The sequence below is a fragment of the Parasteatoda tepidariorum genome, unplaced genomic scaffold (assembly GCF_982258835.1).
Source record: "Parasteatoda tepidariorum strain Cologne lab strain unplaced genomic scaffold, Ptep-v5.0 scaffold_12, whole genome shotgun sequence".
NCBI classification, from domain to species: domain Eukaryota; kingdom Metazoa; phylum Arthropoda; class Arachnida; order Araneae; family Theridiidae; genus Parasteatoda; species Parasteatoda tepidariorum.
The window spans coordinates 1,283,696-1,422,956 of NW_028257371.1; the positions used below are offsets into that span (position 1 = coordinate 1,283,696).

General features: G+C 29.8%; 1 protein-coding gene across 50 annotated transcripts; it reads right to left on the reverse strand.

Moving 5' to 3' along the window:
* Positions 1 to 38,971: 38,971 nt before the first annotated feature.
* Positions 38,972 to 90,511, reverse strand: LOC147800858 (uncharacterized). 50 transcript variants are annotated; one of them, XM_087156286.1, is made up of 25 exons: positions 90,296 to 90,508; positions 88,782 to 88,918; positions 87,675 to 87,770; positions 87,099 to 87,226; positions 82,494 to 82,680; positions 82,284 to 82,373; positions 81,675 to 81,813; positions 79,663 to 79,738; positions 76,793 to 76,872; positions 74,524 to 74,613; positions 70,015 to 70,227; positions 67,649 to 67,905; positions 65,843 to 66,049; positions 62,476 to 62,635; positions 61,537 to 61,591; positions 61,303 to 61,438; positions 60,756 to 60,932; positions 54,377 to 54,494; positions 53,634 to 53,705; positions 52,228 to 52,297; positions 50,612 to 50,745; positions 46,577 to 46,684; positions 45,141 to 45,220; positions 42,567 to 42,649; positions 40,904 to 41,797 (listed from the first exon to the last, which is right to left on the reverse strand). In XM_087156286.1, exons 18-22 carry the CDS (start codon positions 54,473 to 54,475, stop codon positions 46,640 to 46,642), a joined length of 420 nt encoding a protein of 139 aa, XP_087012412.1. In that variant the 5' UTR covers positions 54,476 to 54,494; positions 60,756 to 60,932; positions 61,303 to 61,438; positions 61,537 to 61,591; positions 62,476 to 62,635; positions 65,843 to 66,049; positions 67,649 to 67,905; positions 70,015 to 70,227; positions 74,524 to 74,613; positions 76,793 to 76,872; positions 79,663 to 79,738; positions 81,675 to 81,813; positions 82,284 to 82,373; positions 82,494 to 82,680; positions 87,099 to 87,226; positions 87,675 to 87,770; positions 88,782 to 88,918; positions 90,296 to 90,508; the 3' UTR covers positions 40,904 to 41,797; positions 42,567 to 42,649; positions 45,141 to 45,220; positions 46,577 to 46,639. The 50 variants fall into 50 exon arrangements, with proteins under 50 accessions (XP_087012379.1, XP_087012386.1, XP_087012381.1 ...); XM_087156262.1 differs by lacking the exons at positions 46,577 to 46,684; positions 62,476 to 62,635 and adding an exon at positions 63,549 to 63,586 and having other exon boundaries at positions 42,567 to 42,693; positions 65,843 to 65,960; positions 67,649 to 67,918; positions 90,296 to 90,510; XM_087156291.1 differs by lacking the exon at positions 67,649 to 67,905 and having other exon boundaries at positions 54,377 to 54,504; positions 90,296 to 90,509.
* Positions 90,512 to 139,261: the final 48,750 nt, after the last annotated feature.

Below are 139,261 nucleotides of genomic sequence, written 5' to 3' on the forward strand. Positions count from 1 at the left end.
GTTAATAGCAATTAACCTATGAAATAAAATAAAAAATTCAAGTGAAAAGCAATAAATGATATGTATTTAAATAAAATAAAAAATTCAAGTGAAAAGCAATAAATGATATGTATTTAAATAAAATAAAAAATTAAATACTCTTTCTTCATTCCTGTAAGAATTATTAAATTTTCTCTCTCTTTCTTAAAGATTAGGAATAAAATAATAAAATTAAATATAAAAAACTATTTATTATGCTATTTACATAGTAAAATACATAAATCCTTGCTTAGAGTATCTCAATAAGCTAAACATACAATTTTAATAGGGGGCAAAGTTTTTTTCCCCCAGATTAGTTTTATTTCAATGGGGTAGAAATTTCATGATCTCTTTCAAACTTGATATACAGAAATATTTAAACATGTAGCATATATTTTATATCCCTTTGAAAATCATACTTATATTAAGCTACACTTCTTTTAATTTATTAGTAATAAAGATGTAGAAACTCAAAAACTTTTACAGTCAATTTATCACAGACATTTATTATTCAGAAAGGTATCACAACAGAATATGAATCAAATAAGGCATTTTGGATAATTCATATTCCAAAAAAAGATTTGCATGATTAACTTTTTTAAAACAAATTACTTAACTTGAATAAATTTTGCAGTTCAAAAATATATTTCTGGCAAAACTTTCATCATTGATGAAATCAATGATGATCATTGGTGATCATAAGTTACAAATATTGGGAATTATGAACAGAAATGTGAATTTAAAGTTGGCTCAACTGAATGAGATAAAAAAGGCTTGACTGAATGAGTTTTTCTTCAAAGTTAATAATGAATTAACTATTTGACAATGCAAATAAAGCTCAATTGTGCCTTAAAATATACATAGTTTTGTAAAACTTTGAAAAAATACAGAACTCATTGAATTTGCAATAAAACTGATAAATATACAGATATTTATGAATTTTGGGTATTTACCAGACTAATTATCCAAGATATTTACCGCAAGTTATAAATAACCGGGTATTTTACATTTATAGTTGCAACATATAAATGCATTTTAATATTTGTAGACATGGAAGAATGTGTGAAAAGCTCATAAACATTTAAACTTGAAGCATAATGTGCTTTCTTCCCTTCACTTGAGGGCTATGTTGCTCATATATTTGTTTTTATTATTTAAGATTTGCAATAAAAAAATTCACATTTCACAAATTAATAAATTCATAAATTAATAAAAAAATTCGTGATTGTCAATTAAAATGACTTCACACGATCTCTTGATATATAAGAATTTAGGACAATACATGTCCTTCGAAATGAAGAAAAATTACTTTTATTTCTTGAAAAAAACTACTTTGAAAAATTCTTATTCTTAAATGTTTTCCATATTACACTAATTATCAGCATAAATCTTACTTACCAGATGAAACAGTGAAGACAGAATTGTAGTCGGACATGGTAGCCTGCCTGGTTGAATCATCTTGTATGCATGCAGATTGGCTTTAGTTGATTTGTTTGTGATCCTTCTTGCCTTTTTCCAAAGCTCATGTCATACCTTCTTGTTGATGCTCATAATAATTTCTTTTGACCAAAAGATTGAACTTTTCCTTCAGGCTCCTATTGAATCAATGTGATTTTACTTAAAACAATTATTTATACACTTGCAGAGATACACTAGCTATTATTTATACACTGGCTATCAGTATTCAGAAGTACAATAGCACTGAAAGTTTATGGAAATTAAGCACTAATACAATTTTAAGATGTTTTTATTACTAAAGTTTATAAAAGTGCATAAAGGGTACATGAATTATAAAATTGTTATTTACGATTAAATGGAAAAAAAATAACACTTTAGAAAAGGTTTCAAATTAAAAAATATATATCACTGATATATTTAGCTTAGAAAACAAAATGAATTTAACTAATAACATGTCTCATGTGATGCATCAAGCACTTTTATTTTTTACTTTAATCAGTCAAAAAAAAAAAAAAAAACTGTGAAAGGGTGATTAGATATCCTGCTTTTTTGCTACTATCAATTTTTGTTTTCTTGTTTCTAGATATCCTTTTACTATTTCTTGCTATCAGCAATAGTTTTAAGAGAGGCAGGGGCAATTTATCATATAATATCTATTTACACTAAAATTTCTGAACTCTTAATATTTAAGAAAAAAAATGACATTTTAAACAGATTACTTTTTCTAAAGACCATAATTCTTATTACTCGAATGTAAGATTGTCATCTGAACAATGAAATTGTCAAGAAAAATCTTCAATTTTTCATTATATATGATTATTGATAATAAATCAATGACTAAAGATAAATGATTGTAGATAAATCTTAATGGTTGGCATCTCTACATACAAAAGCAAGTTAGAATGAAAAACAACCCCATAAATATCTCCTGATAGAACAGCATAAAGAGAAAGTGACAAAGGAAAAAAGCCAGGTCAAATGACATAACTTTTTGTGTTGAACAATCTTAAAAGTTTAAAGGAAATGAAACATTTTTTAACGGTTTAGAACAGCACTATAATTATCTTTAAATACTTTAATTTATGAGCATTACAAATTTTATAATGAGATAAATAAGACACTTAATTAACATCCATTGCAAACTAACTTACCAGCTTCTCCTTAAATAAGGTAATAAATTTGAACAAGAATGACAAACATAAATTTTTTAGAATTTTAATAGTTTCCATTCATACAAGTCAGGGCTCGCCAAGTGGGCCCACTTTGATTAAACCTGCCTATGTTTTATTGGAGGGGGCTCTAGATAGAGTTCATATTGTGATTGTGTAAAACCTTTTGCCAATAATTACCATTGAAATCATGAGATTGCTCTTGAACATCAAATTAGATTCAATAAAAATATGTCAAAAATATTAAATAATGTTGATCTTTACCTAGAAGCTATAAATTTGGAAAAACATTTATCAATTGTTTCTAAAGCTTTGAATATGCTTCAATCAGAAAACACTTCAATTTCAGAAGCTGTTGAAATATGGATGAATCAGAACCACATTTTGTAAAAAGATCTCAACAGAGCGTTCAGCCATCTCATTTATTAGCATACATCATCGAAACAAGAGGACAACTTTTAAATGATAAACAAGAGCAATTAGCAGAAAACTGGCTTTCTAATCATCATCTAGAATTTCCTCCAGGTGTAATGGCCCTCATAACTTCCGATGCTGAATACTTTCCAAAATCGATGATGCTTGACAGTATTATTTAACAGTTTTAAACACAAAAATGGTGCAAAATCATGACAAAAAAAAGTGAAAAAAATTCCAAGCTTACACAAAATTTCTGACAATTTTTTTTTTCTTCCTTACACTCAGCACCAGCATCCTCTGCTTTCATTGAAAGACACTTTTCAACTTTCGGTTTTATTTGGAGTAAACTATGATATAGATAATGCTGCAAAACTCGTAAAAATGAATAGCCATTTAAGAAATGTGGACACTTTGAATCTGGTGCATGATAACAATAATAAAGAAAAATTAACCTTTAAAAAGGTAACCTTTTAATTAATTAAAACTTTTTTGACCTTTACGTTAACTCTTAACATTTGCTGACAATTTTTAACTATTTTGAGAAAGTTTATATCACTATTAAAAAATAGTTAAAGAATAAAATATTGTTTTGATTGTTTGAGATTTTTAAATATTATTTTTAAGATTTCATTTGAATATAATTTATACTGTTTCTTTTAAACATATGTTTAAAAAAATTGAAAACAATTTTTTTTCCTACTAAGCGGTTCATTAACAAATTTAAAGTTTTATTCTCTAGTTTTAAAAAAATAAGCTAAAAATGTTTATATATGCTTTTTTTCATAATTTTATAGACCAATTGGTTTCTTGAAATAAAAATATAAAGTTAAAATTAGTTATCTAAAAATGAAGTCTTCTTTTTCTACGGTTAAATCTTTGAAAATGGGATAAGTAACTGATACTCTTTATAATTATATGTAATTTTAATTTCACTTTCTATTCATCTTATTATATAAATATGGAAGACCATTAAATATTTATTTCAGTTTAATTTTAGTGAAGATAAAAGTCAGATAAAATGTTAGTTTTTACTGATTATAAATTTATAATGGGTACTATATATATATATATATATATATATATATATATATATATATATATATATATATATATATATATATATATATATATATATATAGCATAATAAACAAAAACACGAAGAAAATAATGTAAAATAATAAGTTTTATTTTTTGTGCATAACTACAAGTGAATAGAACTCATAAAATAAGTTCAAAATGTAGACAAAACAAGGGAAAAATTGCAGAACAATGAAAGAAGGGGAAAAAATAATAATAAAAATGACAAGAAGCCGGAAGGGGGAGAGGAAACAATCTGAAAATTCGGATTGTTTTTTTTCCTTCCGGTTTCTTATTATTTTTATTATTATTTTTCCCCCTTCTTTCATTGTTCTGTAATCTTTCCCCTGTTTTCTCTACATTTTGAACTTTTATATATATTTATATATATAAATCTTAATAAATACAGTAAATAGATGTGCGTTTAAACAAAAAGATTAATAAATTTGTTCCTTTTATATTACTGTTGCATTTATATTTTATAACGCTAGAGTTAAAAACTGTGAAGCCTTATGTATTTAACAATAAAGATTCAAATATGTGTTAGTGACAGTGAGCTATTTAAACTTATTTTAATTTTGTTATGTGTATTTTGCATTTATATATTTATTTCTACTTTTAAGCTTATACAACACTATTTAATAAATAAAATTATTTATACAGTAGGACATTAAAATTTATGAGCATTAAATGAAAAATCCAATATTAACTTTTATAGCTTTAAAAAATTGACACCAAACAAGGTTTTTTTTCATTTTTTTACCAAAAACATGATGATGCAGAAGCAATAATTTAATTTAGCCACATGCAAAGATAGATTTCTAAATATAGAAGGGTAGTTTAATTACTAACTAATGATCAGCTCAGCTGATAGCTTCTTGTTTTGACTACTAATGATATCACCATCAATCCATGATTGCAACCTTCAGTTTCCTAAAAGATTTCAAGCACGTCAAACATTTTCATCATCAAGATAGAAAAAAAAATATTTTAAATTACATAAATAAGCATAGTTGTCTACATGAAAAGAAAAACAATCTAAGAATTCTACAAAAATGTATATTTCACACCAACTCTCGAACCTTATGGATAACTGACTAGAAAAATGAAATTTTTGAGATTTTATGAACAATTAAAGGAAACCGCTATTTTAAATTATCTGCATGCTTTTAGTTTGCAGTCGTATTTAAATGAACATGAATATTACTTGCACTTATAATTTTACAAATAATGGCTGGAGAAAAAAGGTATGCTGCTCTCAGGTGGACCCTAGAAGGCAAATGAGAAGAGTTTACTTTACGATGCATGAAAACTCAAGTTTACAATGCATGTTGTTAAAAGAATTAATGGTGTCAAGGATTACTTAAAGGGAACAGTCAAAATTTGATAATAAATACTTACTCAATAAGTATTTATTATGCTGATATTTTACAAATTCTAGTTTTCAATACTGAATTCATTTTAAATAGTTGTAAAGAAATGATTAAAAAAAAGTGCAGTGAACAAAAAGCTAACTAGTTTTAACGAAAATTTCTTAAAAAAAACAATGAAATGAATAATTGAAATCCGGAAACCTACTGGACAATCGAGTAAACTATCGAAAACTTCTCTAGAGCTGGCAGTTATAAATATGTAAATGTATTTGCATTAAGCATATAGACAATAAAATATCATTAGTTATAATCATAAAGTTACTTCTATTATTGTCATTAACATGCCTGGTTTGTAAGGAACCTCATAATCAAACTGTATAGGAAGATGGAAAAGTTAATTGTTTTCACTAAAGAATTAAAAAAAGGCTGTTCTGGATTTCTATTAAAGTATTGCAATCTTTTCATTATAGTTATACACTGGAAAACAATAAGAAATGTCATTATAAAAGTGGCCTTACTATTATGGTGATCAAAGAGTAAGGTCAGTCTAGAACAAAATTGTGTAAATATATATCATATAACTAATAGTAAATCTGATATTTGGACTGAAATAACAGGATAAATTTTATAATACAGGAAATAAGAACTCTATTAAATCCAATGCATCGAAATGTTCCTAATTTTTTTCCCCTTATGATAGATAAGAAAGAAAATGAATAAACTAATACACAGTACTAAAAAATGTGGAGAAATGAATAAATAAACAAAAAGTATGTGTTCATTTACCATTAAACGAAACTTACTTAATAAGGGTACAATAAATGAACTACATCACAGAAGAACAAAAACATAATCTTAAATGGAAAGTTCATTAAATGGCAACTTGACTTTAATTTTATTACTTAAGTGAACAAATTTATTAACATTAGTACATGCAGTTGATAACAAAATGAATTGAGCTTTCTAAATAAATTTTCAATTCACTGTTTTCTAAGATAATTTTGTCAGATATTATCATTGGCAATAAAATTTGTCTTTACAAACTCATAACCAATATAGCAATAGGTAGCAATTTAAAAATATATAAGCAATCATTGTTAAATAAGCTAATTAATTACATATGTAGCAGATAAGGAACTAAAATTTTTGCTTTCAAAAATTTTTTCTACCTAACTTTTCATTTACTTTAAGTAAAAGTCTGCAACTAACTACAAAAAGAAGAAAAACACATAACCACTGTTAGGTGCAATTCATAAAATTATTTTAGAAAACATTTGTAATATTCATCCAAATTAATTGTTTTCCTTGGTGCACATAATGGCAATTTTTAAAAGAAAAACACACCAATCAGGGAAATTATTGTTCATGCAAACTTCAAGGCAAGGTTTGCAAGGGGTCCTATTTGCCTCTTGAATAAAAAATTTAGTCCCAAATGCTTTTTGAACCTGATTTTGCACCCCAATATATTAAAAGAAGAAAAAGCATGTATTCGATACTTTTAATAAGTTATTTTTATGATACACAACTTTCTCAAAATTTGAGGATTACACTCATTTTAAAACCAATTTATAGAATGTGCCAATTTAACCTAGGAATTATTTTTTAATTTAAACTAATTATCTCTAAAAAAAATTTATTGATAAAATTAAAAATTTCGTATATTTTATGTGTCATAAAAGTGAATTAAATATTTGTAAATAATGCTCTTTTCTGTAATGCTCTTTTCTGTGCAAACTTAGTTTCTCAATATAAAAATTACAAAACAAAGAAATAAAAATAATACTTCAATTAAAAATAGCAATTGGAATTCTGAGAACTAAATAATGTTTAAAAACATTAGAACATTTCAGATTAACAAATCTAAGTATTATACAATACATATAAGTTTATCAAGAAAATAAATAAACAAATGAACAAATGGATATTAAGCACTGTCTTAAACTAGCAAAGGAATTATTTAAGTTTTGTTATCTCTTACTAATGATAAAATTTCTTGTTTACGAAAAAAAAAAAAAAAAGACCAAAAATTGAGCGAAAAAATATTTTCACGCTTTTAGCTTACTTGTTTTTCATGTTTTTTTTTTTTTTTTTTTCTTTGTGCTTGTAATTGTAGTTCTTTTACGTCGCAGTAGAGCTGCACAATGGGTCTGGGAAACATCCCCGAGGATGATCCGAAGACATAACATCACAATATTGATCATCTCCAGTGGGGATGGCAGCCTCGCTTCGGTAGAGCGGCAACCTGCGCGCGAAGTCGAGCACTTTACGGTAGTACAGTTTAACGAGGACCAATATCGCACACCCTCGGACCCTACGCAGACAGAACCAATTGGTCACCCACCAGTACACTGACAGCAGCCAGTGAAGCTTGACTTCGGTGATCTGCTGGAAACCGTCTCTTAATGCGGTTAGTCCATTGAGTGTTTTTTTTTCTTTCTTTTTTTTTTTTTGGAATGTAAATTTTATAAAAGGTAAGATAACCCTGCGCAGCAGACTATATGGTAAACATCGTAAAAAAAGATCAGAAATAATAATCTAATTCTATTAGCGGAAGTAGCGGGTTTGAAACCCGTTTTAACCTTGGATTTTTCTTTAAAATGTCCTATTCTGTATTTTATTTTATAGCCGTCATTGAACAGTCAACCTCATTTTAGGGTTTTAGACTACTAATTTTCAACTCCGTAGTCTTGTAACTTTGAACCCAATCCAGAAGACAAGGGAACTCTTAGATCAAGTATTGAGGAGAAATTTGCCGTCGAGGAGGACTTTCTGAAGCAAATAACCGGTATTTGCGTTACATGGAGAGGAGAACCTTCCTCGGCTAGCCTGAAAGCAAGCGAATAGTTTAACCCTTGATCCGTCTACTACTGAGATATTTTTCGTCTGTACAGTGGTCGGTGCTAGTCGGGAGCGGAATTCGGATGGACCAGCTACCATTGGGATCAAACTCAGGTCATTGGGAGGCAAGTGCCCTCAGATACCCTTCTCTGTAGTGCAGCCATCGTTGAACAGCCAATCCAAATTTCTTTAGCGTGTTTATGACTGTGAACGTTCAACTCCGTACCCTTGTAATTTTTATACCCAATCCAGGTGACAAGGGAACTCCTGGATCAAATATTGCGAGAAATTTTGCTTCCTTGGTGGACTTTTTTGATGAAACTATCCGGCATTAACGTTGCATGGAGAGGAAAACCTCGAAAGCATCCCATGGTTAGCCTGACGGCAAGGGGACTTTAACCCACGATTAGTCTACCACAGCGGATTTTCTCTGTATTTTATTTTATTTTAAAATCGTCGTAGAACAGTCGATCCAATTTTTTTGGGTTCTCGACTACCAATGTCCTGTAATGTAAATAACGCAGAAGTTTTGTAATTTTTAACCGAATCCGGATGACAAGGGAACTCCTAGGCCTATTAGTGGGAGAAATTTTTCTTTGTGGAGAACTTTTTGATGGAACCAACCCGCATTTGCGTTATACGGAGAGGAAAACCACGAAAATTTCTGATGGTCAGCCTGATGACAAGAGGACTCTAACCCATGATTAGTCTACCACAGCGGACTTTTTATGTATTTTATTTTATTTTAAAATCGTCGTAGAACAGTCGATCCAATTTTTTTGGGTTCTCGACTACTAATGTCCTGTAATGTAAATAACGCAGAAGTTTTGTAATTTTTAACCGAATCCGGATGACAAGGGAACTCCTAGGCCTATTAGTGGGAGAAATTTTTCTTTGTGGAGAACTTTTTGATGGAACCAACCCGCATTTGCGTTATACGGAGAGGAAAACCACGAAAATTTCTGATGGTCAGCCTGATGACAAGAGGACTCTAACCCATGATTAGTCTACCACAGCGGACTTTTTATGTATTTTATTTTATTTTAAAATCGTCGTAGAACAGTCGATCCAATTTTTTTGGGTTCTCGACTACTAATGTCCTGTAATGTAAATAACGCAGAAGTTTTGTAATTTTTAACCGAATTCGGATGACAAGGGAACTCCTAGGCCTATTAGTGGGAGAAATTTTTCTTTGTGGAGAACTTTTTGATGGAACCAACCCGCATTTGCGTTATACGGAGAGGAAAACCACGAAAATTTCTGATGGTCAGCCTGATGACAAGAGGACTCTAACCCATGATTAGTCTACCACAGCGGACTTTTTATGTATTTTATTTTATTTTAAAATCGTCGTAGAACAGTCGATCCAATTTTTTTGGGTTCTCGACTACTAATGTCCTGTAATGTAAATAACGCAGAAGTTTTGTAATTTTTAACCGAATTCGGATGACAAGGGAACTCCTAGGCCTATTAGTGGGAGAAATTTTTCTTTGTGGAGAACTTTTTGATGGAACCAACCCGCATTTGCGTTATACGGAGAGGAAAACCACGAAAATTTCTGATGGTCAGCCTGATGACAAGAGGACTCTAACCCATGATTAGTCTACCACAGCGGACTTTTTATGTATTTTATTTTATTTTAAAATCGTCGTAGAACAGTCGATCCAATTTTTTTGGGTTCTCGACTACTAATGTCCTGTAATGTAAATAACGCAGAAGTTTTGTAATTTTTAACCGAATCCGGATGACAAGGGAACTCCTAGGCCTATTAGTGGGAGAAATTTTTCTTTGTGGAGAACTTTTTGATGGAACCAACCCGCATTTGCGTTATACGGAGAGGAAAACCACGAAAATTTCTGATGGTCAGCCTGATGACAAGAGGACTCTAACCCATGATTAGTCTACCACAGCGGACTTTTTATGTATTTTATTTTATTTTAAAATCGTCGTAGAACAGTCGATCCAATTTTTTTGGGTTCTCGACTACTAATGTCCTGTAATGTAAATAACGCAGAAGTTTTGTAATTTTTAACCGAATCCGGATGACAAGGGAACTCCTAGGCCTATTAGTGGGAGAAATTTTTCTTTGTGGAGAACTTTTTGATGGAACCAACCCGCATTTGCGTTATACGGAGAGGAAAACCACGAAAATTTCTGATGGTCAGCCTGATGACAAGAGGACTCTAACCCATGATTAGTCTACCACAGCGGACTTTTTATGTATTTTATTTTATTTTAAAATCGTCGTAGAACAGTCGATCCAATTTTTTTGGGTTCTCGACTACTAATGTCCTGTTATGTAAATAACGCAGAAGTTTTGTAATTTTTAACCGAATCCGGATGACAAGGGAACTCCTAGGCCTATTAGTGGGAAAAATTTTTCTTTGTGGAGAACTTTTTGATGGAACCAACCGCATTTGCGTTATACGGAGAGGAAAACCACGAAAATTTCTGATGGTCAGCCTGATGACAAGAGGACTCTAACCCATGATTAGTCTACCACAGCGGACTTTTTATGTATTTTATTTTATTTTAAAATCGTCGTAGAACAGTCGATCCAATTTTTTTGGGTTCTCGACTACTAATGTCCTGTAATGTAAATAACGCAGAAGTTTTGTAATTTTTAACCGAATCCGGATGACAAGGGAACTCCTAGGCCTATTAGTGGGAGAAATTTTTCTTTGTGGAGAACTTTTTGATGGAACCAACCCGCATTTGCGTTATACGGAGAGGAAAACCACGAAAATTTCTTATGGTTAGCCTGATGACAAAGGGACTCTAACCCATAATCAGTCTACCACTCAGGTTATTTTACATCAACATTATAGTTGGTGCGAACCGGGTGCGGAATTCGAATCAACCAGCCATCGCCGGGATTCGAGCCCGGTTCACCTTATTGGAAGGTGAACACTCTATCCTCTGAGTCAATATGCTCTACAATTTCTCTATTCGACAATGGCTTATAGTTTATATAGGATATTTCCGTATCTTTACCTACAATCTCCAAGGCACCAAATTGATTTTAAATGGGAAAAACTTTAAAAAAAATTAATAACGTGTAGATGTTTGCTCGAGAGTTGTTATGAGTTACACCCTTCGAGTTGGTCTCTTTTTGTGACGTTCCTTTTAGTTTCTAGGGGTCCGCTGATCTGAAGTTGCAAGACTTGGCGATTATTCGGCCACACATAACGATACGGAAATCTTTCCAGCCTGAATTGAGCAAACAAGCCTGCAAATCTAATAAATAATAACCGAATTCTTCAACAGATTTGATTCAATCTTATGCGACTTATATGTTGCTGCAGTTATCAAAGTGTCCTCGAATGATGATCAATTAAATATTTTCTTTTTCTTGATTGATTTTTCTTTGAGGAATTTGTTTATTGTTTTATTAAAGGCTTAATAGAGCTGGAATTCATATTCTTTAGATCTATTACTAGCTGAATACCCGTTCTTCGTACAAGGTGAATAAAAAATAACCAAAGAATCAATAATTCAGTACTGAGAAACATTACGAAATCATGCATATGATTTCGTACTGCCTGATGCTGACAAATACCGACACAATTAAAAATACACTTTAATAATTAACGACACACGACACTTTAATAATTTTTTATAATTTTTCTAATCAAGTGAGATCTTTGATATTCATGTCAAGTCATAGGATAAGTGTCAAAATTTCTAAAAATATATAGTTATGCTAAGAAATATCTATAAAACATTTTTTATTTATTTTCAGTTTGTCCATGTCACTCCACGTTATTAGCGCACGCATCGCTACAAAGGGCAATAAAGCAAATATTATAAAAGTCGGGTTAAAAATATTCTGTGTTGCCTACATTTAAAATATATTAATGTCTACTTTGGTTATAGGCATTTCTCTAGCTTACTTTGTAATTATTATTAATAACTGCATTTGAGTGGGTCATTAAACGGACACTTTAATAATTTTTTATAATTTTTCTAATCAAGTGAGATCTTTGATATTCATGTCAAGTCATAGGATAAGTGTCAAAATTTCTAAAAATATATAGTTATGCTAAGAAATATCTATAAAACATTTTTTATTTATTTTCAGTTTGTCCATGTCACTCCACGTTATTAGCGCACGCATCGCTACAAAGGGCAATAAAGCAAATATTATAAAAGTCGGGTTAAAAATATTCTGTGTTGCCTACATTTAAAATATATTAATGTCTACTTTGGTTATAGGCAATTCTCTAGTTTACTTTGTAATTATTATTAATAACTGCATTTGAGTGGGTCATTAAACGGACACTTTAATAATTTTTTATAATTTTTCTAATCAAGTGAGAACTTTGATATTCATGTCAAGCCATAGTATAAGTGTCAAAATTTTTAAAAATATATAGTTATGCTAAGAAATATCTGTAAAACATTTTTATTTTTTTTTATTTTGTCCATGTCACTTTTCATTATTAGCACAGGTATCGCTTCAAACTGTAATACTGCAAATATTATACAAAACGGGTTAGAAATATTCCTTTTTTTTTTGTCCATGTCACTTTTCATTATTAGCACAGGTATCGCTTCAAACTGTAATACTGCAAATATTATACAAAACGGGTTAGAAATATTCCTTTTTATTTTGTCCATGTCACTTTTCATTATTAGCACAGGTATCGCTTCAAACTGTAATACTGCAAATATTATACAAAACGGGTTAGAAATATTCCTTTTTTTTTTGTCCATGTCACTTTTCATTATTAGCACAGGTATCGCTTCAAACTGTAATACTGCAAATATTATACAAAACGGGTTAGAAATATTCCTTTTTTTTTGTCCATGTCACTTTTCATTATTAGCACAGGTATCGCTTCAAACTGTAATACTGCAAATATTATACAAAACGGGTTAGAAATATTCCTTTTTATTTTGTCCATGTCACTTTTCATTATTAGCACAGGTATCGCTTCAAACTGTAATACTGCAAATATTATACAAAACGGGTTAGAAATATTCCTTTTTATTTTGTCCATGTCACTTTTCATTATTAGCACAGGTATCGCTTCAAACTGTAATACTGCAAATATTATACAAAACGGGTTAGAAATATTCCTTTTTATTTTGTCCATGTCACTTTTCATTATTAGCACAGGTATCGCTTCAAACTGTAATACTGCAAATATTATACAAAACGGGTTAGAAATATTCCTTTTTATTTTGTCCATGTCACTTTTCATTATTAGCACAGGTATCGCTTCAAACTGTAATACTGCAAATATTATACAAAACGGGTTAGAAATATTCCTTTTTATTTTGTCCATGTCACTTTTCATTATTAGCACAGGTATCGCTTCAAACTGTAATACTGCAAATATTATACAAAACGGGTTAGAAATATTCCTTTTTATTTTGTCCATGTCACTTTTCATTATTAGCACAGGTATCGCTTCAAACTGTAATACTGCAAATATTATACAAAACGGGTTAGAAATATTCCTTTTTATTTTGTCCATGTCACTTTTCATTATTAGCACAGGTATCGCTTCAAACTGTAATACTGCAAATATTATACAAAACGGGTTAGAAATATTCCTTTTTATTTTGTCCATGTCACTTTTCATTATTAGCACAGGTATCGCTTCAAACTGTAATACTGCAAATATTATACAAAACGGGTTAGAAATATTCCTTTTTATTTTGTCCATGTCACTTTTCATTATTAGCACAGGTATCGCTTCAAACTGTAATACTGCAAATATTATACAAAACGGGTTAGAAATATTCCTTTTTATTTTGTCCATGTCACTTTTCATTATTAGCACAGGTATCGCTTCAAACTGTAATACTGCAAATATTATACAAAACGGGTTAGAAATATTCCTTTTTATTTTGTCCATGTCACTTTTCATTATTAGCACAGGTATCGCTTCAAACTGTAATACTGCAAATATTATACAAAACGGGTTAGAAATATTCCTTTTTATTTTGTCCATGTCACTTTTCATTATTAGCACAGGTATCGCTTCAAACTGTAATACTGCAAATATTATACAAAACGGGTTAGAAATATTCCTTTTTATTTTGTCCATGTCACTTTTCATTATTAGCACAGGTATCGCTTCAAACTGTAATACTGCAAATATTATACAAAACGGGTTAGAAATATTCCTTTTTATTTTGTCCATGTCACTTTTCATTATTAGCACAGGTATCGCTTCAAACTGTAATACTGCAAATATTATACAAAACGGGTTAGAAATATTCCTTTTTATTTTGTCCATGTCACTTTTCATTATTAGCACAGGTATCGCTTCAAACTGTAATACTGCAAATATTATACAAAACGGGTTAGAAATATTCCTTTTTATTTTGTCCATGTCACTTTTCATTATTAGCACAGGTATCGCTTCAAACTGTAATACTGCAAATATTATACAAAACGGGTTAGAAATATTCCTTTTTATTTTGTCCATGTCACTTTTCATTATTAGCACAGGTATCGCTTCAAACTGTAATACTGCAAATATTATACAAAACGGGTTAGAAATATTCCTTTTTATTTTGTCCATGTCACTTTTCATTATTAGCACAGGTATCGCTTCAAACTGTAATACTGCAAATATTATACAAAACGGGTTAGAAATATTCCTTTTTATTTTGTCCATGTCACTTTTCATTATTAGCACAGGTATCGCTTCAAACTGTAATACTGCAAATATTATACAAAACGGGTTAGAAATATTCCTTTTTATTTTGTCCATGTCACTTTTCATTATTAGCACAGGTATCGCTTCAAACTGTAATACTGCAAATATTATACAAAACGGGTTAGAAATATTCCTTTTTATTTTGTCCATGTCACTTTTCATTATTAGCACAGGTATCGCTTCAAACTGTAATACTGCAAATATTATACAAAACGGGTTAGAAATATTCCTTTTTATTTTGTCCATGTCACTTTTCATTATTAGCACAGGTATCGCTTCAAACTGTAATACTGCAAATATTATACAAAACGGGTTAGAAATATTCCTTTTTTTTTTGTCCATGTTACGCTATATATTTAACGCAGGTGTCGCTAGAATCGATAATAATGCAAATATGATATAGGGGGTATTGAAAAAATTCTGTGTAGCCTGTATTTAATGCCTATTACTCGTTATTTCAGACATAGGCTTTACTCTCGTTTACTTTTCTAATTATTATTAGTATTAGATTTGAGATTGTCCCTTTGCGGTCACTTAATTAATATTTGTAATTTTTTGTTTCAAATGAGGACTTTGATATTAATGCCAAATCATAGGATAGGTGTCAAAACTTTTAAAAATTTAGAAATATTTATAAAACCGTTTTAAAAAGCATTCTAAGTAAGTATACTGAGTATACTAAGAAAGTATACTAAGAAATATTTATAAAACATTTTTAAAAAGTTTTTGTCCTTGTCCCTCTAAATAATTAAGTTAGCGCATATGTCCCTAGAATCTATAATAAAGCAATTATGATACAGGGAAGATAAAAAAATTCTCTGTTGCTTGCATTTAATGTTGTCCACTTCGGTTATTGGCATTTGTCATCTATACTCTTAAATTATCATTAATAACTGCCTTTGAAGGTGTCATTTGGTAAACACTGTAATGACACTTTTTTTTGTAAATTTAACTTTAATTTCAAATATGTGAAAAGGTGTTAAAATTTCAAAAACATATACATATGCATATTTCCAGCTCAGTGAAGGTTTTGAAATTGTCTTATTTATTGCCCTGGCCCCTTTAGTCCTCTTTCTTAAAATGTGGGGTATCAACAGACCCATCACTTTCTTGGCTATCTATTCAAAAATTGTCTCAAACAGGAAATTATTATTCTTGGAAAACAGATGTATAAAAGCTTGGGATTCAAGTAGGTGGAGCCTCTTGTTTTTGTTGTTGTTTTTTTTCCGGTGATTTTCCTAAGAGAATTTCTCTGATATATAATCATTCTAAATCGTCTCATATACAAAGCACTTACAGTTCTTGTGCTCAATTACTTAAATTAGCCACTTATTTAACTTATGTTTACTTAAATTAGAAAATATTTGTTTACTTTTACATTTTGTTTCATTAATTGTTTTAACTTAAATTATTGTTTTTAATTTTTTTTAATAAAGTTTATCGTTGTTAACCAACGAAAAAGTCATAAATAAATCCATTTCTGAGGAGGTAAGCAAATGTTTGTATTAAATCACTTAATACATTTATAGTTTTATGTTAATGTACTGTAATTATATTAATTGTTTTATAGTTTGTATACTATATTTATATATTACATTAGTTCATGATTTTACTGTTCATTGTTTGTGCATGAATTCATTTTTAACTAATAGAGTTTGTTCCTATTTTATATTTATGAAATCAATGTAACTTTTAAAACCTTTCTATGACTTTGTTTTTATTCAGAAATTTAATGTCAGGTTCATGATTATAAATTTACATATAACTTAATAAACAAATTTATATAAATATTGATTATTTTTGTCATAATACAAAAAATTAATATCAGCTTACACTTGAATTAGTTAAAAGAATGAAAATATATTTTAAATATAAAAGTTTCATAAAAAAAAATAAAAAATTCATATTATTTTATTACTTGCAGTAATAAAAACAAATAATCTTTGTTTTTTGTAGTTTGTTAAACCTAATTCATTGTATGAGTGTTTTAAGTGTACTTTAATTTTATTTGTTTTTTCTTTTTTTTTTGAAATAGTATGGGATTTTTAAAGTAATTGTTTTGTGCTAATTAACATTTTTTAATTTGGCATTTTTAACTAATATTTTTTCTGAATTAAAAGTATTATTTTTTAGAACTTTAATACTGAAATTATAAATACTGCTGATAAAGGAAAAAAAATGAGAGTTTTATGCGTTGTCTTCTTTGTGTAAATTTACGTGAAGTTTTTATGGTTACCAAAATGAACCCGTTGATCCACGAAAACCGAAATATCTCATTTTATCTCATTCTTTTCTTGCAAATAATAATAAGGTATATATACTAAATAAAATATGCATTAAAATTATTCCGACCACAATTATTCTAATGAATCATTTCTTAAAAATATGAATACTAATTCTGTCAATCAACTGAATAATTTTCTTTTCTTTTTCAAACACAACATTTTCGATTTTTAAAATCATACAAGTTAAACCGGAGCAAGATGAGAAAAACACTAAACTTAAAGCTGCTTTAATAGTCTTGAATTTTCCACTTTTTTCGTTGCAATTCATAGAGTTCTGTAAATATATTTATTTTAATCAATATAATCTCCATTGCAACCAATGTTTACGATAGTTCTTTCAGTATTACTTTTAATGTTGCATCTCTCATCTCAGTCCAGATCAAATCAAATCCACAGTTAAAAAAAAAGTGTGTTTTTATCAAAACGTTTTATGATTTTATCTAATATTTCTTTAAAAGTTCGACTACTATTTAAAATAATAAAATATGTCCCAAAAAATTTATCTCATTCGAGATTCTGTTATTACATAGGATTACATGGCATAGCATAATATTATGCTTTTATAAATCTTATGTCATTCTCATCAAAAATTTTAACAGACAAAATGTTCTGTTTAAAATAAAACTATATTTTTAAGACACTGTACCTACTGGATTTAAGTAACTTTACTTTTGCTTCAATTTATTTAAGGAAATAAATTCTGCTTATTTTTCTATTGCGACTTTTGAAAAGGAGGACATACATGATACATTAAAATGAAATGCGTTATATGATACTTCATATATTTTCAATATTTCATATGTTTTTATGTTCACAAAGTTTTAATTTTTTTTAATTATTCAACATATAATATTGTTATAAATACTGTATCAATCAACAATCTCTCAGGGGATAAATCTTTTAATAATTTAAAAATATCAACAAAATTTAAAGTATTTTAATTTAATGATTCAATAAAGAATCTTTAAAACAATACCTAGTCGAAAAAGCATTGTTCGTATATTATTGCATCACCATACTATAAGTGTGTTTTATCGAACTTAAAAGCAATTTTAAAAGTACTTAATCCTTTACTACGCATTTTGCATGTTTACAAAACTACAATTTGAATTGAATTATTATACTTATACATTATATATATATATATATATATATATATATATATATATATATTCCCCAGTGTTATTCTTCTGTCTTTAAAAATTGTATAGTGGAGGTGTTAAGAGTATAATTTTAATTTTTGCACAATTATAATTTGAATAAAAATTGTGGCCAGTGAAAAAAATTTTGTGAAAAATAAAAAGAATTTAAATATTATTGTATAATTAATTTTAAAATTGTTAAGACGTAACGCAACAAACAGGATTTGCAATTTTATAATTATCAGAAAAAAGTGGTTTGGTACAAAATTTGTATTTCAATTGATGTCAATGTAAAAAAATATATAAAAAATTGAGAAGCTTGTGCAGTTTTTCTGAATTACTTTTAATATTTTAGTTTACATTGAAGAAACTATGTAAACGTTAGACGTTTCTGACAAAGTTAGGTGTTAATCTCGTTTTTCATCACACGAGGAAGTGGTTTCCTCTCGCAGCATCCGTTATTGTCTTTCAATTTTAAGAACTTACCGACTAGAGTCTTTGAACTACCTATCTTTATCATCACAATAGTACGAATATTTATTGAAGAAAAGGATCCTATCTGTTTTTCATGATCCTCTTTACCTTTAGCAATTTTCAGTAAAACTTCGAAAAAATGCGAGGAAATACATAGCAAAAATGCATGTCAAATTTACAAATAGAAGTGTTTCTTCAATCTTTGTAGTTCTCATAGTATTCTGTTTTTATTATATTTACTACTAGATTTTGAAGTTTTTACTTAGGGTCTCAGGCTAAAATACTAATTGTGAGCATAAATTTTTTCTGAAAACTATATAATTATAAATCTTGTTTGACGAGTTATTTCTTAATAATATAATTTGAGAATTAAATAAAATGAATTTAAATTGAATTTTTCGATTTTCTTATATGTTTTCTCTAGTCTGAAAGTTTTTACTCAGTCGGTACTTCATGTTCTATTTTATTAGAAATACTGCAATTGATTTGTAATTCTCTGCTCACTTAATAGTACTTTTTAACAGAATTGTGTATAGGATGCTTCGAAAAAACTATTCCTTAGATAAATTACTTGAGTTCTTGTCACAAATAAAGTGGAAAAAACAGGAATCCCGAATTAATACTTAAGTTGAGAAAAAGAAAATCAAAACATGATCAATCATCAATTGAGAAGATGAGATCAGAAATGTTTGTGTAGTTGCTGAAAAAAACATAAAGGAATTGAAAGACACTTTAAACTTAATTAGGCATTCGGCAATCAAACTGGTTTCAAAGCTTTTTTTCCGTATGTCTTAATAGTGTTTCTTAGGATTTTCATATTGTTTCTTCTCGCTCTTAAATTGTAATTTGCGATCCCTAATTTGTATATATTTTTTAAACTGCATTCTTAAAGATGATTCCAAAATTAAATATAAGGACATACAGTAAAGAACACTCAACATCATAGAATCAAAATGTTTCAGTTTTCATAATTATGCATTGCATTGAATTTCAGTAATTGTAGTAAAAGATATTGATCGGATTGTGAAATATAATATTTTTCTATTTAATGTCACATTTTTGTCTACATTAAGAAAAAGTTACTTTTATCAATTTATATATATACATATATATATATATATAATTAAGAAAACATATTGATACAATATTACAATGCACTCTTTTTTGTGGATATAATCATGTGAGCTAAAGAAAAGATTATATATTTTATTTTCAGGATATTTTTCAAATTTTTGTCCTTTTTTTTCGGATTGTTTTTTGTTCTTCCGGTTTCTTATTATTTTTATTATTACTATTTTCCATTGTTCTGTAATTTTTCCCTTGTTTCCTCTACATTTTGATAAATAGCATTGCTGTTAGCATTTTAAAATGACTTTGCACTAGCATTGACTGTTTCGTATACTTAAAAAATTTAATTGAATATCAAAATGTTATTTTCCTGGCATGTCCCAAACAATATTTCCAACAATAACTAGCTTCAAAACTTCCCATACATTTTTCAAAATCTAATTTTTTTTTAATCTTATCCTATGTAAGTATTTCTGGAATATACGTAGATGGTATTGTTTACAAAAACTTCGTTAAAAAAAAAAATTTCTGTCAATAATTTGTTTGTCCCATGAAAATCTATCATTTTCCTGGCTACTTTTATTTAGTGAATTATAACCAAAATAGATAGCGCCAGGAATCAATATCTTATGTTAATAGATTGATTACATACCCTCCTATCTGAACATGTCTTGTTGCATGAATAAAGAACCAATTTTCTGGCTCAAAATCTATTTCAAAAATTTTTTCAAGGAGAGTAGGTTTTTATGCTGTCATTTTCCTGGGCTTCTTGAAATCATTAATAACAAAAACTACATAGATTAATCTGAGTTATTTTAAGAAATACTGTTGTTTTCTGCAGAATATAAACGTCTTCGGCCAAAATATTAAATTAAAGTAAAGTTATATGCTATAAAATAGCGAATTTGTCATTATTCTGGCTGTCATTTTCCTGGCTTATGAATGCCACGACATAGAAGTGTTACCAAAAATACTTTTTACTGTAAAGAGGGAAAGCAAATATTAACCTAATACCAAGTTTATGTATGATTGTAATATGCTTGGATATAATCAAAGTTATTTATTTATTTAATGATTGATTATTATACACAATTTTATTCTGTACATATCAGCAGCAAAAAATTTTCTGTTTCTTTCTGCAGTGGATAAGAAGAATTAATCCCCCCAGGGGCACACTCTTGTGTGACGGGCATGGCGCACCCGGGGTCCCGAGCTGGACCTTAGCATTCTTCCATTTCTCTCTTGCGACGGTCCTGTTTTGAGTTTCCGACTTTAACTCGAATATTTATATTGACCTAGTGAACGAATTTTATTTCATCCAAAAGCACTGTTTCTCATTTACAGATTATTGATCTTCAGATTTTTGTTTGTTTTTTATTGTTTCTATCGGGTTTCCTGATATATTATGTTTCGCCTATTTATTTTAAATAACCAATTTTTCCCTTAATCATACAGACTAAAAACGTTAGCTTTTGCTGACCAGCACGTTTGCCGTGTGCTGCGTCTCGTAAGGTGGAAAACGGGATCCTGGGGTACCTGTCTGCTTTCTCATATGAGTGTGGCGCCCAAGGGGGCATTTTCATCTCGGAGTTGGTAGGCTGCGTGCTCTTTGGCCCATGCTTCACTGTAGACGAGTGGAAGGAGGCTAGGTCCCCCTCTCTTTCAACCGGCTGGTAGGGCATGCCTTGCACCCTGCTAGGGACTAGTGCTGTGTCAGTAGAGTGCCCTTGAACTCTGATAGTTTTGGCGGATCCACGCTCTCTTGGTGTAGTGCTATACCTGGAACTACCCTGGACAGATCACTGAGGCTGAAGATTTCAGAGCCAGTGTGTTTGTTCCCCTTGTTGGGCTCGATGGTGGGCATGGGAGTGTCCAGTTGAACGTTTACGTGTACTATGGATACAACCAATAACACACACAGTTTCGAAAAGACGACATATAAATTTGATTTATCAAAATGCTCAAACTATGAAACAGCAAAAGCCAGATTCCTCATTCTCAATTCTAAAGACAGAAAACTTAGTACAATATCACCCTTTATTGTGCAAAAATTCTTAGAATCCCACATTGGAAACCCTAAAAATGTCCGTCAGTTGCCTTCCGGTGACTTACTAGTGGAAACCAGTTCTAATAAACAAACCATGTCACTTCTAAAAGCGCATAAAATTGATAACTTATCCATAACCGTTACTCCTCACAATTCTCTCAATATATCAAAAGGTGTCATTACAGTCAAATCTCTACAAAACCTCTCAGTCAGCGAAATCGTTGAAGGTCTTTCTGATCAAGGAGTCGTTGACGCAAGACACATAACCATTAAGAAAGGCCAAGAAATATTTACCACACAGCATTTAATACTAACATTTAGCTCCCCCACTCTGCCAACTGATATCAAAGTAGGATACTTAAACTGCAAAGTACGCCCTTATGTTCCAAATCCTCTCAGGTGCTTTAAATGCCAAAAGTTTGGACATTCAACTAACAACTGCAGAGGTAAAGAAACTTGCTCCCGCTGCAGTGAAGCCGGACATATATTCAAAACCTGTACCCAACCCGAAAAATGTATAAATTGTTCTGATTCTCACTCTGCAAATTCTCGCCACTGCCCAAAGTGGAAACAGGAAAAACAAATAATCAACATTAAAGTGACTCAAAATCTATCATACACTGAAGCAAAAGCCAAATTTCTAAGTTCCCAACCAAAACCTAATCTCTCATATGCTGCAGTCGTAACCAATAAACCGAAGAAATCAATAGGCATACAATGCGATGTAAATGAAATTGAACCAAATAATAATCTCAAAGCGCTGCCTAGACAGGAATCCAACACATCAAAAGTTCCTTCCCAGCCACCTGCACAAACGCAGAAATCTGAAATATCCATAATCCCTTCGACATCTTCGCAAATCACTTCTGAAAGCCAAAAATACTTGAAATTAACCCCACAATTGATAACTAAGTTACAACAAAAACTTACTCAATCTCCACTCGTAAGCAAACAGAAATATGTGCCAAAAAGTAGGCAGAATAAATTTCACAAAATTAGGGTAAAACAGTCAAAAAATAAAGAACAGCAATCTCAATCTGATGCAATGAGCACCGATGACGATAACGCAATAGAAATTCAGAATCTACAAATGCAAACTGAGGTTGGGATGGAGACTCCTCCAAACCTTTACCCAAAAAATACGAAACATAAAATTCGAAACAAATAAATGGACAAAATAATATCTTGGAATTGTAGAAGTTATAATACAACAAAACCAGACATTATTGATATCATAAATACATTTTCCCCATGTTGTATTTGTCTCCAAGAAACCTCATTAAGACCTTCTCAAACAACCAAATTTCGCGGTTATAATATCATTAGGAAAGATAACGAAAATAATAACAAAGCCTGTGGCGGAGTCATGATTATGACTTCTAACATGTGTCCCTCCAACAAAATTATTTTAAATACTCATTTACAGGCAGTTGCTGTTCAATTAAGCATTCATTGTTTATTGACAGTTTGCTGCATCTACCTACCACCTCGTGATATTGTACTTCAAGCTGACATTGACGATTTAATCACACAGCTTCCTCAACCTTTTATCATATTAGGAGATTTTAATGGCCATAATCCCATCTGGGGAAGTTCCGACTTAAATAATCGAGGACAGTTGATTGAAAAACTAATAGATGATCATTTACTCAGTCTTATTAATACAGGTGAGAATACTTATTTTCACGCTCCATCACAGTCATTCCATGCCATCGATCTAGCAATTTGCAGCCCATCTCAATATCCATATTGGTCATTTAATGTTCATGATAACCTATTTAATAGCGATCACTTTCCCTTAATCCTAACTCATACAGGTAACAGTAATATCCAAATCTCCAGAACACCACGGCTTAAAATGAATACAACTAACTGGGACAAATTTACATCAGCCATAAAACTAACAGAAGACTTGTTAAATATAACTGATATAAATAATGCTGTAGAACATTTCACATCCGAAATACTTGAAGCAGCAAAACTGAGTACAAAAATGACATCAACTAAACTTCCAAAACATCCTAAGCCATGGTGGAATGAAGACTGCAAAAAGGCCCAAAAAGAGCAAAAACAACGTTGGCAAATTTTTCGCAGACACCCAACGACAGATAACCTCATAGCTTTCAAAAAAGCTCGGTCTATGGCTCGTAGAAACCGGAGAAATGCCCAAAAAGTTTCCTGGCAGAACTATATATCCTCAATAAAATATAACACACCAATAATCGACATCTGGAAAAAAATTAAAACTATATCTGGTAAGTACTCTGGACACAAAATACCTATTCTGAAAACTGATAATTCAACTCTATCACAAATCCCTGATATTGCAAACGCTCTCGCAGCTGCTTTTTCAGAAGTTTCTAGCTCTTCTAATTATACAGAACCTTTCGCATCTTTTAAAAGAAAAATAGAAAAAATCAAACTAACACCGAAGGAAGACGCTGACAATAATTATAACAAACCTTTTACAATGAACGAGCTCCAATATGTTTTGAAGAATACACATCCCTCAACACCTGGTCCTGATGAAATCCATTATTCAATGCTTCAAAATCTGCCGTATAAAGCTTTAACTTTCCTACTGCAACTATATAACCGAATCTGGACAGAAAGAGTTTTCCCGCGAAATTGGTCAACTGCATACATAATCCCTATCTTAAAACCAGGCAAAAACTCAGAGGAAACTGCGAGCTATAGACCAATTGCTTTAACCAGCTGCCTTTGTAAACTTTTTGAGAAGATGGTTAACAAACGCTTAATATTTTTACTTGAATCTCGAAATAAACTATCTCCATTTCAAAGCGGATTCCGCAGAGGACGCAGCACTAATGATAATCTATTAAAACTGGAAACCGACATTCGTCATGCCTTTTTGAAAAAACAGCACCTAGTCTCAATATTCTTTGATATGGAAAAAGCCTATGACAGGACTTGGCGGTATGGAATACTGCGGGATTTAATCAAATGCGACATTGGAGGCAACATGTTTTATTTTATTAAAAACTTTTTATCTAACAGAACTTTTAGAGTTAAAATTAATTCAATTTTATCAGATGTTTTCCCTCAGGAGCAAGGTGTTCCTCAGGGAAGTGTTTTAAGCGTGACACTCTTCATCTTGAAAATTAATGACATGCTGCATCAACTTCCTACAACTGTCTATGGCGAGTTATTTGTGGATGATTTTAGAATATCATGCCGATCCGTCAATATGTCACTAATTGAACGTCAATTGCAAATCTCTGTAAATAAAATTCTAAAATGGGCAAATGAAAACGGTTTTACATTTTCTTCACAAAAAACTCATTGTGTTCATTTCTGTCGAAAACGTGGTATGCATCTTCATCCTGGGATAACTCTTAATAATAACGTGATTCCTGTTTTAGCAGAAACTAAGTATCTAGGCATGATTTTCGATGAAAAGCTTACATTCAAACCTCACATATTTTATATTAAGAAAAAATGTTCCCACTTCATGAACATACTCAAGATCCTCACTAACTGTTCGTGGGGGGCCGATATGACTCCACTGCTTAAAATTTACCGTTCTGTTATCCGTTCAAAATTAGACTATGGTATTCCCGTATATTCTTCAGCGCGCCCATCTGTTCTGAAATATCTCGACACAATCCATCATCAAGGTCTTAGAATATCGTCGGGCGCATTTCGAACTTCGCCAGTTGAGAGTCTGTATGCGTTATGTTCAGAACCAACTCTTCATTTTCGTCGCTCGCAACTTTCCTTGGATTATTATTTTAAAATCAAATCAAATCCACATCATCCGTTATATTCAAGTGTCACCAATCCGCAATTTGCCACCCATTTCTCTTCACGTCCATCCTGTATTCCTTCTTTTGGGATAAGAATCATTAATATTTTAGATGATTTTAACATTTTCAATTTCGCAGCTTTTACTAACATAGAGACTATCGCACCTTGGGTCAATGTCCCGATGTGTGTCCTAGATATCTATAATAATTTCAAAAAATCTGACACCTGCTCTAGCGTTTTTGTCCAAAAATTTTATGAACATCGTAATTATTATAATGATTTTAAACCAATTTTTACTGATGGTTCAAAACATGATAGCCATGTTGGCTGTGGTGTGGTTATTGAACATTGTACTATATCTGAACAATTACACCAAGACTCATCAATTTTTACTGCAGAATGCTATGCTATTTTGCTAGCTCTTAATTTTATCTTTGACCAAACTCATCGCAAGTGGATAATTTATACTGACTCTCGCAGTTTTATATCAAGTATTCCTCACATCGGGCGAAACCCCATGATTTCTAAAATTCAAAATTGCTTTATAAAATTGTGTGATGGAGGGTTCCACATCTACTTTTGTTGGATACCATCACATGTTGGCATACGCGGAAACGACCTTGCAGATATTACGGCTAAAAACACCCAAAATGTAAGCAATAACCTTATAACATCTCTTGATTTTAAACGAATATGTAAAACTACAGTACACAATGTTTGGAAAGAACATTGGAATAAACAAATTAATAATAAACTGCACGAAATTTATCCTAATCTTGACAACTTCAAAACAATAGATACTGATCGCAAAACCCAGGTTATTATTAATAGACTGCGCATTGGTCATTCCCGTTTTACTCACATGCATTTACTAAAATCTGAACCTGCACCTAGTTGTTCTCTATGTCATGTAAACAATACTATTAAACATATTTTAACAGACTGCGAACGATTCAAACATTTGAGGAACAAACTTTTTGGCAGCTTTTATCCTAATCTTCAATTTTTACTTGGTGACCCTATACATCACAACCTTTTAAAGTTTATTAAAACTATAGGACTATATCCTCAGCTTTAAAATAATACAGTAATTTAACTTAGATACCGACTTTTAACCTAGTGCCTGGCGCAGCATAGCCATTTCTGGCTCTTGTGCCAATAAAACCCAACCAACCAACCAACCAACCAAGAAGAATTAATTTAAGCAATTTATGGTCCATCTAACATAAAGGCTTAAGTTGAGTTACTTACTATTAACTTAAAATGACTGTTTTTTAAACTTCTAAGGTAATATGTCATTTTCCTGACATTCAAGATTTGGTGAATTTCTATTTTCTTTTTTTTCTCGAGCAAATGCCAACAAACTACACTGCTGTCTATAAGATATTAATAAGTGTAAAGAAGTATACAAAAAAAATTTTAGATTATTTTGGAGACTTCAAATTTACAACTTACAGTTACAACTTAGGATGTATTAGGGCTATTTTGTAACGTAAGTATAATTCTGCTTCATTTGCTTACCAGTGGCGCTCTCTATGGTTAATAATTGGACTTCTGCCACACCCATGCTTTACACCCATTCATTCATCCACAGATTGTAACTTTGACCTGAAACAGAGAATTATCTATCTCCGATTCCGTACCCCCAGAAGTACAATTTGTGATGGGATTGTGTAGCATTTTGTGACCCTACAGAATTACCATGCACCAGTCACCATATACATTCATATTCTCGGCCTCACGAACGAGAATCTAGCTCCCTGCCAATCTGACTATCCCGGGACCGTTTTAAAGAGTTTAGATGGAGAAATTGTTGCTCATATATGTGCATGCATGGACCCATATCTCCTATCTAGCTCAGGTATTATATTATAGTATACAAAAGTACCGTACCGAAGGAAATTATTATTGACAAATTAGGGGACCCGCAATATGGCAAAATATGTGAGTATATAATTCTAAGTGCGTTTTAAAATGTTAAAAGAGAGAAACTGTTGCTCACACATTACCCTACAATAACGGAAGTAATATTTTCAGTTTCTAACATTTTTTTAAAATTTTTCTAAAAGTACTTAAAGGATTGTTTTGAAACTGTGGAGGTTTTTAGTTCATGCTATTCGTCATACTTGTTAGTAAAATTTAAATCTTTCAGAGATACCTACATAAAATTACGAAATAATTGAACAATCCTATATGCCAGAAAATCAAGCTTTTAACTCGTACCAACTATTTTAGTAGTTATTTATAATAACTGCCTATAAAGTTTCGTTAGCCTAGAGCAGAGGTCGCCAAAGTGGTCTGTACAGACGCCCAGAGATCTATTTAAAAAAAGGGGGGGTCGATCCGAACCAGAAGGGTCGAAGAAAGAAACAGTTCTTAATACGCAAATCACACATACCTAATTGAATATGTAAAATTTGTGAATTTTTGACTTAATACCAGTTCCTTTATAGAACATAAATTAATAAACGTATATTTATTCGGGTGAAACAAGTATTTACGTACCAGCGCGCAGTGGCACGAACTCTGTACTTCTGGTTTATAAGTCATATGCTTATGTGCGTTTGTCTAAATGTCACGTGTGACGAGCATTGACGTTACAAACGCAAATATCATACGCAAATATATACTTGCAATGGATCCCATCTCATGTCGATGTTGAGGGTAATGAGATTGCAGACTTCTTGGCTAAGAGCGGAACTGATCTGCCCCTGCATTCTTCGGCATCTCTGACTTTCTCGGAGCTCCACTCCCGTTTTAACAGGCTTCGTGATCCTGTGGACCCTCCAGTTCATCATTGGTATCAGTGCAACAGCCCAGGTGGCAGCCTGACCCTTCAGTGCAGTAGGCGGGATCAGACGGTTATATCAAGATTTCGAAGCGGTCACCTAAGAACTATGTTGTTCAATAATGGTTCAAGAGTTTTCCCTGTTTGCACTAAGTGTAACGACCAACAAGCTACTCCTGAACATATACTTCAATGCCTAAATATCTCTAAAGTGGACCTCTTTTCAGATCCACCTTTTGTTACAGACTTGCTCAGAGTCTCTGGAGTCATGAACTTGGTTTAGCTCCGCTAACCGTGTGGGCCAGCAACAACATATCATACGCACTTTCAGCTATCTTTGCAAACTGTGAGCAGTGTTGAATATTTGCAGTGTCATTATTAAAACTTTTATAGTTTTGGATAATTAGTTATTGTTTCGATAAAACCATTCGCTTAGTTTAGATATCGTTTAGTTTAGATATCAATTTTAATTATCAATACATGTAAAAAATAAGGTATTACTACTTATTTATAATTACTTATTATTTAATAAATATTAAGGTATTTAAATGTCAACGTTAATATATTTTTCATTAAACTATTGTCACACAATGTACTTTTACTTTTATAAATGTTTAAAACATAAAATAAATGTACAAACGCAGCATCTAATAGTTTTATTTTAATTAACGGAAAATTACTTTTATGGTGATCAATTTCGAAAAATTATATAGGGGTTGATGATCAAAAAAGTTTGGTGACTCATGCATGGCCTAGAGTAAATATTTATGGAGATATGAAACTTTTTCTGAGAAATTAATTTTTTCGACTTACGTTTTTTCGTTATAACTTTATAGATATTCAATGGAATTAAACGAAATTTTTGAAGCAATTAAAGATTAATTACAAAATTGCAAATTGCGATTTAGAAAAAAATCGTTAAAAACTGTGCTAGTTGGAAATATTTAAGGTTGTTCTTTTATACTTATCATGCACTGAGAAAATTTGAAAAAGTTTTTTCCCAATTTAGTAATGAAAGATATTTTGCAACTAATGAGAATACGTTTTGATTTGAATATCATAAAAATTTAAAAATTTTCAAGCATTTTTCAAAGTAGTTTCCGTACTTTTCAAAAGAAAGTTCAATACGATCAGGGTTTTTTAACGAATTTTATTTTGTATCTTAAGGCAAAATTTAATAAAAAATTATAATATCTTACAATAATCTTCCGAATACTAAGATTTTATGTTATAGACAAAGAAAACATACGAAAGTAAACATACTTTTTACATCTTTTTCAAACATACTTTTTTATGTAATATACTTTTTTTTAAATATTCTTTTTTAGGCTGTCTTATTTTTAATGAATCTTGTTTAATAGTACAAGATTAAATTTTTGGATAGCCACTTATCGTTTTGAGCTTTCTCTTAAAAAGTACGGAAACTACTTAGAAAAATGATTGAAACTTTTCCCTACAATATTAAGAATAATTTTAATTTTTAAATTTTTCTGCGCAAGTGCAGTAAATAATAACTAACTTGAATAGTCATATCTTGAGCAGTTTATCACCATACCACTGTGAGCCAGAAGACCATAATCTTTGGCAAAAAGTAAAAAATTAAATTTTCAATTAAAATATGTGCAGGCAGTTTTAATATAGCCCAAATTAAGTATTCATAATCATTCCAAGCACTATAATTTACTTTTTGGACAGACAAGAGTACAATGTAAAAAAATATGTTTAAAATTCTTTTTTTTTAAATGTAACATTTAAACCTATAAATTTCAAACTGGGGCAGACATTAGAGTTTAAAGTGACGAACAACTGTACCCGAGCCCATTTTTATAAACCCATTAGTGGGCCGAAAATGGGCCAAAATATGTTTTGTTGACTAACCGGGAGGAGGTGTTTTAAGCTGTATATTCGCGGGCCTGGCATGTGAAGCATGGGTCAGTTGGTAGCTCTGTGGGAAAGTTAGATTTGAAGGCACGGAGGTCTCGGGTTCGACACCCTGCAAGGGTTGACTTTGAATTTTTTTTATTTATTTTATATTATGTTTTTTAATATACTTTTCAACAATTTAAATTGAATCAAGTGTTCTGTATATAGAAATAACTATTTTTCCTTTATGAAATAGCGAATTGTAGTTAATAAACTGATACATTTTGGGAAATTTTTATATTTATTTATTTGTTTTATGTTATTTTTTTTAATTTCTTTTTCAATATTTTGAAGTGAATAAAGTGTTCTATATATGAAAATAATTATTTTTTTTGTTAAAGAGCGAATAATGGCTGAAAAAGGGACAAAAGTCGTATCAGGAGGCACGCACACATTACACCCCGCTACTTCCTATGATATTAACCTATAAACTTCCAACTCGGCCCGAAATTGGAGTTTATGGTTACAAACAATTGTACTAAAGGAATGATTTATAGATCAATTAGTGGGACCTCAATGGGCCAAAATAAGTTTTGTTGACTAACCGGGAGGAGGTGCTTTAAGTTAAATATTCCGCGCGATGTGCCCACTTAAAGCTTGGGGGGGGGGGAATTTTTACACTAAATAAAACGAATAGTTTGGGGGGGGGAATTTAGACGAGAGAATTTTTTTTAAGTACATAAATAAAAGGAGCATTGTCATATTATGAGCAAGCAAAGTAGCACTATTTCGAACAAGCTAACATGGAAGGGGGAAGTTAGCAAAAAAAAATTTTTTTTTGGGGGGGGGAATGAATGCGTTCAAGTGCTTGGGGGGATGGGGACCACTGCCGCATGCTAGTGTACCCAACCAGAGGAAATAATTATAGGCTTAATAAGGGGTAAACAATATGACAATCAAGTTTAATATGTATGTATATACATAATAGAGTGTTTATTATACTACGTTTCACCTTAAGTTGGCACTGCCGGGAAGGGTAGGAAATGTAATAAAAAAGTATATTTTTATTTTTAACGTTATTTAATTTTCTTATTTAAAATAAATTATTTGTGATACTGAAAAGTGAAATAAGTTCTATCTATCTCTTTATTACATAAGTATCATTCCTCTATGCTTTGTGTGGAACGTGTGCGGGGAGACTGTTTCATTTATGTGGAGAAAGGGAGAACTCTGTCCCCTGAGTCATCACGGCTAAAATCTCCAATTCGTCGACATTTTACCACCTGGAGTAAAATTATTCTTCCTGGATTATTCCTTACTGCCATATTCTCAGTTTGGAGAGGAAAACCACCCACGGTTAGCCTAACGTCAAGTAGACTCTAACCAGTGATCTGTCTATCACTGAGGATATTTTTCATCAGCACTGTGGTCGGTGCAAGTCGGATGCGGAATTTGTATTGACCAGTCATCGCTGGGATTCGAACCCGGTTCACCCCATTGGAAGGTGAACGCTCTATTCCTTGAACCATCACTGCTCTAGGTAAGTGATATTAGTGAACGCCTTATAAAGCCACTCAGCTTCTTGAAGCTGGGTATATACTTTAGCTGCGAACTGTCAATTTCTTGACCAACTAAACAGGGGTTCGAATCCCAGCGTTGACACCACACTATTTACATCATTCCTTCAGCACATCAGGAGTTTCTACTGCCTGGCACTTCTCATTTACACGGTATGGTGAAATGCAATAATATTCATACTTACAAAAAATACATTTACACAGACCCAGAACCGAAGCAATCAATCCGGAGCTCTCATATAGCTCCCCACGTCACTCTTAGTTTGTTTGTTTTTTTAATAATAACTTATTATCAGTCTTTTAAATTTTTCAGGCTTAACATTAAAAAAGAAAGATTCTCGCGTTTTTAATGCATATTTTATTTAAATACAGATAATTTGTGTCGGGTCGAAATATTTAATTTTCGATTGGATTATGCAACATTAGTTTTTCTTCTGATGTTTAATAATTATGACATACAAATCCTAATACTATCTAAAATTCCTTAAATATCATGGTCCATTTTATAAAATAAATTTTAAATTAAAATCTAAAACTTAAAAGCGCGCATAAATAAATAGTAAAAATGCTAAGGCCTTAGCAGAGTTTAGGTCATGCGGAACTGCAGCATCAAAAACTGTTCGGCTCCCCTGATCATTAGCTATGAAAGCATTATCTCATTCTAAAATAGTCTGACAATAAATTCCTTTGTTCACCAGATTTTTTATTTAAAATAAATACTTTAGGCTAGGCTTGAATGAACAACGTGAAGGTATCTAAAAAAGAAAATTAATGGCAAAAAGTTTTTTAATATATAGAAGATTAGCATTATTTGGTCCTTATCCATGTTTAGCTTTATTTATGATTACATAAAACGTGTCTCATATAAGGTGATTAAAAAAATCATTCACTGAATGATAAACTGAACAATTGTGTGTCTTTTTTTTTTTTTTTTGCACTCAGTTTGGCTTTTAAAATAGTGATTTTGTATTTTGATTTTAGACATTCTGTGAAACTGACGTAAAGGAGTCTCGTAATATCGGAAATGACAGAAGGCAATTACATTGGCAAACACCACTCTTTTTGAAAACAACAAATTTTCAAATGTAATTGGGGTTTTCATTTTTTTTTTCAGACTCTTATGATTTTGCTTCTAAATATTCTGCATTCCAAGAAACCTTTTAACTGTGAATCTTTTATAATAATAATAATAAAATACAAACACTCGATTGTTCAATATTTGCATCATAACCACCGTTTGTAATTAGTTTTCTTTTTCTCAATTGATTAAAATACTGTATCAATCATTCATTTTACTTATGAAGATTAAGCAAAGAATCATGTGAAATTTTCAAAAAAAAAAATAAGATAAAATTAATTTACATTTTAAATAGTCTTCTAGATCAATTTTAAAATTTTCCAGTTTTCAATTCTTGAATAAAAACGTCAGTAAATTTAAAAAAAATTAACTTTGGTATCCAGTTAACGGAGATCTGTCTAAGTGAGATCTCTCTGACAAAAACTTATACTATATATCAGGGCTCGAAAAACCACCAGTACTCGGCGGTCAAAAATTCCCCGCGGACAACGAATTTCTGGAATCCGACGTCCGCGCGGACGGCCATTTTCCCGTTATACATTTCAATGAGTGGTGATACATTTTCAATTTTTGTTATCTTACAAGAGTCTAGCGCCTCACTTCTAAAATGACCCTCTAATCTAGAAATACAGCAACATACTGAGCATGGTGGAATTGATGTTTTCTCTGTCTCCCGTACTGCAGCGGTTGAAAAGGACTTTTCAGCAATGAACTTACAAAAAATAAGCATTACGTACTGGTCTTAAACAAGAAGCGTTAAACGCAATTATGAACATCTACCTAAATGGAAAACCCCTTTCAGATTTTTGTGCAGAAACCTCTGTAAATCATTAGCTTGATTGCGGAACTGGCAGACGTCATATTTGATTCATTTAAAAAACGCAGTATCCTCGGATACATTGTCATTTAAATTATTTCATTAAAGAAATAAATTATTTCATTAAAGAAATAAATTATTTCATAAAAGAAATAAATTATTTTATAAAAGAAATACTAGGTTCCTATTAGTAACCTAGTATTCCTTTTATTACTGTATAATGCAATCCTAGTAATTGTAATCCAAGTAACTACTAATTCATTGTGCAATTTATATAAATACTAGTGGGCTGCGCCCCCTGCTCGCTGACGCTCGCCAACCCCGGAAAATTGCTACGCAATCTTATATGGTTTGCTTCGCAAACCAAGCTCGCTTCGCTCGCTACTAACTTAGATACATTGCAAATTCACAAAATTCTAAGAATTCAAAACAATCATTTAAATCCATATAACAACTTTTTTTTTTTTAAAAAAAATTACATCTTTTTAGTAAATACTAAGTCATTAAAATAAATTTGAATTCAAATAAATGATATGTAATTCGTTAAACCTATTAGAAATGTGCTATAGAATAAAATCTTAAGATAAAATTTCTAAAACTGATATCTCTTTAAAAAGGTTAAAATTTTGGCTATAATTAAGTCTATTAAAAATTGAAATAAGTGAATTGCAATGGAAAAACCTGCATAAACAAAACATTGAATTTCGGAAGAAATCACATTTGGTGAGAATGCTCTCTCTTGTCAAAAAATACAAAATAAACTTACCTCAAATAAAACTCAAAGGACTTCGAATCAAATAATTAAGGAAACTACTATCACGTTTAATACAAAGGGAAGATTTATTAACTAAACAATAAAATTACAGCATCGCAGTTCCAAAAAAGAAATATCACACTTACTCAAAAAAAAAAAAAAAACATTTACATTCTAAATAGTCACCATAGCAGCCACAAAACTCTTCTCGTTACCATCTATAAACTGATATATAATAAATAAATTATTTAACACAAAATACGATGCGCATAAGCACATAATATTTTACACTCTGGTTATTTCAGTTTCCGTTTTTAAAAGCGCTATATGTTGAGCCACCTCACCATGTGACATTCTTAGCCGCAATGATTGGTCGATTTTCAAGCGTTGCCATTCGGGGAGTTGTAATGAGGCTTTTTTTTATCGCCGTGTAAGAGAAATATATATATAGATTTGTAATAAATAAGAGAAAATTATATTTTTATTTATTTAGAAGCGACGGGTTAGTTTCAAAGGAGGACGGGTACATTGTTTTACAAGCCGTCCTCGGGGACGGGTAAAATTTTTGAGTTTTTTCGAGCCCTGCTATATATAGGTTCCCTGATATGGAAATATATTGATAAAAACTAACTGCAATCAGAGCAACGCAAGAATCAAGCAAGCTGATCATCAGGCTTAAGACTCTAAACCAGTAATTTTGTCGCGGCACACTTTTAACGATCTCGAAATTTGACTGCATACAAAGAAAAAAATAAATTTAAAAAAATGATGTTTACTTACCTTTAATACACTGTGAAAAATTACAGGTCAATGAAAATAGGGAAAAAGAAAAAAAGATAATAATAAAAATCTGGAGAAAAAAATATATGATTCACACTATTGTATTGATATATTTTGCTTTAGCTATATTTATACAATATTAGAAAGCACTCCTTTTTGCAGTCATAATCGTGTGAGCTGATGAAAAGATTATATCTTTTATTTTCCGGATTTTTCTTAATTTTTTTCCTTTAGAATTTTATTATTATTTTTTTCCCCTTTTTTCATTGTTCTGTAATTTTTTTTCATGTTTTCTCCAGATTTTGAGCTTATTTTATGAGTTCTATTTACTTGCAGCTTAAGCGCATCAAATAAAACTTATTGTTTTTCTTCTTTTTGTATTTAGTTATTATGCTATATATATATATATACCTTGTAACTATTCACATAAAGTGTTGGTCAAAATCTTTTTAATCCAAATGTTGAAACAGAAATTCTGTTACCCCTATAAATATTTAAGAAAAATCTCTGACTAAAAGCCAGAGAAGTTGACAGGTCTATGTTTGTCATGAGATTGCGGAGCCCTAACCTTCATCACCCTCATGGCATACAATGGGCTGTTGTAAGAATGCTTTGCTCTTATACTTGAACTATAATGCAGTGAAGAACAATGCTTGGTGCTAATTTTCAAATAAATCTCTTGGCATGATTCATTTATTTTTATTCTTTCATTATTCATTGTGCTTATTTTCTTGATGAATGTAGCAAGGAAAAAGTTATTTTCACAATTTTAAAGTAATATTAAAAAAATGAAAAAAGATAACTTGTAAAGCCAAACTAAAGCATTATTTAAACTATTAGCAAATGTTGATACATGCCTTCAAATCATATTTAGTACAAAACATTTGAGTTCATTTGAACACTTGCGATAAAAAGTTTTTTATTTTAAATTCTACACATGCAGCAGCCTATGAAGGGTTAAAGCCTACTGGGCCCATACAAGTTTTTGTGACTCTAGGCTCTGGAGTGCCAGAGCAAATATTGGGTGATCAACCAAGTGTGGAAATCCCCAATGTTTGGTACTCATTCAAGGTTCCCACTCAATTTCAGAAGGAAAAAAATTCCCTGACTTTTCCAGGTATTTCAGGAAAAATTCAGTGAAAAATAAAAAATCAGTGAAAATTTTTCATCAGAAACGATTTTACTTTTTATTTGTAGTGCCAAATACTAGATTTTGTGACAAAAACAATATCATTGGAAGAGGAATAAAACATGCAAGTTTGGCTAAAATGTTAAATTTTTGCAACAAATAACTGTAATAGATATCAGAATTATTTAACTCAAAAGTTTACATAAAAACTGTGGTCTACCAGTAAAAAACTTTTTAAGAGAGGGGGGAAAAAACTAATTATTGCGAGTAAAAACTTTTTATTTTTTAACATAAATGATACTATCTTGTGATTTTTTTCTACTTTTTGAACATAATTAAACCTATTTTGCAGCAGGCCTCCCACTCAATTTCTGAAGAAAAAAAATTCCCTGACTTTTCCAAGTATACTAAGTAAATTTCAATGGAAATCTAAACCATATTTTATCATACTATGCAATTTTTCATCCGAAAATTTTAAATTTTTTATTTATTTGTAATGTCAAATATTAGATTATGTGAGTAAAAACATATAATCGAATGAGAATGGAAATATAGAAAAGTTTCTCTAAAAAAAGAATTCCAGTTTAGACATACTTTAATATAGTCCTTTTAATATAGACATACTTTATAAAATGACTCTACTAGATGCTAAAATTAACTCGAATCTCGATAACTGATTACTGTTACTAACAATTCTAAGACTGATCTATTACCAGGTATGTGGAAGAATTTTTCCAGGTATTTTGTAAAAAATTACAACTTTCCCTGACAATTAGAGTCAAAATAAAATTCCCTGAAAATTTTAGGTTTTTTGTGTTATCCCTGCCACTTTATTGACCCACTGAATGGATGAAAGGCTGTGTCAACCTTGCCTGGTCCGAAGCAAGAACTCTGGACCTAAGAATAAGAGTGCAACTTTACCACTGAGTCACCGGGACTATCTACAGTTAAAACAAAGGCAAAAGGCATAACAGACAGAATTTTTTTTTTAAATACAGGGTATCTGCTACATTTTAGATTTTCAAATCCATGACTTTCCAAGAATTTTTCTTTACTTACAATTGAAGTTACAATTTTCGCCGACAAAAACACAACCATAAATTTGAAAAAGCATTGTAATAACATTAATTGAAATGATAGGTATAACTAAAACTGTTATACTCTGCATTTTCATATTAATAGATTTTAAACTTAAAAAACAGAGTAAAGAAAGAGTTGCAGCAATAAAATAGCTGGAAAAAAATACGAAAGCAAATAACTAAATACAGTCAGATATATGTAGTCATTTAAAGTTGTTTTATTTCTTCTTAAAAGTGTTATCTAAAAAGCTTAAACTAGAATTTTAAATTGATAAAATAAAAAAAATAAGTAAAAAAAAATTCTGAAATCACATAACTTTAAAAGTTAATTAATTCACTCCAGAAATGACGTTCTTTCCTTCATTTTCTGAAAGAACACTATACTTTTTAAAGAACAGGTTAAAAACATTTTATATTTTAATAAAATATGACTGTGAGTGGGGATTTTGTTACAAATTTAGATATTCGTTTTATTGAATCACTGTGAAATTGGGAAAATTCTATTTTAAAAATTACATTTTTCGGCGACCTAAATCCATGACGCATCATGTTTTTTTTTAAATAGTTAAAATCATAAGATTTTATTTTATGACAAATTTTGTTCATTACTTTCCATGATTTCTCATGACTTTCCAGGTGCGCAGTAAAGATTTTTTCCTTTGAGGCACAGTAAAAAGTAGCTGCTATTTTTTAATTATTCAAAACTATTATAAGCTCTCGAGTTTTAGTAATATTTTCTTATGATAGTTAGAGCCTATAATATATTAGTAAAATTATTATAAGCTCTCAAGTTTAGTAATAGTCAAGTTTAGATTATCAGTGTTTATAAAAATATTTATCTGTATCAACGTACATTTATAAATGTATTCTTAAAAAATTCAACGTTGTTTTTAAACGAATATTTAAAACTAAGATGAAACAATATTAATTTTTTTATTAACAGGAAATCCATTCAGAAAATATTTTGATTATTTACAGTATTATGGGCTTTAAGACAGCTTTGGAAGAAAATCTCAAGTGATACTGTCAAAAACCAGTTTTCGACATCCAAAAATTTCAACCTCCACGGTATAAAATCCTCTTTTTTTAAAATCCAGACACAAATCATCACTTTTGTATTCTTTTTTTTTACAATAAAAATATTGCATTTCTTTACTTAAAAGGATTAATTAAAATGAGCACTGCATAACACTCATATAAACAAACTGCAATTAGATTAAATGTTAAAAAAAAATTATCTCTCGTTTGCAATTAAATTGACATTTAGTCATTAATATAAAGTGACTTTAATTCAAGTAAAAAAGAAATCAAAAATTTAATAAATATCTTCATTATAGAAATATTTCACAATAAACAATTTGTGTTCAAAAGTCGTATTCTTCTATAACAATCTCTTCATCAAGCAATATCTTGACATTTTCATCCGACTTGTTTGCATTGTTTCCTTCATCAATTGTGATACCGCTTCAAAACAAATTGTTAAAAATTTAAAATTTTACAAGAATAAAAGTAAGAAATCAATAATGATGAAAATGGGTATCAATAATGGTGAAAATAAAGATCGAAAGATACGGAAATGAGTTTTTCCTACCTTTTAAAAAGATATAGAATAATTTTCAATTAAAAAAAAACATCCTTAAACATATGTTTATATCTCATTAAATTTAAAAAACTGAATTGACAGAATACTACAAAGTATAAAAAAGTCATTAGTATAAACCAAAGTCAAATAAAATTTTCTGATAATTCAATATACCTTGCACTTTAATGCTGCTTCAAATTTATGTTACAAAATTAAAAAAGAGTAATATTTTTGGAGGGAGTGATGAAATTATTTGTGGTAAGAGTAGGAGTTATTTTCAAAGCATATCTGAAGATTTCCTTAAAGCAAACACAGATTTTTTTTAAATATTAAAATCAGCAGACAGAAAACTATGTTGAAAATTTTAATTACTTTTCGTTAATTCCTTTAAAGTTATCAAATTAAATAAAATTTAAAAAAATTAAGAATTTTTTATTTATTTATTTACAGAATTTCAGAAATTTACATAAAATATGACTTAGTGCTACATTTTTTAATTGATGTACAATTTTTGCTTGATATATGTTAGACTATGCCTAATTTTTGGAATATGAAGAAATGGAATTCTTGAATAAAAGAATATGAAGATTGCGCTTCAGATTAACTCTGTAAATTCTGCTGCTTGGTATATAAGTTGTACAGAGCCAGCATCAAAAATACAAAAGTAATAACCAATCAGAGTTTTTAAATGAAGGAATGCATTGCATAAAACAGATTGCATGAAACAGTTTGCAATAAAGCATTTAGCATTTATTTAAAATAGTTCTTAAGTATCAAGAACAAAATGCAGCTTTCTAAACTAGCTAACATTTGGTGAATGAAACAATCACCAAGTTACATTAGAAATAATCATACCTGCCAGCATTGGAGAAATGAAATCATTGAGATTTTACTAGCGAAATTTTTTAGGCTACTAGTAAAGTTTTACATCATGCATAACCAAAGTCAAAAAGAGAAATTTTAAATTGGATATAATGAAAGAAGTTACATTTAGCGAGGTAAAAAATATGTGTATAAATTTTAATCTAAAAAAGACTTTTTTAAAGCATTATTAATAATTACTTCAAACTATTTTAATTTATAATTGTCGTCTAACAGTCAACCCAATTTTTTGGGTTTACGACTACTAACGTTCAACTCCATAGAATTATAATTTTGAACCATATCCAGAAGACAAAGGAACTCCTGGATCAAGTATTGGGAGAAATTTGTCTTTGTGGAGGACTTTTTGATGGAACTAACCCGCATTTGCGTTACATGGAGAGGAAAACCACAAAACACTGCCACGGTTAGACGGCAAGGGGACTCTACCCTATGATCTGTCAACCACTGAAGATATTTTTACTTAAACTATTCACAATCATTATACTGTAGTACCGGCATTAGTACTATCTGTTAAGGAATAAGAAGTATTTTTGCCATCAAAAAATATTTTATTGCCAAATTTTTTAAAAAATTTCTTCAACAAAAATGGAAAAATTTGAGAATATGCAGTTAAACAGGAGATAGTCGTAAAATACAGGAGACTTGTGAGGTATGAATAATGTAACTCTAGAGAAAAAGATCAGAAAGTCTTTTCTTGAGTGAGGATGCGCGTTGAAATAAAGATAATAATATTTGTTTTCTTAGAAAGAAAGATGCATAATTTATGAAAGAGCAAAATGATTTGCATTTATTTAATTTGCATAAAAACAATACAGTATAACTGTACAACAACAAAGATTTCAATACAAGTTAGCGTTCACAAATAGTGGAATTCTACAATGCACATATTACTTAATTCTATATATGTATAGAAAAATTTATTTAGAAAAAAAAATCAATACCTTGGCAAATATACAAAATTAAAAAATACATGACACTTAAATTTTACATTTCATTGCAAAAAATATAAAATTTTATTGAATATTTGAAATCAACGTTCTAATTTTTGGCTAAATTAGAACTAAAACATATTTCCTTTTTTGACAACTGCATTTAAATCACTAAAAATATTTTCTCACAGCATTTCAGTTTAAGTTCTTTTGTTCTCCTACACAGTCTATACTCTTCTGTATTGCTTTCAAAATGGTTCCAAGGAGTAAAAAAAAGTTATTTTAGATTTGTTTCAAAAGCCATAATTTTTGTCACTTTTATATCTCCAAATAATCAGTTGCTGAAAAATTTAGTGTTAAGAGTTACGATTCTGAGACCTGTACAGTACTGAGTAAAAGAATGGTACAATCCTCTTCTCTCATTAAAGATAGCATTATCTCAACATATTTACCTTTAGCACAACTTTATATTTTATTTTATAACAGTATTGAACAGTCAAGCCAATTTCAGGTTTACAACCATCAATGCTTTACTACGTTTCCTTGTACATTTTGAACCAAATCCAGATGACAAGAAAACTCCTGGACTAATCAACCTTTGTAATGATGCGCACAATTTCTTTCTTAACACAAAATAGAGGCATGCTGCTTGAGAAGATATCATTTTCAATACTTATAAAACATTTTCTTGAGAGTGTAAAGACAGATGTATCTAGTCCTTCAAACTGGGAAAAAATAATAAATTAAAAATAATCAAAACACAAAATTCCTCAAAAAAAAAAAAAAAAAGAAAATCCTTCACAAGGTATATAGATTATAATTCTTAATAATGAAAACCTAGAAATATTTCCTCGCAGAATTATGATATATAGTAACTGTTAGGTTATTTTAAAAGAGCAGAATGAAACTTTATAAAAAATAATGTTATTTATGCCCATACAAATTTTATACTAATTATAAAGCATGGAAGAATTAGTAGCTTTTGGAATTTGCTTTGTTTTCGAATTGAGGCACTGTAACATATTGTCTGTTTTATTAATAGAAAAAATAAAACTATAATTTTTTTTTCCAAGAAAAAAACTATTTCGAGAGAGATGAATGTTTTCAGTTGTATTATTTTTCAAAACTCACAACATAATAATTTAGACAGCAAGAAAGCATTGACTGTATTATTACCAAAAGTAAGATAACAAAATTCATTTTACAAAACTACAATTAATCTTCAACCACTCACATAAGTACAGAGAAGTTAAGATATTTTTTATTAAGTGGTAATACCTTTGAAAGCAATTTAGGTTTAAAATTTTGCCTTTTTTTAAAAAAAAGTACAAAGTAACTATTAAAATAAAGTCTCACCACTAAAAGCATATTTCAGAGATTTTTGCTACCGCCACTGGTGTAAGATAAAAAGAAAAAAAAAGAAAGAAAATTTAAAAAATGAAAGCAAATATAAAGTTGCATGATATTAATTTTGCAAAGAATTTTCATTTATACCTTTGATAAATTTTCATGAAACTGAGGTTTGTGCAGGTCTCCATCTCCTATTATTCACAGAGGACAACTTGAACAACAGACATCTAGATGCCAAAGACACCATACAATCATTCATTGTGTCATGACTCTGAAATATATATATACACTACCTTACAATATTTTTTAAAATTTCTCAAGAAATACTTAGAGTATTATTTAGTAATTTAATCAGTTTTTAGTTCATCAGATTTTTTATACTTCGCTGCGAACTATAAAAAATCTGATGAACTAAAAACTGATTAAATTACTAAATAATACTCTAAGTATTTCTTGAGAAATTTTAAAAAATATTGTAAGGTAGTGTATATATATATTTCAGAATTTTAGGAAACTGATAATAAATTTTTTAAAAAAAGTATTTTTATACACCTATGCAAGAAAATCAATTAAGAAGCTTTTATTGCTTATTTTGGTAGTGGTTTGTAATAACAGCATAAAATTTTATAAGCCTAGCTTAAATATTTATGGAGATTATACAAAACAAATTTCTTTGTCTTATGTTTTTTTGCTATAACTTTAAAAATATTCAGTACAATTAAACAAATTTTTAGAAAAATTTAAAACTATTTACAAAAATATTGATTTAAAATAATTCAATAAGCTCAAGATATGAGTATTTAAAGTAGTTTGTTTATATTGCGCATGTACAGAAAATTTAAAAAAAAAATCTTTTTCATATTTTTCTAATGAATTTTATTTGGCAACTAATGAAAAACATCTCATTTCAATATCTTAAAAATTATCAAGCAATTTTTGTACTTTTTAAAAGAAAGCTAAAAATGATAAGGATTTTTCCACAAGTTTCATTTTGTAAGATACAACAAGATTTATTAAAAATGACACTGGCAATAATAGCCAAGACTACGGAATGAAATTTGCGAATTTAAAATATACAAAAATTACTTAGAAAATTGCTTGAGACTTTTTAAGATATTTGAATCAGTACTTAGTTGCTAAACGTGGCTCACTACACAATTATGATAAAAAAATGTTTAATCAAGACCCCCCAAAAAATGAAAAGATCATTTTATCTTCAGACAAAAGAGTACGAGGCTGAAAGAAATAATAATTTTTACATGATCAGTTTTCTTTAGAAATAAAAGATTAAATTTAATTTAATAGCTCTAAAACTAATTTGAAAATTTTTAGAAAGAAAGAAAAATATAATGCATATCTTCAGACTTATGAATATGTGACTTCAAAAACTCCTAATTATACTGCCAAGAGATTTTGCTTAACTAAATTGCACGGAACAGAAAAAAAAATTCAACTGAAACAAGTGATTCCAAAACGAGAGAGTGGAGTATTGCAAATAAATCAAGTGTCTCATGACTTTCAGTCCCAGAAATGTTTTTTAATGTCCCAATAAAGCCTTTTGCATGAAACAAATTTATTAAGAAACAAGAATTTAAAAAGAAAATTTCTGCTTTTTTAATGAACATACAACATTAAAAAAATTCCGCAATAATAGAGTCCTTGGGTATTGAAAACTTTGCATTACTTTCTAATTGAGCCCACATGGCAGAACTTTATCGAGCAATCTGTGACAGAACTCTCAAGCACTAATATCTTTCTGCAAGATACTTTAAATAATAACAAACATATACGTTACTAATTTAAAATGAAAGAGCTGTGCTTAAAAAAAAACTGGATAACTATATTTAAAAAAAAAACTATATAAATTTTTAATTGAACATGGAATAATTATTTATTCTAATATTATGGGTTATATTCTCGCATTTTGTTGGGGGGGTTGAATTATTTCCTTCTTCGCATTCTGTAAATAATCATCATAACAAAAAAAAGAATTAGAAATCATAAAATCCGTAGAAGTATAATTGCAAAAAAAAGATCAGTCACGAAATCACGCAAATCGTACTCCTCAAATGCATGCTTTGCTTCAAGATCAGGCTATTGAAATAAATATTGTATGAAAAATATCAGATTTAAAAATCATGGTGAAATTAATAGTAATAACTGCCAAACATTTGATAGAATTATTGCCTTAAAAAGTAAATACTCTAATGCACAATTCGAATTTTCCATATTGAAATATATAGGAATATTTAAAATCCAAGTGAAAATCAATATCAACATCTGCTGAAAATACAAACAAAACATTATTTACACACTGACACATCGAATTACGATACTACCAGCATAAATTAAGCAAGTCAAAAAGTGATTATATAAATGCAGGATTCAAATATTAAATGTAAATTGTTGTAGAAAAGAAAAGGAATTTTTTTTTCAAAAGAAAACTCATTCTGCAAGAGCTCTGTAACGTTCTGCAACTATGTCACCATGATTCTGCCACAGGGTAATTGAGTAACGCTTGATAGAGGAAAGTTTGGAAAAGCTAATGAGTTTGAGCAAATGTAAATATAAAAACAGAGTGTTCGGTTTTCAGAAGACAATAATTTTGGGGGTTCTTCAAATTTGTGGACTAAAAGATACATAAACCAGAGAAAACTATTTCTCAAAGTTTTAATTAAATTATTAACAGTTTTTTAAAAAAAGTGATAGAGCACTCACGTATTCAGCTTTGCTTAACCAACAAAGGGAATATCTTGCAAAAACAAAGTAAAATCTTCAGATGTCTTATCAAACAATTCCTAAAATAATACAATACAAGATTAGAAAACATTAGTAAATGAATTAAAGCGATAATTATTAAACAGAGTCTGCATTGCATATCTGCCAACATTGGAGAAATAATTTGAACTTAATCTTTCTGTTAAGTAATAAATAGATTATTTTGGCGATTAAAGATGTGGTATTTGTATTCTTTTTGATTTTATGATTGTTTAGATTTAAGAGCTTTCTGAGCATATGATATTTTGTGGAATTGTATTTTAATAAACAGCATGCTTAGAAGAGAAATTAAAAATGCAGAATAAAGTAGATAGAAGAATGATGTTTTTGTAAAAATAAGTTCTGCATTTAAGAGTTGCTGTAATTCTGTGTATTTACGATGCAGCGACTTCATGTTCAGAAGTGCAATTTCATTTAGACCACACGGTCACCATATCAACTTTCTACTTCATAGTTAAGTACCTATATATTCGACAGAAGCTTAGAATTTACAAGTCAAAAATTCAGAATGGATAGCTGTTGGGTGAGAAAAGTATCCAATTAGACTATAATACATTGTTTTTACAAAAACCTCACATAACAAATGCATTGTATATCACAAAAGATGACATCGTGTAAGAAAATACTAGCAAAAGTTTGAAATCAGATGTCACAGTGGGAGATGACAAATCATTTTCAGAATACAATTCTGACAGTTTGAGCAATTAAAGATTCATATACGTATTGAAAGTTTTTAATGCTGGCAAAACAAATGAATTATTCACTTCTTAATAGTCCACATTTAAAAATTTTTAAAAAAAATATATATTTTGTTGTTGCAGTTGTCTATTAAGGCACCGAGGTGAGATTTTTCTTGTTTATGTTTCCATTGGCGCCATCTATGCCCAAGAATTCGACTTCTGAAACACCCATAAGTCACATCTATTTAAAGCGGATCCATTCCTATAATCTTTCATTCATTCACAGATTATAACTTTGACCTAAACCAGAGAACGATCAATCTCCTACTCAGTACTCCCAGAGGCATAAAATGTTATGGGGACATGGAGGATGTTGTGACTCGGCAGATTAAACATGCACCAGTCACCATTTACTACATGGAGAGTCTTCGGTTTGCTGGATTACGCAATTTTTTATGTGGAACAAAACATGTTGAAACCTTGGGAGTGTGGCTTGACAGCAGTTTAGATTTGAATAAATGCAGTATTTATTTCTAAATTGTTTACATCAGGATTAGAGGATCCCTTTCAAACATTTTCAGATGAGTAGGAAGTACATTGTGATTTGACTTCTTTGAGGGGTCACCTAAGCAAAATGAACTCTAAGTTATTTAGCACAATAAATAATGAATCCCACATGAAATGAACTAAACTTACGCTTGGAGGAAAGAATTTTTCCCAATGCATGAAACAGAGAGGAAATCCCTTTTACTCCCATCTTCAGAGGAAGAAACACTCTCTTGCACAGTTAAGGGCTTTTAAAGTCTAAAAAAAATATTGATAATTTTAAAATAGGAAAAAGAAAATTAATAAACATCAACAAAATGGAACTGCTAATCCATACAAGATGTCTTATGTGTGAGTGCAAACAACAAAAAATAAGCACCTTTTAAGCTCTCAAAAAATATTTTTAAGCATTTTTAAATATCTAAAATATTTTTACATTTACATTAAAAATATTTTTATTTTTAGCACTAACATAATGCTAAATAATTTTCAAAGACTTTGCATGATTATGATTAAATAACCAGTTCCTGACAAAAAAAAACTCTTTTTTTTTATTACATTAGCCACCATAAAGAGATGGAGATTTTTCGGTTCGATTTCAGAGGGCGGAAAATGAAGCCTGACATTGAGAATCTCTTGCAAAATGCAGCAGAGTTGAAAATGAGAGTGCAAGAATAATTCCCACAGAACCCAGTTCAATATAAACACATGCGTGCCTGCAAATATTTAATCAAACAGGTAAAATGATTGGCGCTTCCATACGCTATGGAACAACGGTAAGCCGAAATCAGTAGTGCAAGTGGCAAAACATGGTTTTGGAGCACCTTTGGAGCAACAAAAAAGCAATTTTGGAGCAGTGAAACAAAGATTTGGGGCATATTTAATTAAAAGAATTAAAATAAGAATTTAATAACAAGAATTTTTAATTTTGCTCATTAATGACATATCTTATTTTTTACACTTTTTTGAAGGTCCCTGCATTAACAAAGTAAGTTTCTTTTTGCTATCTTCCAATGCTGTTAAATATTCTACAATTCTCGACTTAGCCTCAGATAATAGGATCGGTTCGCTTTCTATAATCGACATGTCTTTATTATTCAACCCATCTTTCATACTTTTTTCAGCTGTGGCTAAGAGATCATGAGAAGCCTTCAATTTTTTTTGCAAATCAATTTCAGCAGCTTTCAATCTGCTTTCCTCAGTTTCAGTGTTTTCACATTCTTTTTTCTCAACCTCTAATCGAGCAGTATAATTTTTAAATGCTGCAAGCGCCACTTTAATCATATCGTTATCAACTTAAAGTTATTTAAATCCCCTATTTTGCTAATATGTGACACAACTTGTCTCAAACCATTAACACTATGCGAATTTAAACTTGCCCCATTGTCAAGTAGCTTTTTGTTCACACTAAAACCTCCTTCAACATCAACATGTGGTATGCACAAAAGAGCATTAAAAAGCTTTGTTAAAAGAGGATATTTGATATTTCCCAATCTATATTATCTTTCTTCACAAAATAGTTTTTCCAAAACACATCAATTGGTGCATATTCATTTGAGTCAGAAGAATAACCTTCTGGTTTCCCACGTAACAAAGACAGGGGTGATTGTGAGCCCAAGTCAAAATTCCGGAAAATTTCTTGAGTTACACATACCTATACCATTTACACATACCTATGATGACCTGGAGAAGTAATTAAAATTTACAAATATGTCTTTCTTTCTTGAGTTTATGATTATAATAACTATTTACTGATAAAAAAATAAATATTAATCATGAATATAAGCTTATAAAGTATCTGGCTCTCCCTTACAAACAAATAAACTGTGTTTTTAAGTTCCACCTTTGAAAATTTGATTTCCGGAAATTCTGTGATCAATAATTTTTTAAAAAGTCTGGACCTTCGATCTCCGGAAACTTCCGGATCACTGTTAGCGAAAAATCCGGAAATCCGGATTTTTTCCGGAGCACAATCAGCCCTGCAAAGATGCCTCTTCAGGTTTTATAATGGATGGGGTTACTGTTGTCAGATATCTTATTGGCTTATTAGAAGTGTCTTCCATTCTCATTACAGAATGCAACAGTTTCAGATGATACAGTAACCTATTTTCAAGCGGCAATGCTTTTATTGACTGTTTTGCGCATACTTGGAACTTAAATACATAGACTTTCTATCTGAAGAAGATAAGGACGTCATCGCAAGCAAAAGCAATTTAAATAAATTTAATATTGAGTGGCTCATACTATTTTTTAAATTAACAATTACTTTATTTAATTCTGTAAAAGGTAATTCAAAACTCTTGTTAATTTAACTATTATTTAAGATTATCGAGTGTATTTTTCTTAAAATTTAAATAAATGTTATTTGTAATAATATATTCAACAAAACATAAACAGGATTAATTTTGATCATACTGAATTTATAGAAATATGTAAAGAATTAAGCAAATTAAGAAACTTTAATAAATTTATATTACAAATGTAAATTCCAGGAGCATTCGGAATGTTTTGGGATGTCTTTAAGACGAAATTTGTAAGTAAACATAAATATTTTAAAGAGGAATGGAATTGACATGCCAATTTGATGAGTAGATAGTTAAAAAAATGATTACAAAAAACAAACAGTCTTGTTTAGAGAAGTATTTGAACATGCATATAGTAAAGGGGTAAAGATAAATAATTTGGTGCATTTTCATAACAAAAAAAAGGAAATAACATTAATTTTCATAATTAATAACATGTAACGAAAAAATAAAAGCTAATTTTGAAGGTTAGTGTGGGTCTTCAACTTAGATATCTTAAAATTGCCCTCCCCACCCCAAAAAAGCACTATCTCTTCCACGAGCAGTATCCCCCTTGTCAACACTATTCTTTTCATTTAGAATTCTTCACTCTCCTTACAGAATATGATTCTAGGCAAATGGCAGAATATATTAATGAATAAACCAATATATTATAGAAAGGACATGCTTTCTTCCCCTTGCCTGTAGCCCCCTTCCCACACACATATTCCTTTTTGTCTCTCTAAAATGTTTTACCCTTGATTGTTGGTTTAATTCTAAGCGATAAAAAAACGACTTTCTGTTTTAAAAAATTGTTTCTATGAACTATACTGATGCTGAAAATTTAAGGACTTTAAAAACCAATGTATCAAAATTAAGTTCGTTTAAGGGCCCTTATTTTTCAAAATAAAAATTGAGCAATTTTTAAAGATTTTAAGGACTGTGGGAACCCTGTAGTAATACAAACAAGAGATAAGTTAGAAAGGAAAGGCACTACACCTACAAAAACAAAATACATTAATAAATATTTTTCTTCTTCCTTTTTTGATTGATAAAAGCTAAATTTTAGTTTTATTCTATTGATTTTTTATTACTTGATAAAGAAAGCGAAAAATAAAAAATATTTTTAAAGCCATAGATTTTATACTTAATTAATAATAATAAAAAACATAACAAAAGATACAAATTAAACTGAAGAACTTGTACCAACAAGAAGGTAGCTTTTATGCAAAGCAAACTACTTAATTGTTGTCTAGGAGAGGAAGTAAAGCTTAGCATAAGTTTTTTCATCAGTTAAATAAATTCTGATATGAAAGAAATTAAATTATCCTGTTTGCTTTCTAGCAAATCAATATCGGATTTGGAGCAATAAAATTGTTTTTCAAACAATTCTTTGCAATAAAAATAATAATTGAAATTTCAAATTGCTACACAATATTTATGAAAGAATTAACAATACTTCCTTAAGTACTCCACAATATTTATTCAAGTGCCACACATATTTCTTTCATAAAAGTTTAAAATCATGGCAAACAAAACAAAATATGACGCACATTTTTTCAGCTATCTAACTAATAATAATTTAATATTATATAATATAATTAAAAATAATTCTTAAAGTATCCCTTTCGCAGCAAATAAAATTAACAAAAAGTATTTCATGACTGTTATTCTCAAATATGAAAACAACATAGAGCTTATCTTTAAACTGAGACATAGTCTCTTTTGAGACAACAGAAGAAAAATTGAATTCTGCAATATGGAATTTGCAGGTTAACAGCAAATGTTAAAGATATCTCAACCTTTTCCGAAGATCCCGTATGAATGCATGAAATATGGTGTAAAATTTTATTCAGCGAAAAAGCCTTAGAACAAGGAAGTTTAAAACAAGAGGATTACTTACTTCGGTCATGGTGACTCTTTCAACTTCAACAAGTTTAGTTGTAATTGTCTCAGGAGTAAATTCCAAGGAGCCATATTCTTTTAACAACATCTTTACATTTATGTTGTGAATACAAATGTGTTGCCCATCTTCAGCTAAAGTTAAATGAAACGAAGAATGAAACAGTTACAATACTTTAGATTACTTTAAATTCAAACTATCTATATGTAGAATAAACATAACAATAAATGACTTTGGTTTGCTTAACAAAATAAATAAGAATGACAAGAAAGAAAAAAAAAGGGAAAATATATTTTAAAAACTTATTAAGATTCTTCACACTTTGAAGATAAAAGAGAAATTGTTTCAACTTTATAGTATAATAATGCAGTAAAACATAGATAAATAAATACCGTTAGAAAAATGTCACCCCTTTTCTTTCTCAGTCTGAAATAGAATTCATACTTGCATCACATATTCCATGCTATTCAGACATTTTGAAACACTAAAAGAATTTTCAGTAATTTAAATATTTTTTTTCTTCCTAAAATAGAATTAGAGTGACTGCAATTCAGTAACTTACAAGTTAAAACCTCACCTATGAATTAGAGATTCATTGTGGATCATTGAATTTCATTTCACAGCCAAGTACTGTATTTATTTAATTGGACAACAAAGTACAATAACAAACATAAGGTCATTTCATTATTTAAGCTTGCTCTGAACAATAAATTTCACCATAACAATTTTTTATTTTAGGACAAATATTTAAAAACCACAGTTTTTTTTTATATTCATTTTTTAAACTTAGGCACAATAACATTTATTTCAAACTCAGAGAATGACGAGATTGTTTTGATTTTTCTCAATGGGATTACAATAGGTTTATGTCTGGTGATGCTTTTTATTTGCTAATTCATTTAGACTACTAACAAATAAAAACACGACACATTCAATGCTAACACCTTTTTTTACAGCAAATACTTCCTGGAAATTTTTTAAAAAAACCTGTTTTATACTAATTTTTAACACATAGAAATTTTCATAATTAACATATACATGTTTAAATTATTGACATATAGTACCTGGTCAACTGAAAACATTTAGCAAGTTTGGAAAACTTTTCTTTAATCTACTGAAAATTTAAGTACACAAGATCACAATTTTAAAGCTGTAACTGGGAATAGCATGATTTTAATACAGGCCAAAATATTCTCATAATTTTTCCTATCTGAAATGAAACCTTAAATGAGAGGTTACCCAATTCATGAAATAGATGAAATGGCTGGATTTTTGGACTCCACAAAAACCTGTCACAGCTAGACTTTCTGGTGATACATCAACAAAATGCGTGCATGTAAAAACGATATTGAATTAAAGGATTCTAAAAAATTGAATCGCAGCTGCAACTGAAACAATTTCTTCAGAAATTCTTCAAATAACCATCTTTGAATGTCAATCATCAATTAATTATGTCTACAATTAAACATATTAGATAATTAATTAACTTGCATCTTATAAGAAACTAAGAAAAAATGGAAAGAAACATTAATATTTTAATTCTTTTATATGCATTAACATATTTTTATTAACAGTAACAAATATTTAACATTATATGATAGGCAAAAACAACATACTTTCAGGTAATTCTTCATAAGACTCAGCTGAACTTGTTGAAATAAGATGTTTTCTCTCTGGTACATTACCCTAAAATGCAATTATATGAAACTTATACAAAATTTAATGCAAATATTTTTATTTTTAAAGAGATAATTTTAACAAGTTAACTAAACTAATTATAATTTTCCTAAGTAGTATATGTTTTGGAGGAACTAAATGAACTTTGTATCATTAACTGCAAAAAATATTTTTAAACAAAATGTAAACAAATTATCTTAACATTAGACAAATTATCTGAACCTTAGACAAATTATCTTAAGCTTAAAAATTAGAGACACTAAAATTAAAATGTGTACATGCCACCAACCTTACATTCTTAAAACCTTAGACATATTAATCGCATTTTAAGATAGCAATATGAAGTAAAAGATTTAGTATATGTATATAATGTATTAAATATCAATAAAAAAATTTTCCACATAAATTACATTCTTATATTATTTGAAAACTATAAAAAAGATAAAAACTTGAAATAGCTTTATTTAAAGCAAGCAGCAATAAGGGAAAAAAAGTGACTCAAAAATGTAAGCTTAATTGTCCAAAAAATTTACATCATAGAAATGAATGTCGAGCATTGTAAACTCAAATCAATAAAATGAAGCTATAATTTAATTATTAATTTATAGATAAATAAGATAGTAAAAATTTTGAAAAGAATCTAGAATTTTTATTTTAAAAGTTTTTTTTGTATTTTTTAAAAGCCTGCAAAATTAATAAAATAATTATTCTATATGAATCAATCTTCATTACTTAATAATAATAAAAAGCATATAAACAAATATAGACAAAAGTCCAAACTTTTGCTTCCCTTCATTCAATTTGAAATTATTTCTAAGAGCAAATTCTCACTAAGTCAGTGTCAGCAGAAATGTAACAAAGCATGAATGTATTTCATCCAATGAGAGCAACTGCAAAGATACTGTCAGGTGTTATCTGATATGAAACTTGTGACAGTTTTACTGGCGCTCTCTTTTGAGCGCAAACAGATTAATGATGAAATTAAGAGGATTTTTTTAAACTTTTTCACAAAAATATAAATAAATAATAAAAGAGAGGAAAATTTTCGAGATAATAAAAATTGGAAGGCAGTAGCAAAATACAACTCCTGTTAAAAACAGTAGAGTTGGCATTTATGAAATTATGCCCATCAAAAAAAAGGGAAAATAATAAAAAGAAAGGTTTAGAGAAGAAATTTGTTTCCGAGGTAATATATAGCTATAGAAGTCATAAAAAGACACTGTTTGCAAGAATATAATATTCAAATAATTCAAAGAAGAAACAAAATTAAAAATTTTGTTTGCTAATTTTGTTTTTAAAAGACAAACACTTTGTTCCAATAAATTTTTTTAAAAAAATCACATACATTGCTTCTATAAATGAGCTCCTTAAGTTGATCTACATTCTGGTTTAAAGCAATATCCCTTTCATGAAGTAGCTGCAAAGAAAAAAAAACTTCAGAATGTTAAATACCAAATTAAATCTTTTAAGTGATAAAAGTTGACGAATGTTATCAACAGGTTGTAGGGATACAGTTATCTTCTTTTAATGAACACTTGTGAAATAAATAACAGTAAAATTTTTCAATAAATCAATTAATCAAAAAATTTACAATGGTCTTCCCTATACACAAACAAAAGTTTAATGAAATTTCACTTTTTCTGGGCAGTGTTAGCATTAAACTCTGAGCACATTATATGCAACTAACATCAGAGCAAAATTCACTTAATAAAGATATTAAGCATGAAGTGAAATATGAACCATGCTTTTATGAAAATTCTTTCAAATTTATTTTATGTATAAGTAATATAAGGACAGTGAACACTCTGTAAAATATTATAATATTCAATGAGATTTTATCAAGATACAATATTCAGTTCAAATATTTTCATCAATACATTAACTTTTCAAACATTAATTATTTTTAACTGTTACAGTTCATAAAAAATACAAGAAATATTAATATCACAGGTATAAATTTTAAAAATTAAACTTAAACTAAAAAAAAAACAAATCAGATAAGTTAAAAATAATTGAATTATTGGCATAACTTTGACCTTACCGTAGCGCCAAAAACACTAAATAACTAACTAACTAACTTGACCTTACCGTAAAGGCAGATTCCATAAAGCAAGCCACTGGAGTGTCCATTTCATAAGCAGCTCTCTCTCTTTCAATGACAGAAAAGACTTCCTTCTGACCAGCCATAAGTAATTTCTGGAATCACCTAGAACATTCTTTTAATTAAATATTATTATTTAATAGTTCACATTACACACATATGTTCCTAAGCAAATAATGAGATAAGAAAAAAAAATCTCTTATGCTAAGGGTTTTTTCAGACATTTTTCTAACTTTAAGGAGATTTTTAAAATAATAAAATTTGGAGATTAGGGGAAATTAATAAAATTTAACACCCATCAAGCGTTGGGCCCCTGGACTGGACAGAAAATCTGCAACTTAAATTACAAAACAAAGCTTAGAAGAGCTATTTAGTCATTTCCACTATAGGTGGTAGCAATACATTTGTGTAGACAACATGATTTCTTCTAATCAATGAGTACAACGCTGTTGAAGGGGGGGGGGAGTCATTGTTGTATGCAAGAAACCAGTAGAGGCTTGAAAAACAGTAAAAACTTGAAAAACAGTAGAGGAAAAAATTTTACTGACTGCTTACAATAGTACATCAATGGTTAGAAGTTTGCCGAAGACCACTTCTCTCAATCATGGCATCTATGACTGCAAGTTTGCAAACAATTTTCGAATGCAAGTGAGCAATTTTCGATTGCAAGTGAACAGTGATAGTTGTGGCAATGATTATTATTTTCCCCTGTGTTTCTTTTATCATGACTCATCCTGTCGCTGACATGATAAATCCTGAAGTGATGGAGAATCTCTCTCACTTATGTAAACATGCCTTCGTTTAATTGTGCAAATCCTGGTTTTCTTTTTACATTTAATGCAGCCGTTCATCATTTTTAACCATTATTTTGCAAAGATATAATATTAAGAAATAATATTAATTGTTAAGAAATAATAGTCATTGTTAAAAAATATTAAAATACAATGCTTATTTTTTTTAAAAAAATATGCAATTTACTACTTATTAATATTTTATTTTTATTCAATGATCATTTTTGCTTTTTAATGCATTTCTCTTTTTCTAATAACGAACTGAATTTATGATGGGGGCGGGGGTGACTCAGAAGTTTCTCAGTCTTTTTTAATCCATTAACGAAGTTTTTATTTTTCTGCTCATGAAGATATTTATAAATACTAATTCAATGAGCGTTTTCATACTGATTTTATATTTCTAATTACTTATGTAATGACATAAGTCGCAGCAGGCTAATTTCTGCCGCATGTCTCCTTCCCTCCTGCACAAGTTGTTCAGTTTTTTAAAAAAAAAATATACAATTGATTGTTGATAACTAATCAAAAAAGGGCAAGAATTTGAAATTACCCAACACCAAATGTAAAACATTATTGTAACAAATATATTATATTGTAACAAATACATTAAATTGTAACAAATACATTAAATTGTAACAAATTATTGTAAAAAATAATTTATAAAAAAAAAATACATTTTCGTCATTGACAGTAAATATAGCTGTATGAGCATTTTCAATAGAAACTGGTAAAGAAATCAGTGATCCTTTCTATCTTTTCATTAAGCATAATTTAATTTCATCTCTAACAGTTACAGAACTTGCATAGTTTTATGGAAGCACTGTTTAAAAAAAAACACAAAGAAAAAATTTTAAAAATTATTTTCAATTTTTATTAATGCCTTTAAACTTGTGTCATTGAAAGATAAAGGGAAAAGCAAAGGCATTCCAACAGCTATATTATATGTTAAAAATAATTAGCCATCATAAGACAAGAACTAAGAATTTAAGATTTCAGAAGTAAAAGTTTATCTAAAGCTAAAAAAATGTGCTTAGCACTTTTAATTTCTGACTTCTAAAATTGTCGTTACTTTCAACAGGGGTAAATGTGGCAAAAATTGAAACTTTTAAAACAGAATGTATGTATCCAAATTTTAAAAGGGTAGAAAAAATTAGATACAAATCTTTATACTTTAAAAATATAAATATACTGAAGACTTATGATTGCTAAAAAATATATAATTATAGGAAATAATCTCACTTAATTTAATTTAATCATTAATATTTTATTATTACATAATAAAGCCCTCACCGTGTAGGAAATTAAAAGCAAAGAATCTTATAAACATTTTCTTAAACAAGAATACCAACAAACAACAGTTTTTATATTATATTATATATATATATATATATATATATATATATATATATATATATATATATATATATATATATATATATCTAATATAAGGGCAACAACCCCTATATTTTGGTGGATTTATTTGTCAAGAAAGCAGGAATAATGAGAACATGATGTGCACAAGATTTTATTTACTAAATAGATCGTGAAGCCGAAGTCACATCCCCGCTCTCCCGGCTGGAGAGGGGGGACAAAGTTCCAGTCAGATCCGACGGAGTTTAGTTTGTAAACATTATACACCAAAAAGTCACGCAAAAACATTGCTCCTGCATTTTATAGGATGATTTTTAGTTGTAAAGAGGCCCAGTCATATGCCTTTTTCTGTATTCTTACGCCTCATCAATTTATTTATTACTCATAGCAAATCGCTTAATCTTTCCTTATATGGAAGTGAAAGATCTTAAAATAACTTCTCTTTTGAAGTATAAATCTAATTATTATTCATTGGCATGTTTTTAGCCTTGAAGTCCCAAAATAGAATTTCTACCCTTATCTTTTACTAAAGATATTTTATGAAAAGGAATGAAGCTTTAATGCTTTTATTAATACAAAAGTATTTAATTTTTGTATTACATCCCCCCAAAAAAAAATTTTGGTAAGCCAAAATAAAAATTTTAAAATACTATGAATATATAAACTTTATGTTGACTATGACTGCCCTCTTTCTTACAAATAACCTTTTTTCAACATGTGAAAAAAAATTTTTACAGCAACAACAATAAAAACATAATAATACAATTTATCTCTTTAGTGAACTAAACAGAAAGAAAAATTTAAACATTTAATAGAACTATTCTAAAAACTTTTCAAAAATTTTCACACAAAAATACATAAAATTTTTATGAAAACGAACTGGACAACAAGTGTCATTTAATCAGAATTTAAGATTCTGTATGGTTAATGGGGTTATTTACTAGATGAAATTCTGTATTCCCCTTTAAATGGAGGAAAACAGAGTTTCATGAAGCACTGTGAAATTGAGTTTTAAATTTTCTTTTAGTTTTAGTCCAAAAATAGTTTTTAAATTTTTTTTTTTTTTTTCACTGTGTTGAGGGAAAAAAATTCAAGTTTCCTCGCCAAACATCTCCACACGCGATTCGGATCTCTCAAAAATATAGGGATTACTTCTTCCTTTGAAGAAAGCAAAAGAAATTTATTTTGAACATTATTCATGATTTAATTTTAACATTTGTGGGCTGTGATATTTCCTAAGTTTTGATACCTGTACTATTTCAAAAATTTTGTTTTCTTACATTTTTATTTTATTTATTTTTTGTAATCTTGGTCATTCTTTCTTTTTCCTATTTTTCCTTTGCTTTTTTGTTTTTGTTACCCTTTACATATTTTTTAGTCGGTATTAACCTGATAATGAACACATCCATTACCTAATTCTATCTTCGAATCATTTGAACTTTTTGGACATTCTTTCTTTCTATTTTTTGATGTTTACTTTTACTGAAACATCCTTAACATTCTATTTTTCGATGCTTACTTTTATTGAAACATCATTCTTTTCTTTTTTCGATGTTTACTTTTTTGAAACATCTTTTTCACCATTTTTAACCTTAACATTTTGAGATTTCTGCAGTTTTATGTGCAAAGATAAGTTGTCACTTTTAGAATTAGCAGAGATGATCAGTCTCTTACCAAATAGAATAACAACTGGCCCGACACAATTAATAAACAAACAAAACTCTTTGCAAGTCTACAACCCTACTAAAGCATATGGTAAATCAGTATCAAGTATAAAAACTTAACTGAGTTAAAAATTTCGCCTATCGTAATAAGGGAAACTCGCAAATTTTGTTAAGGTTAACTGTCCTTTTGTTTGGGTAACATTTATTTCCTTACATTTTTTTTTTATATAGGAATATTTAGTTTTGACCAAGTCCGAAAAAGCAAAATTTTTACAAATTTTCTTTAAGTTTTTATTTTTTTCGATTTCATCGTGATAAATCTTTAGGAAACAAAAGTTTAAAAAAAAAATAACTTAATTTTGGTTGCCATTACTAATTTAATTGACGTTTGAACCGCATTTATTTCCTTCAAAAACATTTTAAATGCACTATAAAAACAAAATATCATATTTTTAAAAAAAATAATATAAACACAAAAAATGCAACTCTTAAAAATATTCTATTAAATTATTCATAATAAAAAGTTTTATCATTACTCATATCTAATTTCAATAAAATATGAACACCCTACTCTCCAACGTTGACCTTCATCAATTTCGTTGAAGAGAAGAAAAAAAAATATCATAATTTAAAAATAAAACGAATATAAATATAAGAAATGCAATCCAATATTAATAATTTACTCAATTATTCAGAATAAAAAAAATTTTTGATCACTAAAATATGTAATCATAACAGTATCATAAATTTTGAGAAAGAAGAAAAAAATAATTTATATATCACTTTTTCTTCAATATTTGGCGAAGAGGAAAAAAAAATCATTCGCGCACTTCACTTTCTTCTTCTTATTAATCATTAAAAATCAAAGAACTAAATGTTTTAGAAAAAAATACTTAAAGGATGCAAAGCTGCATAAAGTTCGAATTAATCCAAAACATATCTTGAAAGCCACAGCATCATAAAATAGATTGACAGGAAAAATTATTCTTTTTCTTTTTTCTTTTCGTTAAAATGATTCATAAATTTTCACTGATAGTGAGGGAGAAATTGATGCTTATTTTTCTTTGAGTTCTGAGTAGGATGGAGGGAGGGAGGGAAGGAATGCCGAACATCTAAGTAGACCATCGTAAACCATTCCGGAGTGTAATAACACTTCATCGACGATTAAATCCAAAGCAGTGGGGAGTCCAAGGGTGGTGAAATTTTGAAGCTCAACTCTCTAGTTGCATCCTTCGCCTTCAGAACGTTAAACATAAAATGCAGCACACACAAAAGGAAGGTAGTACACTAACGGAAAGTACCACTGGATGTAGGTATCATTTAAACAAATGAAAAGTTTGACGATTAAAGAATTTGTTTTTTGTTGAAGATACTCGATGAATTATTGATTACCATGAGTTGCAGAAAAATTTGACTCGATAAATTTTCAACTGTCCATGCGAATGAGATATTCGATATTTTCGATGCATTTTTTCACCGCTGATTTTTCCGAAGTCCCAGCCGGGCTCCGCTAATCTTAATTTTTGAGATAGAAATGCGTAAATTTCCTCCACAAGCAACTGTGCTGCCGGCTTCTAATATAAGGGCAACAACCCCTATATTTTGGTGGATTTATTTGTCAAGAAAGCAGGAATAATGAGAACATGATGTGCACAAGATTTTATTTACTAAATAGATCGTGAAGCCGAAGTCACATCCCCGCTCTCCCGGCTGGAGAGGGGGGACAAAGTTCCAGTCAGATCCGACGGAGTTTAGTTTGTAAACATTATACACCAAAAAGTCACGCAAAAACATTGCTCCTGCATTTTATAGGATGATTTTTAGTTGTAAAGAGGCCCAGTCATATGCCTTTTTCTGTATTCTTACGCCTCATCAATTTATTTATTACTCATAGCAAATCGTTTAATCTTTCCTTATATGGAAGTGAAAGATCTTAAAATAACTTCTCTTTTGAAGTATAAATCTAATTATTATTCATTGGCATGTTTTTAGCCTTGAAGTCCCAAAATAGAATTTCTACCCTTATCTTTTACTAAAGATATTTTATGAAAAGGAATGAAGTTTTAATGCTTTTATTAATACAAAAGTATTTAATTTTTGTATTACATTATATATATATATGTATATATATATACACAGACAGATAGATGGATAGATATACATACAGACAGCAACACATGTTGTGAAATATAAAGAAAAATGACAAATTATTGTTATCTTAAATTTTTTGCTTGTCTTGACTCACTTTTTTTTTATAAGAGAAAAAATAAATAAAATCCACCAAAAGACTGAAAACATATAACTAACTTTACTTTCACTCACTGAATTTTATATATATATATATATATTTAAATAAGATGAGAAACAATACTTCAGTAATTAAATAATAAGTCTAAAAACAGATAATAAATGAAAAAAACAGATAATAACCATTTAAAGTAGAAAATTGAATTATTCTTTATTTATATTTAGTTGAAATTTCAAACCATCATCAAGAAACTGTCAAGTTCACAATATAATAAATAAATAAATAAAATTACCTTTTTAAATCAATTTTCTGCACTGCTTCAAAACAAATAGGACATTTTTGCCAAGATTTATCAGTTAAAGCCAAATAATGTAGAATGCCGGGAGAGCAATAAACATGTCCACACATCTTTGCAGCAGTTGAAATGTGAAGACAAATTGGGCAAGATGGCATCATGACATGTTAAACGCTGAAGAAATACAAAATTCTGAGATATGTACAAGGACAAAAATTATTGCAGAAATTTTCAATTGTTTAAAAAAAAATTTTTATCTATTATGTTACTTTTTAATTAAAACCTAAACAATATTATTTTAAATCAAGAGATAAAATTTTTGAGCACTTTGTTGATGCATAACAACAATTAAATTATATCTTAAAACAAAATTTTCAATTTCTTATGAAGTGATTAGCAAAAAAAATTAACTAAAAGTAATTAACTAAGAAAATATTTCTAGTGCAGGCTACTCGATGTAATACAAATTACATAAAACTATACATTTACTAACAGCATGATTAAAACAGAAAACAAATGTGCTGTAATAAAATAAAAAAATTACTTTTCCCAATGTGACAGACTATCTCACAGAAAATCTGCACATACTATTTCTTCAACTAATGACCACTCTACAAACTTATCTGGATTGTTTTGGTACATAGAATAATCTCCATTATCCCTTGCAACGAATTGGCAACCTAAAATTTTAAATAAAGTTTCATTACTTTCATACATAATAAATAATTTAAAAAAGCACACATGGTGTTCTACAGCTTAACTTCTGATTAATACACACTTTAATGATCCTAGTCAAAATCTTCGCCCAAAGTGTTGCCAATGAAAATTTAAGTCTGGAAAAAAGAAAATACTATTATAAAAATCAGAAATTATTATCAATGTTAATCAGGGTACAAGTCGGGACCAGAATGAAATTCATTGAAACAAAGAAAATTTGTTAGATGAAGCTTAAAAGCTGACAATTGTTATTAACATGTTGAGAGTAACTTGCATTTTTAAAAAAATTCTCGTTAGGCCAGACATGCTATCTAGAAACGCTATTATTGCGGTACAGCAATGTGAAGCGTACTACTAACAGATTTAAATAAAAAATTGATTTGCAATAAATAAAAATTAAGTCAATTTGAAATAAAATTTCAATTATTACTAAACCTGATTTTATTTTGATAAAAGACAAGACAGTAAATTTTAAACTGTAAAGATTCAACAAAAAAATTGCGTAAAAAAAAAAAAACTTAGGAAATAAGTGAATTTTTTCAAATGGACCCATTCCATTCACCTTGGTCAATTCAAAGTATAAAATGGTAATATATTTTATATTATAAAATAAAAAAAGTAATAAGTATTAACAATAATAAAAATAAAAAAATCATTGATAATTGTTATTTGATGATAGAATCAAAATTGGCTATACAGTACTAAACTGAAGTTTAAAGGAGGAAGGACCAAAGCACCTCAGAATCACATAACTTGTAAATGGAAATCACAGATTTTGAATTTTTCTTTTAAATCTGATTTAAAATAAAATTGTTTGAACCAATAGTTTTAATTATTTTTAGATGTGTAAGTAAAATTCAAAATCCCAGTTTAAAATACTATGCAAAAAATGAACAGGAAGTAGTTAAATGGAAATAGCTGGTTTCGAATTTTTCTTTTAAAATTGTTTCAAATATACACAAGAAAATTTCTTACTGAAAAATCATATTAGAAGACTTACAACAAGAGATCCTTATTACATTTTGGATGGTTTAATCCCTTATTTTTATTATATCCAGAACCAGATCGCCTACGTTCTCAAACATCAAAAGTAAAATTCAACAGTTCCTTTCTTATAACCCTGTGAGTAAGATGGTTCAGCAACTTATTTTAATCTGAAACTGAATGTTCAATACAACTCTAAAAACAACTATTCGTAAAATATATATTTTTTTTATAAAATACATCAATATATCTTTTTACTTTTAGAAAAGAAAGCATGAAACTAAACTTGATTAGGAAAAAAAAATTGCACTAAAGGCTATCTCCTAACTATCCCAACTTAACCACATGTTGTTACAAACCTTTTTACTAGAAAAGGGCTATACAAGGATGCACTGAAAAACTTCAATGTTGTGATATCTTCTCCAATCTGATGTCTGAATCTTTTCTCAATGCATTAAAAATTGTAATTTACTGAGACATGCACAATGTTTCCTGATGGATTGATGTCTGCACTTGCAATGGGGAGCATTGTTCCCGATTTTCAATGCGCAAAAAAAAGCACTTGTCCTTACCATAACATCAACGACCGCAAGCTTGTGTAAGAATTTTCCGTCGATCGTAAGTGAACAGTGATAGTTCTGACAATGTTGGTTATGTGTTTCCCCATAGAAATGTGCTTTCTGAAAGGAAATGGAGAAGAAATATTCTTTCCCCATGTTTCTATCAATGTGACTGATTGTTTTGCTGATACAATGAATTCCTCTGTGATAAAGAGTCAAAGTGTTATTGAATTTCTTAGTTATGGAAATGTGCTTTCTGTTTCTGCCATTGCTTTTTAGACAGTGCTGCTACAAAAGATGCTCAAATTCTTGAATTCTTCCATTCAAATTCTTCCATGAAGTGAATTCTTGAGTAGTAATAGATGTCTTCAATATCTTATACTTAGTAAGCTGGCCCCTATTTTTCAACAATTTGCGCATGTCTGCCCTTCAGTGAGTTTCAAGGTTAAGTTGCCACTATTTAATTTACAACCCTCGTATATTTTTTCACACAAAATACCTATATATAAGTATAATTCAAGGAGTTTACTTTTGCAAGTTTCATGATGCTTTTTTTTCTTCACAAAACTAAAAAAAAAAAGAAATATATATATATATATATATATATATATATATATATATATATATATATATATATATATATGACATAAAAAGAAACATTTTGGAGTAGATAGGGGCTTTTCCTTGTTATTTTAAAGTAAACCAAAAATGAGTTCAAAAATGTTTCAAAGTAAACCACAATTCTGACAATATTAAAATTCCAACAGCACTAAGTGGAATTTTAAATCTGTTGCTTCAAAAATTTATCTGAATGCTGGATTAAATAAAAAAATCACAGTTAAAACATTTACTAAAATTCAACTGAATTAAAATGTAACATAGTATTTGTAGTAATATTTTCAAAAACAATTTGAATTCTCCAATCTTTTCATGAAAGCTGACAGCTACGCATTTTAAATATTTTTTTTTTATCCAGAGTTACAATGAAACATACAATGACTAGTACTTTAATTTCATAGATATCAGAATAGATTTTAGTTTTTTTTTCTATTCAGTGTCAGGAACAAATCTTCTTGAAATTGCTCTGACTAATAAGTTCAGACTAATAAAAATAAGTTTTTAATATAATACATAAGTAAATATATAAAGCCAGTTATGATATATTTTTGTTACTTAGTGTATAAAATCAAGAAATACCATCAAGTTAAGCGACAATTACAATAAGACATCATGACGAATACATTGTCAGGCAGAGGGTAAAACAGTAACTAGAATCAAAAAAGGAATTCTCTGTTTTAAAGTAGAACTTAAGAGAATTTCCAAGAGCAGTTACGAAGTTAGTTGTAAATATGTTAATTACAATATCTCTTATTCCTTTGTGTTTATAATTTTTCCCATGAACGAAAAAGGTAAAAATATCAAAGTTTTTTCATATGAAAAAAAAAAGAAATACAGTCAAACCTCACTAATACGAAATCACTTAGGGTGAAATATCGCTTTATATGAAATGTATGTTTGGTCCCATTAGTCAGCAATCAACTATTACTGCATTTAGCATATTTAACATGAAAATTTCAAGCTGACATGAAAGGTCACAACACAGATCAGAAGCATGTGCATAATGTGTCAATTATTCATTTTGAGGAATGCTATTTCTATTATCCACCTTTGTTAGGAGTAGCAGATGGGCAAATAAATAAAATAGTTAAATAAAATTATTAAAATTCTTAAGCTTATTTTCATTTGTATGGGACATAAGTGTAGTACACGATATGTATTAATAGTATGAAATAAATTGTTTTCATAATGTATTGGATAAGATGAAATCTGGCTAACATAAATAATTATGATATTAAATTTTTTGTTGTCAATTTCGAGTTCAAGAGGTTCGGCTGTATTAAAAAAAATTTTCGGTACCAGTTTTTAAAATTATTAAATGTTTTCTCTTAAGAAACAAAAGCATCCTTAGTAGTTAATGTGATATTTCACTAAAGGTATAGATAGTAAGGTATACATTACGTAAGGATAAGGTATTTCAACATTTCTACCTTCTAAGCACTACAGCCTGTTCTACATCAAGCCTTTCATTTTCTTCACGCGACATTAATCGAACACTATGAATCTCCATCTGTTTTAGATCTGGCTATCTTGTGGCTAACCTTTGTTTCTTTTCACTGTTTTTTCAACCAAGTAGTTAGGGAAATTTGTTTCGGCAAAGTGATCAAAATTGTGCTAAATCCCCAATCAAAGTTATCTTTGTACAGTATCTTTCCTCTGACCTGGGTTACTCTGTTTAAGCGACTGTATGATAATGCCTCAGTAACCCCAAAAACAATTTATAGTGAAATTAAGCCCAAGAAACATGCGAAATTTCAATGATTTTATAATATGCAGTAAATTAGACATCATATGCATATTTTTAAAGCAAATCTATTTTTAGATTAATGAATTTTCTTTTCCAAAAAGAGTAATAAAATGCCCTTTTGTTAAAATCTGTTAATACATTTTTCTATTTATCTTCATTTACATATTTTTAGTCCAAATCATATTAGGTACTAGTTAAAGAGGTAAAAAAAAATATACAGTAATTCTAATAGATAACACTTTTTAATTTTTTTCAAGAAAGTTTAATTTCCAGATAGTTATGTTCTCAATAATAACTAAATCATTATAAAGCATACTATCCATATTTGGTCAAAAGTTATTAAATTTTCTAGCTTCTTATAATTTTAAAACTGATACACTTTTATATGAATTTTATAAGGATATTGTATCATAAATGGAAATAAATAATTTAATTAATATGACTTATTAACAACTTACTTTTCTCGGCACAATCATAGAAATAGTTTCAGAGTGGTATGACAGCATGCAGTTTGTAGAAACAAAATTCTTCACATCGCAAAACATCCAGACCTCTTTTGGGCATGATTCCGAGGCCCTGCAGAGGAAAGCCAGTCAAAAATAGATTCAAATAATAACACCAGGGTGGTTCACAAACTATTTTGTAGTAATGTATGTTTCTGTCACCTTAAAATAAGAAAGACTTTGTTTCGTAATTGTAAAAACAATCAGTTTAAATGTTATTTGTAACAAATTTATATAAACAGACAAAATTCAATATTATTCATAAAAATTATTAATGTATTGCTGCACTTATGCCAAATCAAATCCATACAAAGCTATAATAAGCATTCTTTTCATGCACAATGTGTTATAAATATTCCTTAACTTTTTTTTCTGTTCCTAAAAGATTTAATTTAAATTAATAACTTTATGCCATTACAGAATTTATATTGTTATTACAGAAAACCAAACTTTTCTTCTTTTTAAAATGAATGTTACAAGTCTTTATTTTCATTTTTTTTTTAAATGATCTATTTTTTAAATACGTAAAATAAAAATAATTTAAAAACATAGTCTATATTTATGGCTTATTTCTACTAATTAATTTATAAAATTTATTATTCAGTAATCTAAAGTTAGTCTATAAGAAAGAAAGAAATAATATTAAATAGCAAATAAAATGTATGATTTTTAACAAAGAAATTTTAAAATAAAAAAGGAATTATTAACAGAAAATTTGAGAAACTTCACAATAAAAAGGAAATTTTATATATATATATAAAAAAAAATCCAATTCTTTAACTATTGTAGCAGGCTTTAAGTTCATCAAAATATTATGAACAAAACTGTAATTTGGTAGAGAAAACAGTTACACAGTTGGTAGAGAAAATAATTTAATTAACAAATCATAAATGAATTCATATTTCTAAAATATGTTTAAAAACTTAGTTAATTATAATATTTAAACTAAACCTTTCTAGAAATTAAATATTTTCAATTTATAATTGATAATTAATGAAGCTTTTTTAATTCTTTAATAGACTAAATGACAAACATTAGGCAAAGTCATTAAAGGCAGCAACAGCTACTTCATAAAATTTATTTGATAAACTTAAAAAGATTATCCACAATTGTAAAGGTATTGTAAATTTCAATAGCATATGGTCTATTTTTGGCCCACAACATATTGTAGTTAAAATAAAGATTTTGATGGCATTTGCATTTTTTTGGATACTTATGCAATATTAGAATAAGTTTTTCAATTTATGGGGCATATTATTAGTTTTTGGGAAGTAATTTTTTTCTTTTTGGAGCAAATGTATTTTTTTTTTAAATTTTGGAAGTACAAATCTCATTTTTACACGTTCCACAGAATTTAACCCCAGTAGACTACTCCAGTTATAAATAACTTCAAAGAGCTTAGGTTAATTTACAGTTGACACAAAAGTACAGTCTATTTATATACGATCTGAATTCTCTAAATCTAGGCTGTGGAAGTTTATTCATGAACTATAATGTCACAGTGATGTGTGACTATTTTTTATTTTATTAATTCAATCTCTCTTTTCTTGCGCAATTTGTTTTTCCTTTCTTTTTTAGTGTATTTAATTTTTAAATACTCCATCCACCTTTAAAAATAAATTTAATCAAATTTTTCTTGCATTGGAATATTTTTTTCATCGTTCCTCTTTTTGTGAGTCAAGGTCACTCTTACTCTTTCAAGGTTAGTTTTCTCCCCGTCTCATTTTTGCTTTTTTTTTCTTTACCATGACTTTGAATCACCTTCATGTCTTGGGTGACACATTCAATTGGCTCAATCCAGTTTGTTGTCATTCCCCATAACATTCTGAACGTTCTTAACATTCTTCAGTCCTGAAATTTTTTCTCTTTTACCAAATTTGGTATGATGTTGGGTTCCAGAGTCCCTGACTGCCTCTTCTCATTAGCATATTAGACTTCCTCTCAAAGAATCACTGCTCTTTTGGAGGGCTTGATAGTTCTCGCCTCTTGGGGACGCAGCACACTTCCTTTGGAGCCTGCTGAATTTTTAAACTGAAATTTTCATTAATGCATTTTTATTTATTGAAACTGCATTGAAAGCATATCTTGTAGCATTCTTACATAAGTTTAGTATAAAACACATTGCTTAATATTTAGTATAAAACACATTGCTTTATCTGATGCTTTATATTTATTAAAGCTTTAATATTCGACTTAAAGTGAATCAGGCTTTACCATAAATTTTCTCAACTAGTATTTAATGTGCTGTTTTATGAAAAATGTTGGCAGCTGCACTGAAACCCTTTTCGAGAGACATGAAAATTTAAAATCTTTTAAAGACTATTATTATGATAATCAATAACTGTTGTAGATAAGTATCTCTCTCTAAATTTAGAATCCCCGTCAAACCTTTTAAGACTATACCTTTTTTTAGCACTTATCCCAAGAAGTTCTTGGATTGGTAAACCACTGTTTTATTTCTAGAGTCAAAATCTCCTAAAGACTGGTTTGAGAGACTGTATAAAAGTTCTTTAAATAAAAGAACAATACAACATGCTCAAGAAGTTAAAACAATATTAATAGGACTTTAAACATTATCATAATCTTTGTGTAATCAATGAATTCTAAAAAAAAACTAACATAAATGAATTTTTTGTCAAATAAAAAATATATTACTTTCGTTCGCTATTTACAGAAATATTTTATACCTTCTCATAAATATAGACAATAAATTTTAATATGCTTTTATAACCACTGGCAAGTTCAATAATGATATGAAATAACTTAAATAAACCTTTATTGTTGTAATAGAAAAAGCAAAATTAAAACAAAAAAAATTAAAAGAGTTTCTTTTTTTCTGCTTAGTTAATTTCTAGGTAATAAAGCCAGAATTTTTTAACTCTCAGATTCTTATCACATAATTTATAAAATATTATTAAAAATATTTTTTATTTTATAAATTAAACAACTTCCAATTTTTCTACAAAATCTTATTCCTTGGGTGGACTACTATAAAGTTAGATTATGTTCTATAAAGCTGAAGATCTGAGTGGCCAATCATCTGGCGAATATCTTCTAGAAAATTGCGAGAGCAAACAGCTTTAAGTGAGTGTCTATTGTTGATCAAGGCAATCATAGAGCTTTTAGAATTTATCCATATGCTGCACATTAGCTAATTTACCTCTCTAAAGAACATAGAAAGATTTTTAATTACTTAGTATGATGCCTGCCAAGATTATCAAACTTCCTCTGCTAAAGCAGTTGATTTATTTAGTTGGTAGGTAGATAGTGAGTGCCTGGTTTGAATAATTCATAATTACGTATGGAAAGAACCAGAAATTTGATGTCTCCAGATATCTGAAAAATTGGACATTAAGGCAAAAGAGGTTTGATTGTCTTGATAGGCAAAATGTTGAATGGTCATTGACCCATCCATGTCTTTGAAAGAGGTTCTTTGACTGGTGTGAGGTACATGGATGAAGTCTTAAAATTCAATGTTAACCTTTACAGAATGGAATCGTGTGGCGATTTCATTTTAATGGAAATTAGGCAGCCATCAAGCTCACCTAGTTTAAACTTTAAAAAGAGAGGATATTTGTTGAATCGATTTTCCAGGCAGATATCAACTTTATAGTGTATTAAAATCTGGTCTGTTATAATGGAGATAGGCTACCAAATATGAAAACTCTCTCATTTTTGAACACTAGTGTATTTATCTTAAAATTTACAGAAGTGATTAACGCGAGTATTATTTTAAAATTGACTAAAATGTAAACAAATATCATTTATCTAACTTGAAAAAATTTAATTTTAATATTTTTTTTAAATACCAGTGCTAAATTATATACTATATTTTTTAAATACTAAATACTATACATTAATATTTTTTTCAAATTGAATAATTATTTTTAAAAAAAATTATTCAATGCCTCAAAACATAGTAAATCGATATTTTCAAGCAAAACTGTGATGCTTTTTGCAACTTTAGTGTTCTTTCCTTTGCTTGCAATGCAGTAAGAAGTTGCACATAAATTTTTAGATGAAATTGAGCTTGATTTGGATTTTTCTTAGTTTAATTAGTGGGGATGTGGCTTTGCAAAAGGCAAAAGCAACCATGATTATATGTTAAAGTAAATACAAATACCTACTTTTTTCTCTCAAGTATCAATAATATAATGCAGTAAAGTCATATTCCGGTTTATATTTGATTTTGTATCAGCAATCCTGTTTAAGTTAGATAAGTGGTAACCAGAAGCATTTCCTCGAGCACCACGATTCATGGAATTTCCAGAATTAGTTCAAAAAGTCTCCCCAGAAGCTCTTTGGATGCCTCAGAAATAGTTGAAAAAAATTTGATTTCCCTTTAATGGAAAAGATTTTAAAAAGACAATATTACATAAAAAAAAATAATTTAAAGCAGAAAGAAAACCATTAGTTTTAAAACAATTAAAGCTCTTTTAAAAACTAATGAAATGGTACAAAAAAATTACAAAAACAAATTATAATGAGAGCACTACATGAATGTAAAATTAATGTTTCAAAGACATTCATGCACTTTTCAAACAAAGAGAAACACCTACCCCACAAGTAATTTTAGATTTAAACATAAGAATATCCAAGGTTTCATTAAATTTAATCTACCTAATTGTTTAAGATTTCATAATTTAATAAATAGAAAACTAAAAACAAAAATAAAGACTTCCAATTGAAAGAATAAACTCTAAATGGTGGTAAATTCATGGAACGATATATTAAACAGACAAGATTTTTTTTAAAAATTAATAGAAAGATTTCTTAAAAATAAAAGTAATAAGAAAATTATAAGCATTATTGCTGTTTTGAACAAAGAATAAAAACGCATTTAATAACAAATATTTTTTTAAAATTGTGTTTCACCAAAAGATTATAGAGATGTTTATGTAAAAGGATAATGGTAAAAATATATTGCTTTTATAATTGGATGAAGTTTATTTCTTAGTATGTTTAGTTTTGAAATTAAATAGTTATTTATTGAAATAGTTGTAATGTTTATCATGATTTTTTTTATTCTTATTCATTGTTAACTCAAATAAGAATTTAAAAATTCAGAAAAAAAGGTCAAGTACTTATTCTGCAACTTTGCAATAAATTTTTAGAATGATAGAAAAAGTGGGTTGGCAGATATATGAGCATTGATGAAACTTTATAAGATATAATGTTGAAAAAACTTCATAGTACTTAGTTTCCTCCTTATGAAACTGTTGAATGTATTTAAAATTTGGTTTCTTTTAATTTTTCATGAATTTTCTTTTATTTTTAATAAATGATAAGTCTTTTGTGTAAATAATAATGTGCTCTAAGATTCATTTAATTTGTTCTTGGAATTTGTTTTCTTCTCTTATATAAAGGTCACCATTCATTGCATTAATAGATTTGTTTCAAAATGTTTTGTATTCGTTTAATTGCATTAAAATGTAAAGATATGATATTAGAAGCAATTTTCTTTTAGCACTGACAATAAACAACATTTTAAGTTTGCGAGCATTTATATTATCAGAATTGTGTTAATTACTTTAATTTTGAATTATTTGACTGAAATTTGAGACAAGTATATACATTTTTTATTTTCATTATGTTTAAAATAATATAACGGTAAAATAATGACAATAGCAAAAAAATTCTTTGATTGATTTAATGTTTAAAATTTAGCTGAAAAACATCTACATTATAGTAAAAAGGAAGAAAAAAATTGAAATCACAGTAGAAAAGAATCTTGTGTAAATTTTCATCTGAAAGGTCCCGTATAGTCTTTGTAAAAACAAGATTTGTAAATGCTTAATATAGCCTTTTCTATCGCTTATTTATCAATATCCGAAATTTAACTTTAGTATCTCTTCAATTTTTGTATTTTCTTCTCTTAAAATGCCCCATTAAAAGGTTTACATATTACGCCTCCTTTTTGTAAACCTTTTTACGATTCTTGCAATCCACAATTTTGAATGAGCAAAATACAGGCAATGGTATAGGCTTGCTTTAAACAAAAATAAATTTTGTGATTACGTTCTGAAAATAGTAACTGATAGTAGTCTAATTTTGATCATTAGTACTAAATACAGCTTTTTAAGTTGATGTTAAAAAGTATGTTTTTCATCTGCTTTAAGTGCAATTACATGTTTGTGTAAATTTTTTTCTAGATAAAAAAATATTTATTACCCTTTTTATATGTTTCGAAATTTAAATGTTATGTTAATTTTTTGCAAACATTGTTGGTGTAGTACTAAGTACTAAATAATTATAGAACTGTTAAAAATTTGTGATGTGCACACATAAAATTATTTTTACAATAAAAAAAAATATTGACAATTTTTAAAATATTTCATGTTTTCCTGGTTTTAATCCTTAAAAAATTTCTTTCGGTGCCTTTGGATTTTGATTCAGATTTTTTGTTAGGTAGAATTTCAAAAACTGAAAGAATATGACCATTGAAAAAAGTAAAAGAAAATTTTTGGAAGAAAGTAACTTAAAAAATTTTAAAATAGTTTTCTTTATCGACATAATCATTACAGAAAACGATAAATTAAATTATTGCATTTATAAAGCAATTATTGTTTTGTTTAGAGAGCATTTCAAAATTTACTTCCATGGCAAGGAAGACAAAATAAAAGGCTTTATAGGAACGAAGAAATACATTATTAAAAATGATGAGAATTTTTGTCAATGACGGACTGAAGGGCGAAAGTCCCAAGCCATTTTAAATAATTTGGTTACAGCTTTATCACCCAAAAGACCATGAGAATTAATATAACCCTGTAACAGAAACATTTCTGTGGTAATAGAAATAAAATAGTTAAAGGAATAAAGAGTTAAAAATAGATTTTGATATTCAATTTAGCCACAACAGTGAATTAATGAGTTATACATTTGTATTAAATTAAAACACTAACCGTTACATTGATTGTTAAGAAGAGAATAAAATATTTATATTAGCTTTATATAAAATATAATAAAAATGAAATAATTAGTTGAATTTAATTAAAATTGAATTAAAAATGATTAAAAAAATTAAATTTAAGAAATTAAAGAAATTTTAAAACCTAAGAAATATGCAATGCCATCTCATCGTTCACAAAAAACCAGCTGGACACAAAGTATAATTTGCAGGAAGAGGAAGAAAACTGACGATAGCAAAATTAATTATTATTTAGTATGTACTGCTAAGTAAACAATGAGTGAATGACAAAGCTACTGATCCATGTTTTACTGCTTCACAACAATACAGAAAATTAAGGAAATTTATATTGCTTAAATATTATACTACCATCCAAATCATCCTCTTGTTTATTCCAAAAATATTAATTAATGCAAGATAATAACAGAAAACATAAAATTAGATAGCATCAAAACTTATGCAAAATATTACAGCAAACTCTAAATAATGTTATTTTGTATAGAACCTAACATTACATGATGCAGAGAAAACAGTGACCTTTTTGAAATTCGTGAAAAAGATAGATTTTCTGGCTTTCTAATGTTCAAAGTGACATATAAAAGTTAAGAAGGTAGCTCAAAGTGAGATATAATACCATATTCCACTTACCTTTTAACAAATTTTTGAGTTTGGTAAACATGAATTGAAAATTTATAACAGACTATTTGTTATTGATCAAAACCTTATGATGAAACTTTATAAGATATAATGTTGAAAAAACTTCATAGTAATTAGTTTCCTCCTTATGAACCTTATGCTAGAACTTTATATAAAGACATATTATGTCTATGAAAATCTGAATCTAATTTTTCTTTTAGTTCCATTCTACAGGGGTGATTGTGAGCCCAAGTCAAAATTCCGGAAAATTTCCTGGGTTTAAAAAAAAAACCCAGTTTAAATTGAAAAATTAGAAAATTTTTCCTTTTTCTCAATATTTCTTAGTTTACTTAAAATAAATTTAAAAATTTTCACATACCTATATCATTTACACATACTTATGATGACATGGAGAAGTAATTAAAATTTACAAATATGTCTTTCTTTTTTAAATTAATGATTATAACAACTATTTACTGATTAAAAATGAATATTAATTATGAAAATAAGCTTATAAAGTATCCATCTGGTTCTCCCTTACAAACAAATAAAATAAACTGTGTTTTTAAGTTCCACCTTTGAAAATTTGAATTCTGGAAACCTCTGTGATCAATGATTTTTTTAAACGTCTGGACCTTCGATCTCTGGAAACTTCCGGATCACTGCTAACGAAAAATCCGGAAATCCGGATTTTTTCCAGAACACAATCAGCCCTGATTCTAAAAAATATCTATTCCAAAGCAGGGTTTGAATGAGAAAATTTAAACATCATAAAAAATGAATATTGAGAATAAAATTAGAATTATATCTGATGCTCACTTATTCCACCAACAAGTATAAAAATTAAAGTTATGCATATTTTTATAAAAAAGATGTATTGTTAATGACCTAATATAAAATATTTAATGTTGAAGAATTTTTTTTATAACTTCAAATGGAAAAAAAATATCCTTATCATTAAAAAAAATAACTTTGAACACTAAAATTAGAAAAACGTTTTTTAAAAAAAAAATAAAACCATTGTAAAAATGATGGGAATAATTTTAAATACAAATTTTTCATTTTTTGACAATAAATTATAATAAGAAAATACCTCTATTTTTGCTTTTGAGTCACTCACTCTTTCTTGCAATTTATTTTTTTGTAGAATAAAGTTTGAATTCTTTGTTCATAATGAATAATTCTGAAAAAGAAAAATATTTAAAGTGAATGAAATTAGTTATTGCTATTTATTTATTAGAAAAATAACAGCATTACTCAGTCAAACACTCAAAGACTGACAAAGGCAGGGGCATGAGGGGCAGTTTCCCCGGCCCCCACATCAGAGGGGCTCCCTAAACCGAATTAAAACTTTATTTTAGGTTTCCTTCATTAATGAACTTTTTTTTAACAAAATATGTGTACAGTGTAGAATCAGTCAGTTTTATGTTAACTCCTTCATAAATCTATCATATGAACACAAAAGAAAAATCTATATTTTGTAAATTCATGACTTTCTAGTGCGGAATTCAGTTAAATTTTCGCAAATACGATGGGAAAATGGGGTCAATCAAAAGCCTGTATTTTTGCGTATAGCAAAATGCGATATGTTTACCAAATTACAGGTTTCTGATTGGCTTGAGTGAGCCATTGTAATTGCGAAAATTTAGCTGAATTCCGCCCTAATGTCAGCAAGGATATGAATTTTTTGTAGCCAGATGACAAAGTTAACAATCAAAAGTATTTAATTTTAACTAATTCAACATGACTCTACTTTTTCAATTCTGTTTCATAAAGCTACGGAAATATTTTAAAATGAAAACAACTAATTGACAATTTAAATCAGTGTTTCCCAAAGTGTGGTATGCGTACCCCCAGGGGTACGGGAACAGTTCAGCGGGGGTACACAAAGGCTGAAAGTCCTTATATAGTAAGACGGAAAAGAGCAAAAACTGCTACGAAAGACATTTTATTCTAGCATTTTTTCGAGAAAAATAAAATATCTGTAACTATCAATATTTCTTCTATAGTTTTAAGATATAAGTAAAACTGCTTCTTTTCCAAGATAAACAAGAAATTGTTGAATAGTTTTAAAGTAAACTCCTGTCGAAAACTAGCAATAACTTAAATGGTTTTTCTACCAGCCTTTCCTCTTTTCCGTCTCGCTTTCACCCCTGGGGTACACGTTCTTATGCAAAATATCTTGCAACAAACGAAAATTTCAAAACATTTTATTAAGAAATAAAACTAGCCATGAAACTTTATGATTAAGTATTTTTCTATTGACTATTTTTTGCAGAGATAACAGTTAATAATTAGTGGTATCAACAGCCAGATGTGATTTTTAACTCTAGTGCCATTTTTTTATAGTAAAAAAATCCATTCATTTTTTTATCAGTCGCAGACAGCGTTACGAGAAATTTAAAAAAGTTACACAAAAGTCATAAGTTTGGGAAACACTGATTTAAATAATTACAAATATTTCAAGTACATTTAATTTAATTTAATTTAATTAAACTATAACTTCAATAATAACATCAAAAAAGTTAAAAAAGAAGATTTCGGATTGAAATATATACAGGACCTGTGAATTGTAATAAACTAAAAAAATAGCATTTTCTATTTAAAAATCTAAGGTCATGCTTTTTTAAAAATATATACAATTTTATTGTGATTGCAAAATGAAAACTTTATTTGGCAAGGAGCCACAATAAAACAATTTATATACTTTATCACCCTCAAATAAACTGTACATTTAAAATATTTATATAACATTTTTAATAAAAAAATTTCCTGCTTGTTGAAAAATACAAACAAGATACTATAAATTTTTCATTTAAATAAATTTTTAAATTCATTATTAAAAAATTTTGATGAAATCCAAACTGCTCTGATCTATTTTTAAAAGCTGCTTAGATGTAAAAGTTAAATTTAGCTATTATTTTCATTTGTCTTAAGCGATTAATATGTATTTCTTACAAACTTTATTTTTATATACAGTAAAGCATTATTTTTATGTTCCTCACTTATCCTTTTCCCTTAACATTTATTATTAACATTATCATCATTTATTTTATTATAACTTTTATTTATCTCTTTCATTTATTTGTCATTTCACAGTATTTCCAGTTTATTCTTAATCTATGCATCTTAATTTTTTTTTATGTTAAAAAAACAATTGGTTACATGTCTCATTTTTTTGAAGTATATAATTTTTTTGCCTGGATTCATAAAGTTCTAAGCAAGGCTCACAAAAGGAATCCTCCCCCCCCCCTAATTTCAACTAAGTAAGTCCCATAAAAAAGTAGTAGTTAAGAATAGGGAGTAGGGATTAAATTATTTGCTGAAAAAGAATGAGATATGCATAAAAGATCAGTACTCACAAAAAACTTTGTATAGAAACTTTAAAAAGAACTTCATTATTGAAATCTCATATCTCTGAGCACGGTTTTTAAAAACATTCCTACAAATCAAAAAAATTTTTAAAAGCACAAAACAATTTCACTGACAGATAATTGTAACAGGTGTTTTGTTTAACTATATTAATAACCATGTTGATTGTTTTCTACATCATTAATATTAGGTTGAAAACTAATGCTCCCATCAACTAAACTAATGCTCCCATTATTAAAAATTTTTTTTCAATGGTGAATTTGCATTTTGTTTCCTTTTAAGTTATACGTCTGTTGGTTTATACACTAATAATATATCAGTCCCCTGACAGACATAAAGAATATGCTTTACTGTACTATAATTTTTTTTTATTTTGCCCTTTCTAAAAAATGGTGGTTTAATGCAGCAAAAAAGTTTTTCTTAACAAGGAACTTTGATGATTAATTGAGACTACCAAAAGAAATTATTTTCTAATATTAAGTCACTTTGGATTTAATATTAAATTGGGGAATGGTGGGATAAAATGATTCAATATGAGACTGGTAATTTTCAGTAAAAAAATTTCATTTTGGCGAACAGTTGGATTTTTATGATATTTCAAGCTTTATTGTATTACAATTCAATTTTAAATATTGCAGAAATAATTTAATTAAATTTTTATTTTCAGTAGAAAAAGATATACCTTAAATTTAGCTTTTAACAAAATCACTTAATAGAAAAAAATAAGGCATATTTGCTTATTTCAAATAAAAATCTATCAGATTTAGCCATATTATCAATTTCTATGCTATGTTCTTCCAAAAGGACTTTTTCCTCATGACTAGGCATAAACTTCAAAAGCTTTAAAACAAGAATAATGATATTAAATAAAAATTTACAAGAAAATGAGTAACATACAGGTTGCTACGTAATTTCTGTACTTTATAAATAGTTTTAAAATCCTTGCAAAAATGAAGTAAAAAAAATATATGCAATATGAGTTGCAACTTAAAATTTACAGTGAGGTAAAATTACAGTGAGGTAACATAAGTGGTGAAAAAAATCAGTATTGCTTGAGAAATTTTTTGAGGGAGATAGCTGAATTAAACAACATTCTGAAAAAGATCCTTGGCATCAAGCAATGTACAGTAAAAAAAAATTTTCTTCTGGTGCGTTATTATACAAAATGGCCACCATACAGATTTTTTTTTGTAGTGAAGACTTACTTCTTGAAGGGTGTATGGCTGGACAAGTAGCACAGCGAATTTTTAAGTTAGAATGAAAAAACCGTTTTAATTTACCACAGTGTAAGAAAACATTTCCTAGAACAATCACTAAAAAAACAGTTTATAGCAAGAAAACAATGCAATAAAATAATTTGAATTTTTAAAAAAAAAATCTATTATCTCAATTATTACAAAAATAACAATTTATAAACTCTAGGTATAATTTTATTTTAATATTTTTGGAAATGACTGACATAGTTACATTTCACGAGAAAAAAAAATTAAGATAAATTTTCAATCAACTAATTCAAATGTAAATTTAACTTTGTAATTATATAGGGTGGTTTTTTATTATGTAGTTTCAGAATCTAAATAATGAATGATAATTATCAAATTGCAAATGGCTTAAATTACGACTTTTTTAAAGCATGTTTTACAAACATTGCAAGAAGAATAAGATTATGTATGAAGAATAAAAGTTGTATGAAGAAATGTATGAAAAATAAAAGTTGAGATATAGTATTATTTCTTAAATAAATTTGAAATATTCAAAAAAAAAATCATAATATAACATAAGAACAAAAGATATACTTTGGAGTAGGAAGGAGGAAAATGGATGGTAATGGGATTCGCTAATATAATTTTATTTAGTATTTCTGTATTGCTAAGTAAATAATACATGGAATGACATTATAAAAACTATTGTTCTACGTTTTACTGCTTCACAGCAATACAGAAAATTAATTAAAACTATATCACCTAATTTTTCTACTACCATCCAAATCTTCCTCTGGCTTACTCCAAACAATGCAAGATAATATCAGAATACAAAATCTAACATCATATAGCATCAAAACTAATGCAAACAGTGACTTTTTGTATCTTTTTAATATTAGAAGTTATGCAAGATAATGCTAGATTTTATTGATTTTCTGATGTTATCTAATATTAGTTGCTACTTTGGTAATGTTGTGTTTAAAAAAAAAAAGAGGACAGTATCAATGGTCAAAAGAACCAGTAGCTGATGGGTAACCAGGGGCCTCAATCATTAGAAATTAATTTAAATTGATTATTTATTTAGTTACAATGCAAAAAATTATTACAATATTCAAATTCCAAGTAAACTTAATTTGCAGAAACATTAAAAAAAGAACATTTAAGAAAAGAAGCTTATTGTTATAAACCTAAAAACAATCAGACTGATTAGAAAATATCAGAGAATCCATAGCAAATAATTGAATTTTTCGACTGACATATGAAACCTACAAGGGAAGAACAGTTTAAGCGAAATGAGAAAGCTGATACAAAGAAAGATGATTTTGCATGTGGAAAGGTAGGGTTTTAGCATAGTACCGTCCTTCTTCACTGTGTAATAACACCCAGAAAGAGACTATTTTTCACATGATTACTTTGTCAAAACTTAGCAATGCTCAAAATGCAACAGATGGAAATCCAAGTATCCTTTTTTGAGAAAAATTGACTTAAACTGTTCTTCCCCCTTAATATACATACTTATATATAAAGATCAATTATCTGCTCAACCATATCTTTTGGTAACTGTTCCTTATTATCCATACTAAGAATTGTTCTACAAATTTCTTCATTTGAGAGTCTTAATTTTGATAACAATATTGTACAATTTTGAACATGCCTACCATCAATGACAGAGAGTTCTCTTGATTTGGCTTTAGTCACCACTGCTGGTATATCTTCTATAACTGAACCAATGCACTACAAATTAATAACAAGTACTTAAGAAAAGCATAATAGGCATTCATTTAAAATATGCAAAATGTACACTTATATAATATAAATGTATACGTTTATAATAGCTTTTAATTTTCTGTAATGCAAGGATAGATCAAAGAGACGGATATTTTTTTAAGAAAAGGTTGAGACTTGTTAATTAGGGTGTGCTTAAATTTTTTTTTTTAAATTTTGAAACCTAACTAATATAGAAAAGCTGCTTCAAAGAAAAACTGATATGACTAATTTTCACAAACCAAACGTAATAATCTTTTAAAATTAACAATAATGTAGAGTAATTCCTATTTCTTTACCATATATACATGTGTATGTATATTTCACCACAGTTTTCAAATTAGAAATAAACAGAAAATCTCAATATTTATGATCGTTCAAGAGTTATGCACTGAGAATAAATTTCAGCAGAAACTTATCAAAATCTGAAATACTTCATAACTTAAAAGGAATATTACCTATGAACAAACACAAAGAAATTGAGAAAAAAACACAGAATATATTTTTAATTTTAATCTAAGTTTAATTTTATACATTAAATCCAATGCAATCAGAGAAAAAAATTATTTTACTAATTTTTATGAAAATGTTACCTGCTGTTTTTGATAAGCACAAAATGTCTTATCAAATTTTTGTAAATCAATATCTTTGTACAGTTTTCCCAAACGGTTCAAATAACATTGGTTATACACTTATGAATTATTTTTTTGAAATGTATATTAATAAGCAAGTTTGTTTTTTTTACTTCTGGTAGTTTACACCAATTAAAGGATTTCAAACGATTTGATGGCTGAGGAATATTTTTAGACATCACTCTTGACAAATTTTAAAGGTTTGTCATTTAATGAACTTAAAAAATTATTCATACAGAAAATAATCACAATAATAAATCAAAGACACAAAAAAACATAATATTCAATAAAATTTCTACAAATAAAAACAGTTGAAAAATTACCATACTAAAATATTTGTTCATAATTCACTTGACCCTATAAGCATTGAGCTCCTGGGTAATATTGTGCAAAAATTTCCTAGCTATACACTAACACTGAATAACAAGGGGCAGGGATTGATTTTTTGATGCAGTAAAGTTTGCAGCTAAGAAATCATAAAAGCACATAAAACTGCATGAAGCGAAGAAGGAAACTTAGATTTCATTGAAATCATCTCTTTTTACATGAATGTTTTTCCAACCAAGAAACAATTTTTAAGTCTAAAGACTGTCATTTATGTGCAGAATTGCCAGAGACTACAGTTTTAAAATTTATGTCATTTGTTAAATTTATAATGGATTTTTCTTTATTTGTATGAATGGCAAACTAAGTTAATAAATGAATAATTTTTCCCTTAAAACTGTTTCTTTTTTTTATTACCTAATATTTTCAGAAAATTCAATATTTATCAACAATTTTATATGCCTCGATATATTTGTGGTTTTATATCATGACTTGTGGTTTTATATCTTCATGTCAACAACTTGGGGTTAAGAGATTGTTACCGATGTGCTTCATCACCAAGAGAAATTTTGGCTTGGATTATTATTTAAGTGTAGGATTGACAGAGAGCATAATTTTAAAAATTGTCTGCTTTATAATGGAAGTTCCTGAAAATTGAAAAAGTTTTAGTTAATATATGCAAAGGTTTCACCTCAAAACTGTACTGTCTTTTTTCTTACATGTCATTCTAACAAAATTCAATATTTTCAAACAATCCTATTTTCCCTAATGTACTCATGGTTGTATATAAAACCATTTCAAAGAATAAATACTTTTAAAATTATCATATAACTACTAAAACGTGTGACAGAATTTTGTGTCTTGACTGGATAACAGTGATAACAGAATATTATATTGAAATAGAATGCATTAACACATATTGTATTTATGTGAAATAAAAGCTATTTTACCGATACGAAATGGAGGTGGTGGTGGAGGACATGGTACTATTCCAGGTGCTGGGGTTATTCCAGCTTTAGCATCATCAGATAAACATCCAGCTTCTGCCAAATTTTCAACTTGAGTCCTTTGTTGTTTTTCCATCTCAAGCTACATTAAAAAAAATTATGAATTAAATAAAGGGGTTCAATAGTAAGGCAAAGTCCATGCATATGTTTAATATTATATACATGATCTTTGCCTTACTTACCTTAATTTATCTCAAGTAATCATAATTTTCAGAATTCACACACATTCCGGCTAATCAAGCTTTTACTATGTATTTATTGTATTCACAAAAGACATTTTAATTTGAGAACAAATTATAAATTGTAAGCAGAAAAAATTTAATGAAATTAATTTAAATCAATGTGGGAGCAAATTAAGAATGTGCTACAACCCATAAAATTTCAAATTTAGAACAGAATTACTAAAGAGGTCAAACACCCTTTTGGGATTTATTGTAGATGCCCTAGTTAATCACTAAAATACTTATTATATATTAATTAGTGGTATTATATTATATATTATACCATTAAATATCAATACAATACTTGTGCAAAAAGGATTTTAACTTTTACCTATTTGGTTGCATTCTTTAGTGCAGTTTTTAAGTTGTCTAAAAGTTTTGCATGGGCTATTATTTCATCCTCTTCACGTGGAAACAATAACTGAAACATACAATAGTAGAATTTTTATTCTGTTAATTGAAGAATAGGGATAAATATTTCAAAAATTAACTACAATGTTAATTTTGTGAATAAAACATAAACATTTATTTCAAAACTTACTTCAAATAGTGTAGGGTGACTCCAATAGAGATGTGCCAAGTGTTTTTAAAAATACTGTCTTAAACATGAATTTCAAGTGCAACTAAATAGATGATATGGTTGGTAATGTTTCTGATACAAGTACCAGAAGTCATCTAATTTAGCATTTTTATAAAAAGAAAACCCCATGTTTTTTTTTGAATAAAACCTGCAATAGGAGAATCACCAAATGAAATAGAGGTAAATGGAATGTACTTAATTCATGTAAACTAAGAAATATAAAAAAACCTTTGATTGTTCAATTTTTGCATTAACATAACTAGTAATAATTCATGTTTAATAAGCTTTGTATTTCCTAAATAGGGTTGATGTTTGTTGCAAGTACATAACAGAATTTATTATAAACTGTTCAGTATGAAGACAGATTTAATACTTATAGTTTTCAACCTAATCACTAAAATCCTGACAAGTATTTTAACATTTACATACCCTGATGGAATGAGTAGTTCATGTTATGAAGAATAAAAAACAAACTAAATTTAATATTCACTTTTACTTAAACTAATAGCATATAAAGGTTTGAGTGATGGACATCATTCACAGAAATTTTAGTCATGATTAAATTTAGCCAGAATAAATTTATTCTGAATGATTATTCTATAGCAATTAAAAAATAATTCAATGCACTAGCAGTAAACTCCTTACTCTTTTTTACAAATAGATCTGTAAGCTAACAAATATCACTACTGATGTCATATTTAAAATAGTTGAAAAACTGAACTGTCAAAAGTTAAATTCAAAACAATGGGTACTGCTTAACTAGTCAGAATTTCCTTGTTTGCCTATCCCGCTTGAACAATTCGTCATAGAATGCTATAACACTGACAATGATCTTCTTAGTGCTTTGAATTATATATATGCCAAATTTCATTGCAGTTGGCACACAGACTTAGCCCAAAGACATTCATTTATATATATATGTATAATAACAAATTTAAAATAACTTTTATGTTTGGAAAAATTAGTACTTACATCATATTTACTCCTTTAATCACAAAACAAAGGAACTAGTAAAACTATGAGCCTGTATTACTTAGAATTTTTTTTAAAAATTATAGAAACATTCTATCAAAATAAGTGAACAGTAAAATATTTAGAGGAAAGCTGTTAATTGTTTAAGTTATAGTTTAAGAAGAAAGAAGTTATAGTTTAAAAAGGTTAGAAGTTACAGTTTAAAGCAAAATGTCGATATTTTAAGTTCAAAGTGAGTTTTTGCAGCTATCTTAAATTTACAGAAGAGGTCAGAGTGGTGCAAAACTTAAACTTTGATATCTAAACAGGGAGGTGTTGTCTCTGATGAATTTGTACATGTAAATCGAACTAAGAGTTTAAAACTTAATGTGATTTAATGAAACAAAAAAAAAAAAAAAATTACAAATTCAGACTAACAAATATTTAAGCATCTGACACTGTTGTCTGGGCTAGTGAGGTAATGTTTCATAAGTTTCATTTTCATTTAATTTTCAGTTTTATGTGAAATATTGATTATTAATATTGCTAAGAATTTTTAATTAAAATTATAACATTAAGTTTTAATTAAATATTTCTTTAAATTAAACTCTTTGGCGAATAAAAATACGCATTGTGGATACATAAGAGCTTTGTGGATACATAAGGGAGGATATCAAAAATTTAATGAGTTTTTAAAGATAACTTTTTCTTCAATGTTTGCTTATAGAATTATGGAAGCCAGGATGGCACTTTATAGACGGTGTCATGTGATGTGTATATATTTATGTATTATGTTAATATGTATTTATATCACTATGTAGGATTTATGCAGTGTTTTCCTTAAACAATTTTAGAAGCCCTGTCTACCCTTTGATCCCTATAAATGTACCCTCTTTGCCTTTTCTGTAAAAATAGCCACCATCTCTTAAAAACACTGCCTATTTATTCATATTCCATTTTTAAGAAAAATAAATGATAATTACACAATGGTAAAATTATCTGTGTTCATAGATTTAATTTTCAATACTATTACAAATATTTACTTTGTTAGAATTATTTTTATATGGTAAAATTTGCATAAGTATCTCTTTTTCCGAAAAGGAATATTAATGACTTTTTTTAACCAATTTTAAAGTTATTTTTTAAATAAATACTTTATTTTAAAAAATACACCATTAAATGCTTATTTTCTAATAATTTTCTGTTTGAGTTATACAAAAAAGCTTTCAAGCTGTTTATTGAAAAACAGTTTTTATGTTTCACTTTTTTTTTACAACTAAATATAGATCAGAGTTAGATTGCATTGTATTCATATAAAGAGAAATTTTTGTATGATGAATTTTCTAATATAAATTAATTAAAATCTGAAAAATATTTTGCATTTTAAAAATATATTTCTAAGATGAGAAGTCAAAAATATTAGGAATTATGAATCAAACTGTGAACTTCAGGATGTTCACAGTTTAACCATAAACCATATGATTGATGATTAAACCATAGCCATGCTTAAATCAAAACTAAAATACAATGATTTTAATCATTTATAAAGGAATTTTTCTTCTTAGTTAAGAACTAATTAACTTCTGACCATGTAAGTAAAACTTAATTGTACCTTAAATACATATACTTTTTTAACACCCAAAAGAACATGATCATAAAAGTTTCAATAAAACTCATAAATACCCAGGGGCCCTACCATAAGCTACCGGGAATAGAATGAAGATTCCCGGCTGGAAAGTGAAACTGGGAAAGTTTGGTTCCATGAACGTTCAATACCGTACCATGAACACTCCCTTGGAATCAGACATTCCACTATAACTTGCTCTCAGGGCGTGGCTAAAATTTAACCAATCACACAATTTACTTTAGATTTTCTTTTTGAGTTTGGCAGCAATAGCATGACTAAAACGAAACGAGCTTCTGCTATTTAGATAATATTTTTGACGATTCATTGTTTTCTTTTTATAATGTTTTTTGTTTTCATTAGACTAAAAAAGCATAAACTGCGAATACTTTGAAATATTCTTTAATTTATTATACAAATTACTAATTAAAAACTGTCATATTTAACATGTATAATTCATAGAATAAAATCATTTTTTCATAATAAATATTTCTGATATATCTTTTAATGCGTTTCACTATTTGTTTTAAATATTTTTTAAAAAGTACAACTCTTAAAATAAAGATTATACTAATTATACTAGTTCAAAATTACTGATTATACTAGTTTTTAAATAAAAACTAATTGCCAGAAAGAAATCAAATTTTATCAGACAAAAAATCAACGTTTACCAATCGGTCTCTTAGAAATTAACTTAATTTCGGAAAAGTTCATTAGTTTTCAATTAAATTTGTAACAATATGAATGACTAAAGTTACTACTTTGCTTATTACTTTGGTTTATTTGTTACATTATTAAAGTGACTGTTTTTTACTGATAGTTAAATAAATATGTTCACAAGAAATTAATTTATAGATTTGTGTAAACAAAATTTTCGTGATTTGTAAAATCATTTCACGTTTGAAATACTTCAAAATTATAGTTTGAGGAACTACTTCCACAGCTTTTATAGTCTATATTTTAATGGAAGAATGAGAATAAAAGATTTTAAAATGAGTAAAAGAAGAAATAAGTACATATTTCATAAATATTTTTCGATGCATTTTTATTCTATTTTCTTTTTCGCATTTCTTATTGTAAATAAATTGTTTACTTTATAATACATCATGCCTGTAACAAATTCCCTTAAATTTGCTGCCATCTGTACATAGTATAAAAAACTATCGTTCGGAATGAAGTTAAATACTGTTGAATTAAAAGTTCATCGAAAGAAAATTAAAAAAAGAAATGATTGGAACTTCAAAAAAAGGAATTGGTCAAGTTTTATATTCCAGGTAATATAAGATAAAAAATAGTAACAATTATCATATAATAAGAGCATAATTATATTTCGTTTGCTGTAATTTTTTAGTTAACTCTGAAAGTATTTTTTCGTTCACACGAAACAAAACATCTATTTTTTCGTTCACACGAAACAAAACATCTCTTAATAATCGTCTTGAAAATGGCTCAGGCACGTTTATCTTTTAGATATTTTGAAATCTTCCCTTATGAAATAGAAAATAATTAAGACATTCATCGGCGAAATATCGTATTTAGTATCCATGAATGAACCTGATCAACATCAATGTTCGTTAATAATACTAAGTTAAATAAATGCTAAATGATATTAAAAATAAGCACGCAGACAATCTTTCAATTCTATATACTGATAATTTATAAATTTCTATTCATAAATTTACATTGAATTTGAAAACTGTTACTTTTTGTTTAGTAACGAAAAGGTTAAGTTTTTCTCTACCAATACTTGAAATAATTTAAAAAGTTATATTAAGTAATATATTATAAAAGTTATATTATTCAGCTAGACTTATTGCCTTGTTTTTAAGTTCTGATAAAAGTTGTGCCAACATTCTATTTGTTTTAAAAATTTTACTTAAATTTAAGAAAAATGAAAAGCAGCATGATGTAAATTTTATAAAATATACATTAAAAAAGAAAAGTAAATCAATAAATAAAAAGACTTAAGTTTTTACATAATGAGTACTTACTTTGCCATTGAAATCTAACTGTTGCATTTCTTGATCAGAATTTCCAATCCCAATGAAAGCGCATAATTGAGAGCCTTGCTCACTTTCACCATCTCGAACTATTTGCTCCTGTTTTTTCCTCCAACCATCTCCAAGTAGATAGACAGATGGGAGAGGGCAAAAAAAAAAAAAAAATGCATGATTTTGTACGTCAGCAGTTTTAAAAGCAATAAAATTACAGTCATACATCTACATTACAAATTCAAAGAGAAAGCAAAAAAATATGTTAATGAATGAAGACGGTAATTTGTTTAACATTTTCCCCAAAATAATAACTGTGTTGGCCTTTTAAATTTTAAAAAGCACATATTTGCCTCAAAAAACAGTTACTTCTGACATAGCCAAATTTTCTGACATAACCAAATTTTTCAACAAAAAATAAGAACCTTTTATAAATATTTTGTGAAATAAAATATTTGGCTATCAAAAGGAGTCTCTCCCCCCCTTCACCGCTAGAAAAACAAATGTAATTGAAGTTCATGATATACAGGTTTAACTATAATTTTAATTTATAAAAGAAAAAAATAACATTTTTACCTTTTTTCACTGCCATATGATTTTTGAGCAACTTTAGCATGCAGGATAACAAGCACCATATCACCCCTTTCTCTCAAATATTTTTTCATACATTCCCTGGAAATAAAAATAGTAATGCTAAATAAGTTTTATATCATAGTATAAAAAGAAAAAAAAATGTCAAGTGGAATAAATAGTAAGTTTTAATTCTAAATAATTACATAGGATGAAAATCATTTTAGAAATATTAAAGTAACCTATCTCTAATTATAAGTATTTTAAACCTGATTTTGATTTTTAAAAGCTCTTCCGCCAAGAAAAATAAAATACACTAGCTTAAATGATTTAAACTTAAAGTAAAGCTTCAGTTTCATAAGATACGTAATCTTTCAGGTAGGAATTAACTAGATTGTATTTTAATATATGTGACATATTTTAAAAATATACTAATGGGTGATATTTTTCTCCCCTGTGGCAACATTGTCACAGAACAATACCGAGTTCTTGAAAAAAGATTTTTCTGTTAGGAAGTAAATAATTTTGGTTTTCCTCTCAGCAGAAATTTTCATTCCAGAAATTTTTTTATTTAGTTATTACTTTTGATTTCACATAGTTTTTAAAATCCTATATTACTAATTTGATATTATTTATTACTGCAACTGAATCTTGAAATGAAAACACGCATTTAGTAACCTTTTTTCGAAGAAACCGATTCTCGTGATTTCGCTTCAATCTTTTTTTCCCCCGGTAGTTACTGCTATGGATTTCACAACTTTTTTATGATTTTATTTTAATGTGATGAGAATTAACAAAATTGCTTAAAAGGAAATTATTAGTGTATTTTCCCCCTACAAAATGCAAGAATATCTGCCATAATATTAGATTTAAAAAAAAAAAATTAAGTTGACGTTTCCATGTTCGTTTTTTTCCCCCACCTAAATTAAAACCAGAATAATTTAAATTTTAAATTATTAATAAATAATTTAATTAATAAGAAATAAAAAAAATTAGTTATCTCACATTATTTATTTTAATTTTTACCTGAAAAACTAATCTATATTGATAGTGATAAGTCTAAAAGCTAATTAAAAATCACAGTACAGAAAATGAATACGATTTTCAACACACCAAAAACAAATCCATTTGTTTAAGAGACCATTTATAACCAAGAGTTAAATCAATCCAGTGATGAAGTCGTTCAGATACCCGAGAGCTTTCTGAGATTGTAAAAAAAAATCTGGTATATATTCATCTGGTGTCCATTCCTGCGAAAGAATAAAAAGTTTGAATGAGAAACTTTATTGCAGTGGACAGTGACTATAAACGTGTAACGACTATAATCATATAATTTTTCTATAATTCCATAATAGAGAAGATTAATTCTTAATGATACAATTCTTAATGAGTGCCTACCAAGATGTCAGTAAGTCAATATCTAAAATTTCCTAAACTGTAATAAGTACATCAAGGGTTTATTTACCTATAAAATAATCTTAATATATAACTGAACACACGTTTATTACATCAAAACTAGCAATATATGTGTTTTTATCTCATTCTTCTGGCATAATTTCTTTAAATAATTTTTGTATATTTTACCTAAATCTAAAAAAAAAGTGTCCCCCCCCCCCCCAAAAAAAAAGAAAATGTTCCTCAAGGGTATTTTTAGACAGAAATAAAAATTCACTTTTTTCTACTGTCCTTTTTTTATCAATGATTACTACATTCTAAGGGTTTTCAACTATCCTCCTATCATTATTTCATCTAATCTTCCAACTTGGTTTACGTAATTAAATAAAAAACAGAATTCACAGTATTGTTGCTTCATAATTATTAAAAAATGTGAAAAACACAGATAGGGGCTATTCAAGAAATTACTAAAAAAGAGAGGTAGATTGTATCCACAGTAATCCGATGTTGTAAATTAGATTATCAAAAAATTATTTTATACAACATATATTTAAGAAATTTTTTAAAAAATAAAAAAAACTATGTATAATTTCAGTAGCATCATCAAAAAAGTAAGTATTATTGGCATAGATCAATAAATTAGTCATATTTCACAAAAATAATAAACTTCAATTATTCAACTTAGCAAATAAAACTTAGTTTTAAAAATTCAAAAATTTGTCTCTTTCAACAAAAATAAAGTTAGCTGAATAAACTTTTATTTGCAAGAATTTTTAACTGAGAACAATTTAATCAATTACATAGCTGTTAGTAGTATACAAGATATGACAAAACTAATGGTTTCAACTATAAAGGGTAAAAGAATTTACCAAAGCAAAAAACTTTCAACAAAAAATGTGGGCTCAAAACCCAATGGGCAAGATGAAAGTGGGTCTTTCTTGAGAAAAAGGGAAAATATAGTAAACAAAATTTTTTATTCCAGATTGTCAAGAAATTTTGGATTGGTAATGGTTAGGAATATTTACTGGCAAAAGCTTATTTTTTCCAGGACATTGAAAAAAAATGAATAAAACCGAAATAAATTGAATGAAATGGGTGATAGTAAAAATAGCCAAATAGAATTGTTTAGCAATCTGTTCCTACATAAACATATTTGAATTTAAATAAATTACAATTTAATATAATAACAGGAAATGTAGTTTTTTTACATTCCTTTTTTAAAATAACTATACTTGTATTATTAAAGTTTCATGCTTAATGTTCTTTAAAGGAATTCCCAAGAGACGATAGATTTCTTAAATGAGGTCCATTCTTCATAGACTTATAAAAATAGAAAATTTTAAGCTCATTTCTCGAAGCTTATTGAAAAAACAAAAAATTAAATTTTCTGCCAAATTTGCATTCAGTTTGTTTTGATTACGACGTTTCTGACCTTCTATTTCTGTTACATGAGTTCTTTAATCTTAAATTTTAAATGAAATGCCTAAAGCATCTAGCTCACCCGTTGTTTAACCTCAAGGAACATTCTCACTGTTTAAGAAAAATTCGCGAATGGGAGACAGAGATTTGAAGCATAACCTGGTAAATGAAATCCTTTAACTAGAAAGGCTAAAATAAAAGACTTGGGTATAGAGAAGTACTAAAAACGGAAGAGAAAATATGTATTGAAAGTTTTTCAGACTTGCCATCACAGTTTGGACTTTTTGGAGAGGGGGTTAGATAGTTTCCATGACACTGGTTGGGATCATAGGTTCGCGTGCTTTCTGACAGCCCTGTCAAAATACGGTGGTTTGGAGTATAGTAACGAGACTTCGCTGAAGCTAGATGATTAAAGAAAATGACATAAATTATTACTTTTTATTTTTTAATAATAAAAATTAATTTTTTGATAATGCAATTAAATTGTAATTTATCTTTTCTTTGAAGAGGGAAATACCTTTGAAGAGTCACTCCATGACTTGTTTAGAACATTAATACAAAAAAATTCGCAAATATAATTATTACAAAAAATGTAGAAAACTATTGAAACTCAAAATCTAAAAATTGTGAACAGGATTCTGCTCACAATTTTCCCTGCATTCGAATGCAGTGAAAGACTTTTCTAAAAATAATAAAAAAGAGTGGTTTTAAACTATTATTCTTTTATTTAACTTTCTTTTATTTAACGTACTTTTACAAGCGTATTTAAAACTTTTCTTGCAACTTTAAGTTTCCAAACACTTACACTTGGTCTAAGGAAAAGTCAAAAGGGGTGTTTTAACTAAAATTAAAATTTCTGAAGTAAAAGAAAATGCAAATTTTTTAAGTATTACTTGCTTGTTAAAATCTTTAACATTTTTGAATCATACTTCGCGCTCCCTTAATTTTGAAAACATCTCTTTATTTTCTGAAAATATATTTTGTAATGTTTCATAATTTTGTATTGTTTCATAATTTTTTTTATATCTACCCTAAAGATTGGCATCACTACAGAAAAAAAAGCAACTAAAGCTTAATTCAAGACAAAAAATTTAAAAAAATGCTTTTTAAATAACATTTTCCAATTTATAAATGTTCAGGTTCTATTGATCTGATTGCTTTAACTCATTTTCGGTTAAAGCAAGGTGCGTAAAAACACCATTTCAATAAACATTTTTTTTATTAACACTGTGATGTATATTTTTCACTAATTTTATTCAATTCGACTTTTTGAAAATGTATAATTATTCCCTTTAAGATTGATCCTATGTTTTCATGACGGAAAAGAGTTGAGCGTTCAGTAAATAAAATAAAAATATAACAAATTTCATGAAAAAATAGCTAATGTTCAACTAATGGTTTGTCCATTGCTTTGGCCAATGGTGCATGCACGCAACGTTTTATTTTTTAAATAAAAAATTATTATTCATACACGAAATTTTTTTTGTGCCATAATGAATGTATCTTAAGCATATTTCAATCTAAAAAAAATACCACTTGCCACTCAATAATTTTCTAAAATCTCAGATTATTATTTGTGAAATTAGATCCATTAAAAAAGCCTAGAAAGAACTAGTTTTTCATTAATCAGTTTAAATGGTTCTTTATGGTTTAATTAGGCATTTTTTTCCTGTTATAAATTTTTCAGGTGTGATAGTGCGATATTTAATTTTTGTAACTGAGAACATAAAATTGTACACAGTAACTGAACAGTCAGTTTTAATTTCATAAATTATTGATTTCTACACATAAGACTTGGTAGACTGTTTAATTCTTCAATCCTTCAATTCTTAAAGTTGAAAATTTTCTAACTTGAGAAGAAATTTCCTTTCTTATTACTAATTAATTTGAATTTTAGCGTACTATTTTTGGTAATATTTAAATAGTATGTGTTCTAGAATGCACTTCGGGACAATAGCTAAGGGCGGATGATAATGGCAACGATACCAACCACAAAATTGAGGAAAATTAGATTAAGTGTGTAATAAAAGAAAATTAAATAAAAGAAAACTTTTCTTGGATTTGTATTTCAGTTCAGGTAAAAAACTTAAAACGAAATAAAAACTTGTAATATAATTGGTAAAAACAACAGACAAGAGAAAAATACCTAAAAAAGGAAAGAAAGTCATTAAAGGCCACTGGATTGAAAATCAGCTATCCGGTTTCTCCCTAAGCTCCAGAATTTTTCTTCTTCTTTCGTTTCCAGAGTTTTAAGCAAAGCTATCAAATTACTATTGTATCAAGCTTGACTACACACTTGACTGTTATGGCTGTTTTTTGAAAGGATCCGCCGTAATATGAAATGATGCTTTTTTGCGAATAATAATCAATTGTTACAACGGTAGTGAATTTGCAACTGTTTCTCATGACATGACTGTGGGGTCAAGTTTAGCCTATCTAAAGTCTGGGCTCTCTACGCCTATTTTGAAAATGTTTTGTTATCATTTGTGTTTCTCCTTTCTCAAAATATCAATTTATTATAAATATCAATTATTAGTTAATTACTCCTATCGGCCCAAAAATAGGGTACCATATGGGCCGAATAATCGCACCAAAGGAAATTTTTATAGAGCATTTAGGACCCAAAACCCTTTTTGACTTACGCATGGAACGAGGGGGCGTGGGTTCGAACCCCAGCTGTGGTCAAATTCTAAATTTCTTTATTTTTTTCTTCTTTTGTTTATTTTACATTATATTATTTATTTAATGTGTTTTTCGATATATTAAAGGTTTTTTTTATTTTTTTCTTCTTTTATTTATTTTACATTATATTATTTATATAATGTGTTTTTCGATATTATTAAAGAATCCCATACATAAAATAGAATTTTTTTATTCGGAAAATTTCACATAATGCTTAAAAACTGGAAAATTCCCGGAAAATTAGTTTCTTTATATTATATTATTTTTTAAACTCCTTTTACAATACTTTCACGATAGTTTAACATGCGAAATCTGTTCTATAATATACCGTTAGAAACCGTAATTGTGTTCAAATTTGATACAGCATTTAAATGATAAGTTGAACCATATTGTAATCAGGACCTGACTAAGGCAGGAGCATACGGGACAGTTGCCCAGGGCCCCCACATCAGAGGGTGCCCCCAAATTGAATAGAAAGTTTATTTTGCGTTTCCTTTCTTAAGGAAAGATTATCCGAAATCTCAATATACAATAAATATCTCGTGATAATTTTTTTATATACTGAATTTCTGTGCAATTTAATACCGTTCAGATGATAGTAATTAATAAAAATGCTAAGCAAAATGAAATCTATAGTTGCTAAAAATATATACGAGAGAATTTTCGACGTATCGCCTTTAGAATATGACACAAATGCATCCCTCTCATCCACTCTGATTATTTTTATTTTATACCATAACCATCGATGAACAACCGTCGTTTCCTCGTGGACCCAATTTTGGGTTCAAGACTACCAGTGTTCAACTCCGTAGCCTTGTCATTTTGAACCCAATCCAAGGGTACTCCTGTATCACGTATTTGGAGAAATTTGCCTTTATTGAGAATTTTTTTATGCAACTAACCAGCATTGGCGTAACATGGAGAAGAAACCCTCCCACGGTTAGCCTGACTACAAGAGGACCAATGATCCGTTAACCAATGAGGCTATTTCACGTCAGTACTGTAGTCGGTGCGAGTCAGGTGCACAATTCACATCGACTAGTCATCGTTGGGATTCGAACTCGGTTCACCTCATTGGAAGGCGAATGCTTAATCCCCTGAGCCAGCACCACTCATGACCTTTATAGTACATTATAAAAAATGCGTTTATGTTTTGAAGATTTCACGAATTTAAGCTTAAAGAGCGGCAATGGCTCAGGGAATAGAGCGTTTGCCTTCCAATGAGGCGAACTGGGTTTGAATCCCAGTTGATACAAATTCCGCTTCCGGCTTGCACCGACCACTGTGCTACATGAAATACCCTCAATGGTTGACGGATCATAGGTTAGAGTTCCCTTACAGTCAGGCTAACCGTGGGAGGCTCTCGTGGTCTTCCCCTCCATGTAACGCAAATAAGGGTTAGCTCCATCAAAAAGTCCATCACGAAGGCAAATTTCTCTCAATACTATACAGGAGTTCCCTTGTCTTTGGACTGGGTTCAAAATTACAAGGCTACGGAGTTAAACATTAGTAGTCGTAAACCCATAGAATCGGGTTGGCTGTTCAACGACGGTTGTAAAATTAAATAAAATTTAAGCTCGAAAGACGAAAAAAAAAAGAAGGAAAAACTCCGGCTCTGAACCATAGCCACCGAGAAATAAGGCCGTTGAGATCTCCAAGGTCTTTTAGCTACGTCACAAACAGTAGTTCTTAACTCATTAACCGCCAATTTTAAATATTTGTTATTGAACAACAGCTTCGTTTGTTCGTCGGTTACGCTATATTCTTCAGATTATTATTTAAATAATATTGTATTTCAGTACCGAAATGTAAAAGAAGTAATTATAAAAATGGGCCTAATGTGATTACAAAATGACTGAAAAGGTAATACAAAAATGGAACCATTCAATTAAACGCGACATTTATCAAGAAGCAACTAATAGCCGATTACCCATTAGCAAAATGGGTCCTGGTTTGGATTTCCTCACTTTTCAACTACAATAATCAAGAGTACTTTGGACACATCGGGCTGTTGCATGAACTTAATTATCCATTCTACCCATGTGGGTCGGTAAGTTCCCATATATATATATATATATATATATATATATATATATATATATATATATATATATATATATTTTAATTTTTAACGTTGTATATTTAATTAAAAGTTTGAGGCATAATGTTTCAGATCATTCGAAAGAGACTGATTTGTTTTTGAATGAATTGATGGTAATTTTCAGATCATTAAAATTGAATGGCCAGTTGAAAATTTTTAGCACTTCCTCCTTTTTGCTGTTAATTTAGATTCTAAGGCAGCAAAAGCTGCTCGAAACATTTGTGCTGTGTATGGATAGACTCACTCGTGGTTTGAAAATTTAAATTTTGACCTAACAGACGCCACTCGTTCTGTCCGTCTAATTGACTTCAATGAAGGGTGATTAAACTTAGTTTTGCGTGAAAATTAGCATCAAATGAAACGGCAGATAAAATAGCCATATTTTAAACATTTCAAAAAAGGAATGATGAAATTTTAATTACCAGCTCAATATGTTTTAGGTAATAAAAAAAAATTTCTGATTAGAAATTTGGAAACTTTCTCACATTCTTCTTCTATTCACTGATTTCATTTAAAGAATCGGAATAGTCTAGTTCTAAAAAGAAATTCTGTTTGAAATCTCTTTATCTTGCGATTTCAGACCGGCTAAAATATATTCAGTCCTAACAATATGAATTAAACTTACATGTTTTACAAGAGTTTCAGCGCTACATGTTTCTAAGTAAAAATCGTATTTTTTTCGTTATTTAAAGCTCTGATACCAGGAGTATTTAGTCACAAGATCTTCATATAAACTGTTAAGATTTTCCGTTACAGTTTTCTAATTTTTTTGTATAGTTTTAATTAAGGAAATAAGAATTTCAGTTAAGCAATTAGTACTTCTACAAGGATCTGCTTTTGTGGAATAATCAAAAGCTTTGAAAGCTATAAAATCTTAAACGCAATGGAAACTATTAGCTGTTTTAATAGAATTGTATTTCGAGGATATAAAGCAGTTCAGAAAACTTCATTGTTAGTGTGTACACTTTTGTCAGTAGAAAATTATCTTGGTCGAGATTGCTTACCATAATGGAGAACTTATATAGCTAGAATATTACGTTCGTGTAATAATGGAAGATTAAGATTTAATAATGGTTTTGACAAGGTCTTCTTCCCAGCCCTTTAGCATTTAGAAAACTAGAATTCTGAAGAAACTAAGTGAACCATTTGAACAGTTTATTTTATTCAGTAAATTTTGTTCTATTGAACTTACTCTCAAAATGTTACGTCCCGCAGTGGACTGATCGTTAAGAAACGGTTTCCAGCAGATCATCGAAGTCAAGCATCACTGGCTGCGGTCAATGTGCGGGTAGGTGACCACATGGATCAGTCTGCGTTGGGACCGATGGTGTGCGGTATTGGCCCCCGTTAAACTGTTCTACCGTAAAGTGCTTGACTTCGCGTGCAAGTCGTCGGGCTTCCGAAGCGGGGGTGGCATCCCCTCTGTGGTGGATCAAAATTGTGATGGCATGTCTTCGGATCATCCTCAGGGATGTTTCCCAGACCGTCGCCAATAGCCCATTGTGCAGCTCTAGTGCGACGCAAATGAACAAATCAATCAATCATCAAAATGTTACTAAATTTTCTTATTTTAAAAGTTTTAAAAATGCTCTAAAAACTTTATTAGTCTACTTTTTAACTACAAAAACTGTTTAGATTTGGTTACCTGGTGCATAAAGAGCTTTCAATGAATAAGAAGAATTACATAAAATAACAAAATTTAGTATAACATACTAGTACACAATGAGAAAAATTTTTTAACCGACGCAGATCGGACGCTAGTATTTCTTATATATATTTTCAAGTTCTCTAATTACAAGTAAAAATATATTTTGAATTTTAAAAACAATTCAATAGTTACTGAAAAATCGTTACTTTATACTAAAATATAAAATCCAAATACAAAATTTTTAGACATATTTCCAAAATTTGATTTTTTAAATTACCTGTAATATCGGAAAATTATAATTGATATTTCATGGTTTTAAAAAGATCTCTGCTCTCCACCTCAGCATTTGGAATATTCTGAAGCCACTAAGAGAACCATTTGAGCAGTTAATTTAATTCTTCAAATTTCGTTCTATTGAACCTAGTCACATTTAACTCAAAATTTTTTTGTAAGTTTTAAATTAAATTTTAGCTTTATTAGTCTAATCTTTAAATAAAAAAACTTTTTCAAATTTGGAAACTACGTGTAAAAGAGCTTTCAATGAATAAAAAGAATTACATAAAATAACGGAGCTTGGTTTGTTAACCTACCAATACACAATTCCTTAACCTTTGACGCAGATGAGCCAATTTCCCTTTTATATACTTTTGACACCTTAATTGCAAGTAAAAATATATTTCGGTATAATAAATCATAAAATCAGTCTAATATTTACTAAAAAATCTTAAATAATCTGAAATCTATACTGAAATATATAATCCAAAAAGTAGTTTTAATTTTTTTATTTATAATCAAAAATTTAATAATTGATTTTGTTAATTAAGGAAACTTCAATGATGAACTTCATTTTAATAAGTGTAAGTTTAGAAGTGAGCCGCGTTACAAGAATTTTATCTATACAGCAACAACAAGTAAAGAAATTGACGTACTACAATATTTTCAATTGCTTTGACTTTTATGTAATATAATGAAAAAGTACGACACGTTTAATGAAATTTCTGGGTCAAAGAATTAATAACACTTCATTAACTTTATTGAAAATGCGTACACTTTAGTCAGTAGATTGCTTTTCATAATAGAAAATTTATATAACTAAAATATTACGTTCGTGTCGTAATGGAAAGTTAAAAGTTGAAATTTAATAAAGGTCTCTTCCCATCCCTTCAACATTTGGAAAATTAGAATTCTGAAGAAACTAATAGTGAACCATTTGAACCGTTGATTTCATTTTGTTCCATTTAACAAATTGGGGACAGAAGAAAGTTTGATGAGTCCAAATTCACTCACCTTCATGGAACTGGAATCGAAAAAGAAAAAAGAAGACAATGTTTATTGGCTTGTACCCCCCCCCCCGCCAAGCATCACTGGTACCAAAGTACCCGTCCAGGAGGTGCACGCAATATTCAGTGCAACCGCAAGGACCAGACAGCGCTTACCAGGCTTACCAGCGGCCAGCTTCAGTCTCTTTCTTTCGAGGGTAGTGATAAAAATTTTCTTCGGCAGCCATGTTTGAACCATAGACCCCTACTTAGGGTCCGAGTTTGAAAATTATACCTTGTCATTAAAGGGAGCTAGGGGGTCTCGAAATTTGAACCTTTCTCGAGCCATTTTATTTTTTTTAATCTTTTTTTTATTATTCCATTACGCTTTCTTTGCTGGATTTCACACACAGAAAACAAACCATGCATGCCAGAATATCCAAAATGTTACAAAAGAAGTCGAAAAAGAGCAAATAAACTGATTTTCCAGGATTTTTCCAGTTTTTTCCCATTTTCCAAATTAAAAAAAAATTATTTCCAACATGCAGAAACCTACAGAATATCGAAAAACACATAAAAAATAATATAATTTAAAATAAACAATAAAAATAGAAGAAAATTTTCTGAAAATTTGTCCGTTCCTGGGATTCGAACCCAGGAAACCTCCCTCCAGCAGCGAACTTGCTTTTCTGGTGCCTACCATCCAGTCCACGGTGATACGTGAAGCCTACCACAGTTTCGCTTCAAAAGCTCTCTCCTCTCATCTTCGCAATATACCTTTAGCATTTGGCAATCTCTGATAATAAATCCAAAAATTTCCCAATAAATTGTTTAAAAATTATTCTTACACTTAAAATATTATCTTAAATGCAAATTACTAATCTTTTGAAAATGCAATTTTGTTCCCAAACTGTTCAGCTGTAATGTATCTTAATCTTAAGTGAACTGATTGTACATTTTTTAGTGTTTTATCTACAAAGTGTTTACTAAATTCGATTTTTAAACTCTAGTATTTAACTATTTGCATATGAGCCCTGCTTATGTGTCTGGAAAACGAATATATTTATGCATTGCAATTAAATCGAGTGTATACCTGATGACACCTACTTTCTTAAAACTAATGTAATAATTTTTTTGATTTGCTTTTTGTAGTAATGACTTTTTCATTTCATCACGTTCTTGATATTTCAAAGGTTCACCTCACCAATATATCACAGATATTAACTGTTATTACAGTTTATTTTAACTGTGTGATGAAATTTATTTTTATAATGTATTCATAAATGCAGTTGTATAAATGTATAAGAAAAGGTTGAAAAAAAGTAATACGAAATAAATTTGTTGCAGAGACACTAACTGTTTGCAAACCTTTCGTGTAGTTCTAATTATGCTCTTCTGTTATGTGAACAAATCAACTGTTCTTTGATATTTCAGTCCTCACATAATTGGTGGATCAACTGTTCAACCTTTATTTGCAGTCTATCAATTATTACAAGCTTTATGTTCTGCGCATGATTCCAGTGTATTTTTGGGATCTATTACCTTCTCTGTAATAAGAGTGAAAAAAAATATGTGGATAAAAGTTGCACCAAAAATGTTTCTTCCTGTTGAGGAATCTATACATGCTAATAATTCCTTAAAAATACAAAGATAAAAAAAGCAAACTTGCCTATAATAAAAATACATTTATTATAGGCAACGATCGTCATTCGATGGTCGACATTCAAATTTTTTCTTTTTGTTTATATTATTTTTTTAAATATATTTTTTGATATTTTAACGTGAACTGTATGTAAAAAAAATATGGTGTTCTGTATATAAAAAAAAACTATTTTTTCTTTGGGAAATAGCTAATAAACGGATAAATTTCGGATAATTTTATTTAGTTATTTATTTTAATTCATATTATTTTTTTAACTTCTTTTCAATATTTTAAAGCAAATAAAATGTTCTATATTAGAAAAGAAATACTTTTCTTTGTTAAAGAGCGAATAAAGGCAGAAAACGGGACAGAAGTCACATCAGGAGGCACGCACACATCACAACCCGTAACTCCCTATAATATTAACATATAAATTTCAAACTCCGCCCAAAATTCGAATTTCATGTATGGAACATATGTACCGAAGGATTTTTTTATATACCAATTAGTGGGCCCGCAATCTGCCAAAATAAGTTTTGTTTACTGACCGGGAGGAGGGGTTTTAAGCTAAATATTCGCGAGCAGGCACGTGAATTTTGGCGCAGTTTGTAAAGCTGTGTGGCAAGTCAGATTTGGTGTCCCGGGGGCTATGGGTTCGAAACCCTGCGACGGTCGACAGTCAAATCTTTTCTTTTTTTATATATAATTTTTCATATAAATTTTTTTATATTTTAATGTGAATCAAGTGTTCTGTATATAAAAAAAAACTATTTTTTCATTGGGAAATAGCGAATAATAGCTAATAATCGGAAAAATTTCTGATAATTTTTATTCATTTATTTATTTTAATTTATATTGCCAATTTAACTTTTTTTCAATATTTTAAAGCGAATAAAGTGTTCTATATGAGAAAAGAAATATTTTTCTTTGTTAAAGAGCGAATAATGGCAGAAAAAGGGACAAAAGTCATATCAGGAGGCACGCACACATCACACCCCGTAACTCCCTATAATATGAACCTAAAAATTTTAAACTCCGCCTAAAATTAGAATTTAATGAATGGAACATATGTACCGAAGGATTTTTTTATATACCAATTGGTGGGCCCACAATCTGCCAAAGTAAGTTTTGTTTACTGATCGGGAGGATGCGTTTTAAGCTAAATATTCGCGGCGCAGGCATGTGAATCATGGCGCAGTTGGTAAAGCTGTGTGGCAAGTTAGATTTGTTGTCCCGGGGGCCATGGGTTCGAAACCCTGCAAGGGTCGACATTCAAATTCTTCTTTTCTTTATATTATTTTTTTTAATATATTTTTTGATATTTTAACCTGAATCAAGTGTTCTATATATAAAAAAAAACTATTGTTTCTTTGGGAAATAGCTAATAATAGCTAATAGTCGGATAAATTTCGGATATATTTTATTTATTTATTTATTTTAACTTATATTATTTTTTTAACTTCTTTTCAATATTTTAAATCGAATAAAGTGTTCTATATGAGAAAAGAAATATTTTTCTTTGTTAAAGAGCGAATAATGACTGAAAAAGGGACAAAAGTTATATCAGGAGGCACGCACGCATCACAACCCGTAACTCCCTATAATATTAACCTATAAATTTCAAACTCCTCCTAAAATTAGAATTTAATGAATCGAACAATTGTACGGAAGAATTTTTTTATATACAAATTAGTGGGCCCACAATCTGCCAAAATAAGTTTTGTTTACAGACCGGGAGGAGGCGTTTTAAGCTAAATATTCGCGGGCAGGCATGTGAATCATGGCGCAGTTGGTAAAGGTGGGAGGCAAGTCAGATTTGGTGTCCCGGGGGCTATGGGTTCGAAACCCTGCGACGGTCGACATTTAAATCTTTTCTTTCTTTTATATTATTTTTTTTTATAAATTTTTTCATATTTTAATGTGAATCAAGTGTTCTATGTATAAAAAAAAACTATTTTTTCTTTGTTAAATAGCGAATAGTAGCTAATAATCGGATAAATTTCTGATAAATTTTATTCATTTATTTATTTTAATTTAAATTGTTTATTTAACTTTTTTTTCAATATTTTAAAGCGAATAAAGTGTTCTATATGAGGAAAGAAATATTTTTCTTTGATAAAGAGCGAATAATGGCTGAAAAAGGGACAAAAATCATATCAGGAGGCACGCACACATAACACCCTGTAACTCACTATAATATTAACCTATGAATTTCAAACTCCGCCTAAAATTAGAATTTAATGTATAGAACATATGTACCGAAGGATTTTTTTATATACCAATAAGTGGGCCCACAATCTGCCAAAATAAGTTTTGTTTACTGACCGGGAGGAGGCGTTTTTAGCTAAATATTTGCGGGCAGGCATGTGAATCATGGCGCAATTGGTAAAGCTGTGTGGCAAGTTAAATTTGGTGTCCCGGGAGCTATGGGTTCGAAACCCTGCGACGGTCGACATTCTAATTTTTTTTTTAAATATATTTTTTGATATTTTAATGTGAATCAAGTTTATATAAAAAAAAAATATTTTTTCTTTGGGAAATAGCGAATAATAGCTAATAAACGGATACATTTCGGATAGTTTTTATTTATTTATTTATTTTAATTTATATTATTTTTTTAGCTTCTTTTCAATATTTTAAAGCGAATAAAGTGTTCTATATGAGAAAAGAAATATTTTTCTTTATTAAAGAGCGAATAATGTCTGAAAAAGGGACAAAAGTCATATCAGGAGGCACGCACACATCACACCCCGTAACTCCCTATAACATTAATTTATAAATTTCAAACTCCGCCTAAAATTAGAATTTAATGTATGGAACATATGTACCGAAGGATTTTTTTATATACCAAATAGTGGGCCCACAATCTGCCAAAATAAGTTTTGTTTACTGACCGGGAGGAGGCGTTTTAAGCTAAATATTCGCGGGCAGGCATGTGAATCATGGCGCAGTTGGTAAAGCTGCGTGGCAAGTCAGGTTTGGTGTCCCGGGGGCTATGGGTTCGAAACCCTGCAACGGTCGACATTCTAATTTCTTTTTTTTTTATATATATTATATTTTTTTAATATATTTTTTAATATTTTAATGTGAATCAAGTGTTCTGTATATAAAAAATAACCATTTTTTCTTTGGGAAATAGCGAATAATAGCTAATAAAGGAATACATTTCGGATAATTTTTATTTATTTATTTATTTTAATTTATATTATTTTTTTTAGCTTCTTTTCAATATTTTAAAGCGAATAAAGTGTTCTATATGACAAAAGAAATATTTTTCTTTGTTAAAGAGCGAATAATGGCTGAAAAAGGGACAAAAGTCATATCAGCAGGCACGCACACATAACACCCCGTAACTCCCTATAATATTAACCTATAAATTTCAAACTCCGCCTAAAATTAGAATTTAATGTATGGAACATATGTACCGAAGGATTTTTTTATATACCAATTAGTGGGCCCACAATCTGCCAAAATAAGTTTTGTTTACTGACCGGGAGGAGGCGTTTTAAGCTAAATATTCGCGGGCAGGCATGTGAATCATGGTGCAGTTGGTAAAGCTGTGTGGCAAGTCAGGTTTGGCGTCCCGGGGGCTATGGGTTCGTAGCCCTGCGAGGGCCGACATTCAAATTTTTTCTTTTCGTTATATTATTTTTTTTAATATATTTTCTTATATTTTAACCTGAATCAAGTGTTCTGTATATAAAAAATAACTATTTTTTCTTTGGGAAATAGCGAATAATAGCTAATAAACGGATACATTTCGGATAGTTTTTATTTATTTATTTATTTTAATATATATTTTTTTTTTAGCTTCTTTTCAATATTTTAAAGCGATTAAAGTGTTCTATATGACAAAAGAAATATTTTTCTTTGTTAAAGAGCGAATAATGGCTGAAAAAGGGACAAAAGTCATATCAGGAGGCACGCACACATAACACCCCGTAACTCCCTATAATATTAACCTATAAATTTCAAACTCCGCCTAAAATTAGAATTTAATGTATGGAACATATGTACGGAAGGATTTTTTTATATACCAATTAGTGGGCCCACAATCTGCCAAAATAAGTTTTGTTTACTGACCGGGAGGAGGCGTTTTAAGCTAAATATTCGCGGGCAGGCATGTGAATCATGGCGCAGTTGGTAAAGCTGTGTGGCAAGTCAGGTTTGGTGTCCCGGGGGCTATGGGTTCGTAGCCCTGCGAGGGCCGACGTTCAAATTTTTTCTTTTCTTTATATTATTTTTTTTAATACATTTTCTTATATTTTAACCTGAATCAAGTGTTCTGTATATAAAAAATAACTATTTTTTCTTTGGGAAATAGCGAATAATAGCTAATAAACGGATACATTTCGGATAGTTTTTATTTATTTATTTATTTTAATGTATATTATTTTTTTAGCTTCTTTTTAATATTTTAAAGCGAATAAAGTGTTCTATATGACAAAAGAAATATTTTTCTATGTTAAAGAGCGAATAATGGCTGAAAAAGGGACAAAAGTCATATCAGGAGGCACGCACACATAACACCCCGTGACTCCCTATAATATTAACCTATAAATTTCAAACTCCGCCTAAAATTAGAATTTAATGTATGGAACATATGTACTGACGGATTTTTTTATATACCAATTAGTGGGCCCACAATCTGCCGAAATAAGTTTTGTTTACTGACCGGGAGGAGGCGTTTTAAGCTAAATATTCGCGGGCAGGCATGTGAATCATGCCACAGTTGGTAAAGCTGTGTGGCAAGTCAGGTTTGGTGTCCCGAGGGCTATGGGTTCGTAGCCCTGCGAGGGCCGACATTCAAATTTTTTCTTTTCTTTATATTATTTTTTTTAATATATTTTTTTATATTTTAACCTGAATCAAGTGTTCTGTATATAAAAAATAACTATTTTTTCTTTGGGAAATAGCGAATAATAGCTAATAAACGGATACATTTCGGATAGTTTTTATTTATTTATTTATTTTAATTTATATTATTTTTTTAGCTTCTTTTTAATATTTTAAAGCGATTAAAGTGTTCTATATGACAAAAGAAATATTTTTCTTTGTTAAAGAGCGAATAATGGCTGTAAAAGGGACAAAAGTCATATCAGGAGGCACGCACACATAACACCCCGTAACTCCCTATAATATTAACCTATAAATTTCAAACTCCGCCTAAAATTAGAATTTAATGTATGGAACATATGTACCGAAGGATTTTTTTATATACCAATTAGTGGGCCCACAATCTGCCAAAATAAGTTTTGTTTACTGACCGGGAGGAGGCGTTTTAAGCTAAATATTCGCGGGCAGGCATGTGAATCATGGCGCAGTTGGTAAAGCTGTGTGGCAAGTCAGGTTTGGTGTCCCGGGGGCTATGGGTTCGTAGCCCTGCGAGGGCCGACGTTCAAATTTTTTCTTTTCTTTATATTATTTTTTTTAATACATTTTCTTATGTTTTAACCTGAATCAAGTGTTCTGTATATAAAAAATAACTATTTTTTCTTTGGGAAATAGCGAATAATAGCTAATAAACGGATACATTTCGGATAGTTTTTATTTATTTATTTATTTTAATGTATATTATTTTTTTAGCTTCTTCTTAATATTTTAAAGCGAATAAAGTGTTCTATATGACAAAAGAAATATTTTTCTATGTTAAAGAGCGAATAATGGCTGAAAAAGGGACAAAAGTCATATCAGGAGGCACGCACACATAACACCCCGTGACTCCCTATAATATTAACCTATAAATTTCAAACTCCGCCTAAAATTAGAATTTAATGTATGGAACATATGTACCGAAGGATTTTTTTATATACCAATTAGTGGGCCCACAATCTGCCAAAATAAGTTTTGTTTACTGACCGGGAGGAGGCGTTGTAAGCTAAATATTCGCGGGCAGGCATGTGAATCATGGCGCAGTTGGTAAAGCTGTGTGGCAAGTCAGGTTTGGTGTCCCGGGGGCTAAGGGTTCGTCGCCCTGCGAGGGCCGACATTCAAATTTTTTCTTTTCTTTATATTATTTTTTTTAATATATTTTCTTACATTTTAACCTGAATCAAGTGTTCTGTATATAAAAAATAACTATTTTTTCTTTGGGAAATAGCGAATAATAGCTAATAAACGGATACATTTCGGATAGTTTTTATTTATTTATTTATTTTAATTTATATTATTTTTTTAGCTTCTTTTTAATATTTTAAAGCGAATAAAGTGTTCTATATGACAAAAGAAATATTTTTCTTTGTTAAAGAGCGAATAATGGCTGAAAAAGGGACAAAAGTCATATCAGGAGGCACGCACACATAACACCCCGTAACTCCCTATAATATTAACCTATAAATTTCAAACTCCGCCTAAAATTAGAATTTAATGTATGGAACATATGTACCGAAGGATTTTTTTATATACCAATTAGTGGGCCCACAATCTGCCAAAATAAGTTTTGTTTACTGACCGGGAGGAGGCGTTTTAAGCTAAATATTCGCGGGCAGGCATGTGAATCATGGCGCATTTGGTAAAGCTGTGTGGCAAGTCAGGTTTGGTGTCCCGGGGGCTATGGGTTCGTAGCCCTGCGAGGGCCGACATTCAAATTTTTTCTTTTCTTTATATTATTTTTTTTAATATATTTTCTTACATTTTAACCTGAATCAAGTGTTCTGTATATAAAAAATAACTATTTTTTCTTTGGGAAATAGCGAATAATAGCTAATAAACGGATACATTTCGGATAGTTTTTATTTATTTATTTATTTTAATTTATATTATCTTTTTTAGGTTCTTTTTAATATTTTAAAGCGAATAAAGTGTTCTATATGACAAAAGAAATATTTTTCTTTGTTAAAGAGCGAATAATGGCTGAAAAAGGGACAAAAGTCATATCAGGAGGCACGCACACATAACACCCCGTAACTCCCTATAATATTAACCTATAAATTTCAAACTCCGCCTAAAATTAGAATTTAATGTATGGAACATATGTACTGAAGGATTTTTTTATATACCAATTAGTGGGCCCACAATCTGCCAAAATAAGTTTTGTTTACTGACCGGGAGGAGGCGTTTTAAGCTAAATATTCGCGGGCAGGCATTTGAATCATGGCGCAGTTGGTAAAGCTGTGTGGCAAGTCAGGTTTGGTGTCCCGGGGGCTATGGGTTCGTAGCCCTGCGAGGGCCGACATTCAATTTTTTTCTTTTCTTTATAATATTTTTTTTAATATATTTTCTTATATTTTAACCTGAATTAAGTGTTCTGTATATAAAAAATAACTATTTTTTCTTTGGGAAATAGCGAATAATAGCTAATAAACGGATACATTTCGGATAGTTTTTATTTATTTATTTATTTTAATTTATATTATTTTTTTAGCTTCTTTTTAATATTTTAAAGCGAATAAAGTGTTCTATATGACAAAAGAAATATTTTTCTTTGTTAAAGAGCGAATAATGACTGAAAAAGGGACAAAAGTCATATCAGGAGGCACGCACACATAACACCCCGTAACTCCCTATAATATTAACCTATAAATTTCAAACTCCGCCTAAAATTAGAATTTAATGTATGGAACATATGTACCGAAGGATTTTTTTATATACCAATTAGTGGGCCCACAATCTGCCAAAATAAGTTTTGTTTACTGACCGGGAGGAGGCGTTTTCAGCTAAATATTTGCGGGCAGGCATGTGAATCATGGCGCAGTTGGTAAAGCTGTGTGGCAAGTCAGATTTGGTGTCCCAGGGGCTATGGGTTCGAAACCCTGCGACGGTTGACATTCAAATCTTTTCTTTTTTTTATAATATTTTTTTTATAAATTTTTTTATATTTTAATGTGAATCAAGTGTTCTGTGTATTAAAAAAAACTATTTTTTCTTTGTTAAATAGCGAATAATAGCTAATAATCGGATAAATTTCTGATAAATTTTATTCATTTATTTATTTTAATTTAAATTGTTTATTTAACTTTTTTTCAATATTTTAAAGCGAATAAAGTGTTCTATATGAGGAAAGAAATATTTTTCTTTGTTAAAGAGCGAATAATGGCTGAAAAAGGGACAAAAGTCATATCAGGAGGCACGCACACATAACACCCCGTATCTCCCTATAATATTAACCTATAAATTTCAAACTCCGCCAAAAATTGGAATTTAATGTATGGAACATATGTACCGAAGGATTTTTTTATATACCAATTAGTGGGCCCACAATCTGCCAAAATAAGTTTTGTTTACTGACCGGGAGGAGGCGTTTTTAGCTAAATATTTGCGGACAGACATGTGAATCATGGCGCAGTTGGTAAAGCTGTGTGTCAAGTCAGGTTTGGTGTCCCGGGGGCTATGGGTTCGTAGCCCAGCGAGGGCCGACATTCAAATTTTTTCTTTTCTTTATATTATTTTTTTTAATATATTTTCTTATATTATAACCTGAATCAAGTGTTCTGTATATAAAAAATAACTATTTTTTCTTAGGGAAATAGCGAATAATAGCTAATAAACGGATACATTTCGGATAGTTTTTATTTATTTATTTATTTTAATTTATATTATTTTTTTAGCTTCTTTTCAATATTTTAAAGCGAATAAAGTGTTCTATATGACAAAAGAAATATTTTTCTTTGTTAAAGAGCGAATAATGGCTGAAAAAGGGACAAAATTCATATCAGGAGGCACGCACACATAACACCCCGTAACTCCCTATAATATTAACCTATAAATTTCAAACTCCGCCTAAACTTAGAATTTAATGTATGGAACATATGTACCGAAGGATTTTTTTATATACCAATTAGTGGGCCCACAATCTGCCAAAATAAGTTTTGTTTACTGAAAGGGAGGAGGCGTTTTAAGCTAAATATTCGCGGGCAGGCATGTGAATCATGGCGCAGTTGGTAAAGCTGTGTGGCAAGTTGGGTTTGGTGTCCCGGGGGCTATGGGTTCGTAGCCCTGCGAGGGCCGACATTCAAATTTTTTCTTTTCTTTATATTATTTTTTTTAATATATTTTCTTATATTTTAGCCTGAATCAAGTGTTCTGTATATAAAAAATAACTATTTTTTCTTTGGGAAATAGCGAATAATAGCTAATAAACGGATACATTTCGGATAGTTTTTATTTATTTATTTATTTTAATTTATATTATTTTTTTAGCTTCTTTTCAATATTTTAAAGTGAATAAAGTGTTCTATATGACAAAAGAAATATTTTTCTTTGTTAAAGAGCGAATAATGGCTGAAAAAGGGACAAAAGTCATATCAGGAGGCACGCACACATAACACCCCGTAAATCCCTATAATATTAACCTATAAATTTCAAACTCCGCCTAAAATTAGAATTTAATGTATGGAACATATGTACCGAAGGATTTTTTTATATACCAATTAGTGGGCCCACAATCTGCCAAAATAAGTTTTGTTTACTGACCGGGAGGAGGCGTTTTAAGCTAAAAATTCGCGGGCAGGCATGTGAATCATGGCGCAGTTGGTAAAGCTGTGTGGCAAGTCAGGTTTGGTGTCCCGGGGGCTATGGGTTCGTAGCCCTGCGAGGGAAGACATTCAAATTTTTTCTCTTCTATATATTATTTTTTTTAACATATTTTCTTATATTATAACCTGAATCAAGTGTTCTGTATATAAAAAATAACTATTTTTTCTTTGGGAAATAGCGAATAATAGCTAATAAACGGATACATTTCGGATAGTTTTTATTTATTTATTTATTTTAATTTCTAATATTTTTTTAGCTTCTTTTAATATTTTAAAGCGAATAAAGTGTTCTATATGACAAAAGAAATATTTTTCTTTTTTAAAGAGCGAATAATGGCTGAAAAAGGGACAAAAGTCATATCTGGAAGCACGCACACATAACACCCCGTAACTCCCTATAATATTAACCTATATATTTCAAACTCCTCCTAAAATTAGAATTTAATGTATGGAACATATGTACTGAAGGAATTTTTTATATACCAATTAGTGGGCCCACAATCTGCCAAAATAAGTTTTGTTTACTGACCGGGAGGAGGCGTTTTAAGCTAAATATTCGCGGGCAGGCATGTGAATCATTGCGCAGTTGGTAAAGCTGTGTGGCAAGTCAGGTTTGGTGTCCCGGGGGCTATGGGTTCGTAGCCCTGCGAGGGCCGACATTCAAATTTTTTCTCTTCTATATATTATTTTTTTTAACATATTTTCTTATATTATAACCTGAATCAAGTGTTCTGTATATAAAAAATAACTATTTTTTCTTTGGGAAATAGCGAATAATAGCTAATAAACGGATACATTTCGGATAGTTTTTATTTATTTATTTATTTTAATTTATATTATTTTTTTAGCTTCTTTTCAATATTTTAAAGCGAATAAAGTGTTCTATATGACAAAAGAAATATTTTTTTTTGTTAAAGAGCGAATAATGGCTGAAAAAGGGACAAAAGTCATATCAGGAGGCACGCACACATAACACCCCGTAACTCCCTATAATATTAACCTATAAATTTCAAACTCCGCCTAAAATTAGAATTTAATGTATGGAACATATGTACCGAAGGATTTTTTTATATACCAATTAGTGGGCCCACAATCTGCCAAAATATGTTTTGTTTACTGACCGGGAGGAAGCGTTTTAAGCTAAATATTCGCGGGCAGGCATGTGAATCATGGCGCAGTTGGTAAAGCTGTGTGTCAAGTCAGGTTTGGTGTCCCGGGGGCTATGGGTTCGTAGCCCAGCGAGGGCCGACATTGAAATTTTTTCTTTTCTTTATATTATTTTTTTTAATATATTTTCTTATATTATAACCTGAATCAAGTGTTCTGTATATAAAAAATAACTATTTTTTCTTAGGGAAATAGCGAATAATAGCTAATAAACGGATACATTTCGGATAGTTTTTATTTATTTATTTATTTTAATTTATATTATTTTTTTAGCTTCTTTTCAATATTTTAAAGCGAATAAAGTGTTCTATATGACAAAAAAAATATTTTTCTTTGTTAAAGAGCGAATAATGGCTGAAAAAGGGACAAAAGTCATATCAGGAGGCACGCACACATAACACCCCGTAACTCCCTATAATATTAACCTATAAATTTCAAACTCCGCCTAAACTTAGAATTTAATGTATGGAACATATGTACCGAAGGATTTTTTTATATACCAATTAGTGGGCCCACAATCTGCCAAAATAAGTTTTGTTTACTGAAAGGGAGGAGGCGTTTTAAGCTAAATATTCGCGGGCAGGCATGTGAATCATGGCGCAGTTGGTAAAGCTGTGTGGCAAGTTGGGTTTGGTGTCCCGGGGGCTATGGGTTCGTAGCCCTGCGAGGGCCGACATTCAAATTTTTTCTTTTCTTTATATTATTTTTTTTAATATATTTTCTTATATTTTAGCCTGAATCAAGTGTTCTGTATATAAAAAATAACTATTTTTTCTTTGGGAAATAGCGAATAATAGCTAATAAACGGATACATTTCGGATAGTTTTTATTTATTTATTTATTTTAATTTATATTATTTTTTTAGCTTCTTTTCAATATTTTAAAGTGAATAAAGTGTTCTATATGACAAAAGAAATATTTTTCTTTGTTAAAGAGCGAATAATGGCTGAAAAAGGGACAAAAGTCATATCAGGAGGCACGCACACATAACACCCCGTAAATCCCTATAATATTAACCTATAAATTTCAAACTCCGCCTAAAATTAGAATTTAATGTATGGAACATATGTACCGAAGGATTTTTTTATATACCAATTAGTGGGCCCATAATCTGCCAAAATAAGTTTTGTTTACTGACCGGGAGGAGGCGTTTTAAGCTAAAAATTCGCGGGCAGGCATGTGAATCATGGCGCAGTTGGTAAAGCTGTGTGGCAAGTCAGGTTTGGTGTCCCGGGGGCTATGGGTTCGTAGCCCTGCGAGGGCCGACATTCAAATTTTTTCTCTTCTATATATTATTTTTTTTAACATATTTTCTTATATTATAACCTGAATCAAGTGTTCTGTATATAAAAAATAACTATTTTTTCTTTGGGAAATAGCGAATAATAGCTAATTTCGGATACATTTCGGATAGTTTTTATTTATTTATTTATTTTAATTTATATTATTTTTTTAGCTTCTTTTTAATATTTTAAAGCGTATAAAGTGTTCTATATGACAAAAGAAATATTTTTCTTTGTTAAAGAGCGAATAATGGCTGAAAAAGGGACAAAAGTCATATCAGGAGGCACGCACACATAACACCCCGTAACTCCCTATAATATTAACCTATAAATTTCAAACTCCGCCTAAAATTAGAATTTAATGTATGGAACATATGTACCGAAGGATTTTTTTATATACCAATTAGTGGGCCCACAATCTGCCAAAATAAGTTTTGTTTACTGACCGGGAGGAGGCGTTTTAAGCTAAATATTCGCGGGCAGGCATGTGAATCATGGCGCAGTTGGTAAAGCTGTGTGGCAAGTCAGGTTTGGTGTCCCGGGGGCTATGGGTTCGTAGCCCTGCGAGGGCCGACATTCAATTTTTTTCTTTTCTTTATATTATTTTTTTTAATATATTTTCTTATATTTTAACCTGAATCAAGTGTTCTGTATATAAAAAATAACAATTTTTTCTTTGAGAAATAGCGAATAATAGCTAATAAACGGATACATTTCGGATAGTTTTTATTTATTTATTTATTTTAATTTATATTATTTTTTTAGCTTCTTTTTAATATTTTAAAGCGAATAAAGTGTTCTATATGAGGAAAGAAATATTTTTCCTTGTTAAAGAGCGAATAATGGCTGAAAAAGGGACAAAAGTCATATCAGGAGGCACGCACACATAACACCCCGTAACTCCCTATAATATTAACCTATAAATTTCAAACTCCGCCAAAAATTAGAATTTAATGTATGGAACATATGTACCGAAGGATTTTTTTTATATACCAATTAGTGGGCCCACAATCTGCCAAAATAAGTTTTGTTTACTGACCGGGAGGAGGCGTTTTTAGCTAAATATTTGCGGACAGGCATGTGAATCATGGCGCAGTTGGTAAAGCTGTGTGGCAAGTCAGGTTTGGTGTCCCGGGGGCTATAGGTTCGTAGCCCTGCGAGGGCCGACATTCAAATTTTTTCTTTTCTTTATATTATTTTTTTAATATATTTTCTTATATTTTAACCTGAATCAAGTGTTCTGTATATAAAAAATAACTATTTTTTCTTTGGGAAATAGCGAATAATAGCTAATAAACGGATACATTTCGGATAGTTTTTATTTATTTATTTATTTTAATTTATATTATTTTTTTAGCTTGTTTTTAATATTTTAAAGCGATTAAAGTGTTCTATATGACAAAAGAAATATTTTTCTTTGTTAAAGAGCGAATAATGGCTGAAAAAGGGACAAAAGTCATATCAGGAGGCACGGACACATAACACCCCGTAACTCCCTATAATATTAACCTATAAATTTCAAACTCCGCCTAAAATTAGAATTTAATGTATGGAACATATGTACCGAAGGATTTTTTTATATACCAATTAGTGGGCCCACAATCTGCCAAAATAAGTTTTGTTTACTGACCGGGAGGAGGCGTTTTAAGCTAAATATTCGCGGGCAGGCATGTGAATCATGGCGCAGTTGGTAAAGCTGTGTGGCAAGTCAGGTTTGGTGTCCCGGGGGCTATGGGTTCGTAGCCCGGCGAGGGCCGACATTCAAATTTTTTCTTTTCTTTATATTATTTTTTTTTAATATATTTTCTTATATTTTAACCTAAATCAAGTGTTCTGTATATAAAAAATAACTATTTTTTCTTTGGGAAATTGCGAATAATAGCTAATAAACGGATACATTTCGGATAGTTTTTATTTATTTATTTATTTTAATTTATATTATTTTTTTAGCTTCTTTTTAATATTTTAAAGCGAATTAAGTGTTCTATATGACAAAAGAAATATTTTTCTTTGTTAAAGAGCGAATAATGGCTGAAAAAGGGACAAAAGTCATATCAGGAGGCGCGCACACATAACACCCCGTAACTCCCTATAATATTAACCTATAAATTTCAAACTCCGCCTAAAATTAGAATTTAATGCATGGAACATATGTACCGAAGGATTTTTTTATATACCAATTAGTGGGCCCACAATCTGCCAAAATAAGTTTTGTTTACTGACCGGGAGGAGGCGTTTTAAGCTAAATATTCGCGGGCAGGCATGTGAATCATGGCGCAGTTGGTAAAGCTGTGTGGCAAGTCAGGTTTTGTGTCCCGGGGGCTATGGATTCGTAGCCCCGCGAGGGCCGACATTCAAATTTTTTCTTTTCTTTATATTATTTTTTTTAATATATTTTCTTATATTTTAACCTGAATCAAGTGTTCTGTATATAAAAAATAACTATTTTTTCTTTGGGAAATAGCGAATAATAGCTAATAAACGGATACATTTCGGATAGTTTTTATTTATTTATTTATTTTAATTTATATTATTTTTTTAGCTTCTTTTCAATATTTTAAAGCGAATAAAGTGTTCTATATGACAAAAGAAATATTTTTCTTTGTTAAAGAGCGAATAATGGCTGAAAAAGGGACAAAAGTCATATCAGGAGGCACGCACACATAACACCCCGTAACTCCCTATAATATTAACCTATAAATTTCAAACTCCGCCTAAAATTAGAATTTAATGTATGGAACATATGTACCGAAGAATTTTTTTATATACCAATTAGTGGGCCCACAATCTGCCAAAATAAGTTTTGTTTACTGACCGGGAGGAGGCGTTTTAAGCTAAATATTCGCGGGCAGGCATGTGAATCATTGCGCAGTTGGTAAAGCTGTGTGGCAAGTCAGGTTTGGTGTCCCGGGGGCTATGGGTTCGTAGCCCTGCGAGGGCCGACATTCAAATTTTTTCTTTTCTTTATATTATTTTTTTTAATATATTTTCTTATATTTTAGCCTGAATCAAGTGTTCTGTATATAAAAAATAACTATTTTTTCTTTGGGAAATAGCGAATAATAGCTAATAAACGGATACATTTCGGATAGTTTTTATTTATTTATTTATTTTAATTTATATTAATTTTTTAGCTTCTTTTCAATATTTTAAAGCGAATAAAGTGTTCTATATGACAAAAGAAGTATTTTTCTTTGTTAAAGAGCGAATAATGGCTGAAAAAGGGACAAAAGTCATATCAGGAGGCACGTACACATAACACCCCGTAACTCCCTATAATATTAACCTATAAATTTCAAACTCCGCCTAAAATTAGAATTTAATGTATGGAACATTTGTACCGAAGGATTTTTTTATATACCAATTAGTGGGCCCACAATCTGCCAAAATAAGTTTTGTTTACAGACCGGGAGGAGGCGTTTTAAGCTAAATATTCGCGGGCAGGCATGTGAATCATGGCGCAGTTGGTAAAGCTGTGTGGCAAGTCAGGTTTGGTGTCCCGGGGGCTATGGGTTCGTAGCCCTGCGAGGGCCGACATTCATATTTTTTCAATCTTTATATTATTTTTTTTAATATATTTTCTTATATTTTAACCTGAATCAAGTGTTCTGTATATAAAAAATAAGTATTTTTTCTTTGGGAAATAGCGAATAATAGCTAATAAACAGATACATTTCGGATAGTTTTTATTTATTTATTTATTTTAATTTATATTATTTTTTTAGCTTCTTTTTAATATTTTAAAGCGAATAAAGTGTTCTATATGACAAAAGAAATATTTTTCTTTGTTAAAGAGCGAATAATGGCTAAAAAAGGGACAAAAGTCATATCAGAAGGCACGCGCACATAACACCCCGTAACTCCCTATAATATTAACCTATAAATTTCAAACTCCGCCTAAAATTAGAATTTAATGTATGGAACATATGTACCGAAGGATTTTTTTATATACCAATTAGTGGGCCCACAATCTGCCAAAATAAGTTTTGTTTACTGACCGGGAGGAGGCGTTTTTAGCTAAATATTTGCTGGCAGGCATGTGAATCATGGCGCAGTTGGTAAAGCTGTGTGGCAAGTCAGATTTGGTGTCCCAGGGGCTATGGGTTCGAAACCCTGCGACGGTCGACATTCAAATCTTTTCTTTTTTTTATATTATTTTTTTTTATAAATTTTTTTATATTTTAATGTGAATCAAGTGTTCTGTGTATTAAAAAAAACTATTTTTTCTTTGTTAAATAGCGAATAATAGCTAATAATCGGATAAATTTCTGATAAATTTTATTCATTTACTTATTTTAATTTAAATTGTTTATTTAACTTTTTTTCAATATTTTAAAGCGAATAAAGTGTTCTATATGAGGAAAGAAATATTTTTCTTTGTTAAAGAGCGAATAATGGCTGAAAAAGTGACAAAAGTCATATCAGGAGGCACGCACACATAACACCCCGTAACTCCCTATAATATTAACCTATAAATTTCAAACTCCGCCAAACATTGGAATTTAATGTATGGAACATATGTACCGAAGGATTTTTTTATATACCAATTAGTGGGCCCACAATCTGCCAAAATAAGTTTTGTTTACTGACCGGGAGGAGGCGTTTTAAGCTAAATATTCGCGGGCAGGCATGTGAATCATGGCGCAGTTGGTAAAGCTGTGTGGCAAGTCAGGTTTGGTGTCCCGGGGGCTATGGATTCGTAGCCCCGCGAGGGCCGACATTCAAATTTTTTCTTTTCTTTATATTATTTTTTTTAATATATTTTCTTATATTTTAACCTGAATCAAGTGTTCTGTATATAAAAAATAACTATTTTTTCTTTGGGAAATAGCGAATAATAGCTAATAAACGGATACATTTCGGATAGTTTTTATTTATTTATTTATTTTAATTTATATTATTTTTTTAGCTTCTTTTCAATATTTTAAAGCGAATAAAGTGTTCTATATGACAAAAGAAGTATTTTTCTTTGTTAAAGAGCGAATAATGGCTGAAAAAGGGACAAAAGTCATATCAGGAGGCACGTACACATAACACCCCGTAACTCCCTATAATATTAACCTATAAATTTCAAACTCCGCCTAAAATTAGAATTTAATGTATGGAACATTTGTACCGAAGGATTTTTTTATATACCAATTAGTGGGCCCACAATCTGCCAAAATAAGTTTTGTTTACAGACCGGGAGGAGGCGTTTTAAGCTAAATATTCGCGGGCAGGCATGTGAATCATGGCGCAGTTGGTAAAGCTGTGTGGCGAGTCAGGTTTGGTGTCCCGGGGGCTATGGGTTCGTAGCCCTGCGAGGGCCGACATTCATATTTTTTCAATCTTTATATTATTTTTTTTAATATATTTTCTTATATTTTAACCTGAATCAAGTGTTCTGTATATAAAAAATAAGTATTTTTTCTTTGGGAAATAGCGAATAATAGCTAATAAACAGATACATTTCGGATAGTTTTTATTTATTTATTTATTTTAATTTATATTATTTTTTTAGCTTCTTTTTAATATTTTAAAGCGAATAAAGTGTTCTATATGACAAAAGAAATATTTTTCTTTGTTAAAGAGCGAATAATGGCTAAAAAAGGGACAAAAGTCATATCAGAAGGCACGCGCACATAACACCCCGTAACTCCCTATAATATTAACCTATAAATTTCAAACTCCGCCTAAAATTAGAATTTAATGTATGGAACATATGTACCGAAGGATTTTTTTATATACCAATTAGTGGGCCCACAATCTGCCAAAATAAGTTTTGTTTACTGACCGGGAGGAGGCGTTTTTAGCTAAATATTTGCTGGCAGGCATGTGAATCATGGCGCAGTTGGTAAAGCTGTGTGGCAAGTCAAATTTGGTGTCCCAGGGGCTATGGGTTCGAAACCCTGCGACGGTCGACATTCAAATCTTTTCTTTTTTTTATATTATTTTTTTTTTATAAATTTTTTTATATTTTAATGTGAATCAAGTGTTCTGTGTATTAAAAAAAACTATTTTTTCTTTGTTAAATAGCGAATAATAGCTAATAATCGGATAAATTTCTGATAAATTTTATTCATTTATTTATTTTAATTTAAATTGTTTATTTAACTTTTTTTCAATATTTTAAAGCGAATAAAGTGTTCTATATGAGGAAAGAAATATTTTTCTTTGTTAAAGAGCGAATAATGGCTGAAAAAGGGACAAAAGTCATATCAGGAGGCACGCACACATAACACCCCGTAACTCCCTATAATATTAACCTATAAATTTCAAACTCCGCCAAACATTGGAATTTAATGTATGGAACATATGTACCGAAGGATTTTTTTATATACCAATTAGTGGGCCCACAATCTGCCAAAATAAGTTTTGTTTACTGACCGGGAGGAGGCGTTTTAAGCTAAATATTCGCGGGCAGGCATGTGAATCATGGCGCAGTTGGTAAAGCTGTGTGGCAAGTCAGGTTTGGTGTCCCGGGGGCTATGGATTCGTAGCCCCGCGAGGGCCGACATTCAAATTTTTTCTTTTCTTTATATTATTTTTTTTAATATATTTTCTTATATTTTAACCTGAATCAAGTGTTCTGTATATAAAAAATAACTATTTTTTCTTTGGGAAATAGCGAATAATAGCTAATAAACGGATACATTTCGGATAGTTTTTATTTATTTATTTATTTTAATTTATATTATTTTTTTAGCTTCTTTTCAATATTTTAAAGCGAATAAAGTGTTCTATATGACAAAAGAAGTATTTTTCTTTGTTAAAGAGCGAATAATGGCTGAAAAAGGGACAAAAGTCATATCAGGAGGCACGTACACATAATACCAAGTAACTCCCTATAATATTAACCTATAAATTTCAAACTCCGCCTAAAATTAGAATTTAATGTATGGAACATTTGTACCGAAGGATTTTTTTATATACCAATTAGTGGGCCCACAATCTGCCAAAATAAGTTTTGTTTACAGACCGGGAGGAGGCGTTTTAAGCTAAATATTCGCGGGCAGGCATGTGAATCATGGCGCAGTTGGTAAAGCTGTGTGGCAAGTCAGGTTTGGTGTCCCGGGGGCTATGGGTTCGTAGCCCTGCGAGGGCCGACATTCATATTTTTTCAATCTTTATATTATTTTTTTTAATATATTTTCTTATATTTTAGCCTGAATCAAGTGTTCTGTATATAAAAAATAACTATTTTTTCTTTGGGAAATAGCGAATAATAGCTAATAAACGGATACATTTCGGATAGTTTTTATTTATTTATTTATTTTAATTTATATTATTTTTTTAGCTTCTTTTTAATATTTTAAAGCGAATAAAGTGTTCTATATGACAAAAGAAATATTTTTCTTTGTTTAAGAGCGAATAATGGCTAAAAAAGGGACAAAAGTCATATCAGAAGGCACGCGCACATAACACCCCGTAACTCCCTATAATATTAACCTATAAATTTCAAACTCCGCCTAAAATTAGAATTTAATGTATGGAACATATGTACCGAAGGATTTTTTTATATACCAATTAGTGGGCCCACAATCTGCCAAAATAAGTTTTGTTTACTGACCGGGAGGAGGCGTTTTTAGCTAAATATTTGCTGGCTGGCATGTGAATCATGGCGCAGTTGGTAAAGCTGTGTGGCAAGTCAGATTTGGTGTCCCAGGGGCTATGGGTTCGAAACCCTGCGACGGTCGACATTCAAATCTTTTCTTTTTTTTATATTATTTTTTTTTTATAAATTTTTTTATATTTTAATGTGAATCAAGTGTTCTGTGTATTAAAAAAAACTATTTTTTCTTTGTTAAATAGCGAATAATAGCTAATAATCGGATAAATTTCTGATAAATTTTATTCATTTATTTATTTTAATTTAAATTGTTTATTTAACTTTTTTTCAATATTTTGAAGCGAATAAAGTGTTCTATATGACAAAAGAAATATTTTTCTTTGTTAAAGAGCGAATAATGGCTGAAAAAGGGACAAAAGTCATATCAGGAGGCACGCACACATAACACCCCGTAACTCCCTATAATATTAACCTATAAATTTCAAACTCCGCCTAAAATTAGAATTTAATGTATGGAACATATGTACCGAAGGATTTTTTTATATACCAATTAGTGGGTCCACAATCTGCCAAAATAAGTTTTGTTTACTGACCGGGAGGAGGCGTTTTAAGCTAAATATTCGCGGGCAGGCATGTGAATCATGGCGCAGTTGGTAAAGCTGTGAGGCAAGTCAGGTTTGGTGTCCCGGGGGCTATGGGTTCGTAGCCCTGCGAGGGCCGACATTCAAATTTTTTCTTTTCCTTATATTATTTTTTTTAATATATTTTCTTATATTTTAACCTGAATCAAGTGTTCTGTATATAAAAAATAACTATTTTTTCTTTGGGAAATAGCGAATAATAGCTAATAAACGGATACATTTCGGATAGTTTTTATTTATTTATTTATTTTAATTTATATTATTTTTTTAGCTTCTTTTTAATATTTTGAAGCGAATAAAGTGTTCTATATGACAAAAGAAATATTTTTCTTTGTTAAAGAGCGAATATAGGCTGAAAAAGGGACAAAAGTCATATCAGGAGGCACGCACACATAACACCCCGTAACTCCCTATAATATTAACCTATAAATTTCAAACTCCGCCTAAAATTAGAATTTAATGTATGGAACATATGTACCGAAGGATTTTTTTATATACCAATTAGTGGGCCCACAATCTGCCAAAATAAGTTTTGTTTACTGACCGGGAGGAGGCGTTTTAAGCTAAATATTCGCGGGCAGGCATGTGAATCATGGCGCAGTTGGTAAAGCTGTGTGGCAAGTCAGGTTTGGTGTCCCGGGGGCTATGGGTTCGTAGCCCGGCGAGGGCCGACATTCAAATTTTTTCTTTTCTTTATATTATTTTTTTTTAATATATTTTCTTATATTTTAACCTAAATCAAGTGTTCTGTATATAAAAAATAACTATTTTTTCTTTGGGAAATAGCGAATAATAGCTAATAAACGGATACATTTCGGATAGTTTTTATTTATTTATTTATTTTAATTTATATTATTTTTTTAGCTTCTTTTCAATATTTTAAAGCGAATAAAGTGTTCTATATGACAAAAGAAGTATTTTTCTTTGTTAAAGAGCGAATAATGGCTGAAAAAGGGACAAAAGTCATATCAGGAGGCACGTACACATAACACCCCGTAACTCCCTATAATATTAACCTATAAATTTCAAACTCCGCCTAAAATTAGAATTTAATGTATGGAACATTTGTACCGAAGGATTTTTTTATATACCAATTAGTGGGCCCACAATCTGCCAAAATAAGTTTTGTTTACAGACCGGGAGGAGGCGTTTTAAGCTAAATATTCGCGGGCAGGCATGTGAATCATGGCGCAGTTGGTAAAGCTGTGTGGCAAGTCAGGTTTGGTGTCCCGGGGGCTATGGGTTCGTAGCCCTGCGAGGGCCGACATTCATATTTTTTCAATCTTTATATTATTTTTTTTAATATATTTTCTTATATTTTAACCTGAATCAAGTGTTCTGTATATAAAAAATAAGTATTTTTTCTTTGGGAAATAGCGAATAATAGCTAATAAACGGATACATTTCGGATAGTTTTTATTTATTTATTTATTTTAATTTATATTATTTTTTTAGCTTCTTTTTAATATTTTAAAGCGAATAAAGTGTTCTATATGACAAAAGAAATATTTTTCTTTGTTAAAGAGCGAATAATGGCTAAAAAAGGGACAAAAGTCATATCAGAAGGCACGCGCACATAACACCCCGTAACTCCCTATAATATTAACCTATAAATTTCAAACTCCGCCTAAAATTAGAATTTAATGTATGGAACATATGTACCGAAGGATTTTTTTATATACCAATTAGTGGGCCCACAATCTGCCAAAATAAGTTTTGTTTACTGACCGGGAGGAGGCGTTTTCAGCTAAATATTTGCGGGCAGGCATGTGAATCATGGCGCAGTTGGTAAAGCTGTGTGGCAAGTCAGATTTGGTGTCCCAGGGGCTATGGGTTCGAAACCCTGCGACGGTTGACATTCAAATCTTTTCTTTTTTTTATAATATTTTTTTTATAAATTTTTTTATATTTTAATGTGAATCAAGTGTTCTGTGTATTAAAAAAAACTATTTTTTCTTTGTTAAATAGCGAATAATAGCTAATAATCGGATAAATTTCTGATAAATTTTATTCATTTATTTATTTTAATTTAAATTGTTTATTTAACTTTTTTTCAATATTTTAAAGCGAATAAAGTGTTCTATATGAGGAACGAAATATTTTTCTTTGTTAAAGAGCGAATAATGGCTGAAAAAGGGACAAAAGTCATATCAGGAGGCACGCACACATAACACCCCGTAACTCCCTATAATATTAACCTATAAATTTCAAACTCCGCCAAAAATTGGAATTTAATGTATGGAACATATATACCGAAGGATTTTTTTATATACCAATTAGTGGGCCCACAATCTGCCAAAATAAGTTTTGTTTACTGACCGGGAGGAGGCGTTTTTAGCTAAATATTTGCGGACAGACATGTGAATCATGGCGCAGTTGGTAAAGCAGTGTGGCAAGTCAGGTTTGGTGTCCCGGGGGCTATGGGTTCGTAGCCCTGCGAGGGCCGACATTCAAATTTTTTCTTTTCTTTATATTATTTTTTTTAATATATTTTCTTATATTTTAACCTGAATCAAGTGTTCTGTATATAAAAAATAACTATTTTTTCTTCGGGAAATAGCGAATAATAGTTAATAAACGGATACATTTCGGATAGTTTTTATTTATTTATTTATTTTAATTTATATTATTTTTTTAGCCTCTTTTTAATATTTTGAAGCGAATAAAGTGTTCTATATGACAAAAGAAATATTTTTCTTTGTTAAAGAGCGAATAATGGCTTAAAAAGGGACAAAAGTCATATCAGGAGGCACGCACACATAACACCCCGTAACTCCCTATAATATTAACCTATAAATTTCAAACTCCGCCTAAAATTAGAATTTAATGTATGGAACATATGTACTGAAGGATTTTTTTATATACCAATTAGTGGGCCCACAATCTGCCAAAATAAGTTTTGTTTACTGACCGGGAGGAGGCGTTTTAAGCTAAATATTCGCGGGCAGGCATGTGAATCATGCCACAGTTGGTAAAGCTGTGTGGCAAGTCAGGTTTGGTGTCCCGAGGGCTATGGGTTCGTAGCCCTGCGAGGGCCGACATTCAAATTTTTTCTTTTCTTTATATTATTTTTTTTAATATATTTTCTTATATTTTAACCTGAATCAAGTGTTCTGTATATAAAAAATAACTATTTTTTCTTTGGGAAATAGCGAATAATAGCTAATAAACGAATACATTTCGGATAGTTTTTATTTATTTATTTATTTTAATTTATATTATTTTTTTAGCTTCTTTTTAATATTTTAAAGCGATTAAAGTGTTCTATATGACAAAAGAAATATTTTTCTTTGTTAAAGAGCGAATAATGGCTGTAAAAGGGACAAAAGTCATATCAGGAGGCACGCACACATAACACCCCGTAACTCCCTATAATATTAACCTATAAATTTCAAACTCCGCCTAAAATTAGAATTTAAAGTATGGAACATATGTACCGAAGGATTTTTTTATATACCAATTAGTGGGCCCACAATCTGCCAAAATAAGTTTTGTTTACTGACCGGGAGGAGGCGTTTTAAGCTAAATATTCGCGGGCAGGCATGTGAATCATGGCGCAGTTGGTAAAGCTGTGTGGCAAGTCAGGTTTGGTGTCCCGGGGGCTATGGGTTCGTAGCCCTGCGAGGGCCGACATTCAAATTTTTTCTTTTCTTTATATTATTTTTTTTAATATATTTTCTTACATTTTAACCTGAATCAAGTGTTCTGTATATAAAAAATAACTATTTTTTCTTTGGGAAATAGCGAATAATAGCTAATAAACGGATACATTTCGGATAGTTTTTATTTATTTATTTATTTTAATTTATATTATTTTTTTAGCTTCTTTTTAATATTTTAAAGCGAATAAAGTGTTCTATATGACAAAAGAAATATTTTTCTTTGTTAAAGAGCGAATAATGGCTGAAAAAGGGACAAAAGTCATATCAGGAGGCACGCACACATAACACCCCGTAACTCCCTATAATATTAACCTATAAATTTCAAACTCCGCCTAAAATTAGAATTTAATGTATGGAACATATGTACTGAAGGATTTTTTTATATACCAATTAGTGGGCCCACAATCTGCCAAAATAAGTTTTGTTTACTGACCGGGAGGAGGCGTTTTAAGCTAAATATTCGCGGGCAGGCATGTGAATCATGGCGCAGTTGGTAAAGCTGTGTGGCAAGTCAGGTTTGGTGTCCCGGGGGCTATGGGTTCGTAGCCCTGCGAGGGCCGACATTCAATTTTTTTCTTTTCTTTATATTATTTTTTTTAATATATTTTCTTATATTTTAACCTGAATTAAGTGTTCTGTATATAAAAAATAACTATTTTTTCTTTGGGAAATAGCGAATAATAGCTAATAAACGGATACATTTCGGATAGTTTTTATTTATTTATTTATTTTAATTTATATTATTTTTTTAGCTTCTTTTTAATATTTTAAAGCGAATAAAGTGTTCTATATGACAAAAGAAATATTTTTCTTTGTTAAAGAGCGAATAATGACTGAAAAAGGGACAAAAGTCATATCAGGAGGCACGCACACATAACACCCCGTAACTCCCTATAATATTAACCTATAAATTTCAAACTCCGCCTAAAATTAGAATTTAATGTATGGAACATATGTACCGAAGGATTTTTTTATATACCAATTAGTGGGCCCACAATCTGCCAAAATAAGTTTTGTTTACTGACCGGGAGGAGGCGTTTTCAGCTAAATATTTGCGGGCAGGCATGTGAATCATGGCGCAGTTGGTAAAGCTGTGTGGCAAGTCAGATTTGGTGTCCCAGGGGCTATGGGTTCGAAACCCTGCGACGGTCGACATTCAAATCTTTTCTTTTTTTTTATAATATTTTTTTTATAAATTTTTTTATATTTTAATGTGAATCAAGTGTTCTGTGTATTAAAAAAAACTATTTTTTCTTTGTTAAATAGCGAATAATAGCTAATAATCGGATAAATTTCTGATAAATTTTATTCATTTATTTATTTTAATTTAAATTGTTTATTTAACTTTTTTTCAATATTTTAAAGCGAATAAAGTGTTCTATATGAGGAAAGAAATATTTTTCTTTGTTAAAGAGCGAATAATGGCTGAAAAAGGGACAAAAGTCATATCAGGAGGCACGCACACATAACACCCCGTAACTCCCTATAATATTAACCTATAAATTTCAAACTCCGCCAAAAATTGGAATTTAATGTATGGAACATATGTACCGAAGGATTTTTTTATATACCAATTAGTGGGCCCACAATCTGCCAAAATAAGTTTTGTTTACTGACCGGGAGGAGGCGTTTTTAGCTAAATATTTGCGGACAGACATGTGAATCATGGCGCAGTTGGTAAAGCTGTGTGTCAAGTCAGGTTTGGTGTCCCGGGGGCTATGGGTTCGTAGCCCAGCGAGGGCCGACATTCAAATTTTTTCTTTTCTTTATATTATTTTTTTTAATATATTTTCTTATATTATAACCTGAATCAAGTGTTCTGTATATAAAAAATAACTATTTTTTCTTAGGGAAATAGCGAATAATAGCTAATAAACGGATACATTTCGGATAGTTTTTATTTATTTATTTATTTTAATTTATATTATTTTTTTAGCTTCTTTTCAATATTTTAAAGCGAATAAAGTGTTCTATATGACAAAAGAAATATTTTTCTTTGTTAAAGAGCGAATAATGGCTGAAAAAGGGACAAAAGTCATATCAGGAGGCACGCACACATAACACCCCGTAACTCCCTATAATATTAACCTATAAATTTCAAACTCCGCCTAAACTTAGAATTTAATGTATGGAACATATGTACCGAAGGATTTTTTTATATACCAATTAGTGGGCCCACAATCTGCCAAAATAAGTTTTGTTTACTGAAAGGGAGGAGGCGTTTTAAGCTAAATATTCGCGGGCAGGCATGTGAATCATGGCGCAGTTGGTAAAGCTGTGTGGCAAGTTGGGTTTGGTGTCCCGGGGGCTATGGGTTCGTAGCCCTGCGAGGGCCGACATTCAAATTTTTTCTTTTCTTTATATTATTTTTTTTAATATATTTTCTTATATTTTAGCCTGAATCAAGTGTTCTGTATATAAAAAATAACTATTTTTTCTTTGGGAAATAGCGAATAATAGCTAATAAACGGATACATTTCGGATAGTTTTTATTTATTTATTTATTTTAATTTATATTATTTTTTTAGCTTCTTTTCAATATTTTAAAGTGAATAAAGTGTTCTATATGACAAAAGAAATATTTTTCTTTGTTAAAGAGCGAATAATGGCTGAAAAAGGGACAAAAGTCATATCAGGAGGCACGCACACATAACACCCCGTAAATCCCTATAATATTAACCTATAAATTTCAAACTCCGCCTAAAATTAGAATTTAATGTATGGAACATATGTACCGAAGGATTTTTTTATATACCAATTAGTGGGCCTACAATCTGCCAAAATAAGTTTTGTTTACTGACCGGGAGGAGGCGTTTTAAGCTAAAAATTCGCGGGCAGGCATGTGAATCATGGCGCAGTTGGTAAAGCTGTGTGGCAAGTCAGGTTTGGTGTCCCGGGGGCTATGGGTTCGTAGCCCTGCGAGGGCCGACATTCAAATTTTTTCTCTTCTATATATTATTTTTTTTAACATATTTTCTTATATTATAACCTGAATCAAGTGTTCTGTATATAAAAAATAACTATTTTTTCTTTGGGAAATAGCGAATAATAGCTAATAAACGGATACATTTCGGATAGTTTTTATTTATTTATTTATTTTAATTTCTAATATTTTTTTAGCTTCTTTTCAATATTTTAAAGCGAATAAAGTGTTCTATATGACAAAAGAAATATTTTTCTTTTTTAAAGAGCGAATAATGGCTGAAAAAGGGACAAAAGTCATATCTGGAAGCACGCACACATAACACCCCGTAACTCCCTATAATATTAACCTATATATTTCAAACTCCTCCTAAAATTAGAATTTAATGTATGGAACATATGTACTGAAGGAATTTTTTATATACCAATTAGTGGGCCCACAATCTGCCAAAATAAGTTTTGTTTACTGACCGGGAGGAGGCGTTTTAAGCTAAATATTCGCGGGCAGGCATGTGAATCATTGCGCAGTTGGTAAAGCTGTGTGGCAAGGCAGGTTTGGTGTCCCGGGGGCTATGGGTTCGTAGCCCTGCGAGGGCCGACATTCAAATTTTTTCTCTTCTATATATTATTTTTTTTAACATATTTTCTTATATTATAACCTGAATCAAGTGTTCTGTATATAAAAAATAACTATTTTTTCTTTGGGAAATAGCGAATAATAGCTAATAAACGGATACATTTCGGATAGTTTTTATTTATTTATTTATTTTAATTTATATTATTTTTTTAGCTTCTTTTCAATATTTTAAAGCGAATAAAGTGTTCTATATGACAAAAGAAATATTTTTTTTTGTTAAAGAGCGAATAATGGCTGAAAAAGGGACAAAAGTCATATCAGGAGGCACGCACACATAACACCCCGTAACTCCCTATAATATTAACCTATAAATTTCAAACTCCGCCTAAAATTAGAATTTAATGTATGGAACATATGTACCGAAGGATTTTTTTATATACCAATTAGTGGGCCCACAATCTGCCAAAATATGTTTTGTTTACTGACCGGGAGGAAGCGTTTTAAGCTAAATATTCGCGGGCAGGCATGTGAATCATGGCGCAGTTGGTAAAGCTGTGTGTCAAGTCAGGTTTGGTGTCCCGGGGGCTATGGGTTCGTAGCCCAGCGAGGGCCGACATTCAAATTTTTTCTTTTCTTTATATTATTTTTTTTAATATATTTTCTTATATTATAACCTGAATCAAGTGTTCTGTATATAAAAAATAACTATTTTTTCTTAGGGAAATAGCGAATAATAGCTAATAAACGGATACATTTCGGATAGTTTTTATTTATTTATTTATTTTAATTTATATTATTTTTTTAGCTTCTTTTCAATATTTTAAAGCGAATAAAGTGTTCTATATGACAAAAAAAATATTTTTCTTTGTTAAAGAGCGAATAATGGCTGAAAAAGGGACAAAAGTCATATCAGGAGGCACGCACACATAACACCCCGTAACTCCCTATAATATTAACCTATAAATTTCAAACTCCGCCTAAACTTAGAATTTAATGTATGGAACATATGTACCGAAGGATTTTTTTATATACCAATTAGTGGGCCCACAATCTGCCAAAATAAGTTTTGTTTACTGAAAGGGAGGAGGCGTTTTAAGCTAAATATTCGCGGGCAGGCATGTGAATCATGGCGCAGTTGGTAAAGCTGTGTGGCAAGTTGGGTTTGGTGTCCCGGGGGCTATGGGTTCGTAGCCCTGCGAGGGCCGACATTCAAATTTTTTCTTTTCTTTATATTATTTTTTTTAATATATTTTCTTATATTTTAGCCTGAATCAAGTGTTCTGTATATAAAAAATAACTATTTTTTCTTTGGGAAATAGCGAATAATAGCTAATAAACGGATACATTTCGGATAGTTTTTATTTATTTATTTATTTTAATTTATATTATTTTTTTAGCTTCTTTTTAATATTTTAAAGCGAATAAAGTGTTCTATATGACAAAAGAAATATTTTTCTTTGTTAAAGAGCGAATAATGACTGAAAAAGGGACAAAAGTCATATCAGGAGGCACGCACACATAACACCCCGTAACTCCCTATAATATTAACCTATAAATTTCAAACTCCGCCTAAAATTAGAATTTAATGTATGGAACATATGTACCGAAGGATTTTTTTATATACCAATTAGTGGGCCCACAATCTGCCAAAATAAGTTTTGTTTACTGACCGGGAGGAGGCGTTTTCAGCTAAATATTTGCGGGCAGGCATGTGAATCATGGCGCAGTTGGTAAAGCTGTGTGGCAAGTCAGATTTGGTGTCCCAGGGGCTATGGGTTCGAAACCCTGCGACGGTCGACATTCAAATCTTTTCTTTTTTTTATAATATTTTTTTTATAAATTTTTTTATATTTTAATGTGAATCAAGTGTTCTGTGTATTAAAAAAAACTATTTTTTCTTTGTTAAATAGCGAATAATAGCTAATAATCGGATAAATTTCTGATAAATTTTATTCATTTATTTATTTTAATTTAAATTGTTTATTTAACTTTTTTTCAATATTTTAAAGCGAATAAAGTGTTCTATATGAGGAAAGAAATATTTTTCTTTGTTAAAGAGCGAATAATGGCTGAAAAAGGGACAAAAGTCATATCAGGAGGCACGCACACATAACACCCCGTAACTCCCTATAATATTAACCTATAAATTTCAAACTCCGCCAAAAATTGGAATTTAATGTATGGAACATATGTAATGAAGGATTTTTTTATATACCAATTAGTGGGCCCACAATCTGCCAAAATAAGTTTTGTTTACTGACCGGGAGGAGGCGTTTTTAGCTAAATATTTGCGGACAGACATGTGAATCATGGCGCAGTTGGTAAAGCTGTGTGTCAAGTCAGGTTTGGTGTCCCGGGGGCTATGGGTTCGTAGCCCAGCGAGGGCCGACATTCAAATTTTTTCTTTTCTTTATATTATTTTTTTTAATATATTTTCTTATATTATAACCTGAATCAAGTGTTCTGTATATAAAAAATAACTATTTTTTCTTAGGGAAATAGCGAATAATAGCTAATAAACGGATACATTTCGGATAGTTTTTATTTATTTATTTATTTTAATTTATATTATTTTTTTAGCTTCTTTTCAATATTTTAAAGCGAATAAAGTGTTCTATATGACAAAAGAAATATTTTTCTTTGTTAAAGAGCGAATAATGGCTGAAAAAGGGACAAAAGTCATATCAGGAGGCACGCACACATAACACCCCGTAACTCCCTATAATATTAACCTATAAATTTCAAACTCCGCCTAAACTTAGAATTTAATGTATGGAACATATGTACCGAAGGATTTTTTTATATACCAATTAGTGGGCCCACAATCTGCCAAAATAAGTTTTGTTTACTGAAAGGGAGGAGGCGTTTTAAGCTAAATATTCGCGGGCAGGCATGTGAATCATGGCGCAGTTGGTAAAGCTGTGTGGCAAGTTGGGTTTGGTGTCCCGGGGGCTATGGGTTCGTAGCCCTGCGAGGGCCGACATTCAAATTTTTTCTTTTCTTTATATTATTTTTTTTAATATATTTTCTTATATTTTAGCCTGAATCAAGTGTTCTGTATATAAAAAATAACTATTTTTTCTTTGGGAAATAGCGAATAATAGCTAATAAACGGATACATTTCGGATAGTTTTTATTTATTTATTTATTTTAATTTATATTATTTTTTTAGCTTCTTTTCAATATTTTAAAGTGAATAAAGTGTTCTATATGACAAAAGAAATATTTTTCTTTGTTAAAGAGCGAATAATGGCTGAAAAAGGGACAAAAGTCATATCAGGAGGCACGCACACATAACACCCCGTAAATCCCTATAATATTAACCTATAAATTTCAAACTCCGCCTAAAATTAGAATTTAATGTATGGAACATATGTACCGAAGGATTTTTTTATATACCAATTAGTGGGCCTACAATCTGCCAAAATAAGTTTTGTTTACTGACCGGGAGGAGGCGTTTTAAGCTAAAAATTCGCGGGCAGGCATGTGAATCATGGCGCAGTTGGTAAAGCTGTGTGGCAAGTCAGGTTTGGTGTCCCGGGGGCTATGGGTTCGTAGCCCTGCGAGGGCCGACATTCAAATTTTTTCTCTTCTATATATTATTTTTTTTAACATATTTTCTTATATTATAACCTGAATCAAGTGTTCTGTATATAAAAAATAACTATTTTTTCTTTGGGAAATAGCGAATAATAGCTAATAAACGGATACATTTCGGATAGTTTTTATTTATTTATTTATTTTAATTTCTAATATTTTTTTAGCTTCTTTTCAATATTTTAAAGCGAATAAAGTGTTCTATATGACAAAAGAAATATTTTTCTTTTTTAAAGAGCGAATAATGGCTGAAAAAGGGACAAAAGTCATATCTGGAAGCACGCACACATAACACCCCGTAACTCCCTATAATATTAACCTATATATTTCAAACTCCTCCTAAAATTAGAATTTAATGTATGGAACATATGTACTGAAGGAATTTTTTATATACCAATTAGTGGGCCCACAATCTGCCAAAATAAGTTTTGTTTACTGACCGGGAGGAGGCGTTTTAAGCTAAATATTCGCGGGCAGGCATGTGAATCATTGCGCAGTTGGTAAAGCTGTGTGGCAAGGCAGGTTTGGTGTCCCGGGGGCTATGGGTTCGTAGCCCTGCGAGGGCCGACATTCAAATTTTTTCTCTTCTATATATTATTTTTTTTAACATATTTTCTTATATTATAACCTGAATCAAGTGTTCTGTATATAAAAAATAACTATTTTTTCTTTGGGAAATAGCGAATAATAGCTAATAAACGGATACATTTCGGATAGTTTTTATTTATTTATTTATTTTAATTTATATTATTTTTTTAGCTTCTTTTCAATATTTTAAAGCGAATAAAGTGTTCTATATGACAAAAGAAATATTTTTTTTTGTTAAAGAGCGAATAATGGCTGAAAAAGGGACAAAAGTCATATCAGGAGGCACGCACACATAACACCCCGTAACTCCCTATAATATTAACCTATAAATTTCAAACTCCGCCTAAAATTAGAATTTAATGTATGGAACATATGTACCGAAGGATTTTTTTATATACCAATTAGTGGGCCCACAATCTGCCAAAATATGTTTTGTTTACTGACCGGGAGGAAGCGTTTTAAGCTAAATATTCGCGGGCAGGCATGTGAATCATGGCGCAGTTGGTAAAGCTGTGTGTCAAGTCAGGTTTGGTGTCCCGGGGGCTATGGGTTCGTAGCCCAGCGAGGGCCGACATTCAAATTTTTTCTTTTCTTTATATTATTTTTTTTAATATATTTTCTTATATTATAACCTGAATCAAGTGTTCTGTATATAAAAAATAACTATTTTTTCTTAGGGAAATAGCGAATAATAGCTAATAAACGGATACATTTCGGATAGTTTTTATTTATTTATTTATTTTAATTTATATTATTTTTTTAGCTTCTTTTCAATATTTTAAAGCGAATAAAGTGTTCTATATGACAAAAAAAATATTTTTCTTTGTTAAAGAGCGAATAATGGCTGAAAAAGGGACAAAAGTCATATCAGGAGGCACGCACACATAACACCCCGTAACTCCCTATAATATTAACCTATAAATTTCAAACTCCGCCTAAACTTAGAATTTAATGTATGGAACATATGTACCGAAGGATTTTTTTATATACCAATTAGTGGGCCCACAATCTGCCAAAATAAGTTTTGTTTACTGAAAGGGAGGAGGCGTTTTAAGCTAAATATTCGCGGGCAGGCATGTGAATCATGGCGCAGTTGGTAAAGCTGTGTGGCAAGTTGGGTTTGGTGTCCCGGGGGCTATGGGTTCGTAGCCCTGCGAGGGCCGACATTTAAATTTTTTCTTTTCTTTATATTATTTTTTTTAATATATTTTCTTATATTTTAGCCTGAATCAAGTGTTCTGTATATAAAAAATAACTATTTTTTCTTTGGGAAATAGCGAATAATAGCTAATAAACGGATACATTTCGGATAGTTTTTATTTATTTATTTATTTTAATTTCTAATATTTTTTTAGCTTCTTTTCAATATTTTAAAGCGAATAAAGTGTTCTATATGACAAAAGAAATATTTTTCTTTTTTAAAGAGCGAATAATGGCTGAAAAAGGGACAAAAGTCATATCTGGAAGCACGCACACATAACACCCCGTAACTCCCTATAATATTAACCTATATATTTCAAACTCCTCCTAAAATTAGAATTTAATGTATGGAACATATGTACTGAAGGAATTTTTTATATACCAATTAGTGGGCCCACAATCTGCCAAAATAAGTTTTGTTTACTGACCGGGAGGAGGCGTTTTAAGCTAAATATTCGCGGGCAGGCATGTGAATCATTGCGCAGTTGGTAAAGCTGTGTGGCAAGTCAGGTTTGGTGTCCCGGGGGCTATGGGTTCGTAGCCCTGCGAGGGCCGACATTCAAATTTTTTCTCTTCTATATATTATTTTTTTTAACATATTTTCTTATATTATAACCTGAATCAAGTGTTCTGTATATAAAAAATAACTATTTTTTCTTTGGGAAATAGCGAATAATAGCTAATAAACGGATACATTTCGGATAGTTTTTATTTATTTATTTATTTTAATTTATATTATTTTTTTAGCTTCTTTTCAATATTTTAAAGCGAATAAAGTGTTCTATATGACAAAAGAAATATTTTTTTTTGTTAAAGAGCGAATAATGGCTGAAAAAGGGACAAAAGTCATATCAGGAGGCACGCACACATAACACCCCGTAACTCCCTATAATATTAACCTATAAATTTCAAACTCCGCCTAAAATTAGAATTTAATGTATGGAACATATGTACCGAAGGATTTTTTTATATACCAATTAGTGGGCCCACAATCTGCCAAAATATGTTTTGTTTACTGACCGGGAGGAAGCGTTTTAAGCTAAATATTCGCGGGCAGGCATGTGAATCATGGCGCAGTTGGTAAAGCTGTGTGTCAAGTCAGGTTTGGTGTCCCGGGGGCTATGGGTTCGTAGCCCAGCGAGGGCCGACATTCAAATTTTTTCTTTTCTTTATATTATTTTTTTTAATATATTTTCTTATATTATAACCTGAATCAAGTGTTCTGTATATAAAAAATAACTATTTTTTCTTAGGGAAATAGCGAATAATAGCTAATAAACGGATACATTTCGGATAGTTTTTATTTATTTATTTATTTTAATTTATATTATTTTTTTAGCTTCTTTTCAATATTTTAAAGCGAATAAAGTGTTCTATATGACAAAAAAAATATTTTTCTTTGTTAAAGAGCGAATAATGGCTGAAAAAGGGACAAAAGTCATATCAGGAGGCACGCACACATAACACCCCGTAACTCCCTATAATATTAACCTATAAATTTCAAACTCCGCCTAAACTTAGAATTTAATGTATGGAACATATGTACCGAAGGATTTTTTTATATACCAATTAGTGGGCCCACAATCTGCCAAAATAAGTTTTGTTTACTGAAAGGGAGGAGGCGTTTTAAGCTAAATATTCGCGGGCAGGCATGTGAATCATGGCGCAGTTGGTAAAGCTGTGTGGCAAGTTGGGTTTGGTGTCCCGGGGGCTATGGGTTCGTAGCCCTGCGAGGGCCGACATTCAAATTTTTTCTTTTCTTTATATTATTTTTTTTAATATATTTTCTTATATTTTAGCCTGAATCAAGTGTTCTGTATATAAAAAATAACTATTTTTTCTTTGGGAAATAGCGAATAATAGCTAATAAACGGATACATTTCGGATAGTTTTTATTTATTTATTTATTTTAATTTCTAATATTTTTTTAGCTTCTTTTCAATATTTTAAAGCGAATGAAGTGTTCTATATGACAAAAGAAATATTTTTCTTTTTTAAAGAGCGAATAATGGCTGAAAAAGGGACAAAAGTCATATCTGGAAGCACGCACACATAACACCCCGTAACTCCCTATAATATTAACCTATATATTTCAAACTCCTCCTAAAATTAGAATTTAATGTATGGAACATATGTACTGAAGGAATTTTTTATATACCAATTAGTGGGCCCACAATCTGCCAAAATAAGTTTTGTTTACTGACCGGGAGGAGGCGTTTTAAGCTAAATATTCGCGGGCAGGCATGTGAATCATTGCGCAGTTGGTAAAGCTGTGTGGCAAGTCAGGTTTGGTGTCCCGGGGGCTATGGGTTCGTAGCCCTGCGAGGGCCGACATTCAAATTTTTTCTCTTCTATATATTATTTTTTTTAACATATTTTCTTATATTATAACCTGAATCAAGTGTTCTGTATATAAAAAATAACTATTTTTTCTTTGGGAAATAGCGAATAATAGCTAATAAACGGATACATTTCGGATAGTTTTTATTTATTTATTTATTTTAATTTATATTATTTTTTTAGCTTCTTTTCAATATTTTAAAGCGAATAAAGTGTTCTATATGACAAAAGAAATATTTTTTTTTGTTAAAGAGCGAATAATGGCTGAAAAAGGGACAAAAGTCATATCAGGAGGCACGCACACATAACACCCCGTAACTCCCTATAATATTAACCTATAAATTTCAAACTCCGCCTAAAATTAGAATTTAATGTATGGAACATATGTACCGAAGGATTTTTTTATATACCAATTAGTGGGCCCACAATCTGCCAAAATATGTTTTGTTTACTGACCGGGAGGAAGCGTTTTAAGCTAAATATTCGCGGGCAGGCATGTGAATCATGGCGCAGTTGGTAAAGCTGTGTGTCAAGTCAGGTTTGGTGTCCCGGGGGCTATGGGTTCGTAGCCCAGCGAGGGCCGACATTCAAATTTTTTCTTTTCTTTATATTATTTTTTTTAATATATTTTCTTATATTATAACCTGAATCAAGTGTTCTGTATATAAAAAATAACTATTTTTTCTTAGGGAAATAGCGAATAATAGCTAATAAACGGATACATTTCGGATAGTTTTTATTTATTTATTTATTTTAATTTATATTATTTTTTTAGCTTCTTTTCAATATTTTAAAGCGAATAAAGTGTTCTATATGACAAAAAAAATATTTTTCTTTGTTAAAGAGCGAATAATGGCTGAAAAAGGGACAAAAGTCATATCAGGAGGCACGCACACATAACACCCCGTAACTCCCTATAATATTAACCTATAAATTTCAAACTCCGCCTAAACTTAGAATTTAATGTATGGAACATATGTACCGAAGGATTTTTTTATATACCAATTAGTGGGCCCACAATCTGCCAAAATAAGTTTTGTTTACTGAAAGGGAGGAGGCGTTTTAAGCTAAATATTCGCGGGCAGGCATGTGAATCATGGCGCAGTTGGTAAAGCTGTGTGGCAAGTTGGGTTTGGTGTCCCGGGGGCTATGGGTTCGTAGCCCTGCGAGGGCCGACATTCAAATTTTTTCTTTTCTTTATATTATTTTTTTTAATATATTTTCTTATATTTTAGCCTGAATCAAGTGTTCTGTATATAAAAAATAACTATTTTTTCTTTGGGAAATAGCGAATAATAGCTAATAAACGGATACATTTCGGATAGTTTTTATTTATTTATTTATTTTAATTTATATTATTTTTTTAGCTTCTTTTCAATATTTTAAAGTGAATAAAGTCTTCTATATGACAAAAGAAATATTTTTCTTTGTTAAAGAGCGAATAATGGCTGAAAAAGGGACAAAAGTCATATCAGGAGGCACGCACACATAACACCCCGTAAATCCCTATAATATTAACCTATAAATTTCAAACTCCGCCTAAAATTAGAATTTAATGTATGGAACATATGTACCGAAGGATTTTTTTATATACCAATTAGTGGGCCCACAATCTGCCAAAATAAGTTTTGTTTACTGACCGGGAGGAGGCGTTTTAAGCTAAAAATTCGCGGGCAGCCATGTGAATCATGGCGCAGTTGGTAAAGCTGTGTGGCAAGTCAGGTTTGGTGTCCCGGGGGCTATGGGTTCGTAGCCCTGCGAGGGCCGACATTCAAATTTTTTCTCTTCTATATATTATTTTTTTTAACATATTTTCTTATATTATAACCTGAATCAAGTGTTCTGTATATAAAAAATAACTATTTTTTCTTTGGGAAATAGCGAATAATAGCTAATAAACGGATACATTTCGGATAGTTTTTATTTATTTATTTATTTTAATTTCTAATATTTTTTTAGCTTCTTTTCAATATTTTAAAGCGAATAAAGTGTTCTATATGACAAAAGAAATATTTTTCTTTGTTAAAGAGCGAATAATGGCTGAAAAAGGGACAAAAGTCATATCAGGAGGCACGCACACATAACACCCCGTAACTCCCTATAATATTAACCTATAAATTTCAAACTCCGCCTAAAATTAGAATTTAATGTATGGAACATATGTACCGAAGGATTTTTTCATATACCAATTAGTGGGCCCACAATCTGCCAAAATAAGTTTTGTTTACTGACCGGGAGGAGGCGTTTTAAGCTAAATATTCGCGGGCAGGCATGTGAATCATTGCGCAGATGGTAAAGATGTGTGGCAAGTCAGGTTTGGTGTCCCGGGGGCTATGGGTTCGTAGCCCTTCGAGGGCCGACATTCAAATCTTTTCTTTTCTTTATATTATTTTTTTTTAATATATTTTCTTATATTTTAACCTGAATCTAGTGTTCTGTATATAAAAAATAACTATTTTTTCTTTGGGAAATAGCGAATAATAGCTAATAACCGGATACATTTCGGATAGTTTTTATTTATATATTTATTTTAATTTATATTATTTTTTTAGCTTCTTTTTCATATTTTAAAGCGAATAAAGTGTTCTATATGACAAAAGAAATATTTTTCTTTTTTAAAGAGCGAATAATGGCTGAAAAAGGGACAAAAGTCATATCTGGAAGAACGCACACATAACACCCCGTAACTCCCTATAATATTAACCTATATATTTCAAACTCCTCCTAAAATTAGAATTTAATGTATGGAAATGTACTGAAGGAATTTTTTATATACCAATTAGTGGGCCCACAATCTGCCAAAATAAGTTTTGTTTACTGACCGGGAGGAGGCGTTTTAAGCTAAATATTCGCGGGCAGGCATGTGAATCATGGCGCAGTTCATAAAGCTGTGTGGCAAGTCAGGTTTGGTGTCCCGGGGGCTATGGGTTCGTAGCCCTGCGAGGGCCGACATTCATATTTTTTCAATCTTTATATTATTTTTTTTAATATATTTTCATATATTTTAACCTGAATCAAGTGTTCTGTATATAAAAAATAACTATTTTTTCTTTGGGAAATAGCGAATAATAGCTAATTTCGGATACATTTCGGATAGTTTTTATTTATTTATTTATTTTAATTTATATTATTTTTTTAGCTTCTTTTTAATATTTTAAAGCGTATAAAGTGTTCTATATGACAAAATAAATATTTTTCTTTGTTAAAGAGCGAATAATGGCTGAAAAAGGGACAAAAGTCATATCAGGAGGCACGCACACATAACACCCCGTAACTCCCTATAATATTAACCTATAAATTTCAAACTCCGCCTAAAATTAGAATTTAATGTATGGAACATATGTACCGAAGGATTTTTTTATATACCAATTAGTGGGCCCACAATCTGCCAAAATAAGTTTTGTTTACTGACCGGGAGGAGGCGTTTTAAGCTAAATATTCGCGGGCAGGCATGTGAATCATGGCGCAGTTGGTAAAGCTGTGTGGCAAGTCAGGTTTGGTGTCCCGGGGGCTATGGGTTCGTAGCCCTGCGAGGGCCGACATTCAATTTTTTTCTTTTCTTTATATTATTTTTTTTAATATATTTTCTTATATTTTAACCTGAATCAAGTGTTCTGTATATAAAAAATAACAATTTTTTCTTTGAGAAATAGCGAATAATAGCTAATAAACGGATACATTTCGGATAGTTTTTATTTATTTATTTATTTTAATTTATATTATTTTTTTAGCTTCTTTTTAATATTTTAAAGCGAATAAAGTGTTCTATATGAGGAAAGAAATATTTTTCCTTGTTAAAGAGCGAATAATGGCTGAAAAAGGGACAAAAGTCATATCAGGAGGCACGCACACATAACACCCCGTAACTCCCTATAATATTAACCTATAAATTTCAAACTCCGCCAAAAATTAGAATTTAATGTATGGAACATATGTACCGAAGGATTTTTTTTATATACCAATTAGTGGGCCCACAATCTGCCAAAATAAGTTTTGTTTACTGACCGGGAGGAGGCGTTTTTAGCTAAATATTTGCGGACAGGCATGTGAATCATGGCGCAGTTGGTAAAGTTGTGTGGCAAGTCAGGTTTGGTGTCCCGGGGGCTATAGGTTCGTAGCCCTGCGAGGGCCGACATTCAAATTTTTTCTTTTCTTTATATTATTTTTTTAATATATTTTCTTATATTTTAACCTGAATCAAGTGTTCTGTATATAAAAAATAACTATTTTTTCTTTGGGAAATAGCGAATAATAGCTAATAAACGGATACATTTCGGATAGTTTTTATTTATTTATTTATTTTAATTTATATTATTTTTTTAGCTTGTTTTTAATATTTTAAAGCGATTAAAGTGTTCTATATGACAAAAGAAATATTTTTCTTTGTTAAAGAGCGAATAATGGCTGAAAAAGGGACAAAAGTCATATCAGGAGGCACGGACACATAA

Excerpts from the sequence above, each read along its gene's own strand:
- LOC147800858 (XM_087156260.1), bottom strand. The coding sequence starts at position 54,475 with ATGGCTGGTCAGAAGGAAGTCTTTTCTGTCATTGAAAGAGAGAGAGCT. Across the intron at positions 50,746-52,227 it reads TTATGAAGAATTACCTGAAA|CTGAAGATGGGCAACACATT; the intron begins GTATGTTGTTTT and ends ATTTAACTTTAG. Across the intron at positions 45,221-50,611 it reads AAAGAGTCACCATGACCGAA|GAATTGTTTGATAAGACATC; the intron begins GTAAGTAATCCT and ends GTATTATTTTAG.